General features: G+C 48.0%; 2 protein-coding genes, 1 long non-coding RNA gene and 1 pseudogene across 5 annotated transcripts; 2 read left to right on the top strand and 2 right to left on the bottom strand.

The window, feature by feature from the left end:
- Positions 1-13,773: 13,773 nt before the first annotated feature.
- Positions 13,774-26,196, bottom strand: ARID5A (AT-rich interaction domain 5A). 3 transcript variants are annotated; one of them, XM_032352847.1, is made up of 7 exons: positions 26,074-26,196; positions 18,825-18,940; positions 17,197-17,335; positions 16,790-16,842; positions 16,167-16,264; positions 15,738-15,897; positions 13,774-15,388 (listed from the first exon to the last, which is right to left on the bottom strand). In XM_032352847.1, the coding sequence occupies exons 1-7, from the start codon at positions 26,075-26,077 to the stop codon at positions 14,150-14,152; spliced, it is 1,809 nt and encodes a 602-aa protein (XP_032208738.1). In that variant the 5' UTR covers positions 26,078-26,196; the 3' UTR covers positions 13,774-14,149. The 3 variants fall into 3 exon arrangements, with proteins under 3 accessions (XP_032208738.1, XP_032208736.1, XP_032208737.1); XM_032352845.1 differs by lacking the exons at positions 16,790-16,842; positions 17,197-17,335 and having other exon boundaries at positions 26,074-26,169; XM_032352846.1 differs by lacking the exons at positions 17,197-17,335; positions 26,074-26,196 and having other exon boundaries at positions 18,825-18,923.
- Positions 26,197-31,665: 5,469 nt separating this feature from the next.
- Positions 31,666-51,078, bottom strand: LOC116595960. The gene is made up of 3 exons (XR_004287931.1): positions 51,011-51,078; positions 33,257-33,446; positions 31,666-32,405 (listed from the first exon to the last, which is right to left on the bottom strand). It is a non-coding gene; the product is annotated as an uncharacterized LOC116595960 (long non-coding RNA).
- NEURL3 (neuralized E3 ubiquitin protein ligase 3) lies at positions 50,924-56,558 on the top strand. Its single transcript, XM_032352836.1, has 4 exons — positions 50,924-51,292; positions 54,141-54,626; positions 55,600-55,668; positions 56,309-56,558. The coding sequence occupies exons 1-4, from the start codon at positions 51,265-51,267 to the stop codon at positions 56,473-56,475; spliced, it is 750 nt and encodes a 249-aa protein (XP_032208727.1). The 5' UTR covers positions 50,924-51,264; the 3' UTR covers positions 56,476-56,558.
- Positions 56,559-61,006: 4,448 nt separating this feature from the next.
- On the top strand, positions 61,007-61,785 carry LOC116596403 (annotated as a pseudogene).
- The last annotated feature ends 50,668 nt before the right edge of the window (positions 61,786-112,453 follow it).

The following is a 112,453-nucleotide window of genomic DNA, read 5'->3' as shown; positions in this document are numbered from 1 at the left end:
GCTTTATATATTGTGATGGTCTGTCATTAAGTGCATGAGTGATTATAACTGTTATATCATCTTATGGCACAGAACCTTTTATCAATATTTAATATCCTTCTTTTGATTTAAAGGCTATTCTGTGATACTAGTATAACCACCCTGCTCTCTTTTGGTTACTGTTTGCCTGGAGTATCTTTGTCATCCTTTCACTTTGAACTTGTTTGTGTCTTTGGATCTCAAGTGGGTCTCTTGTAGACAGCATATAGTTGGATCATATGTTTTTATCCATTCTGCCAATCTCTATCTTTTCATTGTGAGTTTAATCCATTTACATTTAAAGTAACTACTGGTAAAGGGGTGGGGGGACCTACTTCTGTCATTATGCTATTTGTTTTCTATATGCATGATACCTTTCTATTTTTCTCATTCCTACATTACTGTCTTCTTTTGTGTTTAGCTGATTTTTTTGGTAGCGAAGTGTTTAATTTCTGTTTGTGTATATTCTATAGCTATTTTCTTTGTGGTTACCATGGGGATTGCACCGAACATGCTAAAGTTATAACTGTAATTTGAATTTATACCAGCTTAACTTCAGTAACATACAAAAAGTCTGTTCCTTTATAGCTCTGTCCCTACCCCTTTTGGTTGTTGATGTTACAAAATTACATTTTTACATATTGTGTGCCCCAAAACATAAACTAATGATTCTTTTAAGTGCATTAGTCTCCTAAATTATGCAGAAAAAAAGATCTGGAGTTAGAAACCCAAATTACAGTAATATTAGCTTTTACACTAATAATTTTTTTCAATGTATTAGTGTCTTTAGTCATGTAAAAACCAAAGCAAAGTATAGCTACAAATGATTGTTACAATAATTCTTTGGGACACCTGGGTGGCTCAGTCGGTTAAGCATTTGCCTTCAGCTCAGTTCATGATCCCAGGGTCTCTCTCTGGCCATACCTTTGGACAGGTCATGATCTCATTTCTCTCTGACAAATAAATAAAATATTAAAAATAACAATACTGCCTTGAATAAGTACCCATGTGTTTATTATATATCTACCTTTACTGAGATCTTTACTTTTTTTCTTTTTAAGATTTTATTTATTTGACCAAGAGAGATAGAGACAGAGGGCATGAGAGAGAGGAGAGTGAGTGGCAGTGGGGGGCAGGGAAAGCAGAGGGAGAGAAAGAAGCAGCCTTCCTGCTGATCAGAAGCCCAATGTGGGGCTTGATTCCAGGACACTGGGAACATGACCTGAGCTGAAGGCAGCCACTTAACTGACTGAGCCACCAGGTGCCTTAAAGTGTTTACTTCTACATGTGGCTTCGAGTTACTGCCCTTGTTTTTTTTTTTTAATTTGTTTATTTTAGAGAGAGAAAGAGTGCACAAACAATCAAGAGAGGAATAGAGGGGGAGGGACAAGTAGACCTCATGCTAAGCGTGGAGCCAAGTTCCTGTCCTTCCCTGTTCTTTGATTTCAAAGAGAGTCTGTAAATTTGGATTAGGTCATAAATGCCTGTGTATTAATAAAACCCATGAATAAGTGATATGGATCTCTAATCAAAAACCATTTGCCTCCGTGGTGCTAGATTCAAATCAAAAAAGTAAAGTTGCAGGCACCTGGGTGGCTCAGTTGTTAGGCATCTGCCTTCTGCTCAGGTCATGATCCCAGGCTCTTGGGATCAAGCCCTGAGTTGGGTGCCCTGCTCAGCCGGGAGCCTGCTTTTCCCTCTCCTCTTACTCTGCCCCCACCCCCACTTGTGCTCTCTCTCTCTCCCTCTTTCTCTCAAGGAAATAAAATCTTTTAAAAAGGGATCTTTTTTATAAAAGAAATGACACGGGGTGCCCGGGTGGCTGAATGGATTAAGCCTCTGCCTTCAGCTCAGGTCATGATCCCAGGGTCCTGGGATCGAGCCCCACATCGGGCTCTCTGTTTGACGGGGAGCCTGCTTCTCCTTCTCTCTTTGCCTGCTGCTCTGCCTACTTGTGATCTCTCTCTCTCTCTGTGTGTCAAATAAATAAATAAAATCTTAAAAAAAAAAAAAAAAAGAAATGACATGTATCTATTATTATGGTATCACACAGAATATTTTCAGTGCCCTAAAAAATCTTCTGTCTTCTGTGAATTGGTTCCCCCAGTCTCCACCACTGGCACCCCTCCCCCCAGAGCAACCACTCATCTTTTTACTGTCTCCATAGTTTGGCCTTTTCTAGAGTGTCATTTAGTTGGAATCCTACACCATGGTGATTCTTTCCCTTAGCAATATGCTTTTAAGAGAGGATTTGGTTTGGGGAAGACAATATATCAAAAGCTTCTGTCAGGAGTTTTGAGCACTTAAGGTAGGATCATGGATTATTGAAAAACAGCACTTGGCTACCATATTTCTTTTTAAGTTTGTTTATTTTTTTAATAATCTCTACACCCAACATGGGGCTCAAATTTATGATGTAATGTCAAGAGTCGCAGGCTCCTCTGAGCCAGCCAGGCGCCCTTGGCTACCACATTTAACTAAAATGACAGTAAAAGGATTGTTAAAGTTAACATAAAAGGAAACATGATTGTAAAGAACCTAACATGATTGTAAAGAACCTTAGCTCTTTCAAAAGTGAGAGCACTCTTTATTCACTTAAATAATCAAGGATATGATAAAGTCAACCTAAAGCATAAGAAATTTTTCTGATAAGACACAGAATCTTTGCCCTCGAAGCAGATAACTCAGAAGGTAAAGAAAAACCTTTAACCAAGCCTTCATTAGGAGAAGACTAATAATCTAGGAAATTTTGTCATTTTATTTTTATTTTATTTTTTTAAAGATTTTATTTATTTGACAGACAGAGATCACAAGTAGGCAGAGAGGCAGACGGGGGATTGGGGGAAGCAGGCAGAGGCTTAACCCATTGAGCTACCCAGGTGCCCAAATTTTGTCATTTTAATACAGAAAGCCAGATTCTAGTTTGGCATCAGCATAATATTTGACACTGAAACTTTTTTTTGAAGATTTTATTTATTTATTTGACAAAGTGAGCGAGAGAGAGTCAAGAGACAGAGAGCAAGCACAGGCTCCCTGCAAGAAACAGGCTCCCTGCTGAGCAAGCAGCCTGATGCGGGGTTCGATCTGAGGACCTTGGGATCATGACCTGAGCCGAAGGCAGCCGCTTAACCAACTGAGCCACCCAGGTGCCCCTAAAACTTTTTTTGAAAATCATGTAAATAAACCCATCAATCCTTCGCTAATTTTGACCACTCAAATAAAATTCCTTTCTGCAAAAGTACAACTTTCTATATCCATACACGTCCTTTGTATTACAACTTTTCAAGGTGGCAAAAATGGACATGTTTATTTAATAGACCCTCATATATATATCCTTCAGTACCATATAAAGAGCTAAAAATTATGCTTGAAATAATGTTTCAGTATTTTATTTTACTAAAAAAGGATTTAGGGGGCGCCTCGGTGGCTCAGTTGGTTAAGCGACTGCCTTCGGCTCAGATCATGATCCTGGAGTCCCGGAATTGAGTCCTGCATTGGGCTCCCTGCTTGGCAGGGAGTCTGCTTCTCCCTCTGACCCTCCCCCTTCTCATGCTCTCTCTTTCATTCTCTCTCTCTCAAATAAATAAATAAAATCTTTAAAAATTAAAAAAAAATTTAGGAATTAAATTGAACCCAGTTATTGAATTCAATTTAGAATCAGTCCAAGATTTTAGGTTACCTAAAGGTATTGGACACTATCTTCTAGGTGACACACTGCAAAATAAAATACTCTTGAAATTTACGTTTATCAGAATAATGATTCAATTTGGTTAAGTGCAAATTTTTCATATTCTTTTAACATTAAGTAGAAGTGGTGCTAGCTTATTTGATCAGTAAATCAGTAGGAGTTTAGGAAGAACATATCCAAATAGAATATGATGTAAACTTATACTTAACACTGATAACTCATAGGAGACATAGCTATTTTTTTGTTAAACCATATTAAATAAGTCTCATTAGTCTCATACAAAAAAATTTATATAAATTATGTGCTATTGAATTCTTTTTTTTTTTAAAGGTTTTATTTATTTGACAGAGAGAAATCACAAGTAGATGGAGAGGCAGTCAGAGAGAGAGAGAGAGGGAAGCAGGCTCTCCGCTGAGCAGAGAGCCCGATGCGGGACTCGATCCCAGGACTCTGAGATCATGACCTGAGCCGAAGGCAGCGGCTTAACCCACTGAGCCACCCAGGCGCCCATGTGCTATTGAATTCTTAAAACATTTGAGTTAGTGTGTATGCTTTTTTTTTTCCCCACACTGAAAGTATTAGAGGTTCAGTTTCCTTAATGTGGGGGAATTTTAGGAATGTTCAATTCATATACGCTCCCATCTCTAAGATAAATAAATCTCAATCAGAATAGAGGTCTGTAAGAGATTTATAATCTAACTAATTTGATAATCGGAAGGTAAGAAAATACTACCTACTCAGACACAAACATATAAACAGGCTTTATAGCATCAATTCTAAAATTTCAGCGATGGGTCAAGAATACACAGAGAAAAAACTCAGTTTTTTAACATTTCCTATCAGTGAGCTGTTGTCTTCTCAGTAGGTACAAATTCTTAACTGATGTGAGTTCAAAATAAACAAACAGAAGAGTAGCAAGCTAAATGTTTCATTGTCTTTCACCAACAAGGACAAGACCTCTATAAACCATTAAATCATTTTTTAGTACTTTTCCTCACCCCTCCTGCAGATCAGTGGAAGCCTGCTAACCTAGGAGAACCCATCTCATATCCCTCACTGTCTCCCCCAGTAAGCCCCTCCCTCCCCTTCCCCTACTTTTCTTTCCCCTGCCCTCTCCTCCCTCTGTCTCTCTTTTCCTCTCTCTGATTTGGACTTCAAATTCCACTGTGTCTGGTCTGGCTTTCTTTTGCTTTCTATGAAAGCACAGGTTTTTTGTTTGTTCTTAAAGATGTATTTATTTAATTTAAAGAGAGAGAGAGAGAATGCAGGGGAGAGAGACCGAGAAAGAGAGAGTCCTACGCAGCCTCCATACTGAGTGCGGAGCCTGATGTGGGGCTGATCCCAGGACCCTGAGATCACACCCTGAACCAAAAGAAGAGTGAGACGTTTAACTGACTACACTACCCAGGTGCCCCCAAGCACAGGTCTGACAAGGCGCAAGAGTGGGGCAAAGCAGCCTGCAAAGACTATCTTATGAACTCTAGGTGTTGTTTGCATGTGATTGATGACTAGGTTTTTCCTAGAGAAGACTAGTCAAATCTCCTTCTTGGTTCCTGTTATTTTTAAATTTTTATTTATTTATTTATTTTAGAGTGAGAGAGAGTGCATGAGCATGGGGACAGAGGGAGAGGAGAGAGAGAATCTTAAGCAGGCCCAATGCCCAGCACAGAGCCTGACATGGGGCTTGATCTCATGACCCTGAGATCATGACTTGAGCCCAAAGCAAGAGTCCAATGTCTATTGGGTAGCAACCCAGGCGCCCCTTGGTCCCACTTCTTGAATGTAGCTCAACACTAAGCAATATTTACTGAAAACTCTGGGGTGACTCAGATTCTCCACTACCTGGTAAGCTTTCCTCCGCTTATTCCAAATCAGAAAGGCCTAACCTACTGTCTGGACAGAGTCCTTCACTTCCCTGTGAAATGGAAGCCCAGGGGACTGTGAGTTCCTTACCCTCAGGGGTGTGTTTTGGCACAAGTGATGGAGAAGCAATTTTGGCCACCGAAGACCAGTATCCTTGTCTTGGCCACAGAGGGCTGTTAGGCTGACCTGTTAGGTGGCCCAGCTCAGCCCAAGGCCCTGGGCATCCTCTCAGTTATTACTGACTTGGCAGGAGAACAAGGCTCAGCCCAGCTCCATTGCTGTGGGTCTGCAGCCCGAGACCTATAGCTGGAGTCCCTGGATATTCACCACAAAGGACACCTGGATGGCTGGCAAGTTCAAGTAGCAGAAATTGCTTCTGGTGGCTTATACCCAGAAGGATTTATGTGGAGGATTCTGGGAGTTCCCTGACTCCAAAAATGTTGGGGTGTCCCCAAACATGCAGGGCCTCGACCCTGATTCAGCTTCATTAGTCCAGTTAGATAGGGTCTGGCCCGGGCAGGGGGAAAGATAGTGTTGGACCATTCTGGAGATGGCTGTGGGGTATTTGCTGCAACCACACAGATGCTACCAACCGAAAGAAGCAAAATTCAAGATCAAGGTCTGGTAGTGTTGGTTTCTTCTGAAGCCTCTCTTCCTGGTGTACAGATGGCTCCTTTCTTGCTAAATCCTCAAAAGGCCCTTAAAGGTGGCCAGTTGGAGCTCTCTTATGTCTCTTCTTATAAGGACACCAGTCATACTGGATTAATGCCCCATCCTGATGACCTCATTTAACTTTTTAACTTTAATTACCTCCTTAAAGGCCCTGCCTCCAAATCCAGCCTTATTAGGAGCCTGTCAGGAGGCTGGGTTAACAGGGAACAGAATTGCCATGATTGGCCTACGTTAATCATGTCCCATGATTCCAGGGAATCTGGGGATGACGCCCCCGACCTAGTTGAAATTCTGTTAGCAAGAGCAAAGGAGAGGTGAGTGTTAGATGGACAACCAAGGGAGCAGCCACACCACCGTGTGGCTCCTGACCAAGCATTTGATCACACTCCAGAAGCCCAGTAGCACAAGAGCAGATTCATTCTGGCCACCTCCTCCCACCACCCCAGGCCCCCATGCACAGACCTGGGCCACACTGTCCAAGACCTGGTCCTCTTCTGGTCCTTCAAATTTGTGAGCCACCAGCTCCTTCCCGTACATTTCTTAACTTACCCAGATGGTTCCTGTTGCCTAGCTTCAAAGAGCACTATTAAATACTAATTTAAAAGGTTATAGTGGGGGGCGCCTGGGTGGCTTAGTGGGTTAAGCCTCTGCCTTTGGCTTGGGTCATGATCTCAGTGTCCTGGGCCTGAGCCCCACATTGGGCTCTCTGCTTGGTGGGGAGCCTGCTTCCCTCTCTCTCTGCCTGCCTCTCTGCCTACTTGTGATCTCTCTCTCTGTCAAATAAATAAATAAAATCTTTAAAAAAAAAAAAAGTTACAGTGGAACGGGATGCCTGGGTGGCACAGTCGGTTAAGCATCTGACACATGATTTTGGCTCAGGTTGTGATCCAGGTCCTGAGAGCAAGCCTGAAGGCGCTCTGCGCTGAGTCTGCTTAAGACTCTCCCTCTCTGCCCCCTCCCCCCACCACCTTGCACTCTCTCTGTTTCTCTCTCTTTCTCTCAAATAAATAAATCTCTTTTTTTGGTAAGATTTCATTTATCCACTTGACTCTGAGATAGTAAGAGAGGAGGAGTGGGAGAGGGAGAAACAGGCCTCCCACTGAGCAGGACCCTGCTCATTCCCTCTCTCAAATAAATAAATAAATAAATAGACTTTTAAAAGTAATAGTAATAATATGTTTTATATATATATAAATTTATAAATACATAAATATAATTTTATATTTATGTCTAATTTTATATATAAAATTATATTTATAAAATTTATATATTATAATATATTTCTATATTTATATATTATATTTAAATATTTATATTTATATATAAAATATATATAATATATAATATATAAATATTTATATATTACAAATTATATATTATATTATATATAATATGTAAAATTATATATATATATATCCTCTCCTCACAGTCCATGGGGGAAGACCTCTCTTCTCTTTTTGGAAGGGTGGGGTGGGGCGGGGTAGAGCAGCATACCTGGATTTTTCCCAATCTGCCTCCCTATTACGACCCAGGCATTCAACTCAGTAGCTCATGGGCAAGTGACATCCAGCCCAGGCTTCTAGGACTGGGCTCCTGGCCCAAGCCCTTCTGCCCCACAGTCCTTGCTCATGTGCTCATGCGTGGAGGACCTGACCTGCGCTGAGATGTGGCTAAGTGAGCCTGCAGGCACGCACAGAGAGGGAGGGAGATGAAAATGGCCGCTCTGCGGCAGTTGAGCGACTTCTACTTCCTAGGTCCTTGGCAGATATTGCTAATCAATGGCATCACTTTCACACTCAAAGCCAAGCTGGGCAACCAGGAACAATGAGAATTGGTCCCTGGGGTGAAGCTGTTGACCCCTCTTGCCCCAGGCCCAGACAGGACCCAAAGGTCGGGGTGGGGTGGCTCTTAGTCAGAAGCCAGGCAGGAGAGCAGCAGTCACACACAAGCTGGAATTTCAAAAGCCCTGAGGTAGAGGGCAGGGCGGGTGAGGGGGGTGGGGTAGGGGACTGGGGGGTGAGCTGGGGATGGTCAGGCTGGCCAAGCAGAACTGCAGAGAAGGAGGTGATGACTCATGTGCATCCAGAACCTTACAGAGCACTTTCACTGAATGCCCACAACTCTTGAGGTAGAAATGACTCACTTCCGTATTACAGATGAGGCAACAGAGGCCCAGGGACGTGTGTTGGCCTGACGTCGCCGGTGGCAGCTGCTCTCTGGTCTACTTGGAAGGCACACTTCCTCTGAACTAATAGTTTAGAACACAGGTAAGCACAGGACAAAAGATCAGCTTCTCCTCAAAATTTATCCAGGAGCTGCGGTTGCCCATGAGGGCTAGGTGCTAGGCTCAGCCAGGTGGTGCTGGGGAGCCCCCCATCAGGAGGAAGGGGGCTGGGAGCATGTGCTGATTCGTGGGGCGATGTCAACACTCGCACTCTGGCCTGGTTCAAGCTACCAGAGAGGCATCCTTGAATTTGGAGTTGGGAGGAGATGAGCCAGGAGGAGGCCGCCCCTGGCAATGCCTCAGAGTGAGGCGGGGGGTGAGGGGGGGTGGGGGGGGTGGGGCGCATGGCTGCTGGCCCTGTGTGGTTATTTAGCTCTCCCTGGGCTCTGTGAGCCCCAGGGGCTTGCTCCTGCCGGGGTGAGAGTTTCTTGCTGTTGCTTGCGAGTATAAAGGACCTAAGAACCCTCACTGACCCTGCGGGGGCATCAGTCTCCAGGCTTGTGTTCTGCCTTCCGGTTCCTCCATCTTCCCTACCCCCCTGCTGCCTCAAGGGGTGGACGGCGGGGGGGTGGGGGTGGCGGAGAGCAGGGCCGAGCAGGAACCCTGGACACCGCGGGGAAGCCTCCCTGGAAGGGGCTGGTGGTGCAGCCATCCTTCTAAGACCCTTGCCCGGAGCCCCTTCTCCCTGTTTCCCTCAACCCCTTCCCTCCCTCGGAGGTGGGGGGAAGCAGAGGGGCTCATAATCAGGCTGGGCAGCAGCTGGCACTTGCTGTGTGCTCCTGGGAGGGAGTAGCAGGAGAGAGGGGTGCCCCTGAGGAGCTGGGAAGGTGCTCTCAGGACCAGGACTGTGTTCAAGGTGGGGCGGTCACTGGCCTTTCATCAGACGATAGACCAACCCTCTCTGCATCTCATTCTGCCTCACAGGGCAGAACCTAGAAGTGACCATACTCATTTCACAGAGGCACAGAGTGGCCCAGGGAAAGGCAGAGGCTTTGCATAGCTCAGGAGGTGGGCAGGATGGGGACCCACGCCCACGCCCTGTCCAGCCCACCACGCGTGCCCCTGCTGGCTCGTGCACCAGGGCCCATGCACAGGCAACTAGGCAACAACCGGACTGCCCTGCAGGCTCATGGGAAACCCTGCTGAGTTTCCCCAGCAGCGACCTTCTTGGAGTCACTTGCTTAGGAAACTGATCGTGGGATAACAAGGAGGGAGAGCTGCCACCTAGTGGCCGCACGCGGCAGGACTTTGTCTTGAAGGGTGGGAACGATGAGCCTGGGGTGCCGGGTGGCCTGGCTGGAGCTGGGTCCTCTGGGCTTGAGGACAAGCTGGTCTGGGTGAACTGGAGTCAATGAGCAGGTGTACCCTGTCCACGGGGCAGCAGCCACTACCGAGCTCTAGGAAATGGTCTCATGCGGCCAGAAATTCTGATTTTTTTTTTAAAGATTTTATTTATTTGACAGATATTTCAAGTAGGCAGAGAGGCAGGCAGAGAGAGAGGAAGGGAAGCAGGCACCCCACTGAGCAGAGAGCCAGATGCGGGGCTCGATCCCAGGACGCTGGGATCATGAGCCGAAGGCAGAGGCTTTAACCCATTGAGCCACACAGGCGCCCCAGAAATTCTGATTTTTTTTAAAGAGAAGCCCAATATCCAAAATTTGATGTGAAATCTCCTGAATTTTAAACACTGGCAACTAGTTACAAAAATATTTATTTCAATGACAAACAAACTAAACACATCTTCAGGCCCCTCTCTGGCAGGCAGGCTCTGGTTTTGAGCTCAAATGGAAATCTCATCCCTGGGGGGCTTCCCCCGCCAGCCACATCCATGCCCACCCTGAGATACTCCCTTACTGGTCCCTCCAGTATGGGTCACTTCACACTCCCCTGTGGGTGCTCAGCGAACCCCTGCTTCCAGACCCCATGGCTCCCCACTGTGAAGGTCATGACTGGAGACCTTGACTCAGGTCCTTGCTGCAGTCCCTCCTCCCCATCCTCATTCTTGATCTTGATCTTGATCTTGAAGACTCAGAGGCAGGCCTTGCCCCAAACCACCCTACGCTATTGGGCTGATTTCAAAGCTTCCCACAGCCTGGCCTCCTTGCCCTTCCTCCCTCCCCCTACCCCGTGCATTGTTCCCACCAATCCACCTGGCAATACAACAGTTTTAGCCGCCCCCTCATTCCCCCTCAGAAGCCACCAGGATCTATGATCCATTGGTCCCATCCTGGGTCCTGGGAACTTCCAACTTCCCCCAACTTCCACTCTGTGGCACCCCCATGGTGATCACCCTTGCTCGGCAGATTCTCTGGTGCATCGTCCACTCATGTGGGAGCCAACATCCCCCACTCCAACTCCCTTGGCCACAGCCAGTGACCCCAGGTGGCAGAGAGACTACCTCGCTGTGCTAGTCCTGCAGAAATTCCTGCCACTAGCCTCTTTGGGTGGGAACATGGGGCTTTCCAGAAGCCCCACAGCCCTGCCCTGTGCAGCCTTGCCCCCTCTCTTGGGGATCTCTGGTTGCCCTTCTCCCTCCTTAGACCTCTAACCTCTTAGTGCCCGAGCTCCTGAGAAAGGAAACACTCGCCAGAGGCGTCCGTGACTCCCCCCACCACTGCCCCCACTCCAGACCTGTGTTCCCGCCTGCTGCCTGTGTTTCTGTAAAGGGGTTCCCCACCCCCCCTTCCCACCTCCCAGCACTGAGTCCCACCCAGAAACCACAGGCCTCTTGTGAGCACAGAGGCCAGGACCCTCCTCTGCTCCAGCTTACTCTGGGACCCAGAAGGGTCCACACATCCAGCTTCAGCACCTCTCTCTCCACCATCTCTCCCGCATCTCACTCTGCTCCAACCCCACAGGTCTGCTAGTTCCTTGGCCGCATTCCCACCCGAGGCCTCTATCCTCCCTGGCCCCTCTGCTCTCTGCCCCGGGAGCTGCATGGCTCTCTCTGTCCCTTCCTCGGCTGTTGCTCAGATGCTACCTTCTACTGAGACCTCCTGGCCACTCTGCTTAATCTCTGCACCCCAGACACGGGTGGTGGTGACAGCAGCCCGACCCCATGAACGCAGTCAGTGCCCCTGAGTTGTACCCCTAAAAATGGTGAAAATGGTAAAGGTTATGCTAAGTTATAGTTTGCCACAAAAACAAATTGTACACTCCACTCCCAGCCCTGTTTGCCTACCTCCTCCGTGCTGAACTCCTCCATATTTTAGTTATTCTCTTCCCGCCGTAGAAAGTCAACAACATGAAGACAGGGGCTTGGATGTTCTGTCCACTGGGGGTTCAGGTGTGCCTCCCAACACCTGACACAGTGCCTGGAACCTGCTAGAACAGTAGCTCGGTGTGTCAAGTGCCTGACACATGGCCTTCTACTTGAATGGTCAGAAAGCAAAGGGACGGGGATTGTGGGGATGTCCCTTCCAGAGTCGCCTCCACCCACTGCCGCCTTCATTCCGATTTTGGTACACGGGCAGCCAAAGCAAGCCCTCCCCACCACGCTCAACAGCTTAAATGCCACAGCCCCACAACCTCAGGCGGTGGCCGCCTCTCAAGGAAAGGCGTAGTCCTCAGAGCAACCACCAGAGGGCACCACCACCACAGCGCTGAACCTTCTGTGCCCACGTTCGGCTGCCAGGCACACACCTCCCACCTCTGTGCCAGAGTGAGGCCGCTGTGGCTTTGTGGATGGAAGGGCCCCCCAGCGACCCTGCCGCATCTCAGGCAGGACCCTGCACACAACAAGCAGCCCTTGCCTCCCCCTTTCCCAGGGGAATCTGACCCCCTACCTGGCAGCTCAGGCACCCAGGGCATTTGCAGGGAGGGTCGCAGGGAAATTCAGCCCTCCCACCCCAATTGTCTACCACTCCAGAAACCTGGAGAGATGGGCAGTGTGCAGGTGCATGTGGGAACAAGGGGCTTAGGACTGGAGGTCGGGTAGCTACTCAGGCTGGCATCTGACATTGCCCAGGAGAAAGGTGGGGAATTGAGAGGCCCCCCACAGAGCCAAGAACAGTGACTGCCACCGTCCGACTACCCCATCCCTGGTCCCCACTTGAAGGGCAGCTCTCTGGCCTGTGCCCATCTGAGCTCCCCCTCCACAGGCAGCTTCCAGAATTGGAGGCTGGAGGCAAGAGGAGGCTGGATGGGACTGGTGGGCTGGGTAGCCCACCTCCTGGTGCTAGGTATGTTGTGTGTGCCCTGGGCCAGGTTCTGTCCTACTCAGTGGTGGCACCGGGCAAACAGAGCCCATCCCTGGCCTCAGCCTACTCATCTGTTAACTAAGTGTGCAGGGCGGGGGTGCCGGGGGTGTCATCACATAGATTGCCCCTCCCATGGCCTGAGCCCCTGAGTATCCCAGAAGGAAAGCAAGTTCCAGCAGTGGATGTCAGAGGCCACCGTTGACCAATCTGAGGCTGTCGGCTGGGGGCCTGACCCCACATCTACTCCTACGCCCCCACCACTGGGTCCAAGACCAGTACTGCCTTTGCAGTAACATGTGTGAAGCTCGGCAGGCTACTGTCCCTGGCTTCTGAGAACAGGCAGCCTGGGGAGGGGAGGAAAGCCTTAGAAAGGGGCCCTCCCACCCTCCCTCCTACTGAGACAGATGGGGGGCCCACTGGTCCCCACACACAGCCTTTAGGAAGGAGGGTATTAGGCTTCAGGGTTTGAACCCCCACAGCAACTATGGCTGAAAACCTGAGAGCCTGGCCACTTCACTCCCCTTTCCCTCTGGGTGCCTGCCCGCCCCCTCCCACCCCCCCCCCCATGTTGGGAACCTCCTGGTCCATCCCTGTGCAGCAGGAGATGGGGAGTGGGATGGGGGCTTTGGGAGGATTTGGCAAGTCCTGTGAGTCCATCACCAAGACCAGTTCAGGTTCCCTGCTCACACCCTCGGTCCCCAGGGGGACTAACAGCTGTGGGACTCATCCTACTGTTCTGTTCGGGGTCCTGTGGCTTAGCTCGGACTAGTGAAGTCACACCCAAGCGCCTAACTCTGCTCTGTCGCTTCCCTGCTGAAGGAATGAGGCAAGTGGCCAGCCCTCTCTGAAAGTCGATCCCCACCTACAATGAGGCGGGTAACAGGCGGCTGTCCGGAGACTCCTGGGAAAGTGGATAGAAGGCACAGGACAAACGTCACCGCCTGCTGAAGTGCAAACAGGAGGCTGAGTTCTGCTTTGGGTCCTGCGGGTGGGAGCATTTCAGACCCGAGTGGATGCTAGTAGGTCTCTCTCTCGGCTCCCCCAGCCATGAGCGGGCCCCAGCCCCCCGGCCCCTGGGAAGGGTGGCACCATGCACACCTCAGACCGGGTAGATTCACGCTGGTCTTTTATTGGCTTTTCCATGGCAGCCTGGATACCTCAAGCTGCTTCCCGCTCCTCAGCCCTGCAGCACCTTCCTGGCTTCCACTCTGGGGACCTCGCCGGGAGCGGCCAGCTGGGCACCGTCTTCTCCCAAGTCCCGTCCAACAACCAGGACCCCATGCTCAGGCTGCTTCCTTGAGACAAACCCGGGGTTCCCACAGCCTCCCCTTTGGTGCCGGGCTCCCTAGACAGGGGTGCGTTCCTGCATTGGGCACAGCCCAGCTCTCCCGGGGACTAGGCTCCAGCCCAGACCCCGGGCAGTGCCTCCCTGGCTCAGGCCCCTTCAGACCCTGCACAGCACAGCGCAGCACTGCGGCCTCCGACTTAAAGCTTGGTGTTGAGATGGAAGAAGTGGGGTGCCGCGTAGGTTGTGGCAGGAGGCACGTGCCATGCAGACGAGGCCGGGCAAAGTCTGTGGCGGAAGGCGCTGTCGAAGGACGCTGGGGGAAAGTGCATCAGACCCGTGGCCATGGGTGAGGGCGCTGTCGTGGTCAGGAAGTGGGCCGGGAAGGCAGGGATGACCAAGGGGCTGAAGGGGAGTGTGGCCTGGCCCTTTAAGTGGTCCGGGGTGCCGGCAAAGTTCAGCGGGCAACGCAGCATGCTGCCCCTATAGGCCTCAGGGAGGGCAGGCCCCAGGCTGGGGCCCAGCAGGCAGGATACGGCCAAGCCAGACCCCACGGATTTGGCCCCACACTCCTTGGCATCCATCTCCTTAAGAAAGGGAGACACGGCCCGCAGTTTTTTGCCACCAGGGGCAAACCCCTCTTCTTCCAGGCTACGCTTGTTGCTCAGGCCTGTGCTGCTAGGGAAGGCAGAGAGGGGAGCAGGGCTCTCAGCAGGTACCTTAGCCATGGGGGACACCCAGCAGGCTTTGGGCTTGGGGTAGGGGCTGCCCTTCCTAGAGCTGCCTTTCTGGAATGCGGATGGGCGGTTGGCGTCCCCGCCCCACACCAGCTGGGACTCCTTGACCACCAGGCCCTCCTCTTTGCCAGGAGGCCCCAAGAGGACCCCATCTTTAAAACTGGGGAAGAAGTCCCGAGGGTGCTGGCTGACAGGCTTCAGCACCTCAGTGGGGTACGCATGGAAACAGCCAGTGAAGACGGGGGCTGGCAGGTGGGGACCTGCCGGAGCCTCCTCCCTGAGGCTGCCACCAGGGGCCTGTAATCCCTCCTGAGGGCTCAGCCGGTGCCTGGAGTTCTCAGCTGGCTTTCCTGGGCGCTGTGGGCTTTCCGAGAGGAGAGCAGCTGCGGAGGCCTGGGGGTCCCTGTTAGGGCTGCCGGCTCCATGGCGACAGCCCTCCTCCTGGCACTGCAAGGCCTCTGCCTTGCTCACCTGGGCCAAGAGTTTCTTTTTGGCCAGTGGTGACATGATGCCATGTGTTCCTTTGCAGTAGAAGCTGGACAGGAGCCGCTTGTAGGCCTCAGGGCAGCCGCTGGCACCCGTGCACGGTAAAGAGGGCCCTAGGGCTGGGCCTGGCTGTTCTGGGCCCTCCCTGGGGGGTTCCTGGCTGGGAAGCTGTGCCAGGTCAGGGGCGGCATCGGTTTTTGTCTTTCCAGGCACCATCTAGAAGGAGAAAAGGCCATGTCTCAGGGTTAGGTGTGAGGCAAGTATCGTGACCTGGGGACCCCGTGGCAGCTAGGGGCATACCCAAGAGCCTCTGTTCGCCCTTCCAGCACCTTTGTGAGAAGTTTCCCAAAGGTATTTTGTCCTCTGAACAGACAGAGCCTGATATCAGGACACAGGGCCTGGTGACCGAGGTGCAGACTGGAGTTCAGACCGGACATGGCCCCCCACAGATCTGCCTTCAGAGCAGGTTCTGGGTTTCCTGGGCAGGGAGCTCTGCAGCCATGGTGTGGGCAGGGATGGTGAGGCCCAGGGTCCGCTGGTGGCCCGAGGCAGGCTCAGAGCTTACCTGGTCCAACCGTTTCTCCTCCTTGGCCTTCTTCAGCTTCTCAGGGGCCCCGTCATCGCCCCGGGGCTCCTTGGCCATCTTGTACTGCTTCCTGGGCTTGGAAGGGGGCAGCGGCTTGTCGTCCTCCCCCTTCAGATGCCGCACATATGGGAGCACCAGCCTGAGAAGGAGGACAGCATGTCCACCAGGAGACCGGCCCATGCCACACCGCCCCACTTTCTAGGCCCCCTGGCTTCCTCGCACCGTCAACACTCTTGCCCGCCCCTGGGGCCCATGCTCTTCCTCATCTGGGCTGGGATGAGCACAGCGCACACTGCTCAGGCGGTCCATGGTGTGTCCACACCACACCCCACTCCTCGCCCTGCCGCAGCTGTGCCCCGCTCCACGGTGCCAGCCAAGGTCACCGCCGGGGTCTCCAGCCAGCCATACCTCTCGTAGTGGCGGCGTGTGCACGTGGCCGCGCTCGTGCTGCCCGGGCTGCCCCCCAGCTCGTCGTACACGTTCTTCCAGAGGCGGCGGCCCGTCACCTGCAAGGGCACCACGTGAGGCCACGACCGGCACACACTCCCCTGGCAGTGGGGTGTCCTGGCAGCTCCAGACCCCCGCTTGGCAGGGATGGGGGCAAGGACTGCAGTTTTGCAGCTGCTTCTCCAGCAGCGGCGGTGGGGTGGTGGGGCTCCCCTGGCCGCTAGCCAGTTCTCCCCCCTAGGGCCCGCCATCTGACTGCCAGCCAAGCAGCTTTCCCGGCACTGGGGGCGGGGTGGGGGGGGCGGGGGGCGGGTGGGAGCTTGCACGAGGAAGACAGAACAGATGGGAAGACAGGAAAACTTGCTTTGAGCAGCAAAGTACCAAGACAAGGTAGGCCCTCTTCCCCACAGCATGCGGGACAGCTGCGGAAGGGGCAGGGTTTGGGGCCCTGCCTCTTCCTCCTATCTGGCCGTGAGGACAGCTCTGTCCCCAGATCAGGCTCTTCCTCCTCAGGTCCCCACAGGGTCCAGGGGGGACAGGGTGCAGGATGCCACATGCTGAGGACTCAGAGATACCCTCCTTACCATCTCATAGGCCCCCAGCTTCTCCACTGCTTTGTAGATTTTCCACAGGTTAACTGGAGAAGAGAGAGGGCAGGGCCCCGTCAGTCTCCATGGGAGGAAGGGGTAGCCAGCGGCCCATTCCCCTGGACCTGTCAGGTGGGCACAGAACCAGCACACGCCCAGACAGGGTCAATGCAATGGATGGCTGGCCAGGCCCTGAGTGCTGGGGGCCCGGTGTCCGGTGAGGACAGAAATCCGGCCCCACCCGCTGCAGCCCTGCTCCTGGAGGGGGGGTGCCCTTTCTGTGTGCGACCCCTGTGGGCTGGCATCACCCGGGGCTGCCCAGAGTGGGGGTGCCTGCCCGACACCCTGCCTGGATGGGATCCCCTACCGGGCTCCCCCTCCCTGCCTGCACCCCAGGGACGCACTCTGCTTGAAGCCGAGATGGGGCACCCTCTCGATGGGCGTGTGTCGCTCCTTCATGAACTTGTAGAGGCTGACCAGGAAGGCCTGCTCCTCCTCCCGCTCCTGGTCCTCCTCCCGCTCCCCGCCTGCCTCGGGGGAGTCCTGGAAAGAACAGGAGGCATTGGGATGAGCCCCCAGTTGGTGGGTGGCTGGGGACAGGCGGAACCACCGGCTGCTGGGGAGGAAGGAGTGGTGTGGCCCCCAACCCCAGGCTCCTGCAGGAGGAAGCAGGCCCCCAGGTGCCCAGCTTACAGCTCTGGGCTAGAGCACCTGTTTCTAGCATCAGAAAGGTGCATCTGTCAGCTGTTAGTGCCCAGGACCCCGGGTCACAGTCCACAGGGTCCCGGCTCCAGAGACGGCCAGAGGAGCAGCCTTGCAGCTTTTCCGGGCTCTCTAGGCACAGACCACTTCTTGGTTGTGCTCTAGATTTGTTTTGTTTGCATCTCAGCTCCTCTACCAGACTGTGAGCTCCTGGTGGCAGGCTCCTGGGGACCCCTGTGGTCAAAGCCAGAGGAATGAAGTGCCTGGTGTTTTCTGGCACTGCAGGGTCCTGTGTCCACTGAGCCTTTGCCGTGGCGGCCTGCCTCTCTGAGCCGCTGGTCTGCTGGCGAAGCCCTGTCCTGGGTTCCTGACGGCCCTCTGTCAGGTGCACCAGACTTTCGGTTTCTGCTTCCAGAGGGACAATTTCTGCTGAGGCTTTTCACTTGTTGGTGGCTCAGGGCAGAAGGGTACGGTTGAGCTTGGGCTCGGGGCTGGGAGAACAGACAGCTCCCAGGTCCTGGATGGGGACGCCCCAAACACCAGAAGCAGGTAAATCATCTGGGCGGGAAACAGTCCAGAGAGCTGTGCGCGCCCAAGATACTCAAGCACCACGGCAGTGTTTCTGACCCCTGATAACAAACAGCTCACGAACTCACGCATCACCTAAGAAACTGTAACGTACTGGGGACCCCGAGAGCTGGTCTGGTGCAGGCCTCAGAAGGAAGGCCCTCTCGCGGCCACTCTTCCCGTGAATCCGCTCTTCCATGCAAGCTGTTGAGAGCTGAGCTGTTACCGTTTCCAACTACTCTTCCATATGGACCAGGATTTTCACTCCAGACTGCCACCAGAGCAAACGGCCCGAAGGAGTGGGTGCTGAGGCCAGCGCTCCACAACGTCCCCCGCGGCTCCCTCTCAGACCACACTCACCAAAACAGCCTCAGTGATCTCACTGAGTGACTTTGATCTCCACGCTGTGAACTTGGAGGGAGGCATGAGTGTACATGTGGTTTGTCCTAAAACAGTGCTTTTATCTGCTTTATTCATCAGGGTTCTGGGCACATCACTTGCTAAGAGGGTTCTGCCAGGACAACTAAGTGAAACCCCTGCCACAGGTGACAGGCGGGTCCAGTGTCCCTGGCTCCCAGCTCCCACAGCTCCTGATGGAGGCTGGAAACCGCAGGGCTGGGCCCTGCTCCTGGCTCTGCCGGCTGAAGGGTTGGGAATACAACCTCCTGAGAGCCTGGGGAGTCCCCAGGTTCACCTGGGAGGCTGTGCACAGGGGAGGGAGAGGGCAGGGCAGAGGCTCCCCAGGGGTCACCCCCCAACTCACCTCCAGATGGACGGGGCTCTGGCTCCTGCTCTGCTCACCATGGGGTTGAGGGGACACAGATGGGTCAAGGGATTCACCCTCCTCTGACTGTTTCTTTTTCCCTTTGACAGGAGGTGCTGCAAGGAGAGAAGCAGAGGGGGAGGGGGAGAGAGCACTTGAGGCAGAGGCTGAAGAGCAGGCAGTGAGGAGCGGTCCTCCAGGAGAGACGGCAGGTCCTCCCACCCCCACCGAACCCGACAGGTGGGAAGCCATGTGTCCTCTGCCCCCCGGGCCCTGACTGCACGCAGGCTGGCTCTCCGCACGCACCTACGGGGTCACCCTGGTGGCCCACGTTGCTCTCCCTCCTCTCTGCGGGGCTTACCCCCAACTGGGCCCCACGCCTGTGGCTGTTCCCTCCTCTGTTCCAGCCAGCCCCCCATACCTTTGAAGGAAAGACCCCGGAGGCAAGTCAGAGGAGGGTAAGGTTGGGGCTGCGGCACTTAGGGAAATCCTGTCTCAAAAGCTGCCCCACATTCAGGCAGAGTTTCCACAGCCCCTTGGGTGAACTGGGAAGTTGCTGAGGCTCTCGCATTCGGGAGTCCAGAAGCACCACAGCGGGTGCTGGATCCTCCAGGAGGAATCAGAAGACTAGAAGCTCCTGCTTATGAAACATCGGACCTTTTCACGCACACCTGCAGAGTCCTAAGTGCCCCTAATTAGGACACTTGCTCCTCTCACCTGCAAGGGTCTGGTAACCCTCCAGGTCTCACCCGACAAGCCACTTCCTCTGGGCAGCCTTCCTCAGCCCCCAGCCAAGCACAGCGCTCCTGCTTCTCGTGACCCTTGTGGCGATTCGCAGCCACCGGGACCCACTGCCCACCACATGTCAGACTTTCTGAAGGTTCAGTGAGCACCCCTCACCCCGTACCCCGCACAGTGGGTGCCAGGTTTCACGGAGCAGGCGCGAGTCTCATAACAACTTGCACCGGGGTGGGGCTGGATGTTACTAAGGGCAGCCATGAGCTGATAGCTGCAGAAACTTCCAGAAAACCCTGGAATGCTGGAACCGGCCTCAGGCCCGCTGACAGACCGCAGGGCACCTGCACTTAGGAGCCCAGAAAGGAAAGGAAAGCCCTTTCTTTCCTTCTAACTGCCTTTCCTTTTTGTTAGCCTAGTGTGAGCTGTCCCATTCTCTGGGTTTGCTCCTACTCGGGAAATCCCTCCTGCTGGGCACCTGTGACAGTCCCCTCTGGTCCTAGAGAGAGAATCTCCTAACAATAAACCCAGACCCATGTGACCCACGTGGCCAGAACAGACGGGTGACACTTCACTCATGCCGTGTGGGTCCCTGGCTCTTGCACGTCTATTCTCTTCTTCTGAAGCCAGAGAGGCCAAGTTGCCTGGCTCCCGAGGAGACCCGGGCTCAAAACGAGGTCTCTCTGAGCACCAAGCCAAGTGGCCTGGCCACCACTGTGGCTGCTGTCATTACCACCAGGATCTGCGGAGCCTTGATGAAGAGTCCGAATAAGCCTGGGGGAGAAACCCACGCCAAGGCTTGTCAAAAAGAAAGACCATCGGCCTTCCTCTCAGGCTGGCTTCTGATCAATCGAGACATGATCAATATCCCAAAATAACAGGGTGTTAACAACTGAACCCCCCCACCCCCGCCCAGCAGGCTGATCCCTTTCCTACTGCGTTCTTGGGTGACTGTGCCTCAGTCTTCCCTTCTGTGAAATGGGAGAGAATGACCTTGAGTCCTTTGCTCACTGTCCTCCAGTTGGTGAAGTCTCCCGTGTCAGTGGCGGACCCGCTTCCACCAGCTCTTCTCCCTGCTCCCCCTGCCCCCTCTGCCTGTCTTCACACCCTCTCTGCCTTCTTTCTTGCTGGTCCAGCTTCTCGGCATCAAAGGACTCTCTCCATCCTGAGTCCCTCCCTGTGGTGTTACTGCGGCTTCTCCCTGGAGCCTGCCTGCACACTTGCTCCAGCCCCCTGGCAAGTCGCTGCCCTCAACCACCGAAGACTAAGGTGGTAGGACCAGGGCCCATTAGAATCACGAGGGAGTGCTTTGAGACTCTGATGAATGTGTTCCCCTACTCCCCCGCCCCAGTCTGATTTAAGGTTCTGCGAGGAACATCAGAGTTTAAGGCTCCCTGAGGATCTCAAAGGGCGAGCCTGTTTGAGAGCCACGGGGCCCGAGGACCTCTGTCCCTTCTGCCTGGTTCGAGTTGGTGAGCTCTGGCTGGGCCACACTGAGGGAAACCTCCTGGAGTCAGGCACTCGGGTTACCTGGAAAGGAGGTCACCAATCTGAGCTGTTTAACCCCAGACAGGAAAGGACCAGAGCTCTTGCCTAGAGCCACAAAGGGAAATGCTCTCTTTATCTTTGTGTCCAACTGAGTCCCCAAATGAACTCAGCCTCCCTTCTCTCCCAACCAGGCTAGCTAGCAATGCTCTCTGCCCTGGCAGGGCCTTCTGGGCCTCCACCTGCATAGCCTTAGCTGAGGGAGTGCCCCCTCTGTCCTGTGCCTGGCTCCCCTACACCCTCCTTACCCCAGTCATGTGTAGACCAGGGTTCCTGCTAATCTTCATTTGGAAAAGGGGTCTGCTAGAATAACTAAGTCTGAGACCCCTGCCACAAGTGACAGACGGGTCCCCCGTCTACCTGCCAGGCTCCCAGCTCCCCCACCATCTAGGGCTGGGCTGCTCTCCCGGCTCTGCAGGGGAAGGAAGGGGCTTGGGGACCAGAAATCCTAGGTTCCCAGCCACATCCAGCCTGCAGAGGCAGGAGAGTCCCATTTGCTCCTGAATGACTGCTGCTGCCAGGAACCACTGAGTTCCTGTCCCTCTCTCACCACAAAGCCTCAGATGCCCCATTGTAAAGGGATGGATCCACTCTGCAAGAAGAAAACCTCTGCTTGCCAAAGAACTGCCATTCAGACATGGCTTTTTCCATCCAGGAAGCAATAATGACAATAATGGTGATTATTATTTCATGTTTACTTTGAACACATCTGGGATCTATAAGGTGTGAGATCGGGATCTAATCCTATTTCCCCCCAACGGTTAGGTGGTCCCAATACAGACCGAGTGATGCCCTTCCCCCAGCAATCTGAAATGCTACTCTCCCCGTGACCTAAAGGCTGAGAAGGAACACATCTGAAACTGTTTCTGGACTTTTCTATTCTGTTTCATTTACTGTGGCATGCCAACACTGGTGCACACTTTTTTAATTGTAAAACAGCTTACTATCCAGAGGGCAAATCCCCCACCATTAGTCTTTTTAAATCATTTTTTTCTGAAATTCAGGATAGTTTTATCACATTCCTTTAAGAAAGAAAACAAACCACTGGGGTTTTGGTTGAATTGCATTTAAATTTAGCAATCACTTTGAAGAGAAGTAACACCTTTCCGATGCGGCATCTTCGGACTGCAGGTCTCCCAGATTCAGGCTTCCCCCTGCTGTCCTCAGATATTCCTGCTTAAAGGCCCTGTGTTTCCCATTAAGCTTATTCCTCAGGTTTTGGGCAGCTAGATAATAGCGTGAGAAAAGCTTTGGTAACCTACAGTAGAACTTCGCTCTACAGCCACCGCTGTTCCCTCCTGTCACTGCTGGAAAGAGGACGGGGGCTGCTGGTTGGGCCAGGATAGGAGCCCCTGGCCCCTGGTGAGCCAGTGCCTCACTGGGCAGTGAGTAGGGGTGGCCCAGTGCGGGGCAGGGGGATTGCCCAAGGCCCTTCTGGCACTGGGAACCTGATTTCTGTTTAACTCCATGGCCTGTGTTGAAGTCAAGCTTAACCCCCAGGTCTGAGTGCTCGCTTCAGCAGCACATATAATAAAACCCCCAGGTCCGAAAGTCACAGCAGCGAAGAGGTTGGTTTAAGTCACTAAGTCCAAGGAGGCTGCTTCCTGAAGGCTGCTAGTTCTCGAGGGATTCCCTACTTCTCTCTCCGCACTATATACACTCCACCAACTCCAACCCGTGCTCCTGGTGGGCCCTGGACTAGGCATTTGGGGACATTGCTTCACTGACTCTAGCCACCCAATGGATACTATCTCCCCTTTTTACAGATACAACACACAAGGATCCCGGAGATTCAATAACTCGCCTGAGGTCATGCAGCTTCCTGGTGACAAAGCTGGGATTCAGAACCAGAGCAATCTGTCCCAGGGCTCCGAACCCTACGATCTAGGGTTTTTAACAGAAGCAGGGGGTCCCCAATCTGCCGTTTCACCACTCCTGCTAATCTGCTGTAAAGAGTCTGCCTCGACTGACAAGCTAAAATCAGGCAGGAGCGGGACAGGAGCGAGGGGAAGGGACTCTGACTCCGGAGAGGGGCTCCTTCCACCAAGTCAGCCTCTGCTTCAGGGCTGCCGCTCCCCCGGCCGCACCGTGGGTGTGCCAGACCCCCATGCATCTGATGTTCTAAACAGAACAAAGTGGGAAACAAGGCTTCCCACACAAACAACAGCCAAGTGTGTGCTTGTGTACACAGACCTCCCCCCTGTGTGTACACACCCCCCATGGGGAGATCGGAGGTCTGCGTGTCCTGCTCACTCCCCTCTGTGTGTCACTGTCCAGAGCACTGTGGGGCTGGGAGCAGGTGCTCTGTAAACAGCCGCAGGGGAGCAGTATGAGCTACTTGATCTCAGATGCTCCTGGTGTAGAGAGGGGCTTGGGCTAGGACTAGTTCAAGGCCATAGAGTCTGTCAGAGACCTAGTGGCAGACCCCACCACCTACCACCTATATCTCCTCTCTCTCATCCTCCCCACTTCCCTCCTCCCCCTTCGTATCTCTCTCTCTCTCTCTCTCTCTCTCTCTCTCTCTCTCAGCCTGCCCTGCCCCGCCCCATTCACCCTTGGTGTAATGGGAAGGAAGCAACACTTCCTTTCATGAAAAGTCACCCACTGGGAGCACTGCGTCAATTACGACAATAATGGTAACAGGCGTCTCAATAACAACCAGCAGAAACCGCCCCACCTCGCCCGAGGTTGTTGGCTTAAGTTTCTCTTAGTTTGAGCTGGAGCTAAAACAAAGACAGCCTTTGAGGCAGCCCGTTCACTCCGTGGCCCAGAAGCCGGCTGCCTGGCGGAGTCTCGGTGCGGAGCTCTCACCAGTGGGCAGTGTGGGGAGGGAGGAGCAGCCAAGGGCTGTGCTCCAGCCAGCACTGAGGATAGCTGAGCTGGACACAGGACCCCTGAAGGCACACGGTACAGCTTCTGCCCGACTCTGCCTCAGTGTCTCAGCCAGGGCCTGGGGGAAACAGGGTTTGAGAGCAGAGGGGCCAAGATGACAGTCTTGAGAGAAATACAGAAAGAGAGGGGACATGAGGGCTCCAAATATAAGACTACCAACTCCTGACCCCACTGGAAAGCCTGTCCCCCTTTTGCCAGCTCTGGTATGTCCTTAAAGACCCTATTCGGGACTAGGCTGACTCCTCACTGTCGCGCCTCTCCAGGCCTGGGAAGTAGCTGATAATAGTAACAGTTCCTCCTAAGGATGGTTTCCTATGTCCCCATGAACTATATTTCGTGTTCCCATTCCACCTATGGAGAAACCAGGCTCTGTGGCTTGTCCAAGACATGGCCCAAGTGTAGAGACACGGCCAGGATGGGAGGAAGGCTGCCTAACTCCTGCCTGGGGCACTCCCTGGCCTATTGCTTTTCCACCCCCCACCCCCCACTCAGAGACCCCAGGGGCCTAACAGGGGGTGTGGGCAGTACCTGGTCAGTTTACCACCATGTAACAGGAAGGCAAGAGGGAGGGGAGAGGTGTTGGAGAACTGCCTCTCCAGACCTCACTCTAAGCCTCAGTTTCTCTGACTGGATGTCAAAGAAAGAGGGCCTGATCCTCCGAGGTCCTTTCTACTTCTCCTCTGCAACTCCAGAGTTCTAGCCCCAGGTGGGTGCCCAGGGTTCCAGAGGAGTCTGGAACTCGGTGGGGGCTGGGGGGGGGCGGACAGCAGACTCTCTAGCCACTATCTTCCATTCCTCCTTTGCCGGGGCAGGTATCTGGGTGCAGAGATGCTGACGCCCCCAACAGTGGTCCTTCGGAGGGGGTGAGAAGCACCTGTTGGCCTCCCCTCGGCCCCGCACACTCCTCCCAGCTGGCTAACCACCCGGCAAACAAAGGGCCCCTGGGCCTGGCCAGCGCAGTGAGCCCAGACCTGCACCATGAGCCCTCGCAGTCCGGCGCCTGGAAGGCTCCACCATCCGCCCCCGCTCAACGTCGGCGGGGCTGGGGGGACTTGAACCCCGCTTGAGGGCGCCCCCGGGACACTCTGTGGGAGGACCGAGATGCGGCCACTCCGCAGCTCCGTCAGAGCGCGAAGCCAAACATCTCTCCTCGCACGTTCGCAGCCTGAGCTTCAACTCTCAGCCCCCATCGCTCCCGGGACTGCCACCCTGTCCCATCTGGAGACCGGAGGAAAGAGAAGAAAAACGCAAGAAGGAAGACGACAGCAAAGGAGGAAGCTACTGCCGGCGGGCAGAAGAAGATGGACAGGGACAAGAATAAGAAAGAACGGAGAGGAAAAGAGAAAAGGGAAGAGAAAAGAGAAAGAGAAAGGGTAGGGGGCGGGAAGCCGGTAACCGCCGAAGGATCAGAACACCCCTCTACTGAAAGAGGAACAGTTGATTCTTCAAAGTGCATTGAGCAAGTTCTTCAAAACCCGCGCAGAGTCACTTTCAGGAAACGGCGGCCGCAGTGGAAAGCGCCCAGCGCGCGCCCAGGGACCCCGGTGCCTCTTCTCGGCCGCGCCGGCGAGTTCTGAGAACCACGGGGATGTGACGGGGCGGGCGGGGGAGGGGGGGCAAATGGGGGCTGGGAGGCAGAGAAACTGCTGCGGACAGCCTGTCACAACAAATTAGCTGAGACCAGCTCGAGATTGAAACCACAGCAGGAAGTGGGATGACAGAACCGTACAGGACTTGGTAAATTTCAGCCAAAAGACGACGAAAAGAGTTTCGAGATAAACGTCCGGGAAGCCCCTGGCCGCCAAAACTTTTTGTCTTTCCTTTTTTCGAAGAGTGTGCACCGACACCCAGCCTCTCCCTCTCCCGCGCAGGGCGGAGGGCGCGGGCGCCCCAGGCCCGGCTAGGTCGCCGGCGCCTTGGACTGGGAGTCCACTTCCCCCCCACCCCCCCAGTCCCGCTTCGCCCCTTCTAGCGACCCCGATGGCCACGAGGGCCTGAAAGGGATCTGGCAGGGCAATCTCGCCCCCCTCCACGGGGCCGCCAGCCCCGTCCCAGGACAGGCCACGGAGCCGCTTACCCATGGCCCGGCGAGGTCCGTCGGCGCCCGCCCGAGGGCCTCGGCACGACCGGCTCTCCGACCCCGCGCTCTCCGCGCAACTGGCCCGCGGCGCCGCAAGCCTGCCGCCTCCCCGCTGCCCACTCCCGCCCCGCCCCGCCCCGCCCCGCCCGGGCACCGCCCCCGCCCCGCTCTGGGCTCCGGTTGGTGGGCCCAATTTCTCCGGGAGGGGGCGGGGGCCGCCCCCGAGCCCGGGGTCCTCTGGGAGTTGTAGTGCGCTTTCCGTCTCCCCACGCTCAGAGACTCAGATATCTGAAGGAGGCTCTTTGGCTACAGGGCCTGAGGCAGGACACCCGGGAATCACTGCTGCCTGTGCCTTAAGGGGCAAAACTAGTCTTGGAAAATTCCTCCTTGCTCTTCAGTAGGGCACTGGGGCTGAGTGGGGTGAGCAAAGTGCTTCTGACTTTGACTTGAACGGGGTCATGGGTATTTTCCAACTCCCACCCTGACCAACATGGAAGTAGAGGTGGTTGGTGTTAGCTAAACAAGGCTAGCCCAAACTAGCGAGTCCTTTGGTCAAAGTTCTGTGGGGTCCCAGAAACACCTGGGGCCCGGAAGCCTGCCCACTGTGGCCAATGTCCATAGATGTCGCAAGGACAGAGACTGGCAGCTACAAAGCATTCCAATGAGGGGGCATGACCCCTGCTTGGGGAGCAGAGGGTGAGGCAAGGGTGAGGTGGGCACCCGAGGAGCTGCTGAGCCTGCTGTGGCAGTTTCCACCAAAGGGAGGAGTTAGTTAGCCACGCTAAATTGAGGCTCGCCTTGGAGAGCCCAAGATCTCACAGCATCATTCACAACAGCCAAAAGGTGGGAACAACCATGGACTTGAACAGATGAATGGATGAACTGTGTTATGTCCATTAATGGAGTATCATTCAGTCTTGAAAAGGAAGCAAATTCTGACACCTGCTACATGGAAGAACCTCGATGACATTATGCTCAGTGAAATAAGCCAGACACAAAAGGACCGATGCTTAGTTCACTTAAGTGAGGCACTTAGAGAACAATTCATAGAGACAAATAGTAGAATGGTGGTTGCCGTGGGCTGTGGGGGGGGCGGGGAGAGAGGAATGGGGAGTTGTTTAATAAATACAGAGTTTCAGTTTTACAAGGTGAAAAAGTAGCAATGGATGGTGGCCTGAATGTACTTAAGGCCACTGAAATGTACACTTAAAAATAATTACAATGGTAAATTTTATGTTATGTATATTTTACCACAATTTGAAGAAAAAAGAGGCTGTGGTCTCAACATTTGACTAGCTAGGACTGGAACCCTGTTGCTAACTCATAGTTGGCACTCACCATATTTTTTTGTTGATTAGTTCTAATATAACAACTCTAGGTATTTCCCGCCATCACTGTCCGCATTTTGTATGATAAAACTGAGGCTCTTGGAGGTTAACTGGCTCAAGTAATACAAGTGGTAAGTGGAAGAGCCTGAGCTAAATCCAGGCACTGGGGCTCCAGAAAGACCTCCTTAATCATCTCCCTCAGCCATTCCTTGGCAGCACCATTAACAGAATCAGGGACTACAGCCTGAGGAGGAGAGAGCATAAGGAGAAGACATAGCCCTAGTGAAGAAGTGATGGGCCAGCAAGACGTCCACAAGGAGCTTGAACTGAGTCCTGGAATCCAGGAATGAGGTGCAGACTTGAAATTCAGATGGCTGAGCAACCTTCATGACCCAGACACACCAAACTTTTTTGTACCCATTCCTGCCCACCTGTCATCCTAAATAAACGGACCAGGGCGGCAGGTTGGTTAGACCCTGGGATGGAAGATCTCTGTCATCTGAGAGCTGACAACACTGTAAGCTCTCTTATCTCCCTCATAATGGGGTGGTTTGTAAGAGCCAGTGCCCGTAGATTTAGGAACAAATGCATCATCAACAATATTTAGTGACTGCCCGGAACAACTGTTATCATGGCGACTGTGCTAGTGTGCTCCACTTCCCCGTTTCCAAACTCTCCAGGCTGTGGTGGGGGTGGCTGACACCGCAGTACAATGCCATCAGGAAGCTGAATGGCCCTTTTAGTCCCACTTTCACCCATTCCATAAGGACTGATTGTCTAAGGTTGGGATAGAGACCTGACTGCTCCCCTCAGGGTCACAGTCATAGGCAAATCTTCCCTCCTGTACTGGATACCCCCCTCTGACAAGGAACTCACTACTTTACAAATCAACAGCTCGTCCCACCAAGGAATAGGGTTATTCTGCCATCCAGGCAGCCGACCACACTCTTACAGACAGTGGCTGTTGTGCAAAGCCTCAGCAAGTCAACACCTGCCTCTGCCAACCTGAGAACAATATGATCTAAATTTAATTGCCTCCTGAGGCAACTGTTTGCTATAGAATGTAATTTACAATGGCCAATAAATCTTGCAGAGGAACAACATCTCCATTTGCCTCCCTAAAAGCATAAACACTTCCATTGCTCAAGCCTCTATGTCACACACCTCCATGTCCCACCCACAGCCCCTGTCCCCCTGCATGCTCTAACTATAGGCTCCCAGCCCAGGACAGCCTGAGAGAAGTCACCTAGCTCCTCAATGTCTTGATGTCTTTCTGTGTGTCAATAAAAACACACAAGCAAACAAATAAACCCACTAATAAATGCATTCTTCCTGCAAAACATTACAAACAAATCGCTCCTCTCTGACATCACTCCAAAAATCATTTCCCTCCTGGCCCCAGAGATAAGGACTATCAAATTGGGTAAAATCTTCCAGAATCTTCCCTATGCATTTTCATAAATATATGTATCCACGATGTAGAAAAATATTTAGCTTTGTTTTATAGATGTTTTTAAACAGATGATACAACTCTAACTGTTCCAGTCTTGCTTTTTTGTCCAACAATAGACTTTGGAGATGTCTCCATGTCAGAACACAGATCTGCCTAACTCCTGGGCTGCATGCCTTGGTGTGAATCTACCAGAGTGTCTTTATTTAACTCCCTCTTTGATGGTGTCTAATCTTTTTTCGATTACATGAGTCCTCTGAGAACATTTAGGACCACCTTAGAATACTTTCAGGGCCCAAAGCCCACAAAATGTTCCCAGAGACTGAGCTAAAGCTAAAAGCTGCCTTCTCCTAACTCCCAGGACCCTTTGCTGGCCCGGTTCTTGGAAGAAAACCTGAAGGTTCTTCTCATCCTGGAGCTCTCTAAGCTGGAGGGCCCATTCAAGATCTGTTCACCTGGCCTCATTTTAGAGAGGAAGCCACCAGGCCCAGAGACGTTAAGTGCGTTGCACAAGGTCACACAGCATGCCAGTGTTGCTTCTTCTGGGACTCACATGAACCCATTCAGCTCACTCAGAAAACAACGCACTGCCAGTTCTTGCCCTGGGAAGCTCTGTTCCCAGGCTCAGCAGTTGCAAAAGGCCCCCAGGGCTTTGTTTTCAAAGAAGAAATGAAGCGGGAAGTATTTTTAACAGTATTTTTAACTGCTGGCCCCGCCTTGCTCCTGCCTTGCTCCCTCGTGCTAGCTGTCCAGGAAAGGCCGGCTTCACAGTGGCATTGCAACTCATGGAAAACAACAAACGCCCGAAATAGATGATACCCAAGCTCAGGAATGGAAAAAATTGGCTCATGCCTTCAAATGCCTCTTTTAGAAAAAGCCAAGAATAGCTTTCAGCCTTTGGGGACCTGCTGGGGGTGAGGGAATGAGGAGGTGTGGTGCTGGGACAGGGATAGAGCCAAGATTAAGATTGCCAAGGGCCCAACTTCCAGCCGGAAGAGTTTTGGCCACTTTCCCCCAGGGCACGTGAAAACCAGCTTCCCCAGCTCTGTCCACCCAGGGAGCCATGTCCATATCCAGCTGCTTGTTCCCTCTGACTCCCCACTGCACCCCCACCCCTTAGCCCTGCCCTTCAGCTGAATCGGGAACAACTTCCTTTGTGGGGCCAGCCCTGGACTGGGAGCTCCTCCACCCCACCAAGGGCCTCGCAGGGTGGAAACGTGAGATTCTGCCACCCTTCCTGAGCCTGAAGGGTGAAAGCCGATTCCCTGGTGTTGGGAGGGAGGGGAACGACAAAGAGAAAAAATGGGGGTTTGGATACCTCCATAGACAGCCGCTATGTGGCCTTGGGCAAGTCACTTGACCTGTTGGAGCCTTAGCTTCCTCCTGTGGAAATCAGTGGTAGTCTTTGATTTACTCACTCATCCAACAGTTGGTCCAACTCCTTACCAGCACTGGGCTAGACACTGAGGCCATAACCACAAGCAGAACAAAGCCCTGATCCTTTGGATCAGAAGATGTACCCTTGTCAACCTCACAGGCTGCAGGGAGTTAGCCATCCCTTCTTCACACAGCTTCTGGCACTCGGAAGGGGCAATGCTTTGGACTAGTGTTTATGAGACATTATGCCAAACATCTTACCTCAATGATGTCATTTTCCCTGTGATGTGGACACTGTATTTATCTCCATATTATAGCCGAGGGCGTTAAAGAGCAGAGAGTTTGTGCTGGACAAGTTCAGAGGCTCGTCAGCAAACAGTAAGGATTAAGGAAAAGCCGACTGTATGCCAGGACCCTATTAAGCCCCAGGGATGGGAATAACTAAAGCCTGGTTCTCGGTGTCACTTTGCAATACAAAGTGGTAAGTAGACTGGAGGTCAATACGCAGGCACAGGACAGACTTCTTGAAATGTGGGGCCTGTGCGGCCTCTTAAGAATAAAATCCCACTGTCCCTTCAACCCTGTGATGTATGACTGTCTCCCATTTGATAGAGGAGTAAACCAAGACATGTACAGGTTAAGTGACTTTCCCAATCACCGCACGACAGGGGTTTCTGCTCTAAGGTTCCTTATCATAGACAAGTTCCCAAGCCGGACCCCGCCGCTGGCTTCTACTTAGCGGAGATAAGGGAAGCCAGGGGCGCGGAGCGGCGAGCTGCGGGAGAGAGAACTACGTCTCCCAGGATGCCGTGCGAGGGGCGTGTAGGGGCGGGGCCGCCGCGGGCACAAGGCTGTAATTTCTTGGTATTAAAAAAAAAAAAGTAGCAAAAGAAAAGAGAGAAAGAATCAAAGCCTCAAGCGTCATGTCTAGGAATAGCCTCGGAGCCAGGCCAAGTCATTATAGACGATGAGTAATCCGGTTAAGTCATTTCTCTAAACACCATTCCTTGTAAGAGAATTAAAATATCAGTTTACATCAGAGGGGGAGAGGCAGGCTCCAGAGGCCCGGCCGGGAGCGCAGCCAGGAGGGGGCGCGGCTGGCGCTCCTCTGCGGCTCGGCCCTGCCCGGGGGCGGGGACTGGATGCCAGGGTCCTGACAGCTGGACCCTGGGCTCTGGCGGGTGGCCAGCTAGTGAGGGGCGTGCGGGTGGGAGATGGAGGGGTGGGGAGCGCCCCGCCAGGCCTCGGTTTCCGAATTGGTAAGTGCTTCGGGGAAGGTTTGGGGCTGCCCCCTGTTGGAAGAATCCAAGTCCCTCGGGGGGGTGCGGGGGGGGGAACAGCCCTGCAAGGTGAATGGTGGGGGGACTACACCGGGGGGGGGGCCTAGGATACTCTTTTCTTCACTGTCCCCCACTTCCTCCTGGATTTAGAATCCATATCTCGGCAGCTGCAGGTCTACTGTTGGAATCAAGGGTTGGGGACTGGCCTGGGGACACGGAGAGAGGAAAAGGGGCGGGCGGGGGGGGGGGAAGGGTCTCCAATCTCATGGAAGCTATTGTCTGAGCCGTCTCCAGGGCCAATCACAGCAGTTAAGTCCCAGCTGTGAACCAGACACAGGTGTCTTCCGGCTCTGGATCCTCACTAGGTAAGGCCGCTGGGTCCCAGAGACTTCCCACTGGCTTCCTGCCCTGGTCCCCCAAGGCGGCATAGAGTAACTGAAACTCAGAGCCACTGAAGTTTGAGGCAGGTCAGGCCCAGCTCTAAGGTCCTTACACACTTTCACTCTTGGCAATAAGTTAGGCACTTTTAAAATTAATTAATTAATTAATTAAACGAAAGGACAAATGGAAAGCATACACAGGTTCACAAGTTCACAAGTTCCCAAGAGGCTGCCCTCACTCCCAGCCCCGGGTACTAGAACAGGAACCGCCCAGGCTCTGCGGCCCAGGCAGTCTGCTTTCCAGTCCTCTGTGAGCCTTGCTTGCTGGTAAGCTCTCAGGAGTTACTCACCGTCTCTAATTTTCAATTTCCCCACGTGTAACACAGGGTTTAGCCATCTCCCCCGCCCATCAAGGTTAATGTGAGGTTAGAAGTCACACAGGCCTTCAACAAATGACCATTCTGCTATTGTGGTATTAACAGGCAAACAGCCTCTGACTGGGCGAATTCTCCATCTGTGGAAGAAAGTAAAGAAGTAAATAAATAACCACACATCCTCCACCACCATCCCCCCTACCTCTAAGCACAACAGGCATCTTTCCCTGTGTGTCCCCCAGGGGAGATCTGGGCTGGGCCCTGAGACACCCCCCCACCGCCCAACCTGATCAGGTTTTCTAAGTTTTCAGGTAATAGCTTCAAAGTCTTGAAGTCTCTGGTGAGGTCTTAGGGTCTAGCCAGGATGCCAAGATGCCAAGAGGAATTATCGGTAAGGTATACGATTCCTCTCCAACCCGAATAGGCTCCATTAACCCCTTCAATTCTCCGAGCCTAGGCTTTGGGGTGGAGCAGGCTGCCTTAATTCCTGCTCCCCCAATGAACGCTAACATAAAAACGAAAGCTTCCAGGCTTGGAGTCGTCTGGGACCCATTGGCTCCAAGAACTCAACATCCCTTAGAAGCTTCCCACTCTCCCTGGACCTTTCCCCACACTCCATCCCATGCTTGAAGGCCAGGCCTCGGAGGTCATCATCTCAGTAGTATGCATCCTGAGACTGCCCCAGGCGCGGCCTGCCCTCCCTTCCTGACATCCCAACAATGTCTGAAACAGTGCCTGGCCGGGAGAACCCAAGGAGAATCCAGGTCCAAATGGTCCTGCCTGTCTCAGGTCCTCCTTCCTTCCCACTCCACCAACCCAAAACTCACATTCTCCCCATACACACTGTGCATCTTTTCCACTTCTGCGTGCCCGGGAGCACGAGTATAAACCTGTGTCCACACACCTGTGCATTTGCACACACATCCTGCATGAGAGAACCCATAGCTCACACACAGAAACACAAATGTATACACACTCCACCGCAACTCACTAGAGAGATCACGGCCCCCGAGGCTTCCTTCCCCACGTCTGAAACACCACGCTGGCCTCCCCGGACGCCCTAAAGGGGGCAGATGATTGTCCAGACCTCCTGCCTCTCCCTAGCTGCCCATCTGTGCCTCAGGTTCTTCAGCCGTGGGGCTGGCCTGCAGGGTTTTGCTGTTGCAGCTGCCTTCTCTGTCCTGCAGTGTGCAATGCAGATCCATAGAAGGGCGATGACGGAGGGGAAGAGAGGGAGAGAAAGGGCAGGATATCAGGCGCCTGGGTGGCTCAGTGGGTTAAAGCCACTGCCTTCGGCTCAGGTCATGGTCTCAGGGTCCTGGGATCGAGTCCCACATCGGGCTCTCTACTCAGCAGGGAGCCTGCTTCCCCCCACCCCCGCCTGCCTCTCCATCTACTTGTGATCTCTCTCTGTCAAATAAATAAATAAAATCTTTAAAAAAAAAAAAGGCAGGATATCCATTTCCACCTCCTCCCACTGCCTTCCCCCACCACCTTACCACATACCCTCTAGGCCTTCTCTAGGGCAGCACTTCCTAATTTTTTTTTTTTTAAACTAATCTCTACACTGATGTGGGGCTCGAACTCACAACCCTGAGATCAAGAGTCACATGCTCTACCGACCGAGCCAGCCAGGCACCCCAGCACTTCCCAATTTTTAAGGGCAGGATATTCTGTATTTCAGCCTTGAGGTCATACATGTTCCCTTTTTCTTGGAGTTTCAAGGCTGGGTAACCGTGTAGGTCTGGTGGCTGCTCCATCCCTCTGGCCCCAGGCTGGCAGCTAGGATCAGAGCCCCCAACCCCGGGCCTCCCTTCCCAGCGGCCCCTTGGTGGTGGTGAGCAGGATCTGGGGCCCTGGATGCCATTCAAAGCAGCACATCCTCCATCCCTTCAGGATCTCAGTATCCCCAAGCCCCTGACCCACTGGTCTCTGTGGCAGAGGGGTTCCAGGCTCCCAGTAGCCTCACTCATTCTCCCAGACCTGCCGTGGCTGAGCCGGCTGTGCCTCAGTGGAGTGGGGAAAGCAATGAGCGTCTTTCTCCCTAAGACAAGTGCCCCAAGTCAGTGAAGTCCTTCATGCTCAGTTTCCACATCTGTAAAATGGGGATGGCGTACTAATAGCTCTTATACCTCCTAGTGCGATTACATGCACCAGACAAGCTATTTCTCTTTCCTTTCTTTTCTTTTCTTTTTTCTTTTTTTAATTTATTTGACAGAGACACAGTGAGTGAGGGAACACAAGCAGAGGGAGTGGGAGAGGAAGAAGCAGGCTTCCCGTCAAGCAGGGAACCTGACATGGGGCTCTATCCCAGGACCCTGGGACCATGACCCGAGCCGAAGGCAGCTGAGCCACCCAGGGACCCCCAAGCTATTTCTTGTAAAGGGCTTAGAACTGTGCGTGGCAGGAGGAAGCTCTCCATATACGCCAGCTCTTCTCCACAGTCCAGAGCAAAGCAGAAGGCCCGGCATGAGCCAGGGCTCCGGGAAGGGAGACAGGAAACCTGGATCCCAGGTCCAGCTGTAATGAGCATATAGGCCATTCAGTCTTGGAAGGCCCCTGTCCACCCCGCCTTCCCTCCTGCTCCTGTGTGTCATATTTTGTTGGCTTTGGGGGCTTTTTAAAAAAATAAATAAACAAGGGCTGCATGAAACCCCTAATATTCTGGTTAAGTTTTGCAACTGCTCAGAAATCCCCTCCTCCCCTTGTGAGTCAGTGGCAGGAGTGATAAGCAGAACTGCTGGTGGGCAGCCGCGAGAGAGAAATTCTGCAAAATAACAGCTGGGCGGCCCTGTGGCCCCAGGGATTTGACACGGGGTGCCGCTGGAGGGGCCCGGAGGCCCGAGGGCCCTGGGGGTGGGGGGGCGGGGGTAGAGGCTAAACCCTGAAAAAGATCACTGTGCCCACCCCCTGGCGTAACTTGCAATAAAAACAACTCTGAACGGTTAAATGAGTGTCAAGAAGTCCCACAAGACTGACTTTTCCCGTAAGGCGATTTCGATGCTCTTTTGGAAATATCAAATTCTTTCCAAGCATTTTCTTTTTCTATTTTGGTGCCTTAAGCACGTGCTCGGCGAACTAGGCTCGAGCCCCGGGTCGTCCAGAGCCCCCGCGGGCGCCCCGCGGAGGAGGGGCCGCCGGAGGGGGCGCGGCCGGGCGGGGCCGGGCGCGGCGGGGGCGGAGGGAGCGGGGAGGGGGCGCCGCCTAGGGGATCCCAGGCTCACGATCCCCGCCGGAGCCTTCCTCGGAGCCGCGGTGCTGCACCCCCGCCCTCTGGGTTCGCAGGACCAGGCGGGGGTTTCGGAAACGCTTTCCTTGCCCAGCCGGATCTGAGTCAAAAGGGGGGAGCTGGTTCAAACCGAAAGAATAATTCGGTTAGCCAAGGCCGCCAATATTTCTCTCGAGCCCAAATTACTGCCAGGCAGGGAGCTCCTGGGCCTGAGCATCGCGGGCCCCTCGGGCCTTGCTGAAAGCCCCTTGTTCCCACATAGTTCTGTTTTTTTCCCCAGAAAAGGGGCCGGGAAGGGCTCCAGGCAGAAAGGGCTGTCCCAGGGCTCTGCGGGGCGTCCAGGGCGGTCAGTGATCCTCCTGGTAGCCCAGAGGATTGGGGTGTTCTGAAGGAAAACTTGTCTTCTTACCCCAGTAGGCCCTGCCCCGGGCCTGCCCTTCTCAAGTCATTCAACAAGCCCCTCATGTCTCTGTGTTTGCACCTTCCCTTCCCTCTGCTGTTCCCTCTCCACCAGCTTTCAAGGTCCTGTACACCCTCCTGGGGACAGAGGTGTGAAGCTCTTCATAACTTTTCTTGAAAGTCTCATACTGACACTCCTGGGGCCTCTACCCTTTCTTCCAACAGGCCTGGCTTCCCACGGTAGAGACCAGCTTCAAACCAACTCAAAAAGACCCCTCAAGTAGCTTCAGCATCTCTGACACTGACCCCCCCCCCCCTCAAGGTCACTTCCAGGCCCCTCAGCGCAGTGGAGCTTGCCCTCTGACCAGCATCCTAGCACACACAGTGAGGCCCAAGTTAACGAGGTTTTTTTGAACTACCCTTATCCAGGAAAGAAATATTGATCTATATGGAGTAGTTAATCATTTCTTTTCAGGCTGGACTGTCAGGGTCAGTGGAACAAGTGAGGCCTACGGACCCCCCTCATCCAGCCTGTGGATTCCGATTACTTCCAGACCCCCACTCAATTCCCCAGCCTCTGCACGCACAGAAAGTCTCTGGCTCCGGGACCCTGCTGGACTCAAGTTCATTCTGACCTTAGGACAGGTGTGGAAAGGAGATGCTGATGGTTCATCCTCCTGAGCCCCCAGAACACCTGGCCTGGCCCTGTTGCCCTGCCCGCCTTGGCTCAGCTCACCACCTCAGCACAAAATTCGCCCTGTAAGCAGGATCACCGTGAGCTCTCCGGCAGGGCCAGGAACACAGCTGCGCTCATGCCCACGGTCCTATAGATGCCAGATGCCAGACGGCAGCGGCGTAGAGGGCCTCGTGGATGCATACCAAGGACACAAGGACAAGACTAAGGACAAGCACAGGACAAGGCCAAGGTCAGGGAATGCAGGGTAGGCTGGGCATCTGAGGAAGACACAGAGGCAGAGACACACATATACCCCTTGCCCAGCAGGGCTAGTGGGCGGGGCTGTCACAGCTGCTGACCTATCAGAACACGCATATTAGCCTGCTGTGTTACTAAATTGCAGGGAGGGGAAGGAGAAAGGGAACAGGGGGGAAGGCACCAAAATGGCCCCACGGTGGGTCCCACTCTAGGGGCTTGGAGCAACAGCTAATAGTGACATTGAAGTATGTCCATATTATAAATGGTTTAGATCGGGATGGGGAGATGACTATTAATCCTGAGGGCTGAAGGGAGACCATGGCTCCTGGGATAAAGGTGGGAGACTCTCCATTTTAAGGAGCTGAATGAGAACTTGAGGTTAGGAAGGGGAGCAGAGGTGGTTCTGCCTTATTGTGGTACATTCTCGGAAGCTTCTCCACCTGGTTCCATTTTTATACGGTTTTACATTGTTAAAGTATTGTTTTAAAAAAAGAACGAAAGAATATATGAGGAGCCTGGCCTGCTCAGTCAGAAGAGTGTGAGACTCTTGATCTCAGGGTCGTCAGTTCAAGCCCCATGTTGGGTAGAGAGATTACTCAAAAATTTTTTAAGAAACTAAAACAAAAACAAACATTTAAAAAAGCCCTAAAGCATATGTGATAGACCTTAAGCCTAAAATATTCACTATCTGGCCCTTTCCATAAAAATTTTGCAGTCTCCTGATTTTATGGCCGGGGAAACAAAGCTCTGGAGAGGGAAAGCTACCATCAAGGCCACACCGCAGATTGGTGGTTGAGCACTCTCTGTGCCCGCCAGGCTCCTGCTCTTCCTCCAGCATCCCAGCAACAACCGGGAGGTGGTGGCCGGCCAACACTGGGTCAGCTGCTTGTGAGAGTCAAGGGCCAAACAGGGGACCCAGATGGATGCTTGCACCTCGAATGGTGGTGGAAGCTTCTCCCTGTTTCCCTGCCGTTGCTCTGAAAGGATTATGTTTTGCTACCTTTTATCTGGGGGTCTCTTCAAAGCATACCACTGAATTCAGAGAATACAGTTGCTGATTTCTGTACATTTTCCCCCACTGTGGTCTGGTCTGTTTATCAAGAGCTCTGTTAATCATGATACCCAAGTGCGTGCAGGCACAACCCATAGGCACATTCTGGGGAATTGATTTTTCTGGGTAACTGAGGGTTAACTGGAAACCCGTGTCCTGATGCCTTATCGAAAATTTCTCTACAAACGGTGAGCATTTCCCCAACTTAGTATTTTGAAAAGTTCTACCACTTTCTAAATATGTGACCTTGGTCGAGTTACCTAACCTCAGTAACCTCAGTTTCCTTATCTGTAAAATGTGCACAGCAATACCTCTCTAGATCGAGGCAAGCCCTAGAAAGAGGAGCCATCTGTGCCCTAGACATGGGGTCACCCTCCCTGCGGCCCTCTCTGCCCGTCGGAGGGACGACGTAACTGGCTGAGGCTCGGTGCGGGCATCTAGGATTCTGGTTTGGATGCCGTTGTACATTCTGTCCATGTTGACATGGAGATAGGGCAGAACTGGCATCAGTCTGCAGTTTCTGTCCCAAGGAAGTCCTCCCAAGGAGATGGTTTTCTTATGAATTGCTGCTTGCTCATAAAAGCCTGTACAATCAGGGTTTGCCCACGAGGACCCGAGGACTCTTGGTCCAGAGCCTAAATGCCTAAATCCTGGCATTCCATCCCAAACCCAATCCGTCCCACCCCCCCCTGCACACAACTCAGGGCCACCCTCATGCCAGAGGGCCAACAGGAAGAGAGACAGGGAAGAAGGGGGAGCTTCTGGGGGCCACAGAAGGCAGAAGGACATGAAGTTCACCCTGGTCTGGGGAGAAAGCTGGGCAGGCTCTGGATTCCCAGTAAGCCTAGGGGGATTGGGAAGAGGGGGGCGCTTCCGGCCTCAGTTTTGGCCTGGTGCATTCTGGGAAGCTTTCGCAATGGCCCCCCAGATGGAGGAGTTGAGGGGGCTGCCCTGAAGTGGGGAGCCCATGGGAGAATTGCTCTTGCTGGCTGTGGAGGGGGAGGAGGCAGCCATAGATGGGAGGGTGGCAACCAGATGCCTCCTCTTCCCTCTGGTCTGAGCCCTGCTGCTTCAGCCGCTTGCTCCCTCAGAGATGAGGCCAAAGGGCGCGCTGGGGCTTTAAGCTGGAGGCATAGCACCCACCTTCAGTGAGAGGGAACAGGCTCAGGGCCAGATCAATCAACTCCCAGTCCTGCAGCTTTCCGTGTGGCCCCCAGTATGTTACTTAGCCTCTGGGCCTCACCCTCTTTATCTGTAAGCTGGAAATACCTGCCTTAGTGTTGATGTGAAGACTGTGGGGTTAATGTGTGAAAAATCAGCCTCGCATGAGTCACCAGCCTGACATGGGCATCCTGCTCTCTTCTCAGAGCAGAGCACAGCCATCGGTCCCAGGGGTGGGCAGGGCCGCCTCGGTCCCCCTCCGGCTTACTCTGTCCTAGACTCTCCCTTCCCACAGCCCACCCTGCATCCCAAGTCTTCATATAGAGGCTGCCAGGCTAGGACGGCCTGTGACAGACATCAGAGGGCTTGCTGTGGGGTGCGGGAGTCTCACTGCCCTCGGGCTGCTTTTCTCCACCTGGAGAGGGCATCCCTGGGTACCTAGAGGCTTGCCAGAGGGTGCCTGAGCTCCCACACACCCAGCAGAAACTGGTGGGGTGGAGGAGGAGGAAGGAGAATTGAACAGTAGAACACACATGTGCTGAACACACACGTGTGCCAAGACAGAATCACTATGGGGAGGGGGAGGGAGATGGCACAAAACATTCTGAATATGAATAACACAAAACCCACTTTGTATGGCACAGAGGATTTCGCAAGTGCTTTCAACCTTGCCATAGTCCCTGATGGCTAAAATCTGACAATTTCCTTTCTAGGGAAAGCTGTGAATAGCTACTGTACTACGGTGCCATGAGGGCAATGTGAGGGGGACAAATCTGGAAGGATCTAGAGGTGAGGACTTGAGCCAGGGTCCTAGGAACAGTAGGCAGTTCATGAACATAGGCTAATTGGTTGTTAGTGGGGTGCACGGCAGTACCCTGGTTTTTTTTTTTTTTAAAGATTTTATTTATTTATTTGACAGAGAGAGATCACAAGTAGGCAGAGAGGCAGGCAGAGAGAGAGGAGGAAGCAGGCTCCCCGCTGAGCACAGAGCCCGATGCGGGACTCGATCCCAGGACCCTGAGATCATGACCCGAGCCGAAGGCAGCGGCCCAACCCACTGAGCCACCCAGGCGCCCCGAGAACCCTGGTTTTAATGGGGTTGGCAAACAGCAGTCAGTCAACCCCCAGCATCCCTTGCAGCTGGGGGTAGCCTTGAGACCGACCTACCCCTGCTCAGTGAGACGCAAGGAGTCAGCTGGGGGTTTCTAGGAGTCTGACCTTCCTGCCACAGGCCTGTGTCTTCCTCTTTGTCACTTCCTTTTTCCTTCCTGTTTGGAAGGTGCCATGGGGTAAAGCAGCTATCTTGAAACCATGAGGAAGAGAGCAGCTTGCCAAGGAAGTGGAACAGGAGGCTATGAGGACACTGGATCCTTGATGGTCTGCTTGAGCTCCCGTACCAGCCTGGGCTGCCCGCTGCAGGATTGGTTGTCCTTCGAGCAAAAGGAGCCCCTGTGTGGTTAAGCCACCATCCCTGGGGTTTTGTTACATGACATTCAAGGCAATTCTGAATGAAGTCAGTGGGCAGGTGTTGGTGGACCTCGGTCGCCCCACTCACTAGCTAGAGGGCCCTGGAAAACTCATTTGCCCTGTCTCCTTGGCTTCTCTGTAAACCAGAGGTTGGATAAGAAAACATTTGAGGTTTTTAAAAAATTTTCTTTATCTGATAGAGAGACAGCACAAGTAGGGAGGAGGGTTAGAGAGAGAAGGAGCAGGCTCCCCGCTAAGCAAGGACCCCGATGCGGGACTTGACTCCGGGACCCCAGGGCCCTGACCTGAGCCAAAGGCAGACACTTAACCAACTGAGCCACCCAGGTGGTCCCCCCTCTCCCTGGAAAAATGACTGTTTTAATAAGAACATCAGACTCTGCACATTTCTGCTGCCTAACAAGTGTACGCCTTCCTTCAGTTTACAGATGCTGGCAGTTGAAGGAATTATGTCTAAAATTAGATTAGATTATGTGGAAGGAAAGATTGTCATCTTTTTTTTTTTTAAGATTTTATTTATTTATTTATTTGTCAGAGAGAGAGCAAGAGAGAGAGCAAGTGCGTGCACAAGCAGGCAGAGTGGCAGGCAGAGGCGGGAGAGAGAAGCAGCCTCCCTGCCAAGCAAGAAGCCCTGTATGATGCGAGTTGATCCCAGAACCCTGGGATCATGACCTGAGCCGAAGGCAGTGGCTTAACCGACTGAGCTACCCAGGCATCCTGGAAAGATTGTCATCTTAAAGCTTCTGGGACTCTGGGAAAGGAGGCCTGCAGTTGGTAGCCCTTTGTTTAAAATCTGCCACTGTGATTGTGGTGTGCTGGTTTTTCTTTTTAATTCTGTAAATATTTTGCTATGTATATTTTGAAGATATTAGGTATAATCAGGTTGAGGATTGTTATAGTCTATTGGTGACTTATTCTTTCTACCATCATATAGTGCCTCCTTTTCCCCTAGCAGTTAAAAGTCTATTTTGCCTAGTGTTAAAACTGCTATAGTATCTTGCTTTTGATTAGTCTCTGCTTAGTACAAAAATGCTTCCAATATTTCTGGGTCGGAATGTCTGAGGCATATCTCCCGAAACAGCCTATAACTAACGCGGTGGAAACAGAGCCCGAGAATCTCTGCCATGTAAGTGGCAAATGCAGTCTGTTTACATCTATTGTCATTATTGATATATTTTTAATTGGCTCTTTTATTTTTCTTATATTTACTGTGTTCTTGCTTTGCTTGTCTCCTTTTGCCACCTTCTGTTAGATTGGTCATATATATTTTTTTAAGATTTTATTTATTTATTTGACAGAGATCACAAGTAGGCAGAGAGGAAGGCAGAGAGGAGGAAGCAGGCTTCCTGCCGAGCAGAGAGCCCGATGCAGGGCTCGATCCCAGGACCCCAGGTTCATGACCTGAGCCGAAGGCAGAGGCTTTAACCCACTGAGCCACCCAGGTGCCCCATAGATTGGTCATATTTTCTTTATGCTCACCCTTTTCCCTATACTGGTTTGGATAGTGCATATTGTATTTTTATTCTTTTTTTTTTTTTTTTTAAAGATTTTATTTATTTATTTGACAGAGAGAGATTACAAGTAGGCAGAGAGGCAGACAGAGAGAGAGGAGGAAGCAGGCTCCCTGCTGAGCAGAGAGCCCGATGCGGGACTCGATCCCAGGACCCTGAGATCATGACCTGAGCCGAAGGCAGCGGTTTAACCCACTGAGCCACCCAGGCGCCCTGTATTTTTATTCTTTTAGAGGCCAATTTATAGCTCTGTCATGCCTATCTGACTTAACAAAGGACAAAATTAATCAGTGTCTTTCTGCTCTTCCACAGTAACACCAAAGTTCTGAAAAGCTTCAACTCCAATTACCCACCTCTCATTTTCCATGCATTGTTATCTATTATTTTATTTCACCTTATTTTTAACATCTCAAATTATTTATTATTGGTGGTGGTGGTATAAATTAGTGACCTTTCTGTTCTATTTTTAATTTTTAAAAATTTAACTCCAGTATCATCAACATATAGTGTTATATCCATTTCAGGTGTACAATATAGTGATTCAAAAATTCTATACATTACTCAGTGCCCTTCACGGTAAGTGTGTTCTTTATCCCCTTCACCTAGTTCCCCTCTCCCCCCACACCTCTCCCCTCCAGTAACCCCCCATTTGTTTTCTATAGTTAAGAGTCTGTTTTTTGGGGAAAGAAAGAATCTGTTTGTTGGTTTGTCCCTTTTTTCCTTTGTTCATTTGTTTTGTTTCTTAAATTCCACATATGAGTGAAGTCATATGGTATTTGTCTTTCTCTGACTAATTTCACTTGGCTTTATACCCTCTAGATCTATCCATGTTGTTGCAAATGGTAAATTTTAGAAATTTTTAAAATTTCTTTTTATGGCTGAGTAATATTCCATTGTGTATATATCCTACATCTTCTTTATCCATTCATCTACTGAAGGACACTTGGACGGCATCCATCACTTGGCTATCATAAATAATGTTGCAATAAACACAAGGATGCCCAAATCAATGACTGTTAAGATTTATACATTTATGCATAAGATTCTCTTATAACCTCTATTATTGTGGATAAATTGTCTTCAATCAGTATAATTATTGCTCCTTTTTAAATAAGCCATGTTTTCCCTCTGATTGCTTTTACTGTCTCTTTGGTGTTCTGCAGTGTCTATATGTGGATTTATTTTTATTTATCCTACCTAGAATTTAGTGTGCCTTTTGAATCTGAAGAGTCAAATCTTGTTTCCATTCTAGCAAAATTTCATCCATTCAATCTGTTCTTCAAAGCATCCTAATCTTTTACTATCATTTTAATTTCTCCCTTTATAATGATTTTAACATCCTGTTGTGATATCCTTTTCAGTTTGTTCTGTCATCCCAAATTCTTGGGGATAATGATTTTTCTATTTGTTGTACTTGCCAGCTCTCTTTCACAGTAGGTGGTTTCTTCGTGTGATTCGTAACTGGTGTTTGTGAGCTCATCTTCAGTGAGACTGTTTTGTTCCGCGGGAGCCCAGTGTGTCCCGGGTTGTGAAAATGGCCTCAGAGATCTATTCTGTATTGTTTGTATGAACAGCTCCAAGGACTCAGCAAGGGAATATATTTTGTGTTAATTTTTCAGTTTGGGAACTCTTCGCCCCATGGATAGCTTAAATTTAGGTGCTACTTCCATGAATACGTCAGGTTTTAAGTCTTGATTTTCCCCAGGAATCTTTTCACCCACTGGGAGCCCTAAGCCAAGACAAGACTCACTGTCAGTTCTAGGTCAGTGGGTCAATTTTTTCCTGAGGGCACAGCACACACATTTCCGTGTACCCGCATGCTAGGGTTCTCACGCTCAAAGCCTCCCTTCCTTCACCTGGTGCCCTCTGGCTGCCACCCTCTCTCTCTTTCCCTGCACCCTGTGACTGCTCGCTTTCCTCTGATCACCATTCTTTCCTTCTTTCATAGCAATGGCATGCCCCAGTTTCTAGCTCAGCACAGGACTGTCCAGAATAAAGGTTACATTTCCTAGACCTTGTCACCGCATGTGGCCACCTGATTAAGCTTGGTCAACGGGAGGCAAGCTGAAGTGAGGGGCCCTGGGAACCTTCCTGGCTGTGCCCTTGGAAGGGAAGGGGTATTCTGTGCTTGTCTTGACTACCCCCGTGCCAGCAGTTGTCTTTCTTAGTTTCCAAAAAAGGATCGAGTCCACCTAGAATCATCTCTGTGGAGTCTGTGACTGACCCTCACCTCCTGCTAGATTGCCTTCTAGCAAATACGCAACTCCTCACCCAGATCACCAGTTTGGGCTGCTCATGTTCCTGCCCATACATGTGGTTGAGCCAGGGGCTGCCCTGGCCAGACTGGGTCAGAGGTCCTCAGGGCTCTGGAGATGCACAGTGCTCGAGACTCACTCCCCAGTGAGCCTACAAAGGGCTCCAGGGGACCTGTCCTCCAGCAGGAAAAGTGTAGGGCACTGCCATAGCCCTAAGAAATGCACTGATGTCCCCTTCAATAAGGGGAAGGCTGCCCCTTCAATGGTAAGGGTTGGTGGTTGCTAATAAGCGCAGTCCCCTGTGCTAAACAGGTACTGATTCAACCCCACCTGCCCTCAAGGTGGGCCCCTTTGTTCCCATTTTTCAGATGAGAAAGCTGAGGCTTAGGAAGGGCAATCTGCTGGCCTGGGAGGGGGGGATGGCTGTTAAGTGGCAAACCCAGCTCTGTCTGACTCGAGTTTATTCACTTGTCCATTCCATTGTCCTTCCTGCCTAGTAACTCTGGAGGGTCCATCCCATTCCTTCAGCTCAACACCTGGGCACCCCGCCCCACTGATCTCATTCATTCACCACTGTACAACCTGCCTGCCCAGCCCTGTTCTCTTGCCTAAGCTTCTGCTTAGATTCCCAGGTGCCCTTGAACCCTCCAACCTGATGGCTTGCAGTCATCTTAGACTCAGATCTCTTCCCAGACTTGTATTCCTCCGAAACTAGTTCTCAGCAGGTGTGGGACCCTCCCCTGATACCTGGCATCACCCCCCACTGTCGCCAGGGCTTGACTTCGGCTCTCCTGTTGTGTCCTCCTCAGCCCTGCATTGACGCCTCCTTGCTGCCCCAACCCATCACTCCTGGTGCTCTGCACCTGTGCCCCATCCTGGGTTGCTCTGCCTGGTGGATCTTTCCCCAAAGCAGATTGTTCTAGGCCCCTGACCCAAGGCTCCTGTTCCAAATCCTGTGGCTATTCCCTATTTTCTACAGAATCAAGTCCAACCCTCCTGAGCATGGCCATTGTGACTGAACTCCTTGCAGCCAGCTCTGTCCACGCTCTGGAGGACCAGTGTTCCACTCTACCACTGGGCTAGATAGGGCTTGCTGCCTACCTAATATGCATTTTCTCTTTCTTCCTTCACTAGAGAACCCTGACTTTTAGCAGCTCCCCCAATGAGGACTACATTTTTCAGCTTCCCTAGCAGTGAGTTGTGCCCACATGACAAAATTTAGGCCAATGAGATGTCAATGAAAATGTTACATAAACCTTCCAGTGAGTTGGATTAGAGGGAGTTGACTTAGCTGAGAGGAATGCCCATTTGGGTCTGTCTCCTTCTGGCTGCCTGTAATACTGATGTGCTGACTGGAGATCCAGCAGCCCTTTTGGTCCACAAAGTAACCTTGAGTCTGGAGGCCTGTGATAGAATAGTGGAGCAGAAAAGTAGAGAGAACCCCGGGCTCCTTATGGCCATAGAGCTGTCACGGTTACCCTGGACTACCTACATTCAACTTATTTTATGTGAAAAAGAAATGAACAGATCTCCTTGAAGCCACTATTCCTTTGGATGTTCTGTTATACGCAGGCAATCCTGATCTTAACGGATACAACCAGATAGCTTTGGGCACAATTACATTTCTGTGTGTGCATATGCGGTTCCTCCTTCCTGGAATACCTGTTTTCCCTTTCTTGCTGTTGAAGACTTAATTGTATTGCAGGTATCAATTTTAACATCTGTTACTCCACAAAACCTTCACCCATTCCCTGGGCATAACAAGCCCCTAGTGCACAGGCCCTGGGTTTTGCCAGGCCTCGGTTTGGTATTCTTATAGCACTTACTTAAGTATCGGGGCATACTTGAATTGACTGAGGGACAAGAAGTGGGTTTTCTTCAATCTCTGGTTGCCCAGAAATTAGTACAGTACTTGCTACATAGGAGGTGTTTAATAAATTTTTTGTTGAATGCAAACACACACACACACACACACACACATGACACCCCAAGGGCAGCTGCCACAAACTTTCAGGACAGACTCCCAGACACATGTGTGTGGGTAAAGGGGGACACAGGGAGAAGGAAAACAGGAAACCAACCCCAAACCCAAACCTCTCCCTTTCCCCTTTCTCTTACCTCTGAGCGGCCAGTTGGCCACCTAAGGTGACTCCCTTCTCTGGCTCCCCTCTCTGAAGGGCTCCACACTCACACCATGAAGGGTGCCCCGGTGCTGGCAGGGCAAGAGCCAGAGAGCCCAGGGCAGTGAAGGCCCACAGCAGAATCAGGGCTCAGAAATATCTGGATAGGGCAGCAGGATGGAGGGAAGAGCATAGACCTAACTAGGGGCTAGCTACTTGGCCGGCACACCCTAGCCTCCCTCTCCTGACTTCCGGACCCCAAGGACCAGGGTAGGAGTCTAGCTATTGGCCCAGAGGAATGGTGGCCTCCCAGAGTTGTTGGGGGGCTCGTCAGCAGGAATTGAGTGGAGTGGAAGGAAGGCAAGTGCCAGGGTGGCAGATGTGAGCTTGTGTGGTCCCCAACTGTTTCCCTCCAGGGTATCAGACTCAGTTCCATTTCTCCCCACCAGGCGGCAGTGCTAGCTAAACCCTCTGGCTTTTTAGGGCAGATTTTTCCAAGGAAGTGTGGCTACTCCGTCTTTCATCACCTTACTCAGAATCAGAGTTTTAGGGCTTGGAGGGAATTTAGCCAATATGTAATTAAGGAACAATTAACATGCGATTTGAGGGTCCACCTGGACGAATTTTTCCATATGTCTTTATATCACCCGATCAAGATAGAGGACGGTTCGAGCACCCCAGAGGCTCCTTTGGGCCCCTTCCCAGTCAGTAATTCCCGAAGTTACGCACTACCCTGATTTATAACACCACGGATTAACTTAAAGCGGAGGCACACAGTGGGGCCTTTTTGGATCTTCTCATCACTGAGGTTTAACCATGTTGTTGTGGCTAACAGTATTTTGCTTATTTTTATTGCCACAAATCTTCCACGGTGTGACTACGTGACAATATTTTTCCATTCTCCTGTCGATGGGTATGGGAGGCTGGATTCCCCAGGGAGAAGCTCCTGAGACAGAGATTACTGACGGGACTCATTAGCGGGTATTCTTGGGGTCAACACCTGTGGAAATACGACTGGACGGGGAGAGAGCCAGACTACGGTACTTGTACAAGAACCTTAGCTGACCTCATGAGGGTAGCACTCCAGCCACTGGAAGTTCTTCATTCCTGAAGCGGGATCTGAGCAGCACATCAGAGTGTCCTGCACAATGGACATTTGGGCTGTTTCTAGTGGGGTTATTATGAATAACTCCGCTCTGAGCATTCATGTACTGGTCTTTGGGGACATATGCACCGAGTCTGTCAGGCATTCCACTAGGAGTGACATCTCTGGGTCATTAGGTAGGCAGACCAGCAATTTTAGAAGAAACTGACAAATCCTTACTGACCACCTACTGTGCACATGGCCCTGATCTCTCTAGGGGCCAGTTTCTAGGCACGGTTGCCCCTTGCCCTCTGAGCTTTCATTCCAGCGGGGACACAGACAAGTATAATAAGGTAAGGGTCCCAGGGCTCTGGTGGCCGGAGAGACAAGGGGCTGGGCTGCTTAGCTGTCCTCAGTTTGGGCTGGGCTCCCACTGGCTTCCCATTTCTGCTCCATCACAGTTGGCGTGAACCCTGGGCAAATGCTTGGCTCCCTCAGCTGTGCCGTGGGGATTGAATCCGCTGTCCCGTAGCTGGCTTCTCAGAGCGCTTGAGGCTACTTAGGAAAGGCTTCTGTGGAAACCCTTTGAAATGACGGGGCCCTGAGCAAAAGATGAGGGCTGAAAGCCAGTGAGGGAACCCTGGGGAGGGACGGAGGGACTATGAGGAGCCTCAGGGTCAGGAGAGGAGGCGCAGAGATCTCAGAAACTTCAGCCCTCTGACCTCCCTGCCTGGGAGTGCCCCTCCTAGCTTTGAGGGCTTCAACACATCCTGCAGTACTGAAGACAGCCACCAGGGGGCGCTTCGAGAACTGTCGGGGAGGAAATGCGCACAACAGTAGTTTAGGTCGCTTGGAGGGGAGGGAAGGACTCCACTGAGGTGGCATCTCCCTCACTCAGGCAACCCGTTAGCAACAATCCACACAACTCCTACTGTGGGGTCAGCACAGTCAGACAGGGAGGACCACTAAATGCTCAGAAGGCTGCAAAGTGGCCTAAGCGAAGAGGGGTGGAAGGGACATAGTGACACCGGGGATGCAGGCCCCCCACAGACCCCACGATTCAGACATCTGGCTCCTAGTTGCCTCTGGCCAAAGTCCTGTAGCCCTTAGTTACTGTTTTATTATTTTTTTAAAGATTTTATTTATTTGAGAAAGAGAGCAAGAGCGAGAGAAAACATGGGTGGGGTGAGGGGAAGAGGGAGAAGGCTCCCCGCTGAGCAGAGAGCCCTATGTGGGGCTCGATCCCAGGACTCTGGGATCATGAGCTGAGCCGAAGGCAGACCCTTAACCGACTGAACCATCCAGGCGCCCCATAGTTACTGTTTTAAAAACCTTTAAAAATGCCTCAGGAAATAAGAATAAGTTGCATCCCAGAAAGTCCATGCGACACTCTTCTGCCTGAGAAAATGAACACAATGTGCCATGTTTGCAAGAAAAAAATAAGAAAGATAGTTTGCAGCTTAGCAATAGTTCCAGGATGGAGAACTTCTGCCCCTGTGCTCTAGAGATGACAGCACTAATGCAATCTGCTGAGAATTATCCCCAATCCCAGGCCCCAATCCCAGGTGACCTGAGCAGTGAACCTGAGCAGAAGCACCAGCTAATCACAGTCAGGGAGCTACCTGGTGATCAAGAAAGGAAATACTAAAGGGGCGCCTGGGTGGCTCAGTCTGTTAATCATCTGTCTTCAGCTCGGGTCATGATCCCAGGGTCCTGGGATTGAGTCCCATGTCAAGTTCCTTGATCAACGGGGAACCTGCTTCTCCCTTTGCCTCTGCTTGTGCGTGCTCGCTCTCTCTCATAAATAAAAGCTTAAAAAAAAAAAAAGAAAAGGAAATATTAGAGCCGACATAATCCCTAATCAATCAGCATGATCCAAAACCCCAGGCCCTTACCCTGGATTTTCATCTTTTAAAAACCCTTGCTTGTAAGCCATCAGGGATCTCGGGACTGGGAGCATTAGCTCCCCATTTTCCTGGGTGGTGCCACACCAACAAATAGCCTCTTTCTTTACTGCAGATGCTCTGGGGGCGTCTATGGGCTTGGTTCAGTTACAGTAGCTGGGGAAACCAAGGGAGGCCGGCCAGGGGTGTGCTGTGGAAGAGAAGGTCCAGTGTCCAGGAAACAGCTTCTGAGGGCAGCTGGAGCCAGGCTGCTGTCACCTATCTGTTGTCAAGGCTAGAATCACAACATTTTGGGGCTAGAAGGGCCCAGAAACCAGCTCACCTTGGCTTCCTACTTTACAAATGGGGACACCGGGGCCCGGGGAGGACAGGGGAGGGCAAGAAAGCACAGGAAGCAGAACTTGGGTCTCCAGACTCTCCATCCTTTCCCACTTCAACAGCCTCCCCAGCCCAGTCACCAGCACCACTGTCCCCAGCTTCTCTGGGGACAGCCATGGGGGTATCCACCCCCTTAACTGAGTTCAGAGTAGTCACTGATCATGGCCTTGATCTGGGGTCTTGGGAAGGGCTGAGCCTGGAGGTGGGGGGCCAGGGTACCCATTAGCCTCCAAACTAACCCTGGGCCCTGCCACCCGAGGTCAATTCCGGTTCTGCAGAATCACCTCCTTAGAAAAGTAAAATCCCAGCCTGTAGCCCCAGGCCTTCAAAACCAATCAGCATTTTAATAAGATTCCCCCAGCGATACCGTGACTGCGTGACTGCGTGACTGTGGCTGTGTGAGAAACACTAGTCAGAATAAGCCATTTTCCCTCTACCAGCCCCGGCTTTCCTGTAGACATGGGCGGGGCAGAAGATTCTGACTTTTTGTGTTTTTGTTTATAAATAGACTCCACACCCAACACGGGGCTTGAACTCACAACCCTGAGATCAAGAAGTTAAGGTTGACATTTGACTTCTTTGCACGGCTGGCTAATACACCAGCAGGCAGGCCTCCACCATGACCTCCTGCGGGACGATATGCATTTTGTAGCGTGGAAAGTGGAATTGAAACTCCAGCAGGGTTGGGGGGACAATCAATACCGCTCCCATTCTGCTGACTTACCCCTCTCCTCTCTGCCTGAGACCCAGGCTGGGGCAACTCCACAGGTCCGGGGACGCTGCTAATTCCATTCAAGCCACTTGAGCAACACTGATTAAGCACCCACAGTGTGCCCAGATCTGTAGCGATGGAGTCATCTGGGGGGCTTTTGAAAAACAACTGATGCTGGGGGTGCCTGGCTGGCTCAGTCATTAAGTGTCTGCCTTCAGCTCAGGTCATGATCCCAGGGTCCTGCCTTCCAGGCTCCCTGCTCAGCGGGAAGCCTGCTTCTCCCGCTCCCACTCCCTCTGCTTGTGTTCCCTCTCTCGTTGTCTCTATGTCAAATAAATAAATCTTGGAAAAAAAAAAAACAAAAAAACTAATGCTGGGCCCACCCCAGGCCACTGAAATCAGAGTCTCTGGGGGCAGGTCTAGGCGTGAGTACTTTACTAATATGCCGCAGGCAATTATAATGCACAGCTGGGCTGTGAACGAAGGGTCAGAAGTAAGGGAGAAGTCTATCCTAAGTCCTACCCGAGCCATCAGCGGAGTCCCTGCTTCCTTTCAATCAGCCAGCTGCGGCCGGTCTGCTGCAAGCCAGGGGCAATCATCAGGAAATTCCCCTGATATCATAACCCGTGACAGCAACCTCTAATTAATCATCAACCTTGTAACATGATCCTGGCCCATAACAAGGAGACTCACTGAATCTTTGGAAACCTGTCCACGGGCCTTCTCCAGACAATTCCTTCCAAACCCAGGGACCTGTACCTGAGGACCCCAGGCTGATGGGGGCCCAGCTCTGCTCCCAGGCTGGTAAGTGGGAGTCCTAAGCTTGGTCCCTAGACCAGGGAATCAAGGAGAGGGGAAGCTGTGGAACCTTGGGTGACTCACTTTTCCCTGGGGCCTCAGTTTCTTCAGCTGCAGGCCAGGGCCCATGCAAGCCCTGCCAGCTTATGGGGCTGCCAGAGGCATAACCAAAAGGTTACCAGCACTGTAAATCTCTGAGAGCCTCACCTCAAACCACAACGTGCCTTCGGCGCTCAGGGCAGGAGGTGGAGACCCTGGGCTTTTATCACCAGAGGTCCGGACTGCATCTCAGAACCCTGCTCCTTCCCAGGCAGAGAGCCTGGAGCCTCAGCTCGTAGCTCCTGGGGGGCCCCAGAGGCTCACACCCCAGCAGCAAGTAGCCCCCAGAGCTGGGGAGGTGGGGAGGGATGTGATGTGGAGGGTGGGGACCAAGCCATGGTTGCTGCTGCTGCTTCTGTGGCAGCTGTGGATTTCAGGTCACAGTGGTGCCAAGAAGGAGACAGCCTGGGAGTGCAGGGGATGGAGCTGGGCCTGGGCTCCTCTGCTGCTGGCTGCGGAGGGGTGCAAAAGCGCCCCAGCTCAGTTCCCTCCACATGCCTCCCTGCAGGTTGTGGGAAGACTGAAGGATGCTGTAAGGGTTCAGAGGTGCCTGGCACCCAAGAGGCTTGAAGGCTGGAGGGGTGGTGATGGAGATGATGAAGATCCAGGGAGGTCCTCGCTGAGCAGAGGGCGGATCCTCATCACTTCTGATTCCAAAAGACTTACTCCAAAGATTCTCTTTGAGTGGGGGGGGGGGGGCTTGGGGGGGGGATTTCCAAAAGTCACAATGCCTGCCCAAGTGGGCCGTTAACTCCTCATGTTCAGGATCTCCAGGCAAGGTACCTGGAGACCCGGGGACGTGGCTGGCCATACATATCAATTCATGGTGGATAAGGAGACCTCTACCCGGAGGGGCAGTGACCTGCGTAGACAAGCAACAGAGCTGGGACTAGAATCAGACATCAGACATGGCTCCCTCCACAGAGTCTCCTGGATGCTTCAGTGGCTCTGCAGTGGGCCCAAAGACAGTCTATCTGATGTCAGGGCCCTCGACTCTGGCTCCTGGTCACCGTCTGTGCCTACTTGGGGACTCCCCTTTTCTTGTGCATAGCCTCCGGGAAAAGGCACTTGGGCAGACTATCAGAAAGGAAGGGAGACACGAGGGTATACCAGAAGGGGGTGACAGTCATGCTGGGGGCTTGGGGGAGGGAGGGGTGAACTTGGATAACAGGGTTCAGATGTTCCCAAGGCCAGAGTGAGTGCTTGTCTCTAAAGCTGTGGGTTAGAGAACCGTGGTAGGCTTGCCTTTGGCCTGTATCCATCAGGGACAGATTCCTTATGACTTCAAGGGGATCCCTTGTACCTGACCAGATTTAGCCTCCCCTCCTTGTGACCTGCTAGAATCTTACAGGTTTGTAAGTGGTCAGAGAAAGGTGGCTGGGGAAACTGATGAGATCTGGGAGGGGAGGGCCTTGCTTTTTTGGATTGGGGCCTGGCTCAAGTTCTGATTAAATTCCCTTCTGTTTTCAGCTTCCATCTTCCAACCCAGAAAGGGCAGGACAGGAGGAAAGAGTGGAGGGGAGAGAGATGAAGCCCATGGCTGTGCGGCAGGAAGCTCACTAGCTTCCTCCAGCCTCAGGCTTGGGGCTGGAGGGGAAGGGCTATTCAGTAGGGAACTTCCTCTCTTGGCTGCTGAGGGGAGTTAAGTTGGGAAGTCCCCTGATTTGGTTTGATTTTTTTTAAGATTTTATTTATTTAGGGGCGCCTGGGTGGCTCAGTGGGTTAGGGCCTCTGCCTTCGGCTCGGGTCATGATCCCAGAGTCCTGGGATCGAGCCCTGCATCGGGCTCTCAGCTCAGTGGGGAGCCTGCTTCCCTTCCTCTCTCTCTGCCTGCCTCTGCCTACTTGTGATCTCTGTCTGTCAAATAAATAAATAAAATCTTTTAAAAAATTTTTTTCATTTATTTATTTGACAGAGATCACAAGTAGGCAGAGAGGGAGAGAGGAGGAAGTAGGCTTGCCGCTGAGCAGAGAGCCCAATGCAAGGCTCGATCCCAGGACCCTGAGATCATGACATGAGCCAAAGGCAGAGGCTTTAACCCACTGAGCCACCCAGGTGTCCCATCTCCTGATTTTAAAGTCCAGCCTTGGGTCTTAGCTGGCCCAGCCCAGGATTCTGAGGGGCAGACCTGGGGCTCCTTCTCCAGCCTGTGTCTCTTCTCCCCGCCTCACTCTGTGGGGGCTGTTGGGCCCCTTTCTCCTACTAGAAAAGGAAGTCACCCTTACTTGTGGCCATGGCCTTCACAAATGGTGCAGGTTCTCTGTGGGACAATGATAAAGTTAGACAGAGAGGAAGACAGCGCAAACACCAGGACCCATCCACCAGAGGTCACCACAATGAGCAGCTCCATCTCCTTTCAGATTGCTTCTAGATACAGATAGAATATATAAATATATAAATAAATATATATATTTACATATATAAACATGTGTCAAAGAAAATCTGGATCATATTATATCTACGGTTCTAAAACCTGCTCTTTCTGTTTAATGCCAATAACCATTAGCAGGTGTTGAGAGCCGGCACAGGCAGGAGTTCCTTTAATTTTGACCCTATCCCTCCGCGAGGGGCCCTGAGGCTTGGGGAAGTTCATGGTGCAACTCAGATCCTGGGCACGCAAAGTGCGTTCCTCACCAGGGTTTAATCAGGTCTGGGGGAGGAGGGGAGATGGGGGGATGTGGAGATGACTCTGGGGAGCGGGTGGGTCCAGGTCGCGACCGCACTGACGCCCCCACCCCCACCCCCACCCCCACAGACGCCAAGGCGCCGCGAGAGACGCTCCGCTTCCACGCCAAGGCTAAGGGCGTGCAGGTGCATCTGGACGCCCGGCGGTGCACGGCGCAGAGGTGCGCCACGTTCCACGACGGCATCGTGTTCAGCCAGCGACCGGTGCCGCCCGGCGAGCTGGTGGCTCTGCGCGTGTTGTGGCACGAAACCCACTGGTACGGCGGGCTCCGGGTGGGCTTCACGCGCCTGGACCCCGCACAGGTGTCTGCGCCTAGCCTGCCGCCCTTTGTGTGCCCAGACCTGGAGCAGCAGAGCCCGACGTGGGCTGCCATGCTGCCCGAGGGCAGCGCGCTGCTGGGGGACGTGATCCACTTCTGGGTGAACTGCCGAGGCCGGCTCTACGCCAGGGTCAACGCGGGGCCCAGGCTCCTGCTGCGCAAGGGTGTGCCCCTGGACGCCCCACTCTGGGCGGTGATGGACGTGTACGGGACCACCAAGGCCATCGAGCTGCTGGGTGAGGCAACCTGCGGGAACCCGGGCACCGCCCCTGGGTGGGAGGTGGAGGCTCAAGTGACACCGCGCCCCCACCCACAGCCATGGGGAAATCCGTTCATTTCTTTATGTACAGTTTTCACATCAGCTCTTGCCCAGGGTCAGATATGAAGATGGGTGCTAGGGATGCCAGATGGACAAGACCCAGTCAACGGGAGGGCAACCTTGTACCTAGAGAATGCTAAGAAGATATGACTAGTACTGCAAACATCTGTTAAAGGGCTGTTTCCCAAAGGGAGATTTGGAGACTGGGTTTTGCTGTCTACGTAGGAGTTTGCAAGAGTCAAGTGTGGAGAGCAAAGGTATGAGGGTTAGAAGCACACAGGAAGACTGCTCATGGGGGTAAAGTCAGCCGTTCCATCCATGAGTGGAAAAACAAGAACCATACCTCCAGCCACCTGGAAGGAGAGTGGATTTCAGGGACAGTGGATACAAGAAACAACCATAAAAAGAAATATTGGCATTCCTGTGCCGGTCCTCCAGGGGTCTACACAAGCAGACCATTCTGCCCCGTTCCCCCCGCCCCATTTTAAAATTGTTTGTCACAGCTGCTGAAGCCTCACTCACCCCTGGGACACCTGTTTTGGTAGGTCTGGTGTGGGTCCAAGCACCTGTTTTCCTGGCCTTTGGGGGGATTTTAATGCACGTCTGTGTTTAGGAAGGTCCATAGCGCTGAGGGTCTCCAGTCAGGCAGCAACAGTAGGGCAAAGAGCAGATGTCTAAAGGAGGGGTTAGGTGGGGTGGTTTAGGAAAAAGAATCTACAGCCTCATAAACTCTGTGCTGGGTTAAACTGGGAAGGCATGGCTGGGACCCTAAGATCAGCTGGGAGCTCCAGCACTGCAGCCCATGGAACTACCCCAGGGGCTGGTGGGGGTTGGGTGGGAGCACCCTGGCTTTGCTTTCCCTGGGCCCTGAGTCTCCCTCTCTGCCTCAGATACCACAGCCAGCGTCATCCCTTCCACCATGCCACGGGCCTTCAACGATGAGACTCTGCAGCCTCAGGGTGAGTGGCTCCCCCCAGCCCCAGGGACTCCCGGGGACTCCAGCACCAGAGGCACCAGGGGAGGCCCCAGCTCTGGGGGCTCACGAAAGTCTTTCCAGGTCCATGAAGTCTCCCATGGGCTTTAGGCCAAAAGATTTGGCCGCTGCCTACGGGAAACCTAAAAACAATTTAACAGCTCTGCCTTCTAGAACATTGGCTAACTTTATAAGTTACAAGAGCACATTCATGCACAAATAATGTCCTTTTGTCCCAGCTTTAAAAAGCAGTCCATGTTCATAATAAAAGATTGGTCAAGCAGAAATAAAATAAATATTGAAGAATAAATATGGAAATTTTAAAAATCACCCATTACCTCTTAGGTGGATTTACGCCTACTGTTTTGTAGTCCTATATTTGTGGGGGAATTGTGCTCTGTTTTCCTTTTTCACTAAGTGGGAATCTTACGGTATACATATGTATGTACATGATGGTTTTCATCCCAATTTTTTCTTTTTTTCCATCTGATTATGTTGTAAGCATTTTTCGTGAGGTTAGTATTTGTCCCAGTAGGACTGTATGGTTCTCCACCCTGTAGTTGTAGTGTAAGGGGGGGCCCACCCTTTGCCCCCGTGTGTCCCAACTGTGTTGTGCCCTTTCCCAGCCACAGCAGAATTGGAGTGCATCATCTGTTTTGACAGTGCTGCCAACACCTGCCTTCTTCCCTGCAGTCATGCATACTTCTGCAGCTCCTGCGCCTGTCGGGTCCTCAGGGACTCAGCCAAGTGTCCTGTGTGTCGTTGGGAGATCAAGGCCGTGGCCCCCGCATGAGGTCCCCCCACCCACATTCTGGAGGCGTCAGAAAAGCTGGCCAGCAGCAGGCCTGGCATGAAGAGGGCAGCAGGAAGGCCATGGCGCTTCCCCTCTCCCTAAAAGGTCATTGGGGCCAGCCCCTTTTCCTGCCCTCAACAGAACTGTCTCCCTGGTGCTTCAGCACTGGGCCCTCTGCTTAGCCAAGTTCATTGGTGCCCAGGGCTTGCCAAGGCTTTTGCCTGACCACCAGGTGCAGCCACCGTAGATCTAGCAGTCCTGGTCCCCATAGGTCACGTCAAGGAGAAGGGTCATTGTTCAGAGATGGGGCAGCCTGATCCCTGGTTTTAGAGTGGAGGAACCTCTGCTAGGGGCATGGATCTGGGAGAAGCGCAGCCCATCCCGGGGTATCAAGAAGCCGGGAGCAGATGCGGGGAAGCTTCTGGATGGCATGTTTATAGGCCTGTGTAGAAGCTGAGTCACCCCTGATTTAAGCCCTCCATAAAGCAGATCGGCAGTTAGCCACCCTGCCCGCCTCGCAGGGTGGTGGTGAAGTCCCAGCGGACAGCATGTCTGAAGACGTTTGTGCACACAGGACTGTGATGTTGTGACGGCGCTTATTTCCTTGCCAGTTTTGGAGGGGTCCAAATAAAGTTTGTCTCGTGAATGATTTTGTAATGAGTACGTCCCCTTTGCTGCAGTTGGGGCAGGGTATGGATGGAGCTGTGGGCTGTGGGGATGCTAGGCCGTTTGGGAACATACCCTCTGTCCTCTGGAGACACACCCTAGGCTTGCAGTGGACGGGGTATGGCTCGGTCACTCAGGCCTGTGGACTTTATTCTGTTAAGCACAAGAAGGGGACAGCTCTGTGCTCCCAGCCCTGAAGTCACAGCCAGGCTTTGCCCTTGCCACCCTTAATCTGAGCGGACTGCCAGGAGGCTCTGGCTCCCAAAGGAAGGGAGGAGTTGACCCATGAGCCCCACCCCTACCCCACAGCAGGTGCTTGGGTTGGGACAAACCATACCTATTACTTTGCTGCTGTTCCTCGATCTGGGGCTAGTGAGAAGGTATCTCCTGGAAGAAAGGACTAAAAGGGCGGTTCCAGCCTATTGTGCTCAAAATTGTGATCCTGGGCACGTTCATGGATTGCCTCCCTACCAACACCATTGCCAACCAGTGGATCAGGACAGTGGGTTTGGGGACAGTGGAATAGCTTACACTCTGGAGTGGGATTGCCTCTCCACCACTGTTGAATGGTCTAGCCTTGGTCCTGTGACTTGACTCCTGTGAATTTCAGTTTCTTCATCTGTAAAATGGAAATAAGATCATTTTCTATGCTGGTAAGTGTGAGAATCTTAAGTATGAAACTTGTAGCTTAGATGAAGTACTCAAAATACGGCATCTCCCTTCCCCTGAAAAAGGCATCTCCTAAGGGTAAGCAGCCAAGAGATCGATGGGCTTAGGTATCAGGAATCTGATAGGGTGTGAGTCCTGACAGCCCACTGACTTTTGCCAAAGGCCCCCATGTCATCCCAGCATCCTTGGAACGACTTCTATGAATCCCTTTTTCACCCTGTCTTTTTTTTTTTTAAAGATTTGACTTATTTGACAGAAAGAGACGCAGTGAGAGAGGAAACACAAGCAGGGGGAGTGGGAGAGGCAGAGGCAGAGGCAAGCTTCTCGCTGAGCAGGGAGCTGGATGTGGGGCTTGATCCCAGAACCCTGGCACCATGACCTGAGCTGAAGGCAGATGCTTAATGACTGAGCCACGCAGGCACCCGCTGTGTCTTCTTGTTTTTAAATCCAGATGCCTCTAGGGCAAGGGCAGTGCTGTCATCCTTTTTCCAGGGAACACCTTCTTGTTAGTAAAAGCCTGGGCAAGCTTGCTCTTAGAAATTATCTCTAACGAGAGTCGGGAACTTCTGGAATGGTGGAGTAAGGAGTCCTGTAAATCCATTCTTCCATGAAAGCAACAAAAATATCGGCAAGATTATAAAATCAACTTTTCCATAACTCTAGATTACAACAATCTAACGAGGGGTTTATCCAAGAGAAACCACTCAACTTTGCTAAGAACCATGGGGTCTGTGGGGCTTTAACTTGGCCTATTGCCCCCCTCTAGCCCCATCTCCACAGTGGCCTTGAAAACCAGCAACCTTAGCAGCTGCTCGAGGGGACAGATTGGGTTGGGAGTAATGCAGAAAGTTCCGTTACCCAAACATCATCACTGTTTGACCTATGTGACAGTTCATTGGAAAAGCCTGATCTACAGAGTGTTATTATTTAATCCAAGTTGAAGCTCTCTGCTCAGGAAAACCCCTATTTCCAGGGCATTTGTTAAATGTAATCAGCTTCAATTGCTTAACCTCACAGCTGCCAAAGACTGCAATACCAGTTGAGGGGCAAACATGAACCCAGCCAAAAATTTAAAAAGGACATCTGAGAAATTGGATGTACCTAGGGGAATTTGAAAAGCTCTGGTGTATTTCTGGGGATCTCAAAGACTAAGACATGCATGGTCTGGAAAGGCCTGATGAGCCCCAGTCGCTCACTTCTGGCTGACCTTGAGGTCCTGTAGAAGCAGGAAGTAAAGACTAAGACTAAGCTGTAAATACTTGAGCATTGAAGGCATGCCTCAATCCCAGAGCTCCCAGGCAAGAAGTGGAAGATTTTCTAGCTCAAAGCACTTAAGTAAATCTCTGTAATTATTATCTGACCATTAAGCTAACCCAGTGGGGACATCAGTGACTGCACACTACTGGAAATATAGACCTCACGGAATTAGTCTGGGAAAATCACTGAATAAACAAATATACAGATAACAGTAGTAGTAAAGCCCGGCAGGGGTGCTGGTGCTGGTGGTGCTAGTGGTGTCTGTATTCAGAGTTGCCATATTATGTTACCTACTGGATCTGGTTTTCAAAGAGAAATATATATATATATATATATATATATATATATATATATATATGACTCATTTCAGTCTCTAGAAACTGCCCTTGAGGAAGGCTAGATGTCAAACTTACTAGACTTTTAAAAATTTTAATTAATTTCTTTTTTTTTAGTTTTTTATTTTATTTTTAAAATTTTTAAAAAATGTGTTTTTGAGAGTGCATGTGCATATGAGTCATGAGGAGGGGCAGAGGCAGAGGGAGAGGCAGACTCCCTGCTGATGAAGGACTCAGTCCCAGGACCCTGAGATCATGACCCAAGCCGAAGTTGGACGCTTAGCTGACTGAGGCACCTAGGCGCCCCAATTTTTTGTTTTATTTCCAGTATAGTTCACATACAGTATTATATTTAGTTTCAGGTATACAATATAGTGATTCAGCAGCTCTCTACGTGACTCCTTGCTCATCACGATAAGGGTACTCTTCATTCCATTCACCTATTTCACCCATCCCCCCCACTCCGTAACCAGTTTGTTCTCTATAGTTGAGAATCTGTTTCTTGCTTTGTCTCTCTCTCTTTTTCCTTTATTTTGTTTATTAAATTCCACATGAGTGAAATCACATGGTATTTGCTTTCTCTGACTTATTTTGCTTAGCATTATACTCTCCAGCTCTACCCATGTTGTTGCAAATGGCAAGATTTCATTCTTTTTTATGGCTGAATAATACTCCACTGTGTATATATACCGCGTCTTTATCCATTCATCTGTCTATGGACACTGGGCTGCTTCCATAATTAGGCTATTGTAAATATTGCTGCAATAAACATATGGATGCATGTATTCTCTTGAATTAAGTATTTTTTATTCTGTGGGTAAATATCCAGTGGTGTGATTACTGGATCATAGCATAGTTCTATTTTTAATTTTTTGAGGAAACTTCAAACTGTTTTTCCACAGTGGCCGCACCAGAAATGCACTGCATTCCCTGCAACAGTGCACAAGAGTTCCTTTTTTCCACATCCTCCCCAACACTCATTTTTTTGTGTGTTTTTGATTTTAGCCATTCTGACAGGTGTAAGGTGATAGCTCATTGTAGTTTTGGTTTGCATTTCTCCTAATGATGAGTGATGTTGGGCAACTGGTCATGTGTCTGATGGCCATCTGTATTAGACAGGGCCTTTATTTTTTATTTTAGATTTGTTTATTTGTTTGAGAGAGAGAGTGAATACATGGGTGAGAGGAGCAGAGGAAGAGACTAACTCAACCAGACTCTGCACTGAGCACCGAGCTTAAGGCAGGGCTTGATCCCATGACCTTGAGATCACTACCAGATCTGACCCCAAGAGTTGCACTCTCAACTGACCATGACACGCTGATGCCCCTAAGTCAGCTATTATAAATATGTTCAAAGTATTAAAGGAAACCATATCTAAAGAATTAAAGGACAACATGTTATCAGTCTCACCAAATAGAAAATATCAGTAGAAACAGAAATCATAAAAGCAACTAAATAGAAATTCTGGCGTTAAAAAGCATGATACTTGAAAAAAAAATTCAGTAGAGGGGTTCAACAGGAGATTTGAGCTGCATGAGAAAGGAGCAATGAACTTGAAGATAAGTTAGATTATCCAGTCTGAAAAAAGGAAAAAGATGGCAAAAATGAACAAAGCCTTAAAGACCTTAAAAGACCTGTGAGGTACCACTAAGTGCTCCATCATACACATAATAGAAATACTGGAAGGAGAACAGAGAAAAGGGAAGAAAAAAATAGACCAAAATTTTCTAAATTTAAGGGCTTGTCCTGCCCCCAGGGGAGGGTCTTCTGAGGCTCCACCCACACCTTGCGTTCAGCCGGTTTGCTCAGCCGGTCATAGGCATCCCCAATGGTTAAGGAAGGTGGGGGGTGTGGCGCAGCCTAGGGAAGAGCTGTACCAGGGTAATGCCTTCCGTCAATCTGTTAAACATATCTTCATCATCATGGATGCATCAGCCAACTTAGACAAGAAGATCTACTCCACCATCGGGCAGTTGTTCCAGGATGGCCCTCTGCCCAAAAATACTTTCATCGTGGGCTACACCACCTCCCACCTCACAGTGGCAGACATGTGAAAACAGAGCGAACCTTTCTTCAAAGCCGCCCCAGAGGAGAAGCCCAAGCTGGAGGTGTTCTCTGCCCACAATTCCCACATGGCTGGCCAGTAAGAGGACACCATCTCCTACAAGTGCCTCAACAGCCACAAGAATGCCCTCCACAAGGGGCAGCAGGCCAACCACCTCTTCTACCAAGCCTTGACCCCACTGTATACTAGGCAGTCATCAAGAACATCCATGACACCTGCATGAACCAGACAGGCTGGAACCGTGTCATTGTAGAGAAGCCCTTTGGGAGAGACCTGCAAAGCTCCAGCTGGCTCTCCAACCACATCTTCTCCTTCTGAGAGGACCAGATCTACCTCATCAACCATTACCTGGGCAAGGAGATGATCTAGAACCTCTGGCTGAAGTTCGCCAATCCTCAGCCCTGTCTTGAACCAAGACCACTGGGTGGGCCACAGTGGGCCTATGGTGACCTCACACTACTGCTAGCAACAGCATGCTCCTTGGAATTGGGGGAGGGCAGTTCTTTCACGCTAGTCTCAGTGCCACATGACATTCCTGGTTACTCACTGGAAGGGACCTCTGTGCTACCCAGCAGTCCCCCGTGTCTTGGGCTCCCAAATGTCCTTCTGCCCTACCAGCTGACTCTTGATCTCAGGTCAGATCTTGATCTCAGGGTCATGAGCTCAAGTCCCTGTATTGGGCTCCACAAAAGAAAAAAATCTAAGTACCTTTGAAAGTAAAAATTTACTAAAAACTCATTAGATAGACTGAATAGCAGAAAGATTATAGCTGATAAATCAGTTCATGATCTAGAATCAAACAGAATGCACTGCAAAACTACAAAGAAGTGAAACATGAAAAAAAGAATAGATGCAGAAGTTCAAATATGCAAAATTCCAGAAGGAGAAAATGGAGAAAAATAAGGAAAAAAGAGAATACTCAAAGAATAGAGCATTAAATGCTCAAAGAATAAAGCAATTAATATTGAAGAAAGACTCTTCAGATTGAAAAAGCCTACCAGTTGCCAAAAAGAATATGAAAACAAAGACCTTCACCTTGACCTGTACTGATGAAATTTCAGAACATTGAGGATAAAGAAAAGACCCAAGGAGGAAAAAAAAAATCACAAACAAAAGAACATGAGGCATATGAAAAAAGTAGTTTTCCTCAATAATACTGGTTGCTGAAAGACAATGGAATGATAGTTTCAAGTTTCAAAGGGTTTTTTATTTTATTGAAATATGACTTATATATAAAAAATGCACAGACCTTAAGTCTCCATTTTGATGAGGGAATAATTTTGAAATCTAAAAATTTACAGGCCATTTTCATTCAAACATGAGGGCAGGGACGCCTGGGTGGCTCAGTTGGTTGGACGACTGCCTTCGGCTCAGGTCATGATCCCGGAGTCCCGGGATCTAGTCCCACATTGGGCTCCCAGCTGCATGGGTAGTCTGCTTCTCCCTCTGACCTTCTCCTCGCTCATGCTCTCTCTCACTGTCTCTCTCTCTCAAATAAATAAATAAAATCTTTAAAAAAAAAAAAAACATGAGGGCAAAATGAGATTCTCACATATAAAAAGACCCACTTTTTCATTTACTTTATGAAAAAATTATTAGAGTTGTTTCAGAAAGAATAAAAAACAAGAAAAAGTAATGCAAGAGTGATTAGTGAAAGCAAAAAATGTTTAGTCTAAATAACTGTTAATTTTACAAAAAAATTTAATGATAATCTGGAATGAAAACCACAGATGATATCATCATGGGTGGAATGGAGAGCAGCAAAACCATGCTAAGCTTCCTTTCTCACTAGGAATAGGTAATTATTAACAATAAAAATGAGAAAAAGTAAGTTTAGTTGATATGTCAAAGAACATACAAACAAAACGTAAAAGACTACAGAAAATATAAATTCCAAACCATTAAAAGAAAAGTAATAGAACTTCAATTCCAGCAATCCAACAAAAGGTGGAAAATTAAATCAAAGAACAAAATGTAGGTAGAAATAAGTCCCAACAGAGGGATACTCATAATAAATGTGATGGGTTAAATTTACTTATTGATTGACAGGATTTTTCAGTTTGGGCAAAATAAATAAATCACACACTCACCCACTCACTCTAGGAGATATAATCCAGTTACATCATCTCTAAGAGATGCCCTTAAAATCTGAAAAAACTGAAAATAAAGGAAAAGAAAATGATATTAAGCAAACTCAAAGAGCAAGAAAACAAATTGCGGCAGGCCATGATCAGGCTTGCCTTGAGATTCCTCAAGATAATGTAAATGGACGATGCCTAGGCCTTCTAGGACAGGGGCAGATAGGAGGAGATTGCCTCCTGCTGACTTAGAAAGAACTCAGGTATCAGCTGAGGGGCCATGCTCTCTGAAAGGTTGGATTTCTGCTATGTATGTAGCATTGGTCATTTCTGGTGCTAGAGTGAGACCACAATTCTATGCTTCTCAAACACCTGAATCTTACTCCATGAAAACCACCAAACTTTGAGCATAATCCTATGAGAAATAAGAGGATAATAGGGAACGCCTCTCTGTCTCAATCGATGGAGCATGAGACTCTTGATCTTGGTTGTGAGTTTTGAGCCCCCTGTTGGGTGTCCAGATTACTTTAAAAAAATAAATAAGTAAACATTTTAAAAATTACAAAAGTGTTTTTTTTTTTTGTAGCAGCAAAGCAAGGTTTATTAAGCCATAACAAAGTGATAATACAACTCTCCTGAGGAGGGCGGGGACCTGAGAGGGTTGCCACTGGAATTTCTAAGTTTTATTGAGCTTGTTGTGGGCTGTTTAAATCTGATTAACCCTCCCTGAGCCTGGCATCCAATCAAGTTTTTGTCACTTGGGAAAGGGTGGAGAGCTCCTTCCAGGGTGGTGTAAAATCCTTTTAGGGGTGGTTTCCTCGGAGAGAAGCAAGATGACAAGGGAGTAGGAGACCTAAATTTCATCTGGTCCCAGGAACTCAGCTAGATAGCTATCAACCCATTCTGAACACCATTGAACTCAACTAGAGATCAAAGAAAAGAAGAGCAGCAACTCTGTGAACAGAAAAGCAACCACTTTCTGCAAGGTAGGATGTGTGGAGAAGGGAGTCCGCGGCGATACATGGGAAGATAGACTGCGGGGTAGGGGAGGGAGCCTCCAGTAAGCCGGCAACTGGCAAGTCAGAGAGCCTCAGAGCACAAAATCTGAACTTTTAGAAGTCTGCTCCTGTGAGGGATGTCACTCTAGTGGCTAAGCAGGAGTGGGGTGTGTTGGGGGGGGGTGGAATGCTCGCTGGGACAGTGTGGTCTCAGGACCCTGGGAGTCACAAGAAGATGGGAGGGTGCGGCTGAGTGTGGCAGGTATCTGAGCAGGGAAACCATCTGCAGAGATGGAGCCAAGTAGGGAGCTCTCAGCTCGGAGTTGCCATAAACCATGATCTGTGGCACAGTGAGGCCACGCCACAACTCTTTGAGCAGGGGCCCAACAAGTGGCAGAAACAGGGAGACTCCACTTCCTTCCCTGGGACGAGCGGCATGGGATCACATGGCAGGAATCTACTGGGTTTGGAGACTTCAAACAGGGCCGTGGGTCAGAGATAGAAATGCTTGGTCACAGGCCAGGTGAGCACAGAGTGTGGCCTGAGACCAGGGAGACAGGAGGGATTAACTGCTTTTCTCTGAGGGTGCACTGAGCAGTGGGGCCCCAAGATCTTGGCTCCTCCGGGGCCAGAGATTGGGAGGCTGCCATTTTCTTTTTCTTTTTCTCTTTCTTTCCTTCTTCCTTCTTTTTTCTTCTTTCTTTCTTTTTTTAGATTCTGTTTATTTATTTGATAGTGCACAAGCAGTGAGAGTGGCAAGCAGAGGGAGAGGGAGAAGCAGTCTCCCCACTGAGCAGGGAGCCTGCTATGGGGTTCAATCCTAACCCAGGAACTCTGGGATCACGACCTGAGCAAAGGCAGATGCCTAACTCTTGAGCCTCTGTGGCAGGAGCTGCCATTTTCATTCTCATCCTCTAAAGCTATGAGGAAAGCCTTCAGGGGAAAAATGTTAGAGCAGTTCTGGAGCAGATTACTTAGCTTGGCCCCTGGCAAGGGTGATGCAATTCCTCCTGGGGCAAAGACACCTGAGAATCAAGGCAACAGGCCCCACTCCCAGAAGGTCAGCAAGAGCATCCAGCCAAGACCAAGTTTACCAATCAATGAGAACTGCAAAACTCCAGCACTAGGAGAATACAGTGCATAGAATTCACGGCTCCCCCCCCCCCCCCCGCCATGACTCTTTAGTCTTTCAACTTTAATTTTTAAATTTTTCTTTTTAAAAAATTTTTCTCCTTTCCTTTTTCAACCAACTCTTTATGAACTCCTTTTTAAAAATCTATTTTACTTATTTATTTGACAGAGATCACAGCAGGCAGAGAGGCAGGCAGAGAGAAAGGAGGAAGCAGGCTCTTGCAGAGCAGAGAGCCCAATGTAGAGCTCAATCCCAGGACCCTGGGATCGTGACCTGAGCCGAAGGCAGAGGTTTTAACCTATTGAGCCACCCAGGCACCCCTTAATTTTCATTTTTACAGTAATATTCTATCCCTTCATTGTATTTAACCTTATTTTTTGTGTATATACAAGTTTTTCTTTCTTTAAAATTTTAGGATGCATTTTCTTCTAACAGACCAAAATACACCCAAAATCTAGTGTATGGCTCCATTCTATTCACCAGATTGATCATATTCTCTCTTTCTCTCTCCCCCCGCCACCATCACGGAGTTTCGAATCTCTTCTGATTTATTTAGTGTATATTTCTCTGGGATTGTTGTTTTAGTATTTTATTTTATTTTTTTTAAAGATTTTATTTATTTATTTTACAGAGAGAGATCACAAGTAGAGAGGCAGGCAGAGAGAGAGAGAGGGAAGCAGGCTCTCCGCTGAGCAGAGAGCCCGATGCGGGACTCGATCCCAGGACCCTGAGATCATGACCTGAGCCGAAGGCAGTGGCTTAACCCACTGAGCCACCCAGGCACCCAGTATTTTAGTATTTTGTTCTTTTGTTCATCTATTCTTCTCTAGACAGAATGACAAGATGGGAAAAACTCACCTTAAAAAAAAAAAAAAAACGAAACAAAAAAACCAGGTAGCATCGACTGCCAGGGACCTAATCAATATGGACATTAGTAAGATGTTGGAACTAGAGTTCAGAATAACAATTATAAAGATACTAGCTGGGCTTAAGAAAAGCCTAGAAGACACTAGAGAATCCCTTTCTGGGGGCACCTGGGTGGCTCAGTGGGTTAAAGCCTCTGCCTTCAGCTCAGGTCATGATCCCAGGGTTCTGGGACTGAGCCCTGCATCAGGATCTCTGCTCAGCAGGGAGCCTGCTTCTTCCTCTCTCTGCCTGCCTTTCTGCCTACTTGTGATCTCACTCTCTGTCAAATAAATAAATAAAATATGTTTTTAAAAAAGAGAGAATCCCTTTCTCAAAAAATAAAAGAACTAAAATCTAAGGAAGTTGAAATCGAAAATGTTATTAATGAGGTGCAATAAAAATGGAAGCTCTAAATGCTAAGACAAATGAGGCAGAAGAGAGAATTAGTGATACAGAAGACCAAATGACAGAGAATAAAGAATCTGATAAAGGAGTGCCTGAGTGGCTCAGTCAGGTAAGCAGCTGCCTTTGACTTGGGTCATGATCCCAGGGTCCTGGCATCAAACCCCACGTCAGTCTGCCTGCACAGCGGGGAGCCTGATTCTCCTCCCTCTGCCTGATGCTTTGCCTACTTGTGCTCTCTCTCTCTCTGTCAAAATAAGTAAATAAAATCTTAAAAAAAAAAGAAGCTTACAAAAAGATAAACAACTACTGGATCACAAGGGGAGAATTCAAGAGATAAGTAATACCATAAAGTGAAATGATATTCAAATAATTGGGATCCCAGAAGAAGAAAGATGGGCCAGAGGGTATATTGGAGCAAATTATAGTAGAGAATTTCCCTAATTAGGGAAAGGAAACTGGCATCAAAATCCAGGAGGCACAGAGAAATTAAAAATCAATAAAAATAGGTCAACCCTAACATCTAATAATAAAGCTTACAAATCTCAGAGACAAAGAGAAAATCCTGAAAGCACCTCAGGACAAGAGGTCTGTAACCTACAATGATAGAAACATTTGATTGGCAACAGACCTATCCAGAGAGACCTGACAGGCCAGAAAGGACTGGCATGGTATATTCAGGGTATGAAGTGAGAAAAATATTCAGGCAAGAATACTTTATCCAGCTAGACTGCCATTGAAAATAGAAAGAGTGATAAAAACTTCCAGGTTTTTATTAGAAACTAAAAGAATTTGCGATCACCAATGATCTCTAATGATCTAAGCAGAAAAAGAGTCCAAAAGTCACATAGACCAGAGAGGAACAGAGATGACATAGAGTAACAATCACCTTATAGGCAATATAATGACACTAAATACAGATCTGTCAATAATTACCCTGAATGTAAGTGGGCTAAATGCCCCCAATCAAAATATATAGGGTCTCATATTGGATAAAATGGCAAGAACCATTTATATACCATTTATATATGTCTGCAAGAAACTCATTTTAGACTCAAAGACACCTCCAGATTTAAAGTGAGGGGTGGAAAACCATTTACCATGCTAATGGACATCAAGAGAAAGCTGGGGTAGCAATCCTTATATCAGACAAATTGGATTCTAAACCAAAGACTGTAATAAGAGATGAGGAAGGACACTATATAATACTTAAAGGGTCTGTCCAACAAGAAGATCTAACAATTGTAAATATCTATGGCCCTAACATGGAAACAGCCAATTATATAAGGCAATTAACAAAATTAAAGAAGGGGCACCTGGGTGGCTCAGTGGGTTAAAGCCTCTGCCTTCGGCTCAGGTCATGATCCCAGGGTCCTGGGATCGAGCCCCGCATCGGGCTCTCTGCTCAGCAGGGAGCCTGCTTCCCCTCTCTGTCTCAGCCTGCCTCTCTGCCTACTTGTGACCTCTATCTGTCAAATAAATAAATAAAAATCTAAAAAAAAAATTAAAGAAACACATTGATAATAATACAATAATAGTAGGTGACTTTAACACTCTCCCTCACTGAATTAGATCATCCAAGCAAAATATCAACAGGAAATAAGAGCTTTAGATGACACACTGGACCAGATGGACATCACAGATATATTTAGATCATTCCATCCCAAAGCAACAGAATACACACTCTTCTCTAGGGCACATGGAACATTCTCTAGAATAGATCACATCTTTGGTCACAAATCAGGTCTCAACCAGTACCAAAAGATTGGAATCATTCCCTCCATATTTTTGGACCACAGTGCTTTGAAACTGGAACTCAATCACAAGAGGAGAGTTGGAAAGAACTCAAATACATGAAGGCTAAAGAGTCTCTTTAATAGGATACTATTAAAGAATTAATGGGTCAACCAGGAAATTAAAGAGGAATTAAAATTCATGGAAACAAATGAAAATGAAAACATAACCATTCAAAATCTTTGGGATGCAGCAAAGGTGGTCCTAAGAGAAAAGTATACAGCAATACAAGTCTTGCTCAAGAAACAAGAAAGATCTCAAATATACAACCTAAGCCTACACCTGTAGAAGTTGGAGAAAGAACAACAAATAAAGCCTAAACCCAGCAGAAGAAGAGAAATAAAAAATATTAGAGCAGGAATCAATGAAATAGAAACCAAAAGAACAGTAGAACAGATCAACAAAACTAGGAGCTGGTTCTTTGGAAGAATTAATAAGGTAAACCTTTGGCCAAAGTTATCAAAATGAAAAGAAAAAGGACCCAGGTAGATAAAATCATGAATGAAGGAGAGAGCTCACAATCAACACCGAAAAAAATACAACTGTAAGAACATATTATAAGTAACTATATACCAACAAATTAGACAGTCTGGAAGAAGTGGATGCATTCCTAGAGATGTATAAACTACCAAAACTGAACCAAGAAGAAATAGAAAACCTAAACAGACCCATAACCAGCAAGGAAATTGAAACAGTAATCCAAAATCTCCCAATAACAGCCCAGAGCCAGATGGCTTCCCAGGGGATTTCTACCAAACATTTAAAGAAGAATTAATACCCATTCTTATGAAACTGTTCCAAAAAAATAGAAAGGGAAGGAAAACATCCAAACTCAAGGCCAGCATTACCTTGATTCCCCAAACTAAAGAGCTCAACAAAAAGGAGAATTACAGACCAATATCCCTGATGAACATGGATGCAAAAATTCTCACCAAGGGGTGCTGGATGGCTTAGTCATTAGGCATCTGCCTTCAGCTCAGGTTGTGATTCCAGGGTCTGGCAATGGAGCCCCACAATCGGCCCCCTGCTCCACAGGGAGCCTGCTTCTCCCTCACCCATTCCCCCTGCTTGTGTTCCCTCTCTAGCTATCTCTCTGTCAAATAAATAGATAAAATCTTTTTTAAAAATTTTCACCTAAATACTAGTCAAAAAGATCCAACAGTACATTAAAAGAGTTATTCACCATGACCAGGTGGGATTCCAGGGCTGCAAGTTTGGTTCAGCATCCGCAAATCAGTCAATGTGATACAGTACATTAATAAAAGAAAGGACAAGAGCCATATGATATTCTCAATAGAGGTAGAAAAAGCATTTGACAAATTACAGCATCCTTTCTTGATTAAAACTCTTCACAGGGTACGGATAGAGGGTATATACCTCAATATCATAAAAGCCATCTATGAAAAACCCACAGTGAATATCATTCTCAATGGGGAAAAACTGGGAGCTTTCCCCCTAAGGTAAGGAACATGGCAGGGTTGTCCACTATAACCACTGCTATTCAACATAATATTAGAAGTTCTAGCCTAAGCAATCAGACAACAAAAAGAAATAAAAGGCATCCAAATTGGCAAAGAAGTCAAATTATCACTCTTTGCAGATGATATGATACTTTATGTAGAAAACCCAAAAGACTACACTCCAAAACTGTTAGAACTCATCCAGGAATTCAGTAAAGTGTCAGGATATAAAATCAATTGCCAGAAATCAGTTGCATTTCTGTACACCAACAATGAGACAGAAAAAAAGAGAAATTAAGGAGTTGATTTCATTTACAATTGCACCCAAAACATGAGATAACAAAGAGGCAAAGGATCTGTACTCAGAAAACTACAGAGTACTCATGAAAGAAATTGAAGAGGACACAAAGAAATGGAAAAATGTTTCATGCTCATGGATTGGAAGAACAAATACTATTAAAATGTCTGCTACCTAGAGCAATCTACACATTCAATGCAATTTCTATCAAAATACCATCAACTTTTTTCACAGAAATGGAACAAATAGCTCTAAAATTTCTGTGGAACCAGAAAAGACCCTGAATAGCCAGAGGAATGTTGGAAAAGAAAACCAAACCTGGTGGCATCACAATTCTGGACTTTAAGCTCTATTACAAAGCTGTTAACATCAAGACAGTATGGTACTGGCACAAAAATAGACACATAGGTAAACGGAACAGAATAGAGAGCCCATAAATAGACCTTCAACTCTATGGTCAACTAATCTTCAACAAAGCAGAAAAGAATGTCCAATGGAAAAAGGAGAGTCTCTTCAACAAATGGTGTTGGGATAAACTAGACAGCTATATGCAAAAGAATGGAACTGGACCATTACCTTACACCATACACAAAAATAGACTGAAAATGGATGAAAGACCTAAACGTGAGACAGAAATCCATCAAAATCCTTCAGGAGAACACAGGCAGCAACCTCTTTGGCCTTGGCCACAGCAACTTCTTTCTAGACACATCACCAAAGGCAAGGGAAACAAAGGCAAAATGAACTATACAGACTTCACCAAGTTAAAAAGCTTTTGCACAACAAAGGAAACAGTCAACAAAACCAAAACAAAAAGACCACTGACAAATGGGAGAAGATATTTGCAAATGACATATCAGATAAAGGGCTAGTATCCAAAATCTATAAAGAACTTATCAAACTCAACACCCTAAGAACAAATAATCCAATCAGGAAATGGGCAGAAAACATGAACAGACATTTCTACAAAGAAGGCATACAAATGACCAATAGACATGTGAAAAAGTGCTCCACATCACTTGGCATCAGGGAAATACAAATCAAAACCACAATGAGATACCACTTCACACCAATCAGAATGGCTAAAAGAAACAAGTCAGGAAACTACAGATGTTGGCAAGGATGTGGATAAAGGGGAATCCTCCTACGTGGTTGGTAGAAATGCAAGCTGGTGCAGCCACTCTGGAAAACAGTATGAAGTTTCCTCAAAAAGCTGAACATAGAGCTACTCTGCAACCCAGCAATTGCACTACTGGATATTTACCCCAAAGATACAAATATAGTGATCTGAAGGGGCACCTGCACCCCAATGTTTATAGCAGCAATGTCCACAATAGCTAAACTATGGAAAGAACCCAGATGTCCATTGACAGAAGAATGGATAAAGATGTGTGTGTATATATTTAGTTAATTAATTAATTTATTTATACACATGGGATACTTTGCAGCCATCAAAAAGTGAATCTTGCCTTTTGCAACGTGGCTGGAACTAGAGAGTATTGTGCTAAGCGAAATAAGTCAATCAGAGAAAGATAGTTATCATATGATCTCACTGATCTGAGGAATTTGAGAAACAAGGCAGAGGATCATAGAGGAAGAGGAGAAAATGAAACAAGATGAAACCAGAGAGGGAGACAAACCATAAGAGTCTCTTTACCATAGGAAGCAAACTGATGGTTGTTGAAGGGGGGTTCAGGGATGGGGTGACTGGGTGATGGACATTGGGGAAGGTATGTGTTGTGGTGAGCATTATGTCTTGTGTAAGACTGATGAATCACAGACCTGTACCCCTGAAACAAGTAATACATTATATGTTAATAAAGGGGGGCAGATGATGTAATGAGCACTGGGTGTCATATGCAACTGATGCAACTACCCCTTAAACTAATAGTACATCACATGTTGACTAAATTGAATTTAAATTTAAAAAAAAATTTTAAGAGTAAAAAATAAATGGGGGGGCGTGGTTTCCTCATAGCCCTTGGGGGGAGGAGCTTGTCACTGCCTGCTTGCCATCCTTCATCAATCCCCCCCTCCCTCCCGAAGAGGTAACCCTAACTGCTGTTTGGGAGGAAGGGCGGTGGCTGATTGATTGTAGCTACTTCCTGCTGGCCAGTAAGTAGCCAGGGTTCCTCTTGTCCCAATCTATCAAGGGATCCCCTATAGATGTCTGGCTTGAACTCCGTGTGAGGCTCCAACTAAACTATCATTTGGAGTTTGATGACCTTTATTCTGGAAGATACAAAGCAGGTTAGGGCACTTGGGAGTCAAGGTCCAAAGCACAGTGCAAGACCAAGTACAGCCAGGGGTCCGGCGAGAGATAGAGAATGTTTTAGTGAACTCCCACCTACTGCGAGGAGAGGGCGGGGAAAAGAAATGCAATATGGATTATGATTGTGAGTAGATACACGGAAAGTAAAATTTAAGAAGACTTATCTGAGTCTTGTGGCTTCAAATCTACTTTGAGCTCCTCTCTGGGTTCACAGAAGGATTTCAGTTCTTCGGTGTTAGGCCCCACTGGGGACCAGGGTTTGACCCAGGATGGTGGATCTAGGCTTCAAGGTTAGAGGGGGTGTGCTTTCTCCATATCCTGGTATCCACAAGTGACAGTGTCCTGCTGTGCCTAAAAAACTTTCGTGACAAGGAAAAGTTGTAGGGTCCTTAAGGTGCATGGGAATGGACACTGCTGTTAAGACCTGACCCACTTCAACCTGAGTTGCCCAGACCGGGGAATTAATATCAGCTCCTATTAAAGGGAGGCAATTGCTAGTTTGCCCAGGAGCTGCAATATGAGTTAATATCTCTACCTAAGAGAAGTGTGAAGCTCTCGGGCATTACGAAAGAGTGAGAGAAAATTAGATCTTCCCAGGTGCATCCCAGAAGGTGAGAAAAATATTTGGCTTCTGGGTCACCCAGTGACACCCTTAACAGTAACACTGCGGTTGGACAGTTGGCCAGAGGAGGAGAGTAGAAAAGAAGAGGTGGCTCCAGTGTTAAGAAGGAAATTAATTGGTTTTCGGAAGAGGTTTCTTGTTAAAAAAGAGTAAGAAAGGGCAACCAAAATCTGAGCCACTTCCTGTATCCTTATCTTACGTAAATGCTTTGATCTACTTATTTGTACATCAAAAGTAAAAGTTTCCTTCTACCAAGTCCAAGTCATTATTCTTTCTCATAATAAAAGTCAGATTAGACTTCTTTGTCTTAACTGCTTTTCAGGTGCAACTGTGTTAACAATGGATAAAATAGAATTTAAGGGGAAAAAAAGCATTGTAAGGGATAATGAGAGAACACATATTGTTGGGACAATCTCCTAAGAAGATATATATTGTTAAGTGCTGATGCACCTAACAAAATACCTTCCCCAAAACAAGCAAAAAGTGATATGAATTGAAAGCAAAATTTCAAAAAGCCCCAAGGATAGTGGGACAATTTAACATACCTCAGAAACTGAGAGGTCAAAAAGACAAAAAAAAAAAAAAAAAAAAAAAAAAAAGATTAGTAAGGTTAGAAATGATTTGAAGAGTGCAGTTAGTTTTCATCTAATGGCTGTATATGGTATTTTAATCCCCAAACTGAAAAACATATATTCTTTTCAAATATATCAAACATAAAAATGTTTGTGTTAAATCACACATTTCAAGAAGAAAAATAAAATCACTTAAGTTATATTCACAGAACACAACCCAATATAAAATTAGAATTAACACACCATTAAGGGCCCCTGGATGGCTCAGTCGGTTAAGCATCTGCCTTTGGCTCATTGATCTCAGGGTCCTGGGGTCAAATGCCACATCAGGCTCCCTGCTCAGCAAAGAGTCTGCTTCTCCTTCCACCTGCTGCTCCCCCTCCTTGTTCTTTCTCTCTCTCTCACTGTGTCAAATAAATAAATAAAATCTTTTTAAAAAAATAATTAACATACCAATAAAAGGGAATATGTCCAACAATATAGAAATTTAACAAGAGAATATAAAGTGAAAAACCTTAGATGAGATGCAGGATTTGTTTAGAAAAAACTATCCATGGGGCGCCTGGGTGGCTCACTGTGTTAAGCATCTGCCTTCGGCTCAGGTCATGATCTTGGGGTCCTGGGATCGAGCCCCTCATCTGGCTCTCTGCTCGGCGGTGGGCCTGCTTCCTCCTCTCTCTCTGCTTGCCTCTCTGCCTACTTGTGATCTCACTCTCTGTCAAGTAAATAAATAAAAAACTTTTATTTTTTATTTTTTTTAATAAAAAATTTAAAAAAAAAAAAAGAAAAGAAAATGTAAACTACCCAAATTGGCTCAACAAGTATAAAAACATAATTATCTCAACAGCACAAGAAGATAGTGCAAAGGCATAATCAATGATTTCCTAAAGTGTTTACAAGATTAACATCCAAAAATCAATAGTTTTGGTTAGTAATAACAATAACAAATAAATAGACAAATAAAAATAGTCAAAAAGATTAAATTAACAATAACAGCAAACCGTGTAAAAAACCTGGGAATCAATGTAGTAAGTTATTCAAGTCACTGTGGAATAACACAAAAAGACCAAAAATAAGAGCTATGTCATGTTCATGGGCAAAAGTTTCAATATGGTAAAGATCACGTCTTTCCAAAATGCCATAAATCCAAGAATTCAGTGCATCTCAAACTAAAGCTCAGAGGGATTTTTCATAGGCCTTGGGAAGCTGTTTCTAAAATTAAAATAGGTTTAAATGCACACAGTAAGATAATTTTGAAATGAGAATAAGATAAAGTAAAGCAATAGTAATTTAAACAATACTTTGATTTACATGGATTTTTAAAGAAAAGACAAATAAACAGATTATAATACAAATCCAGATGCAGTTCCAAGTGTAAAAGAAAATTTTGCTTTGTATATGATAAATCATTTCAAATCAGTGAGAAAAAGAACAGAATTTTGAATGAAACCTTTTGGAAAAATTGACTACCCATGGAGAAAACAAATTGAAGCTATATCACGCACAAAAATATGTAGAAGATGGATTAAGGATCTTAAATTTTTTTTTTTCCAAATAAAGATGATAGATTGAACACACTCATTTACTTTTGCCCCTTGCTGAAAACCAACTGGCAAGACAACAAGGGGATTTCTTTCTTTTTTTTTTTTATTATTAAGATTTTTTATATTTATCTGAGACAGAGAGCAAGAGAGCCTGAGCAGGGCGGGAGCAGCAGGAGAGAGAGAGAGAAACAGGCTCCCTGATGAGCCAGGGGCCTGACTCTGGGCTTGATCCCAGGGGCTTGATACCAGGACCCTGAGATCATGACCTGAGTCAAAAGCAGACGCTTAACCCACTGAACCACCTGGATACCCTGGGGATTTCCTTTTTTAAGACAAAACCCCACAAAGGCAAAGAAAATGAAAGAGGAGGCAACACAACAGAATTTGCAAAGCTTGTTTCAAGAGCTGTACTAACTTAGCCCCAGACACATTGATTTTTACACCAGCAGTTGGGAAAACTAAGAACAACCTGGTTTCCACCCAGAACCTCCAGGAATTGAGACACCAAGTATCTCGGAAGTGAGCATGGAGGAAGAACTAGAAACAGGCATTTGTTGGAAGTATATTTAAGAAATAGCAAGGCCCTCAGATCTCCTCCTCAAATCCCTGGGAAGCAGTGTCTCTAACTGCCATGTCAGAAGATTTATTTATGCTCCAGGAATACAAAGAAAACATAAGACAGAGACACTTGGGATTGAGTCCCAGATTGAACTCCTTGCTCAGTGGGGAGCTTGATTCTCCCTCTGCTCCTGCTCCCCCTGCTTCTGCTCTCTCTGTCTCTGACAAATAGATGAATGAAAATATTTTAAAAAAAAGAAAAAAGAAAGAAAGAAAAGAATAAATAAGAAAGTTATTAATTTTTTTAAAGTAGTGTCCACTCCAAAATGGAGCCCAACATGGGGCTTGAACTCATGTCCCTGAAATTAAGACCTGAGCTGAGAGCAAGAGTTGGACACTTAACCAACTGAGCCACCCGGGTGCCCCAAGACAATTAATAATTTTAAGGAAAATAGAAAGATCATGGATTATAGTATACATACGTCTCAGTTTATTTGTAACAAATATTTATGTAGTATTAATGTCTGCCAGAGAGACAGCATGTTACATTTAGGGAAAAAGCAATTGGAATGACAGCCGATTTCTCATAAGAAACCACGGAGACCTGAAGAAAGTGTCACATTTTTCAAGTGCAGAGGGAAAAAAAAACTATCAGTTCAGAATTCTATGTCCAGAGAACTGATCCTTCAGGAATGAAGAGAAAATCAAGATCTTCTCACATGAGGGAAAACGAAGAGAATTTGTCACCAGCAGACCTGAAGGAATGATGTAAGGGGTTCCTCAAAGAGCAAAATCAATAACTTTAGAAGATGGAAACTTGGAACAAGGAAAGAATACAAATGTAGTGAGGCCGAAGAGAAAAGTGGAGCACGGGAGATATGCGTAATATGTCAGGTGCCATTCCCAGCTGCTCCGTTCATATATAGCTTCCCTGATGCCCGTGACCACAGAGCGTCCTTAGACCCATAATACATCGGTTTTTGGCAAGACTCAAAGTGAGTGCAAGTATAGAGTCGTTGCTGGGAAGCAGCTGCCCAGCCTGGAACTATAGTCTGAACCTTCACCAAAGGAATGGGAGAGAAAACACTATGTGCTATATATGGTCTGAGGCTCCTCTCTTCCCCAATGTACTTCCTGGGTGCAGAGGACACTGAGATTCTAGGGGATGGTTGAAACGTAAGACAGAAGGTGAGCTAACCAGAAAACACAACACTGGACCATAGTATGGGTGAAAGATGAACCTTTGTTGTCCCAAGGCCCTGAAATTATGGGCTTTGTTATTGCAGTTTGTGTTTGCTTTGAGTTTCTATCTTTGCAGAATCATAGCACATGACTTTTCCATTTAAGAGCTAATATTTAAATCTGAAATAATTTATTTTTATATAATTTGCTCAGCAAAGGGCGCCTGGGTGGCTCAGTTGGTTGGGCAACTGCCTTCCGCTCAAGTCATGATCCTGGAATCCTGAGATCGAGTCCCGCATCGGGCTCCCTGCTCGGCAAGGAGTCTGCTTCTCCCTCTGACCTTCTCCCCTCTTGTACCCTCTCTCTGTCTGTCGAATAAATAAATAAAATCTTATATAATTTGCTGAGCAAATGTCTAACGTGTCTTTTGATAAAATTTCTTCTATTTCATTGGTAGCATGATTTTTTTGTGATCATGTTATGTACTTGTGCATATATACCATATTTGTTGTGTTTAAGATATTTTAGAAAACAATATAAGAGACTATTTGACCTCAGAGTAGTGATAATCTTTTAAAACAAGATACAAAAAGCAAAGGCAATGCAGGGGAGACTGGCAAGTTTGATGACATACAAATTTTTAAAATATACCATAAATAAAACTAAAAGGCAAGTTAACAGACAGGAAGTAGTAGAGTATTTCCACATATGTAATAGAATGGATTGATGTCCACATATAAAAAGCATTCGCTTATATAGTCAATAAGAAAAATACAGAGAGTTCCTCATGCAAGTGGCGAAGGTCACATACAGGAAAACCAATCCAAGCAACCAATAAACATATGACAGATGATCTTGTTCACCAGGGCCTGGGAAATGCAAATAAGAACATCAGTGAGATACCAACACAAAAGAAGCTGATTGAACAAAAACAGTTGTAGACATTATCTACTAAAATTTAAAGTGTTCAGGGTGCCTGGGTGGCTCAGTTGGGTTGGGCGACTGCCTTCAGCTCAGGTCATGATCCTGGAGTCCCAGGATCGAATCCCGCATTGGGCTCCCTGCTTGATGGGGAGTCTGCTTCTCCTTCTGACCTGCCCTCTTCTCATGCTCTCTCTCGCTCTCATTCTTTCTCTCAAATAAATAAATAAATAAAATCTTAAAAAAAAAATTTAAAGTGTTCATAACCTATTGCCTTAGCTTCATCTACTCCAGAAAGTCCCTCACACGGGTAAGATGGGAAGTCACTGGATTAAAACAAAGGGAGGGAGTGTGTTGGTGAGCTTGTATCAACTCCGGTTTATCCACATGGAGAACACTGTGCCGGGGTTACAAAGGACACCTTCTCACAGTATTTCTGACATAAAGAATGTGGCATATAGTAAATTCAATGAATGTGAAAATACATAAAGTATGTTATGTCTGTGTGTATATTGGTAAGCGCATAGTAAAAGTAGTTCCTCAAAAAGTTAAACATAGAGTTACGATATGAGCCGGCAATTTCACTCTGAGGTATGCACCCAAGAGAATTGAAATCAGGTGTCCACACAGAAATTTGTGCATGAATGTTCATGGCGATATTATTCATAACAGCCCCCAGAGGGGAAACCAACCCAAATGTCCGTCAAGTTATGAATGGATAAACAATATGTGGTCTATCTATGCAGTGGGACGGTCTTTGACCATAAGAAGGGGAGGAAGGGCGGCTGCACGCTACAACACTGATGACTGGAAAGCATGCTAACAGCAGGAACCCGGTCACAAAAGGCCACATATTGTGTGAGTGACAGAACAGGCAAATCCATGGAGACAGAAAGTAAATTAGCAGAGAGAGGGGAAGAGAGAGGGAGGGATGGGGACTGACCACTAAGGGATACAAGGTTTCTTTTGGGGGTGAGGTAAACAGTCTGCAGTTGATGGTACTGGTGGTTGCACACCTTTGTGACCCTACTAACAACCCTCAAGCTGCACACTTTAAAGGTGTGGATATTCTGGTATATGGATTATGCCTCAGTGAAAAAATTATGCAAAAAAGTCCACCCAAAATAGATGAATAATGAAGTGCTAGTGGGAGAAAAAGAGGAAGGCAGTATTCGGCCCCGGGAGCAGGAGACACTTTGAAGAGGAAGTGACATTTGCATTGGACTTAAAAGGCAAGCGGCTATTTTGGAAGAGGAGGGGCAGTTCAAGTAGTTCACATAGTGAGCATGGCCTATGGCAAGGTGGACAAGTGCAGGATTGTCAGGGGAGGAGGAGGAGGTCCCAATGGCCCAAGCAAGGGGGCAGGAAGGGAAACGTGGCCGGAGCCGGCCATGGGACACTCCGGTGGCCATGCCGTCCCAGCAGACCCCAGGGAGGCTAATGTGTGCAAGCCACAAGCCTGCTGGCTTGTCCCACTGCAGTCAAGCATGCTCTGTTTATAAGGTGCTTAGAACGGGCTGCTTCTAAGTTTCACTTTCCTAGAAGTTTGAGATTTATAGGTTTTGGTGATAGGAGGTCACTGAATCGAAGCAAAGAGAATGAGAATGTAATGAATCACAATCATGGGGATAACACGGATAATATGTAGCGTAAAAGGAAAGTAAAAGCCAAAGAAGGATTAGCAATGTTTGCTATAAACAGAAAACCAGCTTGGTCTGAGTCCAGTAATCTACTCTGGGGCTTTCCTGGAGACTGGAGAAAAATTCCTTGGTTCAGTCAACTCCCAGATAAGGTTCCTGACTGGGGTGTGTGACTTCAGTCTGGGGAAGAGCAAAGCCCTCTCTCAGGGACCAGGTCCAACTACCCCCACCACACACACGCACACAAACACACACACACGCACACAGTCCAATGCTGTGTTAGTAGGAGCCCCCGCCAGCATTATTGCCTACTGAAACCCCCCTCAGCTTCCCCCCACTCAGCTCTGCCTGCAGAGGCCTCCTGCCTGCTGATAAGCTGTTCAGGAAATTCCTCTTGGAGGAAGTCCACAAGCAGAGGCTGGGGAGGGTGGTAGAGGAGACAGTTCCTGAGCCTGGTAGCAGGGTGAAGAGAAGGCGGCTCCGTCCCTTCCCAACATGGACCTGCAGCAGATCATGGTCCTTTCTGCCAGCTGTCCTGCTCCCCGACACACCTCCCTTTGAAGGAGTATGAATGAAGCCAGAGGACTCTGTGAACCTCTGGTCTGCGTGAAGTGGGTGGGTCAAAGCAGATGGTAATATTCCCATTTTACAGCTAGGAAAACTGAGGTCTAGAAACTGTGTCCAACTTGTCCATGCCTACTCGGCAGTCCATAGTGCTGTCAGGACTAGATCCCAACCTGGATCTCAGCCAAGGGACTTTTCTGCCTCATGCTGTGACATTTATGGTTGGACGTAGATGCCGACAGCCTGGTAGATCCCACCTTCACACACACACACCCCCACTCCTGACACAGTTTGGACACAAGCAGTGATTGAGATGGAAGGGCTGATGGCAAGAACCCTTAGCAATCTCTCTCCCAGGCCCAGACCATCTTTCTGGCTTTCTCTCCAGGACCTCTCCCAACTCCCTTTGCTCATCTTGGGTCCTACTGGCTGAAAAGAGGACCAAATACATTTGTTTCTTCACTTGTCCCCTCAAAGTCTGTGTGGTCCTGGGGCTGATCACCCCAAGAGCCCTGGGCTTCCTAAAAGGAAGAACCCAAGTATTATATTGGAGAAAATACACTGTCCCTTTCCTTCCCCAGATGGAGACTGAGGAGACATGACTCTTGGCTGAAAGGGGACAGAGACCCTTAAGTTATCCTCAGATAGAATCCTTTTTTAATGTTTGTGAGGAAGGGGACCCAAGGGTCCCATATCTATGTAGCAAATAGGTGTTCTCCCAGCCACAAGGACATGACAGTATGTATCCTCTTAGGGGGATGGATTGGGGACTGACCCCTGAGAGGCTTGAGGCCAGCCTCTTCACCTCAGTGAGTTTATGAGGCTGAGAAATCTGATTCTGTCAGCACCCGGGTCACCTCAGCACGGTGGGCCAACAGTCACCGCCAGGCCTTGGGTAAACCTGATTGAGATAAATGAGAACCAACCCAAGCTCCTGTGGCTGCCACAGAAACACCTTTCTCAGACCTCTGCAGCGGAGACTGACTGACTGAGAGCCCAGCTCCCCAAGGCTACTCCCCGCCCTTGACTGACACGGTGAGGCCCCAAGGCAGGCCCACCCCTGTGCTGTGGGGGATTCCTGAGACGTTGCCTTTGGCTCAACAATGCCTCATCAGCCCAGACAAACCTTTCTTAGAGCTGCCCCACAGACCCATGTCTTCTGCCTGGCCTTCCTTCTTTCCCCTCTCCCTTCACGGATGTCAGACCTGTAATCGGTCTGAAGACTCTCTCACCTCTTTTTCCATTTACCCCCCCTTCATCCTTCACAGGACTTTCCCCCCATAAATGCCTTGTAGGTCTAACTGTATCTTGGCATCTGCTTCTGGAAGGATCCAACTACCGCAGTGTCCATCAACAGGAGAATGCTTGGAATCAATGTGTCACACCATGGATGGGCCTGAGCTATGAAAGCCATTCAGACAAATCCTCAAAATATAATGTTGATTGGAAAAATCGCGGCACAGAAGCACGCTGAAATCAATCCCAGCCCACTAGCTGTTCTAAGCTTTAACAGGAATTGATGTATTTGGCACTCACACCAACATTCTGAATGAGAGCCTATCAGCATCTCCTCTTGAGAGATGAGAAAACAGGTAAAAACCTCACTTCTCTGCTTCTCAATTCCCTTCTCTTAAAAAGGGACTGATGACAAACACCTCCCTCACAGGTTACAGTGAGCGTAACAATACGTATATAATTTATATGATTTCTAGATAAGATTCAGATTGCTAATACATATTCAGTCCCTAACCTAAAATGTGTTGATGTGTTGTGGAATTTGAAATTAGAGGGATGTTAGAAAGAAAAAACAGGGGCATCTGAGTGGCTCAGTGGGTTAAAGCCTCTGCCTTTGGCTCGGGTCATGGTCCTAGGGTCCTGGGATGGAGCCCCGCATTGGGCTCTCCGCTCGGCGGGAAGCCTGCTTCCTCCTCTCTCTCTGCCTGCCTCTCTGCCTACTTGTGATCTCTGCCTGTCAAATAAATAAATCTTTAAAGAAAGAAAGAAAGAAAGAACAGTGAATAACCATATATCGCATAACACCCAAATCCAGGAAAGGGCTTTATAATCAAACATCATAAAACTCTTACCACAAACTTTTGAATGTTAAGCTAAGTGAGATAAGGACTTCACTTCCAGTTCTGCCTCCAAATGATTTACAGAAAATCTTTTGGTTTCAGAGCTCTTTAGACTTCAAAATCTTGGACAACAGATTGTATACCTGTTATCTGATGTAGGACTTACTGTGTTCAAAAGTGAGGAAGGCCTGTTCATAATGTCCTCACCTGCTTTTAGAATCTGGGTAAAAATAATCTCATGGAATGGACAAGAAAGTGTTACTTCCTTTTCTGTTTCTGATTTTTCCAAAGACGGGCAGCGTTGCCGGGAACCTCTGGGGTCCTTCCCGGGACCACAAGCCTGCATGTAGAAACCTGCCCCAGGTAAATGAAATGTGAGGCCAGTGCCCGGTGTTGGGGGGGAGGCCAGCGGAGAGCAGAGGAGCACAGCTTTTTTCACAGAAAGACAGAGAGGTTGTCCTCCCCCATGGCCACCAGCATTTCACTGGGGGGGGGGGGGTAGATCACTTCCAAGGGAGGGTGCTTACCCCAGAGCTGAGTGTCTTTCCCATTCAAGGGAGTTGAGCAGGAGGTTTGGGCAGGAGTGAAATCCCATCTCCTCTCTTTTTTGTCTCCCTTTGGTGTCCCTAACGAGCAGCCGCTCCCAATGCCTCAGATCCTTTGGAAGTCAAGGCAAAGGCTAGAGCAGTTTGAGGGAGAAGTGGAAGCCGCCGGGTAAGTGGCCACCAGGCCAGGGCCTTTTCCTCTTTTGCAGTGGGCTCCCTCTGCCACCCTGCCTTCACCACAGGGTCAGATGATGTTCAGTCCTTTGCATTCTGGAGCTCTTCCTCAGCCACCTCCTCCTAGAATATGACAGCCCAGGGCCTGTCTCCTGGCGATGTCACCAGGAACACCCCTGGATCACTGGGGTGCTCACCAGCCTCCTAGGTATCCTCAAAAGCACTTTTCCCAAGGTTCAAGGGAGACGTGTGCATTCTGTGATCTGATTTGATTCCTTGAGGGCCAGCAGTGCTCACAGCCCCATGTTCAGAGAGCACGGCATCCTGCCCTCAGGCTCTGCTAAGCCGAGTGCTCTGGTTACCGAGAAAGTGTCTGGCTAGAGGTTGGGGACTACAGGGAGATGGGGGCCCAGAGCACAGGAGGGTTAAACTGCGGTCAGTACCCAGTGGCAAGACGGCTGACTTCCCAGTGCAGAGGCATTTGCTGGCTCATTCAGTAAAGTTGTTTTCAGGCCATTGCTTTGTGCCAGCAGCTGGGCAGAAAAGATGCCTGGGACTAGAGCTCTGCCGGCAGGCAGCTAGCTGGGGAGCAGGCGTAGGGAGGCAGGTCCATGGGCAGAAGCTGCTCTGGAAAGGCAGGCCGAGGTTGTCAGTCCCAAGAGCAAGGGACTCAGATGATGGTCGAACAGTACAAGGTAGGTTTCAAACTGGGGATGGGTGATGCATGGTACCCAGGGGAAGGGCAGTTTCCTCAAGGTTGTCAGGCTCAGCAGGACTCCTTAAAAGAGTCCAAATACTCCCTCAGTCCAGCAGTGCACCTGCTGGGCTCGATCTTGCCGTGATAAGATAGCTACCATCTCCTGACCTTGAACTCTGAACCAGACCCTGAATGAGCAGTGTCCTCACAGTCCTGTGGCGCATGCATTGTTGTTACCCGCCCCTTGAAGCTGAGGACCGTGAGGCCGAGGCCGATGAGCAGCATGCCCAAGGTCAGACAGCTAGGAAGTGACAGATCTGTGATTGTTAACCTTGCAGTCTTGGCCATGTTACCTAGCCTCTCTGAGGCTCAGTGCTGTCAAATGAAAGTCAACATGATAGCAATTCCTACATCTCGGGGGTGGTGTGAGGGTTTGTAGGTTAATACAGGTGAAAATTCTAACAACAGGCCTGGAATCAAGGCAAACGAGTGTTAGCTACCATTAGCTATTATGCAGATTTATTTTTGGAAGTGCGTAGCTTTTGGCCCCTTCATCCATTACCCATACCCTGCCTCTGGCAACCACCAATCTGTGAATCTGTGAATTGGGGGGTTTTGTTTAGCTTTTTAAATTTTAATTTTTTTGTAAGATTTTATTTATGTATTTGAGAGAGTGTGTGTGTGTGAGAGAGAGAGAGAGAGAGAGAACAGGAGATGGGGGAGGATCAGAGGGAGAAGTAGGGACTCTTCTCTCCCCGCTGAGTGGGGAGCCTGAGGCCGCAGTTGACTCTGGTACTCTGGGATCATGACCTGAGCCAAAGGCAGACACTTAACTGACTGAGCCACCCAGACACCCCTTGTTGTTTGTTTGTTTTCTTAGAGTCCACAGATAAGTGAGATCATATGGTGTTTGTCTCTGTCTGTCAAGTCCATCTGTGTGGTCACAAGCAGCTGGATTTCTTTTTCAGGGCTGAATAATACTCCATTGTGCACATACATCACGTTTCTTTACCCACTCATCCACTGGCGGACACTGAGGTTGTTCCTCTGTCTTGGCTGTTATGCTGCAGTAAACATGGGGCTGCAGGTATCTTCTCAAGTTCACAGGTTCAGAACTATTGCTTCATTTGTTATGGTCCTAGGGAACCCGTGACCTTGAGCCCTGCTGGCCACCCAAGCCAGATGATCGAAAGATGTCTCCTGGGCCACACCCACAGCAGCAGATTTGCTCACAAGCTCCTCATCAGGAAGCACTGGCCACATGGAAGGAGGCGAAGGGAGAACACAAAGCTAACACCCCTGCTTTGAGGTCTTGGGAGAGGTTTAGCAAAGGCCATTAGAGGAGTGGTTCATTAGAAGCCTGCCCCCAGGCTGCCCCTGTGAGGCTGCACTAATGGGTGCCTCGGGCTGGGCCTCTCTGCTGCGTGAGTCCTGGTTAAGAACTGGGGACAGCTCTGTGGGACCCAGGAGCACCGACCCCGCTGGCCACCAGGGGGCTAGACTAGGGGGACAAGCTCCTTCTGGGAAGATTCCAGTAACCTGGAGTGAGCCAGAGGAAGACCACACAGAGGACACTCACTGGCGTCCATCTTTAGGGCTAATTTCAGGAGCCCTTGATGTGTGTTGAGTTAGATGCCTGTCCCTCGGGCCAATACCTGGAGGGTGGCCAGGTGAGGCCGTAGGAGGCCTGTAAGAGCTGGTGCTTTTTGGCCGTGGCTACCTGGGTCTTGGGGACATAAGCCATTGGCTTTCAAAGGGAGATGTTTTGGAGGCTTAACTCTCAGGTGTGGGTCTTAAAAGTTAGGGTGCCAGATGTGGGGCTCAAATCCTTCAATCCCCAGAGAGAAGCTGTGGATTTCGAGTTCTGTCTGGATCATGGTACGCTGCACTAGGGGTGGGGTTTAGAGCAAGACTGTGTCTCAGCCTCTCCTACCCACAAGGTTCTTGTTCTAATTTTTTTTTTTAAGATTTTATTTTTCTTAAGTGACCTTAACACCCAACATGGGGCTCTAATTTACAAGCCCGAGATCAAGAGTCACGAGCTCCACTGACTGAGCCAGCCAGGCACCCCCTCATTCTTGGGATGTATGGGAATCACTTATCTAGTTTGGGGTTTCTTCCAGAGGAAACTCTTCCCTGTGTAGCTATAGATTCGGCAGGAGGAGACGAGCTCAGGATGTTCCTACATCATCCCCTCCCTGGAACCGAACCAGTTTGGCATGTTCTTAACAATTTAGACACATGGGGGCACCTAGGTGGCTCAGTGGGTTAAAGCCTCTGCCTTTGGCTCAGTCATAATCCCGGGGTCCTGGGAACGAGCCCTGCATTGGGCTCTCTGCTCAGCAGGGAGCCTGCTTCCTCCTCTCTCTCTGCCTGCCTCTGCCTACTTGTGATCTCTGTCTGTCAAATAAATAAAATTGTAAAAAAAAAAAAAGTTAGACACACACCTACCATAAAGTCCCGCCTTTGATGCCATTTGATGCCCAGTTACTTACTCAAGAGAGGGAGAGCAGATGCCCCCACAAAGACTTTCATGGGAATGTTCGTAACAGTTTTATTTGTCACTGCCCCAAACTAGCAATAGCCCAAACACCCATCAACAAGTGAACAGGTAGACAAATTACAATATATCCACACACAGGAATGGTACAAGGTAATGAAAACGAATGCACTATTATAAAAGTCTCAAAATAATTATGGTGAGTGAAAGAAGACAGACAAAAATTTCTAGACAATTCAAATGAAACTGTGAGGGGTGAGGAGCGGCAGGAGGAAACTTTGGGGAGTAATTGCTGTGTTTGTGATCTTGAGTGCAGCGAGTTTCACAGGTAGATACGTATATCAAAATTTGTCAGACTGTACAATTTAAATATACGCAGTGAGTTGCATGTCAGGTACACCTCAAAGCCTGTTTTAAAAAAAACTAAAAAAAAAAAAAGTCCAGCAACAGGGGCACCTGGATGGCTCAGTCAGTTCAGAGTCTGCCTTCAGCTCAGGTCATAATCCCAGGGTCCTGGGATCGAGTCCTACATTGGGCTCCTTGCTCTGCAGGGAGTTTGCTGCTTCCTCTGCCTGCTGCTCCCCTTGCTGGTGCTCTCTTGCTCTCCTCTCTGACAAAGAAATAAATAAAATTTTTATTAAAAATTTAAAAAGTGCACCTGGGTGGCTCAGTGGGTTGGGCCTCTGCCTTCAGCTCAGCTCGTGAGCTCAGGATCCTGGGATCGAGCCCCGAATTGGGCTCGTTGCTCAGCAGGGAGCCTGCTTCCCTCTCACTCTCTGCCTGCCTCTCTGCCTACTTGTGATCTCTGTCTGTCAAATAAATAAATAAAATCTTAAACATTTTTTTTTAAAACTAAAAACTTAAAAAAAAAAAATCCAGCAATGAATATTCCTCACCTGAGGGGAAGCGGTAGACTGGGCAAGAACAGGCCTGACCAGAGTCGCTTCTGGCCCCGGGGACAGAGGTGCCTCAGGCCAGATTGCTTTTCCGCATGCTACACCGCCACCCTGTGGCCATGGTGGGGCATCGGCGGCCTGACCGGGCAGCCACAGTGGTCTGGAACCCTGACGGGTAGGGGGCGGTTTTGCCTCCTCAAGGATTTTGGAAGCTGTTGCCCCAACCAGGGCCCCAGCTGGGGCAGCAAACTCAGACACCACAAGGACCAGGTGGGCAATGCATCTGACTAAGGATGGCAGTGATGCCAGGTGGGAAGTCAGGCTCGATGGGGACACTGGGGAGACTGGGAGCAGCCATGACTCAGCTCCACACACTTGATGCCAGAATCAAGGCCCAATGTTGCCAAGTCTTTTTTTTTTTTTTTTTTAAGGTTTTGTTTTGTTGTTGTTGTTGTTTGTTTGTTTAAGAGCTGGAAATCCAGATTTATACAGGACAACTTCCAGTTTTTTAATGGCAAACAAATAAGTAAATAAGCGTCCATTAACTTTGCAGGCTGAGGAGGGTCACAAGCATGAGCTTCCTGTTTTCTGCCCCAGGCCTGATCAGACTCTCGGAGCAGTGCCAACCCTATCCCCATTCTTGGGCCATCTGACCATGGGGGCAAAGAGCAGGAGATGTGAACTCAGATGCCTCTCACCTGTCCCAGGGAGCATGCCTCCCTACCCACCTGCCCTGTTCCCGTAGGCAAGCAGGATGTACACGTGGCCTCTGGGAGGGGAGTGAAGGGAGCTTCACTGCTACTGCCGTCAGTGAGAGGAGGGCATGCCTACTACTCTAAATCTCCGGAAAGCCTCAGCGCACCCCCAGGGCAGCGTCTCAGGAGAAACCCCCAGGGTAAGTGCTCCAGGAGACACAAAGCAATGATCTGGACCTAGCAGCCAGCTCTAACCCTTCTGAAACGACTGCAGGGGCAGAAGACCAGGACTTGGGGGTGTGGACATCCGTTGGGCCAGACCAGTGTCTCCATGACCCTGGGCTCTGGCATGCCCTGTCCTGCCAGGCTCTCAGCCAGTGCTGGGCAGCGGGCTCTGGCAGCGATTGTATATGGGGATGACAGCCGGAGGGGCCCGGTGCCTGAAGAAACATGGCCAGGGCACAGACAGACACGATGTCCTAGGGCCAGAGCCACTGGGTCTGTCTCTAGAAGAAGCCCTGGGGACCCACCCTGGATATAAGGTAGCAGACGGGGAAGCTCTGAGTAAGAGGGGATCAGGAGTCATCTTCCCCAGGCAGGGACACCTAGGTCCTCTCCAGGAACAGAGGGGGAAAAGTAATAGAGGCTCCCTCCCTCAGAGGAAAGGCGGAGTGGTTGGAGAGAAGATTCTTCATGACACTTGTTAAAGAACAGTAAGACCGACTTTATTCAAGGAGGTCCAGGTCGGTGGGTATCACCACTACTGTAGTGGGGTCTTGCGATGGGGGAGAGAGAATGGATTCAACTCTGAACGCAGCATGACCTGGGAATTTATAGCCAAGGGGGGGGGGGGGGTCAGGGGATGGAAAGTGGCTAAGAGGAAGCAGCAGGGGTCAGGGGCACTCTGGCTAGCCTACCTAACAGGAATCTTGCCGAAGGCAGAAGGTGGGATGATTAGACATCTGCAGGTGGTGGTGACCAAGAAACCTGATCAGGTATTGAGGCTGGGGATAGTGGCTCACCTGACTGAGCAGAGGGCTCATAAAACAGGACAACGCAACGGTGAACACGGATGTCCAAAAGTCAAGGCCTCGTTGGAAAGAGCACAGAGAAGCCTGATTCAAGTTTGGTCAGGGAGAGACTTTATCAGTCCCCTTCTTGTCCAAGGGTAGAAGCAACATTCTTTTTGAGCAGTAGAAGTCCATTTTCTCACTTAGTTGCTTTTTGCTCATTAAGGATCAGCTGCACCATCCACTTGGACTGAGCAGTAGTGGGTATGTGCTGGATGGTGAGAGTATTCAGGCATTTAATGAAGGGAATTTCTATAAAAATAAAAGGAAAGAAGGTTAACAGTTGGAGACCCAGTTTCTAAGCCCAGAGATCAGCCAGTTGAGAGTTCCAGATGTTTAACTTGAGGATGGTACTGGCAATGCAACGAATTCCTTGGCCTTCAGTTTAAAGACCATGTCTTTGGTGATGGTTCTGAATGATCTGGTGACATTTCTGAGCGGCAGGCAAGAAGGTGATTTCTTTGAGTTTTATGTCAAGTCCTCCAGCTTTAGCTTGCAGGGCTCTGGGAGGAGGGCGGTTTTAGTTTTCAGCGATGCCAAGTCAGGAGGGTGGGAGAAAAACTGGAAGCCTTGGTTTGGAGACTTGTAGTTAGATACAGGGGTGAATCTTAAAAGAACTGAGAATTTGGTAAGGAGTGGCAAAACGTGAGCGATGGAGCCCACAAGGGGGCGCTGTAGTTTTCCATGGAAACAAACACAGTCACCTGTTTCCGGTTCTTGTTTACAAAACAGACTAGGTCTGGTAGGATTTGGCCTGATTATCCACACAAGAGCAGCAAGAAGGGTAATTGACCACATAGGTAGTTTTGAGTTTGCTTTGCTGGAACTTTTCATAAAGAATCTCAGATTAGATTCTTAAAATCCCCTCCAGGCGAGGAAGCCAAGCCAGAAATTCTCCAGATTTCACTTGCAGTACCTATCGATTTGGATGAATTCCTCTCTTCTAGAATCTCCCAAATAACCCGAGGTTCCTCATCCTCCCAACAAGTGACCTTTCTTAGTCACCTATAAGCCTGGTCACAGGTTGATTTTTCCAAGAAGACTTTGTAAAGCATTGGCTTCATAAAATTAAGTGTGGTTCCTTAGAACTGTCTGGTGCTTTCTGATTCTCAGCATCATTCTGAAATATGACATTCACCCAAACCCTTGGTAATTTAACTAATGTTGTCCAAATGTAATGAGTTGTGTCCTGTTACAGGAACAGATTCTTACTGAACTTAGGCAAGGAATTATATTGCCACAGAAATAAGAATATTGAATGAGTCTCCAAATTCTCAAGGGATCAGATAGGGAGAAAAGATAAATGTTTGATTTCTGTTTACAAAAGTATCATCTACCAAACTGTTGTAAGTTGCAGGCAGTTTAAGTGAAATGTCTGGAATAACTCTAAAGAACTGGTAATGTTCCAGAACAATAGCTATAATCATGCTTTATCAGTTAACTCCCACGTAATGTTAAGTTCCATTTAATCAGTTCTTGTTCTACTTGAGCAGTTCAGTGAACATGTCAGCTTCTAAATATGAGATGAGAGTTCAACTGACAAGAAAATTTCATTATTTCTGTGAAACATAACAAAAATAATAACCAGGATTTTGACTGATGGCATTATATCAGGACATACCATGGATAGCAAAAGTATTGGTAAATTCTTATAAACATTTCACAATTTGTGAAATATTTTGCATTAATAATATTTACCCACACAAATAAAACCTAGGAGGGTTAAAAGTTCTATTTGACAATGCCTTGTTATTATGCAATTTAACAAATCAAATAAACCTAATTACTTTAACATCTGTTTGTCTATGATGTGAAAGAACAACTTTCAAGTTTCAGGAAACTTTGAGGTTTTCAGGAACTCTCTAGGAAGTCCCAAAGTTAATCTGAGGTCAAAAAAACTTCATTTGGAATTTGATTTGGGGGAAAAAATTATCAAAAATGTAAAAAACCTTAGCTCTGTTCAATGTGAAAAGTCTTGATTCTCTTAAATAATCAAAGATATGATAAAGGTTAGCATAAAGCACAGAAATTATTCTGATAAGATCTTGGTGTCCTCGGCAGATTACTGAAAAGTAAAGAAGAAACCGTTTACAATCTCTTATTAAGAGCAGACCGATAATCTCAGGAAACTTTGTCATTCTGACAGAAAGAAGACCATATTTTAGTTTAGTTTTGCACCGGTATAAAGGACCTTAAAATAAATCTGTTCAGGGCTTATTCAGCTTGACTACATGAGATAAGGTCTATTTTCTGCAAAACTTATACACATTTCTTATATTCATTCAGGCGTTTGTCTATTTTTCTATATTTTCCTCCTTTCATTCTGGAACAACCACTCTTTTTTTAAAAGAAAATAACTCTCTTTTTCCCCACAGCAAAAACACATCCTTCATACTTTTCATTATGACTAAGTACATCCTACTTTTCTTGCATACTCTTTCTACACAGTTGTTTTTCTTCATCCTTATTATTTCTAGTAGTTTTAACTACAAATGTTGATTATAATTTTTAAATGTTTGTAACTTTTCTTTTATAGAAAGAACTAGCTAGTAGACATACCAGAAGTTCTGTGTGAGCAGACTAGCCAATTTTATGAATAGAAACATGTTTCTTTATAGGACAGTTTTTCATGTTTATTAATAAACCTAAGTATATTTAGCTTCTCTATATCCTATAAAAACAAGGTGCAAAAAGTAGGTATGTTTGCGATGATCTGTTTGGCTAATGCAGTTGAAGGGGTCCAGAATTCCACCCCAAAATAGGCCAGTTTGCCATAAGGATTATTTTGAGCTGTAGGCAATTGTGAAACAGCAGGCACAGGTAGAACTCTCTGCTCTAACCATTTCTGCCAAAAAGTAGGACATAAATTTCCATTCGTGAAACTGTTCCCTCTCCCCTAACAAGACTGGAGACTCCAGAGATGAGTTTGCATAACAAACCTTCCCAAACAAGCCCCATTTACCATATATTTTCTGGTTGCCACACAATTTACAGCCTCGAGGAGCCCAAACCCCCTTTCCTTTGTCTAATCACTTCTCCATAATTTATCACCTTTTATTAAAATAGTATATAAAATGCCAGAGTCTAACAGCTTCTTTGGGATTTTCACTTCTTTTCTGTGAAGCCCCCATACACATGTACATAACAAAAGACATTTTTTTGTTAGTTTAATTTGCAGGACTTAGGTCCAGAACCTAAGAGTGTAAGAGGAAAAGTTTCTCCTCCCTTATGCAGCAGAGTGCTAATTCTATCCCAAAGGGGCCATTTTAGACAAAATCAATGGAGCGAGTCCTACCTTGATGAGTAGTCCTCATCTACTGAGACAAACTCAAGTTGCCCACAGTAAGGCCTGCCTGATAAAACAGTACATGAACATGGACCTAAGGGCTATGTGTCTGGGTGCCACGCTGGGTTCCCACAGGCCATCCTGCCTCTCCCCCATTGTCCTAAAATTCACTGTGTCCAGGTTCTGGGCTCTGTCATGCAGGTACTCCCAGGCTGAGTCAGATACCCTCCTAGTCACCCTTCTGGCCACTTTCCTGGTCTGGCTATCCCCACCAGGGCAGGCAAGAAGAGTTGAGAGATTTGGGGAACCCCCAGGAGGGAGACTATGGCCCTGAGGTGTAAGTCCTCCCATTTGTCCATCTGTCCATCCATCCTTTTCCCCACGTGAGCCAAAAAGCAGCTCTGCATCTAACAGGCAGTGAGAAGACTACAGTGGGCCAGACAGCCAGGCAGTGTCCTGGGTGCGAAATACACAGATCAGCTCCAGGACATGGCCATGCCCTTCTTCTCATCAGGTGGGCCTCATTGCATGCTGCTGGCCTTGAGAGAGGACAAGATGTGGTGGACGGCCCTGGGTAAGGGAGGCCCTGGTCACCCACCTGCCCACCATTCACTCATTCAGCTCTAATTGGCATCTACTGAGGCACCAGAGATGGAAAGAAAGGGCCCTTCCCTCAGGGGGTTATGGGAGGGATGGCCCTTAAGGGGGCACCTAACCCAGTCCTTCAAGAGTTAGGGAAGGTCCCCAGAGACAGTGCTCTTCCAGCTGCACCTGGTGGGTAAGCAGGGTTTCACCAGAAGGAATAGCCAGGTACTCTCAATGAACCGAAGGGAGCTCAGAGTGGCCCAGGGGTCAGGATGGACTCAGATACACCCCTGGGACCTGAGTCACCTGAACACCTAGACTTAGGCCAGAAAGCAGTGTGAGCCATGGAAGGTGTTAGGCAGGGCTTCTGACCAAGGTATGACTGACGGGTGTGTGTCAGGGACAGGAATATGACTGCCACATGCTATGCTGTGCCCTCCAGCTAAGTTGTCAGAGCAAAGGGAGGTGTGTATTGGCTTCCCTGAGAGGTAGCTTCTATATCTCTTCCTAGTCAGAAGCCATGTGCTTTTTGTGAGAATTAAACCTCATTTACCTTTAAATGCTTTAAATGGTATACAGCAGGAATTCAGATATGTGAAAATAAAATCCACTTAAAAAAAAAATCTCCACTTGAATTGAATTCCTGGGTTAAGTTTCCATTCAATTATGTGGCAGAAATTACCCTGGTCAATTCAGGACAAGCCCAGACAAGTGTAGGTGGCTCAGTCAGGTCCCCATAAGGCCAGACACAAATTACAAATAAGATGCTTAATTCTCCTTTAATTCACTCCCTTTCCTTTCAGAATGCTTTTCTCTGTCCTTTTCAATGTACGTAAATCTTTATAATGACTAAATAAGCCATTAGTACTCTGGCCAGTCTCACAGCTCTGGAATGTTTCCTCAGAGACCTGGGAGCTATCTTTTTGAAATGCAAGGGACACCTGGGTGGCTCAGTCAGTTAAGTGTCTGACTCTTGATTTCAGTTCAGGTCTTGATCTCAGGGTCACGGGATCAAGCCTTATGTTGGGCTCCACGCTCAGTGTGGAGTCTGCTTGAGAAGCTCTCTCCTCCTCTTCCTCTGTCCCTGCCTGCTTATGCTCTAAATTAAAAAAAAAAAAAGAAAGAAAGAAAGAATGAAAAGAGATAATATTGAGGCACCTGACTGGTGACCCTTGATCTCAGGTTTTTTAGTTTGAAGCCCATGCTGGGCATGGAAACTAGTTTTATTTTTTTTATTTTTTAAATATTTTATTTATTTATTTGTCAGACAGAGATCACAAGTAGGCAGAGGCAGGTGGGGGGGGAAGCAGACTCCCCACTGAGCAAAGAGCTTGATGCGGGGCTCAATCCCAGGACCCTGAGATCATAACCCGAGCCGAGAGCAGAGGCTTTAACTCACTGAGCCACCCAAGCACGCTATGGAGACTATTTTTAAAGATTTTATTTATTTATTTATTTATTTATCAGAGAGAGCGCGCGCGCGCGCGAGAGAGAGAGAGAGAGAGAGAGAGAGAGAGAGCACAAGCAGGCAGAGTGGCAGGCAGAGGCAGAGAGAGAAGCAGGCTTCCTGCTGAGCAGGGAACCCAATGTGGGACTTGATCCCAGGACCATGGGATTATGACCTGAGCCGAAGGCAGTGGCTTAACCAACTGAGCCACCCAGGCATCCTGAGACTATTTAAAAAAAAAAAAAAAGCAAATATTGAGGGAGTTAGTGCATCACATTCTGGGGTAAGGCAGGCAAAATTTTGTTTCTAACCATCTGGGATTTTCAGCTGGGACTCTAACAAAACAAAAGTGAACAGTTTCTTAACCTGTACAGTGGGAGAAACCTAAACGAAGAGAAACTCAAAGTGATAACTTAGAACTCTGGCTTATGATGCAACTGAAGTTTGTAAGGAGCACCCTCCGAGGATGGTTGTTGGTGGAGTGTCCAACTCTTGATTTCTGTTCAGGTCATGATCTTGGTGTTGTAAGATCCAGCCCTGCCTTGGGTTTTGCACTCAGCATGGAGTTTGCTTGAGACTCTCTCCCTCTCCATCTTCCCCTCCACTTACTTAAGCGCTCTCTCTCTCAACATATCTTTAAAAAGAAAAGAACAATCAATTTGTGGAGAAATGACAGGACAATGGAAAGCAGTATTAAGCTTTGAAGGGCAGCAAACTGTGGGAAGGTAAATGCACACAGAAAAGCTAATAGAGTGAGGTGTGCTCACACAATCCTCTGTTACTGTCTCTGGGTTAAGAGTCTATCTCCAGTAAAGGGAGAATTTATGTCCTGCCTTTAGACATAAAGGGAAATGGTAGAGACAGCTTTTCCTGCATTTGTTGCTTCTTAATTGCCTTCAGCTCAACATAATTTTTATGACAAAAGGCATATTTTGGGGTGACACTGATTTCCTTCACTGATTTAATGCTTATTCAATAATAAAACTGATTTCTTTTTCTACTACCTTTGTGGAAAGATTTTTGAGTTAGAAGATTTTGTCATTTATTATATTTTCCACATTCCCCCTTCTCCAAGGGACCCCTAGATTCTCAGAAGGAACTCAACCCTTGGTCCCCTGCCCCCATTCACTGGGTCATGCAGATCCTGAGTATGGCTCTAGGCTCCAGAGGACTACCCTCTTGCATGCTCAGTGCCACTTTCACTCCTCTGAGGGCTCAAGGAAGCTTGATGGAGGGCTTTCCAGGCCTCTCTACCCACCTCAGAGACTCCTGTGCAGTCCTCTCTGCAGCTCTCTAATCCTCAGATTAGATCAGATTAGATTAGGGGTTCCCTTCACACTGTACAAGACCAGAAAGTACCACCCTAAAATATGCCTCTTTGGCATCAGTATTTTTTTCAAAGATTTATTTATTTGGGGGGGGGGAATCTCAAGCAGACTCCCCACACAGCACAGAGCCCAAAGCCCAACTCATGGGTCTATCCCAGGACGCTGAGTTCATGATCTGAGCCAAAATCAAGATTCAGACACTCAACTGAGCCACTCAGACACCTGGCATTAGGGTAATTTGGAGCTGGTTATTTTGAGAAAGAGCAGACACAAGAGAAGCTCTGAAAACAGAGCAGAAGTTTCCCTTTTATAAGGGAAATTTACCTTATAAAAGAAATCTCCAATTATAAAGGCATCTCCCTCTCTGCAACGGAAAGAGAATGGCTTTATTATTTTTTAAGTTTTTTTAAAAAGATTTTATTTATTTATTTGACAGAGATCACAAGTAGGTAGACAGGCAGGCAGGGAGAGAGGAGGAAGCAGGCTCCCTGCTGAGCAGAGGCTTTAACCCACTGAGCCGCCCAGGCACCCCAGAGAATGGCTTTAAATCAAAAGAAATTCTTATTAATGGAGAAGGCACTTAAATCTGCAGAACAAACTTCACTCTTGTTCTCTGTACTTTACTTGGTTATCTCCCATGACTGGGCTCCCCCACACCCATCTTTCTTTTGTCTGTAGCTGAAGGTGGTTTTTTTAAGCCTGAGTTCTAAGCCATCTTAGAGAGTTACTTCTCTTTCCCTGGGTATCTCCTAATTATACATGAGGTATGCATGTTAATAAAATTCTGTTGGTTTTTCTCTTGTTAATTTGTCTTGTTACAGTGTTCCCCACAGAGAACTTAGAAGGGTGGAGAAAAACAATTTTTTTTCTCCCCATTGGCTCTCTCTGGGGGTTTTAGGCCAGAGCAATGATGGGTCCCTCCTTTACCACCCACCCCAGTCTCTAACCTTTTTATGCCTCTCTCCCCCTCTCCTCCTTCTTTCCCAACAAAGATAATTTGTGTCTCCTTCATGGCAAGTATAAGCTTCTTTTATTTATCTTTGCATTTCTGCTATAACAATGCACTTTGAGGACAAGAGCCAAAGGCCTATCCTGGGCAGAATGTCTAATGGGGTTTTAAAAAATCGGGAAGGGGGGAGGAGTCAAGATGGCAGAAAAGTAGCAGGCTGAGACTACTTCAGCTAGCAGGAGATCAGCTAGATAGCTTATCTAAAAATTGCAAACACCTGCAAATCCATCGGCAGATTGAAGAGAAGAAGAACAGCAATTCTGGAAACAGAAAAACAACCACTTTCTGAAAGGTAGGACTGGCGGAGACGTGAATCCAAAGCGACGGGAAGATAGACCCCGGGGGGAGGGGCCGGCTCCCGGCAAGCGGCGGAGCAACAGAGCAACGGAGCACAAAACCAGGACTTTTAAAAGTCTGTTCCACTGAGGGTCATCGCTCCAGAGGCTAAACCGGGGCGAAGCCCACGCGGGGTCAGCGTGGCCTCAGGTCCCGCAGGGTCACAGAAGGATTGGGGGTGTCTGAGTGTCACAGAGCTTGTGGGTATTGGAACAGGAAAGCCGGCTACAGAGACAGAGCCGACAGTAAGATCACAGCTCGGTGTTACCTTGAACCGGTCGCAGGCTCGGTGAGCTAGGAGTGCGGCCGGAGGTCAGGCAGACGGGAGTTACTGGGCGCTGTTCTCTGAGGGCGCACTGAGGAGTGGGGCCCCGGGCTCTCGGCTCCTCCAGGCCGGAGACCAGGAGGCCGCCATTTGTATTCTCATCCTCCGGAACTCTACGGAAAGCGCTCAGGGAACTAAAGCTCCTGAAAGCAAACCTGAGCGGATTCCGGCCCCTGGTAAGGGCGGTGCAATTCTGCCTGGGGCAAAGACACTTGAGAATCACTACACCAGGCCCCTCCCCCAGAAGATCAACAAGAAATCCAGCCGAGACCAAGTTCACCTACCAAGGAGTGCGGTTTCAATACCAAGGAGAGCAGCAGAATTCCAGAGGAGGAGAAAGCAAAGCACGGAACTCATGGCTTTCTCCCTGTGATTTTTTTTAGTCTTGCAGTTAATTTAATTTTTTTCTTTTTCATTTTTTGTTTTTTTTCTCGCCTTCTGGTAAATTTTTTTAAACTTTTACCCTTTTCTTTTTTAACGTTTTTTAACTGGTTTATCTAATATATATATTTTTTCTTTTTTATATTTTTCTTTATTAGTTTTCTTTTTTTTATTTTTTTCTTTTCTTTTTTTTTCTTTCTCCCTTTTTGAACCTCTTTTTATCCCCTTTCTCCCACCTCACGATTTGGGATCTCTTCTGATTTGGTTAAAGCATATTTTCCTGGGGTTGTTGCCACCCTTTTAGTATTTTACTTGCTCCTTCATATACTCTTATCTGGATAAAATGACAAGGTGGAAAATTTCACCACAAAAAAAAGAACAAGAGGCAGTACCGAAGGCTAGGGACCTAATCAATACAGACATTGGTAATATGTCAGATCTAGAGTTCAGAATGACAATTCTCAAGGTTCTAGCCGGGCTCGAAAAAGGCATGGAAGATATTAGAGAAACCCTCTCAAGAGATATAAAAGCCCTTTCTGGAGAAATAAAAGAACTAAAATCTAACCAAGTTGAAATAAAAAAAGCTATTAATGAGGTGCAATCAAAAATGGAGGCTCTCACTGCTAGGATAAATGAGGCAGAAGAATTAGTGATATAGAAGACCAAATGACAGAGAATAAAGAAGCTGAGCAAAAGAGGGACAAACAGCTACTGGACCACGAGGGAAGAATTCGAGAGAGAAGTGTCACCATAAGACAAAACAACATTAGAATAATTGGGATTCCAGGGGCGCCTGGGTGGCTCAGTGGGTTAAGCCGCTGCCTTCGGCTCAGGTCATGATCTCAGGGTCCTGGGACCGAGTCCCGCATCGGGCTCTCTGCTCAGCAGGGAGCCTGCTTCCTCCTCTCTCTCTCTGCCTGCCTCTATGCCTACTTGTGATCTCTCTCTGTCAAATAAATAAAAAAATAAAAATTAAAAAAAATCTTAAAAAAAAAAAAAGAATAATTGGGATTCCAGAAGAAGAAGAAAGAGAGAGGGGAGCAGAAGGTATACTGGAGAGAATTATTGGGGAGAATTTCCCCAATATGGCAAAGGGAATGAGCATCAAAATTCAGGAGGTTCAGAGAACGCCCCTCAAAATCAATAAGAATAGGCCCACACCCCGTCACCTAATAGTAAGATTTACAAGTCTCAATGACAAAAAGAGAAAATCCTGAAAGCAGCCAGGGAAAAGAAGTCTGTAACATATAATGGTAAAAATATTAGATTGGCAGCTGACTTATCCACAGAGACCTGGCAGGCCAGAAAGAGCTGGCATGATATTTTCAGAGCACTAAACGAGAAAAACATGCAGCCAAGAATACTATATCCAGCTAGGCTATCATTGAAAATAGAAGGAGAGATTAAAAGCTTCCAGGACAAACGAAAACTGAAAGAATTTGCAAACACCAAGCCAGCTCTACAGAAAATATTGAAAGGGGTCCTCTAAAAGAGAGAGCCTACAAGTGGTAGATCAGAAAGGAACAGAGACCATATACAGTAACAGTCACCTTACAGGCAATACAATGACACTAAATTCATATCTCTCAATAGTTACCCTGAATGTTAATGGGCTAAATGCCCCTGTCAAAAGACACAGGGTATCAGAATGGATAAAAAGACAAAACCCATCTATATGTTGCCTCCAAGAAACTCATTTTAAGCCTGAAGACACCTCCAGATTTAAAGTGAGGGGGTGGAAAAGAATTTACCATGCTAATGGACATCAGAAGAAAGCAGAAGTGGCAATCCTTATATCAGATCAATTAGATTTTAAGCCAAAGACTATAATAAGAGATGAGGAAGGACACTATATCATACTCAAAGGGTCTGTCCAACAAGAAGATCTAACAATTTTAAATATCTATGCCCCCAATGTGGGAGCAGCCAACTATATAAACCAATTAATTACAAAATCAAAGAAACACATAAACAATAATACAATAATAGTAGGGGACTTTAACACTCCCCTCACTGAAATGGACAGATCATCCAAGCAAAAGATCAGCAAGGAAATAAAGGCCTTAAATGACACACTGGACCAGATGGACATCACAGAAATATTCAGAACATTTCATCCCAAAGCAACAGAATACACATTCTTCTCTAGTGCACATGGAACATTCTTCAGAATAGATCACATCCTCGGTCCTAAATCAGGACTCAACCAGTATCAAAAGATTGGGATCATTCCCTGCATATTTTCAGACCACAATGCTCTAAAGCTAGAACTCAACCACAAAAGGAAGTTTGGAAAGAACCCAAATACATGGAGACTAAACAGCATCCTTCTAAAGAATGAATGGGTCAACCGGGAAATTAAAGAAGAATTGAAAAAAATCATGGAAACAAATGATAATGAAAATACAACAGTTCAAAATCTGTGGGACACAACAAAAGCAGTCCTGAGAGGAAAATATATAGCGGTACAAGCCTTTCCCAAGAAACAAGAAAGGTCTCAGGTACACAACCTAACCCTACACCTAAAGGAGCTGGAGAAAGAACAAGAAAGAAACCCTAAGCCCAGCAGGAGAAGAGAAATAATAAAGATCAGAGCAGAAATCAATGAAATAGAAACCAAAAAAACAATAGAACAAATCAACGAAACTAGGAGCTGGTTCTTTGAAAGAATTAATAAAATAGATAAACCCCTGGCCTGACTTATCAAAAAGAAAAGAGAAAGGACCCAAATAAATAAAATCATGAATGAAAGAGGAGAGATCACAACTAACACCAAAGAAATACAAACTATTATAAGAACATACTATGAGCAACTCTACGCCAACAAATTTGACAATCTGGAAGAAATGGATGCATTCCTAGAAACATATAAACTACCACAACTGAACCAGGAAGAAATAGAAAGCCTGAACAGACCCATAACCAGTAAGGAGATTGAAACAGTCATTAAAAATCTCCAAACAAACAAAAGCCCAGGGCCAGACGGCTTCCCAGGGGAATTCTACCAAACATTTAAAGAAGAACTAATTCCTATTCCCCTGAAACTGTTCCAAAAAATAGAAATAGAAAGAAAACTTCCAAACTCATTTTATGAGGCCAGCATCACCTTGATCCCAAAACCAGACAAGGATCCCATCAAAAAAGAGAGCTATAGACCAATATCCTTGATGAACACAGATGCGAAAATACTCAACAAAATACTAGCCAATAGGATTCAACAGTACATTAAAAGGATTATTCACCACGACCAAGTGGGATTTATTCCAGGGCTGCAAGGTTGGTTCAACATCCGCAAATCAGTCAATGTGATACAACACATCAATAAAAGAAAGAACAAGAACCATATGATACTCTAAATAAATGCTGAAAAAGCATTTGACAAAGTACAGCATCCCTTCCTGATCAAAACTCTTCAAAGTGTAGGGATAGAGGGCACATACCTCAATATCATCAAAGCCATCTATGAAAAACCCACCGCAAATATCATTCTCAATGGAGAAAAACTGAAAGCTTTTCCGCTAAGGTCAGGAACACAGCAGGGATGTCCATTATCACCACTGCTATTCAACATAATACTAGAGGTCCTAGCCTCAGCAATCAGACAACAAAAGGAAATTAAAGGCATCCAAATCGGCAAAGAAGAAGTCAAATTATCACTCTTCGCAGATGATATGATACTATATGTGGAAAACCCAAAAGGCTCCACTCCAAAACTGCTAGAACTTATACAGGAATTCAGTAAAGTGTCAGGATATAAAATCAATGCACAGAAATCAGTTGCATTTCTCTACACCAACAACAAGACAGAACAAAGAGAAATTAAGGAGTCAATCCCATTTACAATTGCACCCCAAACCATAAGATACCTAGGAATAAACCTAACCAAAGAGGCACAGTATCTATACTCAGAAAACTATAAAGTACTCATGAAAGAAATTGAGGAAGACACAAAGAAATGGAAAAATGTTCCATGCTCCTGGATTGGAAGAATAAATATTGTGAAAATGTCTATGCTACCTAAAGCAATCTACACATTTAATGCAATTCCTATCAAAGTACCATCCATCTTTTTGAAAGAAATGGAACAAATAATTCTAAAATTTATATGGAACCAGAAAAGACCTCGAATAGCCAAAGGGATATTGAAAAAGAAAGCCAAAGTTGGTGGCATCATAATTCCGGACTTCAAGCTCTATTACAAAGCTGTCATCATCAAGACAGCATGGTACTGGCACAAAAACAGACACATAGATCAATGGAACAGAATAGAGAGCCCAGAAATAGACCCTCAACTCTACAGTCAACTAATCTTCGACAAAGCAGGAAAGACTGTCCAATGGAAAAAAGACAGCCTCTTCAATAAATGGTGCTGGGAAAATTGGACAGCCACATGCAGAAAAATGAAATTGGACCATTTCCTTACACCACACACAAAAATAGACTCAAAATGGGTGAAGGACCTCAATGTGCGAAAGGAATCCATCAAAATCCTTGAGGAGAACACAGGCAGCAACCTCTTTGACCTCAGCCGCAGCAACATCTTCCTAGGAACAACGCCAAAGGCAAGGGAAGCAAGGGCAAAAATGAACTATTGGGATCTCATCAAGATCAAAAGCTTTTGCACAGCAAAGGAAACAATTAACAAAATCAAAAGACAACTGACAGAATGGGAGAAGATATTTGCAAATGACATATCAGATAAAGGACTAGTGTCCAGAATCTATAAAGAACTTAGCAAACTCAACACCCAAAGAACAAATAATCCAATCAAGAAATGGGCAGAGGACATGAACAGACATTTCTGCAAAGAAGACATCCAGATGGCCAACAGACACATGAAAAAGTGCTCCATATCACTCGGCATCAGGGAAATACAAATCAAAACCACAATGAGATATCACCTCACACCAGTCAGAATGGCTAAAATCAACAAGTCAGGAAATGACAGATGCTGGCGAGGATGCGGAGAAAGGGGAACCCTCCTACACTGTTGGTGGGAATGCAAGCTGGTGCAGCCACTCTGGAAAACAGCATGGAGGTTCCTCAAAATGTTGAAAATAGAACTGCCCTATGACCCAGCAATTGCACTATTGGGTATTTACCCTAAGGATACAAACGTAGTGATCCAAAGGGGCACATGCACCCGAATGTTTATAGCAGCAATGTCCACAATAGCCAAACTATGGAAAGAACCTAGATGTCCATCAACAGATGAATGGATCAAGAAGATGTGGTATATATACACAATGGAATACTATGCAGCCATCAAAAGAAATGAAATCTTGCCATTTGCGACAACATGGATAGAACTAGAGCATATCATGCTTAGCGAAATAAGTCAAGCAGAGAAAGACAACTATCATATGATCTCCCTGATATGAGGAAGTGGTGATGCAATATGGGGGCTTAAGTGGGTAGAAGAAGAATCAATGAAACAAGATGGAATTGGGAGGGAGACAAACCATAAGTGACTCTTAATCTCACAAAACAAACTGAGGGTTGCTGGGGGGAGGGGGGTTGGGAGAAGGGGGTGGGATTATGGACATTGGGGAGGGTATGTGCTTTGGTGAGTGCTGTGAAGTGTGTAAACCTGGTGATTCACAGACCTGTACCCCTGGGGATAAAAATATATGTTTATAAAAAATTAAAAATTTAAAAAAAAATCGGGAAAGGGACAGTGACTGGATTGGGGTGGGTGATAGGCCTAAGCACATCAATTCATTCCTTAAAATCTGATGCCTGCTTGCTCCAAGGGCTGATGCTGGGACTTGGGGCAGGGAGACACTTAGACCCAGAAGACAGGAGAAGGGGATTTAGGGAAGTAAGTGAATAGGGGATAGGGCAAAACCCAGGGCTTGGGGATGAGCAAGGAATTCCACTATTGAGACATAGTCCTGTTGACTGTTTACCAGGATTTGCCAGGGAAGCCCAACCTTAGTATTCACTTCCTGTGGCCCCATAAAGATTCATATAATTACTATAACATGTGTGTTACAGTTTTAGAGTCTGAAGAAATGTCACCAATCTGAAATAAACTCAAGTAAATAACCCAAGATGGGAAAAAATTCTTTTTGCTAATACCTTTTGGAAAGAGAAATTAGAATCCAATTAGTGACGAAGTCTAGGGGACTGCCCTTGCAAGTGCCATGTGTTAACATTCAGGAGCAAGTCAGGCAGCAATCCACAGTCCAGAGCAGAGTGAGAGATTGGAAACTGGGGAGAGCACAGCTCTGACAAGTGGGGTCATCCTTGAGAATGAGAAGACAAAGCAGGAGGAGGCCAGACTCTGGGAGGTCAAGTTGAAGCCAGTGCCAGTCTAGCTGGGAGTCCCATGGACTCTTATTAGTGTCTGGCAAGAGGATTAGTCTGAGTCGGCTGAATGGAGAGGAACACATTGCCCTAGGAGGCTGGTGGGGTGAGGTCAGGGCCCGTTTGGTGGGTGCTGGGCAAAAAGTTGATTGCATCAGAAGTAGGAAAGCAGGACAGGACCCTCATCTCAATCTCTTGTGTCTTTTTAGGTAATCATTTAGTGACGACCTGAGAGAGACTGGGGGCTTGGGTTCTTTTAGCCGGTGTGTGGGTGCTGACATCACAGGTCTGATATCAGTGTCCCTAGGCTACTCTGGGGGAGCTGGCCCCCACAGTTCTTGAGGCTGAATGAGTCTGAGGCATGAAAAGCATGCTTTGACCTGGCTGGTACACTGGGGCCATTGTTTTCAGTAGATGGAAACCATGCCAGCTGGAAGAATTCCATTCAACCCCAATGTTTACACATCGGGAGCCGAGGGCCAGAGTGACAGGAAGTGACTTGCCCACGTCACAGAACAAGCTGTTGGCAGAGCCAAGACTTGATCACGGACTTCAGCCTTCCACTCTGGGTTAAGACAATTTTCAGTGTGGCTGTCCAGAAGGGACACATAAGCTGTTTCTGCCCTTTGGCTATTGTGAACAATGCTGTAATGAACATGGATGTACGAATATCTCTTCAAGACCTTGTTTTCAGTTTTTTGGGCATACATACCGAGAAGTGGAATCACTGGATCAGCTGGTAGTTCTATTTTTAATTTTTTGAGGAACTTCCATTGGTTTCCATAGTGGTTGCACCATTTTATGTGCTTGCCCACAGTATACAGGGATTCCAGTTTCTCTGCATTCTTACCAACACTTGTAATTCTCACCTCTCTCTTTATGGCAACCGTCCTGAGGGTGTGAAGAGGTTCCCTCTTTATAAGGACACCAGTCATATTGGATTAGGACCCACCCTAATGACCTCATGTAGACACGATCATCTATCTGCAAAGATTCTATTTCCAAATAGAGTGGCATTCTGAGGTACTGAGGGTTCGGTCTTCAGCAGAGAGTTTTGGGGAGACACAATTCAACCTCTGATACCCCCATGCAGTGTCTACTTTTTAATCCATCTATCTGTATGTCTGTATGAAGTTAAATAGTGTCCCCACCCCCAAAAGATTAACGTCCATCCAGAACCCAGGAATGAGATCTTTTTTGAAAAAAGTGTCTTTGGGGGTTGCCAGGTGGCTCGGTCAGTTAAGCGTCTGCCTTCAATTCAGTTCAGGTCATGATCCCAGGGTCCTGGGATGGGCCAGCATTGGGCTTCCTGCTGAACAGGGAGCCTGCTTCTCCCTCTCCCTCTCTCTCTGTCAAATAAGTAAAATATTTTTTTTATTCTTATTAGCAAATAATGTATTATTTGCCCCAGGGATACAAGGATACAGGGATACAGGTCTGTGAATCATCAGGCTTACACATTTCACAGCACTCACCATAGCACACACCCTCCCCAATGTTTATAACCCAGCCACCTATCCTTACCCAGCCCCACCCCCCAGCAACCCTCAGTTTGTTTTGTGAGATTAAGGGTCTCTTATGGTTTGCCTCCCTCCCGATCCCATCTTGTTTCACTTTTTCCTTCCCTATCCCCCACAACCCTCTGCCCTGCCTCTCAAATTCCTCATATCAGAGAGATCATATAATTGTCTTTCTCTCATCAAATAAATATTAAAAATAAAGAAAGAAAATAGGATATTTGCAGATATAATTAAGGACCAAAATGATACCATGTGTATTAGGTTGTTCCCTCAACCCAACCACAGCCTCCTTGTAGGAGATAGAGGGCACACGGAGAAGGTGATGTGGAGATGGAGTGACAGATCTGAATGCTACAGCTACAAGCCAAAGACGGCCGGCTTCTTCTCTATAGACCCTTCGCAGAAAGCATGGCCGTGCCAGTACCTTCATTTTGGACTTCTGCCCTCCAGAACTGTGAGAGGATAAATTTTTGTTGTATTAAACCACCAAAATTGTATGGCAGCCCCAGCAAACTAATATACCATCTCTTCATCTAGGACATCTACCCACCCCTCACCCGTCTGCATGCGGCATGAGTGAAGTGCTGGCCCAGATCCTCTTTCAGAGGCTCTCCAGTTTCCCGGAGAGTCGCCAGCTCTGGCAACCATGTGCCAGAGTCCTTGTGACACCCCAGCTCGCTGGTGGTAACCGATGTGTCGAGGGGAGGGGGGCGCTGGTCCAGGCGCTGAGGGCTTGGAGCGGGCAGAAAAGTGCGCGGGAGGGTGGCGGCACAGCATGTCCGTGCGGGGTGCGGGACAAAGGGAGGCTGCGGGGCCGTCCCAGCCTGGAGAGGACTTTCGTGGGGGCCAAGGGAACTGACCGGTCGGAGTAAGCCCCTAGACCCGGTCTCCGGAACCGCTTAGATGCTGCGCCAGGGCACAAAGCCGGTCCCAGGGCAAGCCAGCGTGGTCCCACCTGTTTTTTGTTTTTTTTTTTTCTTTTTAGAAAACGCAGTGTGAGCTCTCTTCACCTAATTCACAGTAGAGCTTTGAGCACACAGCCCATTCATTCGTGACCTGCACACTGTCTGAATGGTATTTTTTATGATGTGAAAATACTACCAGATCATTGTTAACTAGTCCGAAAAAGGCACAGAGAAAGGTAAAAGTCGCCCATAATCAGTCTCTCCATCCTCAGAGGAACATTCGGAATCCACCCTTTGAAACTTTTTTCTTAAGGATATAATACACACATGCAGGGGGATTACATTCTGGCTAGTCTTGTAACCTGCTTTTTTTTTTTTTTCACTTATATGCTTTGGTCTATTTTCCACTTCAAGGTAGACTTACACGTTCTATTTTTTATACATTCAGTACATTTCTATATTTTTATAGGTTTATTGTGTAAAGACCAAAACATGAGTAAGATTTGTGTCATCATTTGATTAATTTTGGTTTAAAAAAAATGTGAAAACACATGGGTGCACCACACGAATCTTTTACAAAAACTTTATATCATTTTAACAATTTATATCATTGGAGCACCTGGGTGGCTCAGTGGGTTAAGCCTCTGCCTTGGGCTCAGGTCATGATCCCAGAGTCCTGGGATCGAGCCCTCCATCGGGCTCGCTGCTTGTCAAGGAGTCTGCTTCCCTACCCCTACCCCACCCTCTGCCTACTTGTGATCTCTCTCTCTCTCTCTCTGTCAAATAAATAAATAAAATCTTTTAAAAAATTATATCATTTGAAAAATATTTTCCCAGACCCATGGATCACCTTCTCCCAATGATCATAATGATTTTTTTCCGGCACCACCTGCCATTCACGTTAGCAGTGGGTGGTCTCTCTGTGTGGCCCCTTTCCCCCTTTTCTAATAGCACCTGAGACTGGTCTAATAAATGGGGTTTTTTTACTTTCTAACATCAGTGGGATGTCATAGGCTCACCTGACTTTTTGGATGTCCTGACATATTGTGCCATCATCGTCAGAGGAGTTCTGATTCTTTTTGGAGGAGAAGAGCACAGTGGTCTGAGCAGTGGGGTTCCAAATGTGTTTGTACGGAGCAGTTCATTTCTGAGTGTGAGCTCACAGACTGGCGCTCATTGGAGACGAGGTTGGGGACCTTTGGCAGATGTGTGCATCTCTCTCTGCCCCTGCGACCCTCTCCTCTCTTTCTCTTTCTTGCTCTGTGCCCTAGGGCCACGCGATGACCCAGAAGGACTGAATCAAGGGGCTCCCTTGTTCTCTGGCTTCCAGTTGGTTTTGGCCAATGAGAGGCTTCAGCAGGAAATGAGTTTCGAGAGAACTCAGCTCTCTTCCTGTGGTGTCCCACAGGGTTGACTTCATCCTCTCAACTGAAGACCACATTTTCTTATCAGACATCCTCTCCACATAGCTACTGTCTTGAAGTTTTGGTAACAAATCACTCCCTCCTCCTCACCCTTACCCAGACATAGGCTCCCTGTTGGCCTAGCTCCAGGAACAGTAAATGTCCCTTGCAGTTTTCCCCAAACCCTGGAACTCTTTTGTTCTTCAATTAAACTCTCCTCAGTTACTCAACTTTTTTTTTTTTTTTAAAGATTTTATTTATTTATTTGACAGAGAGAAATCACAAGTAGTCGGAGAGGCAGGCAAAGAGAGAGAGAGAGGGAAGCAGGCTCCCTGCTGAGCAGAGAGCCCGATGCGGGACTCGATCCCAGGACCCTGAGATCATGACCTGAGCCGAAGGCAGCGGCTTAACCCACTGAGCCACCCAGGCGCCCTAAGTTACTCAACTTGAATATGCCACCACATCCTCCTGGGGATCCTAACTGGCAATACCACAGGATTAAAGGTGATATTTTAAAAAAACGATTTTTTTAACTTTACAATGTTTTCCAAACTTTTCACAATGATCATTTTTGTTTTGTGTTTATGAGAGTTGGTTTTTTTTTTTTTTTAAGATTTTGTTTATTTATTTATCTGAGAAAGCGAGCACAAGCACGGGAGTGGCAGAGCGAGAGGGAGAAGCAGGCTCCCTGCTGAGCAGGATCCTGGGATCATGACCTGAGCCAAAGGCAGAGGCTTAACCAACTGAGCCACCCAGGCGCCCTGTGTTTACGAGTTTTATTTAAAGGTTGTCAAGAAACATTATACAAATCTGTTTGTGGAGGGTCAGCTTGAGCAACTAGTTCTCCAAGGGGCACATTTTTGGGTATACTGGCACAAACCATGTCCTGAAGCTACTCCCAAAATCTCTAACACTTATCTCTGGGTAGTGGGGTATGAGGGTAGCTTCTCTTCCTATTCCTCCTATGTAATATGCATTTTTCCAATGAGCATGTGTCATTTTTACAAAATTTCTGGGGAAATGTGCACATTTTGCTGCTTAGAAACAAAGGACTGGTAACTCTTTCTGTAAATGGCCAGAGAGCAAATGTTTCAGTGTTTCTCAGCCAAGAGGCAGAAGTGAGAATTATGTAGGCATTTACATAATGAGAGAAAATAAATTTCCACAAAATTTTATTGACAAAATTCACAATGTAATAATAATTGAGTGTGTTTTATTTGTTTGTTTATTTAGTTATTTATTTGTAATATGGAGCTGCTAATGAAAAGAACGGGATTCTTTTATTTTTTGGAAATAACATGTCACTTAGGGCTCAAGGTTAATGTTTCCTATCACCCAAATTAATTGCAAATGTCCAACTGTTAGTGCTGATCTGTAATGATTTATTTTTTTTAAGATATTATTTATTCATTTGACAGACAGAAATCACAAGTAGGCAGAGAAGCAGGCAGAGAGAGAGGAGGAAGCAGGCTCCCTGCCAAGCAGAGAGCCCGATGCGGGGCTCGATCCCAGGACTCTGAGATCACGACCTGAGCTGAAGGCAGAGGTTTTAACCCACTGAGCCACCCAGGAGCCCTGTAATGACTTATTACATATTGCCTCTTTGAAAATCTTTTTTCAGTATAGTACTGACAAAGATTATACAGTTAAATGGATTTTGAAATAGGGAGGTGTTCTTTCCACTTGTGCTGACATCTGACAAACTCTGCTGGAACTGTATGTGGTCTGAGCTCAGAAAATATATCTGCTTCAAATGTATGTAGGAATGGATATCTTGCTTCTTGTTTTATTTTTGACAGGACAGGAAGTTTTAAAAAGCAGCTTGATATTACTTGTGATTTAAAGTTTGTGAAAATGATTTCATCAGAGAATAAATTTTACATATAAACACGATTTTATCTTGTAATTTTACATCGATTTCATTAAGAAACAGTATCAAGGGCCACCTGGATGGCTCAGTCAGTTAAACGTCTGACTCTTGGTCTTGGCTCAGGATTTGATCTCTGGGTCATAAGTTCAAGCCCCACATGGGGCTCCACGTTGGGCGCAGAGCCTACTTAAAACACACACACACACACACACACACACACAGAAAAACCATCCAAAAAACCCCAGTATCAAGTCTGCAACCAAAAGCTAATTTCCATAGTCATTCAGTGTTTGCTGAGAGTAGTTGAAAGCAGTTCTTGTGTAGAAAAATTTTAATTTCAGCCTCAAGCTCAAAAAGATGGAAAACTGATAATGACAGTTGGGCAAGTCAAGATACTCAGTGTCTATTTCTGATGAAAATTCCCAGAACTGATGATTTTTAAGTACATGAGAATGAACAAAGTTCACCATTGACATTATTGGTTCATTAATACATAACAGATTCAATTATTTTCCACAAAGTATCTGCCAATGAATAATACAATGAATAACCAACCATAGGCTTAAACACCTGAAATTTTCACAAACTTTGTAGATTTCCTATCTAAGCCTTTTTCTCCCTCACATATACTTTTATTACCATTGGTAGTAACATAAATTAGCAGATTCCATGTCAGGTTGTACTGAATTAATGTTTTCTCAGCTGCTTTTAAAATATTCTTGCCTCTAGTTGTCTCATACAGACTATGCATAAAGTCTAGTTCTTCAGTAATTGCAAACTCTGCATTGGCTTCCTGAATAAACAACAACTGAGCAGTGGTAACATTTACTGATTCATCGAGCCAAAGAAAATCACTCAGAATCATGTAAGTTGTTTTTAAGATATATTACTGATATTTTTCCCGGTGTTTTCAAGCCTTTGAGCAACTGTTCTCACCAAAACACAGGGTTTTTTTTGTTGTTCTTTAAGTAATCTCTACCTGCACACAATGTGGGGCTCAAAATCACAACCCTGAGACCAAGAGCTGCAAGTTCCTCCAGGTCAATCAGGTGCCCCAGTAAACATTAACAGTCTTAAATTTTAGGTCTTACATGCCAAGAGGCAGAATCGTATATAGATTATGCAGGTACTTTCTTTCTATGTACTTATTTTTTTTTTAAGATTTTATTTATTTATTTGACAGATAGATCACAAGCAGGCAGAGAGGCAGGCAGAGAGAGAGGAGGAAGCAGGCTTCCTGCTTAGTAGAGAGCCCAACGCGGGGCTCGATCCCAGGACCCTGGGATCATGACCTGAGCCGAAGGCAAAGGCTATAACTCACTGAGCCACCCAGGCGCCCCATATGTACTTACTTATTTAATGATAAAAATAAAGTTATCTGGGGGGAACTACCATGTTTCCTTGCTTGAAAAGGATAAATTCCACCACAGAGGAGTTCAGTTGTTAAAATGAGTGGCCACTGCTACAGTGTACTCATGTCATTTGTGTACAATCACCAATAGCATGAAGGCCAGGGTGTACAAACGACTTGGTTTTCTTTTAATCCGACTAAGCCAACATATCGCTTCACATCACACCAAAGCAGAAAAATCACCAAAAACAGGCCAAAAAATATTCACTGCTAGAGGGCTTCTTGCCGATTTAAGTGCGATTTTTACATGGATTATAGTTCTCTAGCCTGGAGTCTATTTGCTATAGTAACCAACTTCATGAGCACAAACTAGCAAATGTCTTTTAATGTGCCAATCATTTTTGAAACAAACCCTTATTTGAACACACATGCCTTTAAACGCATGGCCTTATTATTATTTTTTAGGATTTTATTTATTCATCTAAGACAAAGAGAGACAGAGAGAGAGAAAGCATGAGCAGGGGGACAAGCAGAAGGAGAGGGAGAAGCAGACTCCCTGCTGAGCCAGCAACACAACCCAGAGCTGGATTCCAGGACCTGGAGATCATGACCTGACTGAAGGCAGACCCTTAACCACCTGAGCCACCCAGGCGCCCCTAAACACATGGGTTTCAACAGCATTATTTGCACACTCTGGAATATATGTTTTTCCATCTCAACATTGTCATAAGCGAAGAAATAAAGAGAACTTCATTGTCATGGCGTGATTTTGCAAATGCTTAGCGGTAATAGTCCCTAAGTTAATAAAAAAACTTTGGAACTTCAGTCATGGCTAGCCAGAAGATAGTCTTTCCCCCTCCTACAGTGAAATAAGTCAGTATTTTTGGAAGCACTGTGCAAGTTGTTTGGGGCCCCCTGCGCATTGCTACTGGATAAGAAAGGCTGAAATCTGTCTTTCAGCAGAAGAACTTGAGCTCGTAAGTATGAAAAGATAGCACTTCCCCTTTTCTCCTTGGTTAGCTGACACAGAACAGGAGGGTTGGGGGCTCTTTGTTATACTCTGAAGATCCTTTCCGGAAACCCTTTTCGTGGAGCTATCTTACTGGATCGTAAGGCTTGTCCAGTCTCCACACTTCATGAACTTTTCCTGTATACGCCCACCTCTCATCAGCAGAGCTACCCTGGAGGTTTAGGATTCTTACTCCTACGGAGCTAGTGAGCGAGAAGTAAGGCCTCAAGCCAGGTCTTCGCGTGCCGTCTGGCCTTTCAGGACAGCCACTTGATAGGAAGGAGGTGGGGAGAAACACCTGAGTCTGGGCGTGGGCTGGGGGTGAGG

Source organism: Mustela erminea, chromosome 7, assembly GCF_009829155.1.
Source record: "Mustela erminea isolate mMusErm1 chromosome 7, mMusErm1.Pri, whole genome shotgun sequence".
NCBI classification, from domain to species: Eukaryota; Metazoa; Chordata; class Mammalia; order Carnivora; family Mustelidae; genus Mustela; species Mustela erminea.
The sequence above is the reverse complement of the archived record's forward strand: the minus strand, read 5'-3'. Positions and strand labels throughout refer to the sequence as shown.

Excerpts from the sequence above, each read along its gene's own strand:
- ARID5A (XM_032352847.1), bottom strand. Across the intron at positions 16,265-16,789 it reads AGCTGGGGGCCTATGAGATG|GTGACGGGCCGCCGCCTCTG; the intron begins GTAAGGAGGGTA and ends GTGCCCTTGCAG. Across the intron at positions 15,389-15,737 it reads AGGAGAAACGGTTGGACCAG|ATGGTGCCTGGAAAGACAAA; the intron begins GTAAGCTCTGAG and ends TTCTCCTTCTAG.
- NEURL3 (XM_032352836.1), top strand. The coding sequence starts at position 51,265 with ATGGGGGCCCAGCTCTGCTCCCAGGCTG. Across the intron at positions 51,293-54,140 it reads CCAGCTCTGCTCCCAGGCTG|ACGCCAAGGCGCCGCGAGAG; the intron begins GTAAGTGGGAGT and ends CCACCCCCACAG. Across the intron at positions 55,669-56,308 it reads TGAGACTCTGCAGCCTCAGG|CCACAGCAGAATTGGAGTGC; the intron begins GTGAGTGGCTCC and ends GCCCTTTCCCAG.